Here is a 120,857-nt window from a genome sequence, read left to right as displayed (position 1 = left end):
GTAATTGTGAAAAGTTTTAATTTGTAACTGACGACTATACACAAATAAAACTCGTCTTACTATTATTAGTATCATTACTTTTATTTACAAACTAATTAATTATAATAATAATTAATACCATTGTAAATTAATAAATAAATTATTTATAATGTATGTTGACGTGAAAAGAGTTTTTTTTGCTAAATCTATACAGTTAAATAATTTATTATTTTATATTCGTCTTTTTTTATCTCAACGCTCTTTTCGTGTCAACGTTTCATGAATAAGTAATTTTATTTATTATTATTATTATTATTATTACTATTATTATTATTTTTAATATTATTATTGAACCTGCAATTATAGATATGAGTTGGAAGCCATTTGTTTAAAGTGAATAAGATCTGGCTTTTAAATAAAACAGAATGATTAAATTGCGACATATCCCCGATGATTAATATTTTTAAATATTAAATCATTAAGAAAGAAAGATGGACAGTAATTATTTTTTTTTCTTCATAAATAAATAAATTACAAAAAAAAAAAAAACAAAAAAAAATAAAGATTAAGAATTTGTATCCACCATACAAACGTGAGCACCGGTAACGACGCAATATGTGAAGATCATTGTTATATCTTTGTATGAACCTTTAATACGCAATAAAAAATATGTATATTTATATATATACATATATATAAATATATAAATAAAATTTATTAAATCAACTTTGAAAATTGACAAGTTTATTTATTTATTAATAGAAAATAATTTAAGTTTCCTTAAATATTTAAAAACAGCAAAATTAATCGAGGATTGATTGCATTGTGAGCCGATCGGCAGATACGAATCGAGCTGCGCACGCAGGTTGGCAACAGGTAAAAAGAACAAGTGAGCTTGACTTAGAGTTGATACAATAAAAAAGAGACAGTTAAATAAGCAGGGAAAGCCGCAGGTGCCAAGAAGGGGGGTTAGCTTCTCAAGGTGGGAGTCAAACCTGACCGGTTGGTAGGTTTAGCTCCGGGTTCTGGTCGACGCTCTTCGATCGACAGTCGCACACAGGAAGTCAATATACCCAGGTGAATACTTTCAAACATCATGTAAACTCGTTACCTATTTCTCATACCTGCGCTAAGCTGTATCAGGTAAGGTTTTTTTTCTATTTATCGTAATAATCGGTAATGATTGATAGATATTTTGAAAATGCGCATGCGTATTTTTAAATTATTTTTTTTTTTAAATATTCAAATTATTTTTCCGCTTCAAATTTGAATAATAATCTGCCAAATTATTTTAATAATTATATACATAAATATTATTTAAAAGTTAGTATATATACAAATATATATGAGATATTTTACTATATACATATGTAGAATAAATTAACGAGACATCGGATCTGCAGTTATGCTCCAAAGAATATAACATCGTTACGGTGAATGATTTTTGACAATTACATATATATACATATATATGTATATATATGTTTATATACAATGGAATAGGATTGTCTAGACATATTCAGTTTTAATAAAACAGACCAATGACTTTACTGTATACAATATAGGTATATATGTATATACATATAAATTTTTTTATATTATGTTATATGTTACATGTTATGTTTATGTATATACAAGCGACTCAATACTATTAAACACACGATGCAAGAACCAGTCAAACAACATTCCCCGACTTATAACTATAACTGTTGGATCGAATTCGAGAGGAGAGAGTACTGTACAAGAACAAGAATATTGTATTAAGAATAAGAACGCCAACGCTTGACTTTACAGCCGCCATTTTGGTTGCGGTTTATTGCGACATTTTATACATTACTATTCACTGTACTACATACTGGAGAAAATAATACTTTTACATACAAATATTTATTTACTTTAAAAGTTCATATCTTCATTTATCAAAATTATATATTTTCTGGTTTCAATAATTCAGACGATACGCGATACCAAAAAATTTTTTTCGATCCAAGCTTCATGGTCATTGACCTATAGATCATTAGAACCGGGAAAATAAGATGATTTTTAAACAAATTAATTTTTCGCGGCAAAATATTCAAATGATTTAAAAAATTATCGCGTAGTAAGTTGTCGTGAGTAATGATACTTCTTTTCTTTGTAAGATATAATGGAATATGTTAGTGAATGAAAAGAGAAATTAAATAGAAAAGTTTCTGTAAAGATGATTTATCCTTTGGCAAGATGACATAAATATTCACGGATGTGGCTGCGACTTCCGTTCATTGCATTTCAGTAAAAAAATACAATGAATTAAACGATCGGAGTCATTAGAATTATTCTAAAAATTTTCCCCTTTAGTTTATATATTAGTTATTAATTAGGCGGTAAAAAATATTTGAATAATTAACTTTGTTCAAAGTCCGTAAAATTCACTTGTGTGCAGACATATTGCTCGACAATTGTTCTACAATTGAATTACGTTAGATAACTTATATTGGAGTAGACAGCAAAATATATAATCATTGTTATATAACAATTTATTCCAAGTACAGAAAAAAATGGAGCCAATGACAATCGAGGCGTAAAATAATCGAGGGAATAGATTATTTTTATTAGAAAAAAAAAAAAAAATAAATAAATAGATAGTAATTTTATGCATTTTAATTTGATAAGTTCTAGGTCGGCATGTTTATTTAAATGAAGTATCATATTTTTTTATAAATAAACCTATATATATTTTTTTATGCCAACGGTAACGATGAGTAATGTGGGAATTTAGTTTAAATAATCAATATCCTCGGCATACTTCATTAAGATTTCATAATCATAACTCGCTATAATAAATTTTTTTAACAAGACACAACTTTTGAATATTCAAATTTAACGAGCAGACGATAGATAAAAAAAATTTAATTTTTAAAACGATATCCTAATGGATTTTTAATTACGATAATAATAAAAATTTTAGTGAAAGTTTTGGATGAGAAAATAATTTTCATAAAGTTGACAATATGACTCACCATAATATTTTCTTGTCCTTGAGGCATATCACTTGTTACGTACTTTATGTATGTACACTAATCACTTATTGAAATTATATTTTACATTCCAACACGTACTGTATCGTATCACAAACCAATACATTTTTTTTTTTTAATATCTATACATAAGAATTTTTTTTTATTTTTTATTTCAATTTTTAATTATTTTATTGTACACGAATTTATGGAACGATTAATAATTATTAATTTTTTTTTTTATATATTTATACTTCAATAAATTTTTATTATTTTCTGCGGAATTTGAAAAAATTTGGTATACATTTAAAAAGAAATTTGACTGTACCTTTAATCAAAATTTTCAAAGGCTCCGAATTTTCCCGCCATTTTAAATAGAAAAATAAAATTTAAATTTCTATGATTAAAAAATTACTTTCGTACAAATTCTATGACTTTTTAGAAAAAATTATGTTCTATGAAATCGTATAAATTTTGAAAAAAAATTTTCAATAAATAGAAAGAAAAAAAATTCTGAATTTCAAATGGCAAAAATAAAGTTTATAAAAGAACTTTTTTGTTTTAAATTAAGTGATTTAGGAGGAAGTCATATATTTGTATAGATTTTTAATAATTCAATGAAGTATATAAATTAATGTGGAACATGAATAGTGAAAATTCCATAGAGACTAAAGTCCCAAATAAATTTGTAATGCTACATGATAAACGATAATACGCAATTACTGAAAATGTGAATGCGCGTATTATTTGCAGCCTATTAACTACTAATCCGCTTTAGTAGTACAAAACAGCTGCGCCCTTTTCAATTTGCTTATTCTCAATACACCGAAATGAGATGAGATGAGAGGACAAAAAGAAAATCCACTAGTTTAAATCAATTAAAAAACGCTCTTATACGAATTCGTATTTCATTTTATTTATACGCCTGTAAATTTATAATTGAATGATTTAAAATAAAACTCCTTACTCATTGATGCTTTCTTTCAGACTTAAAATGAAATCTACCGACTCGGCGTGTACAAACATGTCGTTAAAAATAGTGGAGGATTTTAAAAACGGACCTTAATGAGGATATAAAAATATTATTTAATGATGCTGCTCAACTTGTTGGTGTTTATTTTGGTGCTCGGAATATCGGAGTCGACACTAGATCCCGCGGGAACAAAGTGCGGTGAGAAAAGATGCTCGACTACAGAATACTGTAGTCTTTTCGACTCTCAATGTCTGCCGTGTTCTTCGATTTGCGATCCCACTACTCATAATCACCATCTCGATCTCTGTGTCAAAGATTGTCAAGGTAAATTTTCATTTTTATTTAAAATTCAAAATAAAAATTTCATCTATCGAATCATGTATTCAATTTTTTAAAAATAGTTGAGATTTATTTTTTAAAAAATGCAGCTCTAAAAATTTTAATCCCCGGAAAAACGACAATTTTTTTTTAAATTTTAAAATAAATTTTTTTTTTACTACAAATAAAATTTTCTTCTATTCACTACTCAATTTATTTTTTTTTGTTGGTAAAAAAAAAAGTCATAAATTGTAGTAATTCAATGTAAAAATATAACAATGTATATTATTAGAGAGGAAAAAAAATAAAATCTTCTTAAAGTAGTAGTTAAAAAACATATGTAGAAATTTACCCTGCAATAACGAGTATAAGTGTGGGATGCACACATCTCATGAATAGGGCGTGGTGGTAATAAATTACCTTGAGTTATTATTTTTATATTTTTTATTCCATGATACGAAGATGCCAGGGTCCTTTTGCCTTTGAATTATTACACAATGCCAGCAGCAGGCTGTCACATCTATTCAATGTTTCAAAATGTCAACGACCTAATGCCCAAAATTTTAATGAAATTTTTTTTATTCAACCATCAACTCCATTTGTCATTTTACTTCAACAATTTCACACGCCCGCGCATGTTTACATATATTTATAAATGCGAAAAAATATTAAATTTATATCCTTTGACGTTAAATATTTAAACAGCATCGATGCGAGTCTCGTGAAAGCGATTGTGCGTAATCAAATTAATTAATTATTCTCTTTGACTCATTTACTCACATATATATTGAAACAGTTGGCAAATTTGAACACCCAGAATTTCAATGAATATCAAAGTGATATATTATTGACAAGTATTAATTTTTTTAGGAAAACCCGAGTCAAAAATTCAATACGCAAAATTTTATTTTTTCACAACTGCGTACGGTATTTTTATAAAAATAAATCCATGACACATTCGATTGATGATTATTTCATTCATGCAGGATATTATGCAATTTTACGTCAGTCTATTAAATAATTACGTTTCGTAATTTATTACTCTGACAACACGTGGAGTAAAAAAAGAACAGCACATATTTTTTTTTATTTTTCTCAGTGTTTAATAACATGTAAATGATCTATAATTTTTATCAACATGACAATGAGAAAAAAATGGTATATGTAAAATAGGGTTCACCTGAGTATACATATGTACACTTGAGTAACCTAAGCCTCAATTATTCTACACCTGACGCTCCAATCGAGCTAAGTCCCGGTGGTAGTTCTAGTCCTCGGTTCTTCATACAACCGACAACCTGCTCCCAAGTATAAAGAAGTTAAGCGAGTTTACCCGATGACTCATCAACTTCTTGGCTCTTCTTTTTTACCTTCTATTCCATTCCATTCTATTCTATTTCCTTTTACTTCTATACTGTACACTATACCGTATATATATATATATATATATATATATATATATATATATATATATATTACTGTACTCATTTCATCCAATTTTATTGTACAACACAACAACATATACCCCCGTCGTGAATTTTTTTTTCTTCTTCCTTTCTTGGTTTGGCGCCAATTCAATACATGTTTTTTTTATACTTTATAATTTCAAACGGGTCAGGTAGATCTTTTTCAATTTAATTTTTTTTTTTAAATACATATATATATATATATATATATATATATATATATATATATTAAGGTGGGTTGAAAAAAAACTTTTTTTTTGTTTTTTTTAGCATGGGGGTAGAATTCGTACCTTATAAAAAAAAAACTTTTCAAGAAAAAAAAAATTTTTCAACCCACCCTAATATATATATATATATATATATATATATATATATTATTTCGACATCAATAAAAAAATTTATAAGTCAAAGTCAAACTTATTGAGTTTCTATTTATTTATAACATGTGTTTTATAGTGACTCAGTAATGTAGTGTCTGTCCTCAGTTTATAATTTTTATTATTAAATTTATTTTTGTCACCATGATTATTTTAAACGTGCCCTTGAAAATTAACTTGCTACATTCTGTAGTTAATATTTATACATAATCGAATTTATTTTACGCCTGTGAATTATAAAGTAGTCAAGTGATGAGACGAAAGCCATCAGAAAAATTCAAATTTTTTTTTGTCTCTCCCAGAAATCTTAAAATTGTAAAAAGGCACAAATTCACAAAATCTTAAAATTTTTAATTTTAATAATTTTGTTAAATTTATAAAAAATTTATGATCATAAAAAATCTCTTATTTTTATTGCAATAAATTATTTGTATAAAAAAAAAAAAATTACTCATAGAAATATAAAAATTTTTCGCACTAAGAATTAAGTAGGACTGAGATAAAAATATATCAAGTTTTACATTTAAAAAATAATTTTTTAAATGACTCATTTACTCCGGACAATTAAGATAAATATAGATGCTATTTTACTGTAAGATTTCATAGTGCATCTAGTATAATCACACTTAAATATATATGTATATAATAAGTGAAACGGCAGTTATTCTAGAGTACGTAAGAATTGTAAATAAACGTGGCATATGTTGATGACGATGCGGGAACCACCAGGAAAGCTTACGATAATTATTATATGCTATACTATTGTATTGTAGGGAATTGTTTGCCGCAGGTTGCTATCACGACCTAACTTATAAATTTAACACTGCGTCTGCGCTACATTAATCTATTATTTCTACTATACATGTACTACAATCTGGTTATAAACTATTCCAAACCCTCAACCCTCTTTTACATATATTTGAATTTTATCTTTTAATAGTGAAATTAGACAAAACATCGCTTGTAAACATCGTAGTCTACATAATCAGAAAAAACCGCGTTAAAGTATTTTTAATTATCACAGAGGCCAATAAAAAAAACTACAATTTTATAATTTTCTGAGGCGAGGAAAAATTTTTCGCACCAAAAAATACTTTTTTTCTGCGTAAAAATTTTAATTTGCCGGAAAAAAAAAAATTGATAGATTTCATAAATAAATATTTATATTATTTCATTGTAGTCTATAACATCGAGACCAGAAGAATCACTAGATTTGGCCTCTTCTATCTTATTTTTAAAAATAAAATATTAAAAATAGTACAGAGAGTAATGACACAATTGTTGTGAGTTATAAGAAATAATAATAGAGATATATAAGATGTAAAAAAAATGCATTTATTTTCTGCGGTCTGTATAAATCGAGCATTAGTCTTTTAGAATGTCTCGTAGATGTTCTTGTATCGTTAATGCAGGAACCAGCGGTCTGGGTTTGAGGACTGGGGGGAAAGAAAAAGACCATAATGCTGTACTGTAAGAAACATGATGGATGACACGGTAGTTGAATGTACGTTTGTATATGTATATAAATAAGTATTTTATATATGTATACATACATAAAACTTCCGGTAAATCATACGTCAATTTTTTTTTACTACTCTTCCGACACCATTAATGTAACAAGGCTAATGATGTCGTAAAGTAAAAAATTAACTGACATTTTTAAAATTCTATTAACGTACTTCATACGAGATAAAAATTATTATCATATATTAATCATAAAATATATTAATAGGAAAGAAGACAAGAACACACTTGAGAGTTTTTAAAATTATTAAAAATTTTTTTTCTATTGAAAAAAAAAAATTGAAATTTAAAAAAACCAATACTGTAATTATTACAGAAGTAATTTTGAATTATTTCTATGAATTTAAAAATTAAAAACAGACGGTGTGATGATTATTTGAATTTTTTTAATTTTATGAAATAAAATGGATGACATTTTATCGAATATAAAATTGTTGATTAGTAAATTTGTTCGGAATACAAAGATGTACAAGTTTGATGAGAGACACGATAGATTGTTTATGTATATATACATATATGTATATGTAAACATCATACATCGATGCATAAGGTTGTAGTGAGCGTCAACATCAGGTTTGTTAACTCAACGGAAGCCAGCTCGTTATCGAGTTGGCACAGAGTGTTAACGAGCCGCGGTTCAAAACTTACAAACTTCGTAAGTGCTAAGTCTAACGCGTCTATCAATTCCACGACATTTCCCGTGTTCGAAACTTGCTTCATTAAATCTAATGATTATCGCTATTACATTATCACTAGTACTCCTATTTCCAATTTATTTACCTTAATTGTTACAGTTTTTGCTTTTAATCTTATATATATATATATATATATTTTTTTTTTTTTTTTAATTAGGCTCTATCTGTTATAAATTACCGGCAAAATAATTACACGGGTTGTGTGATTTTTTTTTAAATTTTTTATTCGGTTATTTTATATTTAATATCAACTTTCAGAGTACCTGCACGACCAGAGATACGTACTACGTGCAGACCTAGGACGAGATGAGAACTTAAGAGGTAAGTTAGTACAACGTTTGAATATTAATTAGACAGTATGAGTCATACCCTTGCGAAGAGATTAAGTGACTGTAACTCTCGTGATAAATGTATGAGAGAGATTTTAACGGGTTAATAATTCAAACAAAGGAAAATATTGTCGTCACTAAATTTTAATTTAATAATTTATTCTGTTTTAATTATATTAATTCTGTTTTATGAGCGAATATTTCTGTTAAAAAGTGTAACATAGTTTGATTAGGACACTCGTTACTTTAGACGGGGCTAAAATTATCAAAGTCTCTCCCTGAAATAAAATGATGATTTTCTAAGAAAATATCTCGAAGTTAATAAATTTGAAAAGAAATTTTTTTTTTTTTTTTTAAATTAAATTTGGTCATGAAAAATTGCGGGAAAAATTAAATGAGATTTTTGAAAAATTCTATGTATTTAAAAAAATAATTGATTTTGAATTTGATATTGAGAAAATAAATTTTCCCTCTTTTATATATTTTTTTTTTACTATATTTTTTTATGTGTAGTTATATGGGATAATTTGACGATGCATATCAGTCTGCACGCAATATATCGCTCGATTTTACTACTGTACGACTGGCACATAGTATGACGTGCACGCGATTTTATTTATGTTCATTATAAATGAGCTATAAAACTCAAGAAGAAGTGAATTTAAATTTTATATATTTTATTTATTGTTACAAACAATAGCAATAAAAAAAATCCCTTAAGTTATGGGCTCGGAAATGGTCGTCAGAATGTTTCAAAAAATTTAGCGACCGCCAAAAATAAAAAAAAATAAAATTGTTGTGAAAAAATAAAAAAAACCATGGGACAAATTTTTAATTATAATTTATTACTCATTTTTTTTTTACAGTCAGTGAATATTATTTTCAAAATTGACTTTTTTAGTCTGTTCCCATCTATTCCGATTTTTTTCCTCTCATATTCAAATTTTGGTAAATCATTAGTGACATTAATTTGATTTCATGTCGTGACTTGAGTTGAAAATCCTGAAAAATGTTTGAAGATTAGATTTTTATAAAAAAATGTTTTTTTGAAAATTTAAGATTAACTTTGAGATTTAAAGCGAGATAATGATAAATAATGGATATTTTTTTTTTATGAAAAAGAAGGAAAAGTATAATAGAAGTTATATTGATTTTTATAGAATAGGTTTACTGGAGAAGTAATATATATTTATATAGTAATGCTATAAGAAATACATCAAGACTAGATGTAAAATCGATAAATGCAATTTTCACGTTCGCTACCTATGACCTGAGTTAAAGCGGTAAAAAATTTGTGAAATAAATTTGACCATAACAATCCTTATCTTAATTTACGAGAGCCTTTTTTCATTTGAACTTTTATTGCCGCGTTTTTTTTTTTTTCAAGTATAAAAAAAAAAAAGTAAAAACTTTAAGAGTCAGTATAAAAGTTTAAAAATAAGTATTTAATGTTTTATCTTTTTATGTAGTTGTAAATTTTATTTTTCAGACGATGTACAAAAACTTGGATCACTCGTTAAAGTTTCATTGGCTCTTACTTTGATAACAATACTAGCAATTATTATTTTTCTGGTAAGAACAGTTGTTAAATTTAAAAAAATCCGATGTACGTTTGAAAAAATATTTGGAAAAAAGTGGGCCAAGAATACGAATAAAAACCAAATAAGAGACGATATAGAAAATGTCACGGTAGTTAAACCCGCCCAATCTAATGTCGTAATTTCGACCTTGCCGACAATAAGTGCTGCAGTTTCCTCAGCGTCATCAAATTCACAAGATTCTAATAGCATCAGCAATAGTAATAGCAATAATCATTCAAATGGATCTTCTACTCCGAATACAACAAGTACATCAGTATCTGCTAAATTTGCAAGTGAAGATTCAACTTTAGAGTATGCGTACGATAACCCCGCGATGACGCCGAGTCCTGAAATTCCGACCAATAAATTAAAATCTAAACGTGAAAGCTCATTTTGAATTTTTTTAAAAATTTCAAACTTTTTTTACTTACATTACACTTTTAATAATAATATTATACGATTTTAAATGGTGATAATTTTTTAAAAAATATTTGTTAGAATTTTATAAACTTTTAATCGTCGGTTATTTTTAAAAATTGTAAAATTTTTTTTTATACCCGTTTTTTAAAAAAACTTGGGTCTTGTTGATTTTTTTTTTCAAATTTTTAAATTAAGTATTGAAGATAATTAATAACTAGATTTATTAATTCATTAAATTAATTAATAATTAATAATTAGTGTAACATACACTCGTAAACCATGCGGCTGTGTGACTTAAACCGTATTTATATTTCAACGTTGAATTTAAATTCCACGTTAATGTTGAATTTTAATTTTAATTAGCATAAAAAAAATCTTATTTATAATTAGATAATACTTACTGATATTAAGTATGAATCTCTATATATATTTATATGAAAGCGTAGCTACTAAATAATTATACATATATATATCGTATGTTTATTTGTTTAAACATATATACATATATAAGCGCCTTATCAGCAATTCCGTCCATGAAAGGCCTTATGAGCAAGTGCATTGCGATAAAAGCGTGCATTGCATAGGTCGGTCACGTTTCAAAATGTATATAGGCTGTTGCAAAAAAATATATGTACATATATATTTAATACCTTAGCTCTATCTGAAACAAATTAATTTAAATTACCGATACGTGCTCAATAAATGAAAATAAAAAAAAAAATTAATCGAAGCTCAGTAAGAAAAGAGGCTCAAAATCTTAAGTAATCATCTGCTCAATAATATGAGAGAAATGTATGAGAATATAGAAAAATAAAATTGCTCAAAATTTGAAAAAAAAAAGTTTTTTCGCGCATCTTGTGCATTTTGTGACGTCGACTGACCTTAGATTAAATATAAGACTAAAATAATGAATTAATTAAAATGCATACCCTGTATTTAATTAAATAAGTAATTATATTATAATTGTACAAACTTTTGGACTCGTTATGAGTATCCAGTCTTCCAGAATTCAGGATATTAAAATATTCGCCCTTAGGCAGCTATTAATTACAAAAATAATTATTTACATAATTAATATTTCAATTTTTATGAATTTTTATTAATTAATTATTTCATTATTTTATTATAAATAAATATATCAATTAATTGTAACTAGAAATTCTTAATTAGTGACAGTGACTTCAATTCCTGTAGTTACAAGATATAATTATAAATATTAAATTTATGTTATCTATTATTAATTAAGATAAATCCTAATTACCGTTAAATTTTAATTAAGAAAAAAATTAATTATTGAAAAATGAAATTTTTCATAGCATTTATGTGCCTTAATTTATTTATTACATATATATTCATATACATATAACCACATTACATCACATAAAAAATTTATCATAATTAATAAATAACATACAATTAGTATTAAGTATGATATATATTTAAAGCACACTAGTATTACTATAATTAATGTGCCTTAGTAATTAAAAAAAAAAAAACAAAAAAAATTAGTAATAAATATTTGTATTGAACTTTGATGAAAATTGAATAATTACGTAATTAAGTTTATAATAATTTAATTTATTTAATTATGTACAAATATATACAATTATTATAACATATAGGCATTTATGTGAGGATATGTTATTTTATTGTTAGTTAATAATTAATAATTAATTATTTTATTTTATTAAATAGTAATAATTAATTTTTGTGGCTTGGACATATGGCAATCATTCGAAATTTTTTTAAACACTTGGCATTATTTTTTACACTTAATATATGTATTGATTTAATTGCTGTATTTTAATGGATTATTTTTTCAATAAATCAGTGATATGTACATCTACTTCATATATTTTTTTTATTATTATAAGTTAATAATATGAATCGAAAAATTAATTAATTAGAATTATGAATAATTAAATGCGAGTTGAAAAGCTGTTTTGAGTACTTGTGTATTTAAATAACACAGCCTGCATATTTATTTATTTAATTTAATTCTAAGTACTCGATATGTATTAATGGAATACCTATTAATTAATTTAGTTAATTAATTATACTTAAATTAGCGATATGTATCGATTAAATATTTCATTAAAAATTCTATTAAGTTCATTTAAAATTTATTGTTGTTTATTAGTCAGTTAAATTTTATTGGGTTCGACTATTTTTTATAAAATGTACGCGTATATTTTTACAGTGGAAGAATTATTACTTAATTAATTAATTATGAAGCTTTATCTATGTTTGTGTCCCACTTTCTTTTTTTTTTATAATTTAATAAAAAATCCTTACGTTATTTTTAATTCTGAATCAATTGTTTCGTTTATCGCTTCGTTGGATATATCTGTGCCGAACAATGGTTTGACAAAACCTAAAATATATAATATATATTATTAATTATGTCAATTAAGTTCATTTAAGTTTGTATATATTCACCTGAAGCTGAAGTCGTACTGCAAAGACGCGAAGATCTTAGTGATGATTCGCTACTTTGCATGTTTCTCAAAGTATTTCCTGAAATAATTTATTGTTAGATAAAGTAATTGAAAGTTATTAATTTTAAATTGTTTGTGTGTAATTTCAGTGATTAGTAATCACTAATTAGGCATTTCATTAGTGATTAGTGGCCATTTTTTAAGAGGACGGCTACCTTGAAAATAAAACTATTATTTTGAAATTCAAAAACAAAATTTTTGGGGCGAATATTTTTACTCTTCTTAGTCACCAAATTATTATTTTACTTTTCTTTGTCGCTTTTAAAAAAAATTCCAATCTGGAGTAAAACGGTGCACCTAAAAAATATAATAAAATAAAAGATTTTGTATCAGAACTTTTACGCCCTCGGGCAAAAATTAAAAAAAAATGGCAATTTTTTTTTTAGGCAGTAAAACTTATATTAAAAATTTGATTTCTACTAGAAATTGAGTTAATTAATGAAAAAAAAAAAATTACTGAGCTTTAAAAGGTAAAAAAATTTAACAAAAGCATTTTTGATGACACTAAAATATTTAAAATATAAATATAAAATTTCAATAAAGTCTACGATGTAAAGCTTGACGAATTTTTTTGTCAGATATAAAAGTTTCAAACAATTTTAATTTAAAAATTAAAAAATCAAATAATTGTACCGTAAATTTAAACAGTAAATTTATTGATAACAACTGTCATGGGACATTAATATGTCAGTGACACAGTGGAGGTAGCAGTTCCCTTGATTAAAAAAAAAAGCTAAAAAAGTGTTGTACCAACTTTTACGGATTTTCGGTCGGTGTGGAAAATACGAATGGATTACCATTGAGTACAACAATCGGCGTCGCTGCGGGCGATGGTAAATAAGATGAACTTCTGTGATGGGCCATAACAAGTTCCTTTGTGTTTTTTTCCGGTTTCATCAGCACGATATAGATTTTAGGAAAAAACAAACAGCCGAGCTGCACAAACCCGCTCAGCGACAGCGACATCGCAAGGGTAACAACTCTGATTGCGTTACTTGTGAACGCTAGATAAAGCGGGACGAATGCCAACCACAGTATTAACGTCGTGTAATTTGTGAATGCTATATGTCGTGTTTCATTAAATCCATCTGGACATTTTCTTGTCTTTACTGCATAGATGGTACATATCACTACAATAATTCATTATTAATAATCAATCAATCAATCGATAATAAGACCGTAAAAAATTGCGGAGTGAATACGGAGCGGATAATTATTTATTTTTTTAATTCCCTCCGAGTTAAATTCACCTAGAAGGGGAATTTATTTTGATATTAAAAGTCTGAATTTCAGTGAATGCGGATCGAAATAAAATTCAAATCACTTTTCTGAAATAACAAACTCCCTTACTCCGTATGCGAAATGATTTCGGATTGAAATAAAATTCGTAATCACTCCAAATCCACTCCAGATTTCTTACAGTGTAAATAATTTATTAAAAAAAGTACTTCAAGCCTTTTATGTTTAGTAATTAATTACTCACTAGTATAAATTACATTTATTGACAACGTTTCATTGTAAATTATCCAATAAAAATCGTTTAATCATTATCGGATCAGTTACTAAAAACAATGACTACAATTTAGATTCCAATTAATAAATAAAAATTACAAAATTCGCGGAATTTAAAGGCTTGGAGTAGAATAGAAGTCACCAATTTCGGACACTTTGCACTTTATTTTTATTGGAATAAAATAAGTTAAATCTAATTAAAGTTCAAGATTTAGGCCTCCGTAGACGTAAATTTTTTTTACCAACGAAATATGTAGAGTATAAAAAATATTATCAAAGTAGTTGAATACGACATAAATATCTGTCATATTTTAGCGTTATATATTTATGTATCGTTTTATAAAAATAATAAGTGTCTAAAACTGATGAAACTAATTAATATGAAGAAATACATAATTAAAGCAATACCTATTAAGACAAAGGGATAAATTAAGCCAATTAAATATGATTCATTGTCAAGACCACGGCAGATGCGTAGTTTCCTATCACGTGTGGGATATAAATGTATAAGAGTAGCTGGTACTCGGTACAAGGATACAGCATTTATTAATATTTCAATAGAAGTAAGGAGTCCGGTTATTATTATTTGTGATTGAGGGCTAGTATATTTTGGTTTGTGAGGACTGTAACACTTTTTATTGAATATCCTGTGAATTCTATTAGTCTTGGTGACTAGTGCAGCATAACAAAGCGTGTAGCAAATTCCGACACCGAACCGTGTAATCATACAAGTCTTGGCATTCGGTTCAGCAACAATCGCAAATGTCATTAGAAACGACACAAGCGTCCCCACAAGCAACAAAGACGACAACTCACGTCCAGATGCTTTTATTACCGGCGTGTCACTGTAAATCCAAAACACCGATAGCACAAATATCGTCGCTAATATTCCTGTTGATTTTAAAAATTTAATAAATAGTTGCTGGTAGTAAATAATTTAAATAGTTGGTTGATTAATTAATTACTAATTAGTTAGTAAATAAATTACCGCAACTAGCAACAGCCATAGCACCCACGGCCCAAGGACTCGAGTAATCAATAAATTCTTCCTTAACTGGAACACAGTGTCTACTATCGATGGTTGGTTTTTGACCGCGGCCACAGTCTTGGCACCGATGCTCATCGACTCTGTACTGATAGGATCCGCAATCTTGACACTGCCAGCAACAAGCGTCTTGTTTTTCCCTCACTTTCACTTGATTCGGGAGACAAGGAGACGAGCACGCTGAGTTTGGGAAAAATTTACGCCCTGATTTATCTTCGCTACGATATTTCACTTTTTTTTGATTCAGGTACAGCACTGGCTTCTCGTCATTTATCTCTGAAAAGTCGATTCATTTTTTAAAATCACTCGTTACTTAGATATTATTATAGTTATTAAATAAACTTACGGGTGTAATTTCCTACAACGTGCCAACGATAAGTTCCATCATTGTCACGTTGAAAATTCAAAATTGAATAGCGTAGTGGACCGTCAACTTCGTTAACGAAACTAAATGGATAACCGGCTTCATCTAAAAGCACAAGACAATGTCTTTAGTTTTAAGTACGCGCATCTGTGTTCTGTGTTCTGCATATGTGTGCATGTATATATATATATATACATATATATATATATCTATATATATATGTACATATATGTTTATGTAACTAAGTATGTCGCATGTGTTTGTTGATGCTTGAGTAATAATACACTTGAGTACATCAACATCAGTTTAACCGAACAAGACTTACTCACTTACTTACCTTTGAACGTGACCGTGTTCAAGTACTTTGAGAGTGTTTCTCCGTCAATGTGTCTCATGCTATTACAAATACCAACGAAATTCCTCCCACATATATCCACCTGTAGATTATGTAATGCATGAGCCACTGCATAAACTGCGTCTCGAACAAAATGGATGAATTTTTGTTGCTTATAGCCCGTGCGGTATTTCATTTTCATCGTTGGGTCATCACATATTTCTTCCTGGTAAAAAAAAAAAAGTTTTTTTTTAAATAAAGTTTTAGTAAATATAAAAATTTGAAGCTTTATTTATTTTAATTTTAAAAATTAATTATTTGTATAATTTTTTAAACGTGGCGGGAAATTTTAAAATTTAAAAAATGAAAACCGCGCAATAAATTTCTAGTCGGTTAATTTAAATTCCAGTGTTGGCTGACAGAAAAGAAAAAGTGATTTACCAAAGAATCTTTATCACACTCATGGTACTCTTGCCAAAGTTCCTGAAACCACGGATTGATTTCCGCGTGACTGAGAGTTAGATTCGTAAAATAATCATCGAAACCGTTCAAGTGTCTCGACAGTGGCTGCACAGCGAGCGCACCCTCCAAAACAACCATCATCTCTTGATCCCTATTGTAATTTCCTGAATTGAGAAACTCACGGTGATTTGTACTCGACCAAGTGTCGCTTCCAATCCACACAAATCTCGTACCAACTCCGAGCCGACTTGCAGCTTCGAGTACTCGAAGAGTAGTTATCTTTTCCGCAAAAAGTACCACCACTGCACAAACAATAATTAACCCATAATTACAATCACAATTACAAATAAAATAAGTCATAAGTATACTCAAAATTATAAACTAATTCGCTAACACATGAGTACCGTATTAATTGAAGTACAGCAATAATGACGTTAATTAAAAGTTTATTTAGGGACTGAGAACATTTAATCCGGTTACAAATCTCTTGAGATTTTAATTAATGTAAATCTTATAAAAAATCAACTCTACCTTAAATCCGTTAAGTCGATTAATAAATTAATAAATTAAATTAATTTTAAACTAATCTTAAACTTAATTTTTTTTTGTATCGAATAAATTAGAGCACAGCAAAAAAGTGTAGATTAATTAACTTTACAAAGAAGCGTTATTTAATTATTTTATTTTAAAAGTTTGACGTGACTGTTGACTCACGGTTTACTCTTTTAGGTTTATCCTTTGTGGCTTTTTGTTTTTTATTTTTTAAAAATTCTTTTTATAGAGGAAAAAAAAAGTCTGAGCTGAAATTCCATTAGCGAGGTGAATAGAGAGCACAAGAGTACAAGCAATTTTTCCTGTCAGGCAAAAACAAAGCGCGTCGGCTGTCAAGAGACGAATTCGAGGATGTGTATAGAGAGATATAGGAGGACGCAGGATGTAGGATGTAGTATGTAGTATGTGGTCTGTGATATGTGGTGATGTGAGGTATATAGAGATAGATATATTAGTAGTTAGCAGTGATATAGGAGTAAGAGAGCATAGAGAATAATAGAAGTAGACTAGAATCGATTACAGGAAACGTACCACGAACTTGAGTTTTGTTAGTGATTGTACGAATGACGTTATCGTAGTCTTCTGCTACGAAATGTTCCTTGTCTATTCTCTGAGGTGCACTAAAGCAGATTGAATAGTTGTTGGCCAACGAAACTAAGGTCTCGTATCCGTGATTACCGTACTCGGTGTCTGAGTAAACCACTGACACATAAGTCCACTCAAATCGCCTAGAACAATGCCAATAGTTTTAATAAAAACTTTCGGGTGTACAACTAGAACTCTCTGGCTCCACCACAAACGAGTAATAGCACTCAATGTATTTTCTCAGCACATCCAATTAATTCCCACAACTCCATTGAAACTTTGAATTTTTTTTTTAAATAAATAAATAAAATTATTTACTTTTTTTTTTATGTTAAGTGCCAAGGAAATACTTCAGAAGTATTTTTAAATATATAGATTTTTTTTTCATCAGAAAAACTTACTTTAGAATTTCCAGCATAGCGTGGGCTTGATTTACGTCACTTGGTACGGTACGAAAAAAATGCGGATATTTTTCTTTGCTACTCAACGATGGTGAAGTCGCCATGTAGGATATTTGAGGTACACCAAATAATCGGAGCATTGAGGCAACCTGGATCAAAAAAAAGGTAATAAAAAAAAATTTAACGGTCGGCTATCAATACCATACGATTTTTCTATTATCTATCATTTCTATTGTGGTAAAAAAAAAAAAATCAAAAAATACAACTAAACAAATCCTGACTATAGGGAAAAACATCTGCTAGGAAATAAAGCAATCGCAGGATAGAAAATTTCTAGAAAAATTTTCGGTGATTTATTGAAAATAAATGTTTTATTTTCAGGGCTTTGAAATATAAAAGTGTTGATTTAATCTTGAATGTATTTTATTTTCATAAATGAACAATAAATTACTTATCATAATTTTTATTATTTACGATATTAAATTTAAATATTTGATAAAATAATTTATAGATCTTTTTGAAAAATTTATTAAGCAAATTTACTAGTTTACTATATCCTATTAAATGAACTTGTTCTGAAATTGTAGTTTACTCAAGTGTTTACTGCGTCCCTTTGACGGGGTTGTTTACGTTAGCAACAAGCAAGAAAATTTAATTTGAATAAATTTAACTGTGAACACGGCTTCTGATCAATCAACTCTATTTTTAATAAAATTTATTTTTTGGTACATTACCTGTAGCGTTACGGAGCTCGATTGAGCGGCAATAACTGAGATTACTTTATCAAACCCACCGCCAAGAAATTTTGGAACGCTGCCGTCTGAGCACTGGAATTCTTGGTCGTGATATTCGTTCACATGAGCTATAAAACCTTTCATTTAACAAATATAATTTATTGATAAATATATTTTTACATTACGAGTTGTACAAATAGGAGAAGGTACATACAGATAATTGATGCTTTTAAAAAAAAGTTTTATTTATTTTTGATATTTAAGGGGTAACGTCAATCGATTTTCAATTTAATTTAATTTACGGACAAACACGAACCTAAAATAGTCTTCAAAGTTTTTTTAAACCTTAACAGAGGGCTAAAAATTTCGCGTTTTCAAAAATTCAAATTCGGCTTCGAGAAAAATTTTTCATTTGCTCTACGAGTGAGGTCGGGTAACGTTTTCCTTTGAGTATTATAGTAAATAAATGTTTGTCATTAATATTTTTATAGAATCGCCATGGCTTAAATTTGAAATCGGGATTAAAAATAGCAAACATTTTTTAAAAACTTTTTAGGGTACGACATTTCGTTTTAATATAAATATGAAGTCAGTAAATTTAAGTTTATAAAATACATAATTTCCTTAGCGTTACTTTAACCTGACTTTATCTATATACCTATTGTACATATTTATATATACCTTTAACAAAATTCAATGCTTGTTGTAGTGCATAATTTGGATTGTCGCAAGAATCAAAAGCAAGAACGCCGAGTTTTATTCCCGGTAGTATTACAGGATTTTGATTTATCTGTTGTACAGTAAAAAGCATTGCCTCTAGAGGTTGGATACCATCTTCAAACTGTAAGTAAAAAAATTCTTTTAAAAAACTTATTTGAAATAAAAAAAAATGTATAAACTTTCTTTTCAATATTATTTAAGAAATGCTAATTTCTTTCATTTTATTCAACTAAAACTATTTCCATCAGTATTTAAAATTCCTCTATAATAAAAGTATTAAAAAACTAAGTTTTCTCTTCAATGACAGACAATTTTTACTAACGTACACTTGATCTTATCAATGATTGATGACTATCTATATTTTATTACCTAAAAAAATTCGATCCGATTGGAGTATTGCCAAAGACACTCACTCATTTTACTTTTATTTATTTATTTTTTTTTTTTTTGGCTCTACAGCTAAGGGACGAGAGTGAGTTAAGTACAATTTTGACGTACAGTATCTGGGACACGTGAGGTTCGTAAGTTGGTGGATTGTAAGGGTCCACTTGAAAGAAAAGTCATGTTAAGAGTCTCTCGTCTTATCTATTTAATCAGTTAAATTTTTTTCTTTGTAGCATTTTTATTTTTGACTATTGCCAAGTGAACAAGCAACTTCACTTAAGCTTTACCTGAATTTTCCCGCAGCTCTCGCCATTGGTGCCTTTCTTGTGAACAGGAAAAAGTGCTCCGAGTGTTATATCACCAGTGACATTAACGTAAAACTTGGCATTTGTGAGATAACTTGAAGTGATAAATGTAAATAATACCAAGATCTTCATCCTCTTGATGTGAGTTACAAATTTATTTTTTCCTTTACTATAAATATGAATATCTATGTAAATTGTTTTTCAGTCCTGCTTAGCTGGAATCTGCGAAGTAAGACGTATTAATAACGTTTAATAAAAATAAAATTAAAAAAAAAAAAAACAATTTATATAAATAAAGATAAATGAAAAATAATAAATATGTTAACAGTGGGGTGATGAAAATAAGGTCGGTCATGCTCGGGTACATTCGCTTTTACTCAACATCAGAAAATACTTAAAATTGAGCTATCGATTCTTCGACCGCTTTCTATTCTTCTTCTTCTTCCTCTTGTTTGGCTACTTGAGAAAACGCGTCTACAAGTGCCTTTTTTTCATATTTATTTTTTTCTTCTTTTCTTCGACTCTCATTTGTATTCATTTTAAGCACTAAATTACTTGTCAATGACTACTTTCAAGTTTTCAATGCACTGACTATCACTTTTATCACTATTTATATTTTATATACGGTTCTTTCATCATTAACATTCTGCGTATTAAAAAAATTATAAAGCTCATTTTTTATCTCAATTTCAAATGCTAGTTACTTTAATACATGTGTCGCAATAAATATATAAATATATGTGTCTATTATCACTAGAAGTATTAAAGAAAATTTTCAAGACATAAAAATTTCAAATAAAATCGCGGGAAAAATTGAATACTTGAAATTAAAAAAAAAAAAAAATGGTCCAAAATCGTCATTTATGGTTCCCATTTGATCCGTCGCCCCTCAAAATTATTTAAAATAAATATTTAAATTGTAAATATTAATTATGATTTCAATTATAAAAATTAATTATTGACAATGTTTTGTAAACTTATTTTTAGTAAATTACATTTAATGAAAAACTAAGACTTCAGACAGAAAGAACGGAAGTAAGAAGTAGAGTAAACGTTAAGTAAAGCCTTCAAAGAAATACTTTGGTGGTCGCTCAAATCCTAGAGTTATAAAAAATCTAATACACAAACTCGAGTGAATGAAGAACAAAAACCAGACTAAGCGAGAGACGGAAATATTTCTAAAGGGATTGTTTGTTAGCTATTAATATGACGTTTTAATTACACGTGCAGCATATAACCGTATAAAGTAAAAACAGTGGCACATAAATATATGAAACGTACACATGAATATATATGTACACAGTTTTTGATTAGACTTTTGACAAAATTAATATCGATTAATCAAACTGGCTCTGTTGAGTGTCGAATGTTGGCATGAGCAATTAATTGTGTTATCAACGCTTCCATATATCGCCGCTATAATTAATTGTATATTCCCTCATCTACATTTGCTTACCAATCCAACAGTAACCACTGAAACTGTGCCGTTAAATCAGTTTAAATATGAGAAATAGCATAAATTTATCAACCATCAATTTAATAACTTTGATCGACTAGAGTCCTTTTTTTTCAATTATCATTCGCAAGTTATTTTCACTGTTAAAAATTTACGGAGTGAATGTAAATTGTAGTAAATGCAGATTTAAATAAAATCCAGTTCACTTCAAAATAATTCCGCTAAAAAACCAAAATCATTAATTACTCTGTGTGCGAAATGATTTTTTTTAAAACTCCGAAACGAGTGATGGAGTAAAATCGCATGTAAATAAAATCCGTAATCACTCCGAACTCACTCCCAATTTTTTACAGTGCATGAATTTGTAAATATAAAAAAAAAAGTAAATACTGAGAATGCAGTGAATGAGCAATTTTAAAAATATACTGCCAGCTAATTCACACAGTAAATACACGGACTCGTGCTCGTAGTCCGTATTTACTAACGAGCTTCTGGGTTCTTATAAATATTTAAATATATAAATATAACGAATTGTATTTCCTATATAAATTGAATAATTATTTTCATAAGAGCTTTACGTTAAAATGAATATCTTTATATACAATTAAATATGCGGGTATCGAGTAGTAGAATTTATATTTAGTCAGACTTGGTAAGCATTGGTGGTGACATTTTTATTAAGTTCTTTAAATATATATATTATTCTTTAAATATTTCATGACAGAGATCAAATGGATATTTAATTAGATGCTTAAAATAAATTAAATTAAAGTTTATGACCAACGTTCAGTTGATTTGAATTTAAAAAAACGTGACATATTAAATTTTGATTATTAAATAAATATTTTTTTTTTATAACTGACGGATTGTTGAAAGTTAGTTAATATACAACGGAAACAGAGAAACCGTCGCATTGCGTATGTCAGTTGGCATGATTAGATATTCGTAGCAAGCAATATCGTTTAGCGGAATAATAATTCGGTCAATGTGAATAAATAAATAATACATGAGAACATGTATTGCAGATCAAGAAATTTACATGAATTTTATAAATATAATATTGCTGATATTTTTTTTATTTTATCGATTTTAATTTCATACGGTTAAGCTTTCGTGTATAACGATTTTATAAGCTTTAGATAATGACAAGATTGAAGATTAAATTTATATGATTAGGTGTCACCGTTATACTCCTGAAGATGAATTACGGTGAGTTTATAAAATAATTTTATTAAAATACCACTCATCATTTTTTATTTAGTTTTATTATTGATGATTTATTGCCACAGGAAAATAAATTTCAGATGTATCTAATTTATTTGAAACTATATCTTTATCGGAGCATTATCCGATATATATGTATATATGTATAGATTTTATGTTTTACAATTTATTTTTCCCAGGCTATTTGACTCTGAAAATCCAACGGTATTTATTCACCCAGAAAATTACAACCGTTTTTCCAATTGAACTATTATATATATATATATATATATATATATATATACGCATACAAATCTAAATGAGAAATTTTCAGGCAACATTTCATTCTTTCATAAAAATAAAAGTCATAGAGTTCAAGTTAATGCTGATACTTTTAATGGGTCCGTATATATTATTATTATGTTTAATTAAATTATTTAAGAATTAATTTATTTTTTAAACTTTTGTTACCTAAAATAATTGCATTTTATCAGTATTTAAAAAATAATTAATCAATAAATATTTTATATGTACAATTAAAATTTTTATTTCTTTCCGATACTCCAACTCAGTAATTAACCGACACCTTTATGATTTCTTTTATAAAATTTCTATCTGTACCGTAGATAATGAAAATTAAAAATATAAATACACGTCATCCTGAAGATTTGGAAGTATTTTTAGCTTTTAGTATAAGGATACTTTTAAGTATAAGGGAGACCGGGGCAAGACGGCTCACCTAAGCCGATTATTATTCTTTGTGGCTTTTAACCATCAAGTCGAGTTACTCTCGTCCAACTTTAACTCAATTCACCAAAATGTTGGTGAAGCTCCTGAAAAAAATTTTTTTTTTTTTGGCAAGACAGCCCCCTCCAAAAAAAAATGAAAAAAAAAACTTTTTTTTTTAATTGTAAAAAAAATTTCCCGCGTCACAAATGTTTATATTTTTCTCTTTCACAACTGAATTTACTTTTATATTACTCGAAATAACTTTTTTTAATATAATACGAGTAATTTATTCACTTCTGTAGAAAAAAATTGAGTGTTTTAATTTTTTTCCAAACATATTACCAAATACTGTACCAAATTTTATAAATATATTATTCATAATGTTACATATAATAATTATGATTGTTTTGTTGGATTCTATAACAAATTATATGAATAAATTAAAAGTTATTTAATAAAAAATAACTTAATTAATTAATAATTATTTTTCTATTGAATAAAAAATTGATTATTGGTATTTTTAACTTTTTCAAATGCTCTATTTTACTCAAAATCCATAGAATTAACCAAAAAATGATATCTCTATTAAATTAATCATGACTAGGTTATAATAATATGAAATAAATTTTTTTTTAGAATTTTTGAGTGGTTCATTTTGCCCCTAGTTTCACGTATAAGGCTAAAAATGAGTAAATAATCTGAATTTGTGATAATCAAAAGAAAACAAAAAAAAAAAATTTTGGTTCATTTTTGAGGTGGGCCTTCTTGCCCCAGGGGGCCGTCTTGCCCCGGTCTCCCCTATACTTTCCGGCTTAGAAACCCTGCCAGTTGGCTGGCTCGCCAAACTAATATTGTAAACTTTCGATGAATTACAGTTTTTATCCAAGCTCATTTTCATTAAAAGCAATTTGACATTTTTTTTAAATAACTGTCACGCTTGATTCGATTTGTGAATTTCAAATTTTTAAATTCAAAGAAAAAGTTTGAGTCCGATACTTTTTTTTATCATTCGGCTGCTGAAAGCTCTATCCGTTATCTTGCGGTGTCGAGTTGTAAGCCTCTTTTATCGAGGTTTTTAACCAGTTGGGTCATTAAAAATACATTATAAAACATATTATATGAATCTACTGATCGCGAGATTTTATTTGATACCAGACATGAAATTTTAGTTAAAAAAATTTTTTAAATATTTGCAGGAAAAAAAAAAATTCTGTAGCTTATATATTTTCAACCAGAAGTACTTAATCCAGACCAAGTTAATCTCAGTGTTAGAATTACGATAAAAGCCAACACTAGGAGCGTAAAAAAAAAAAAACAGTCAGTGCCAAACATACACAGCACTTGATGATTTGCGCTGTCAAAGAGTACTTGAACGTACACAATAACAGAACAACAAGCAGCTTTTGCACATCTAGGTGTCCCATGCAAATGTAAACAACCTCTCAACCCCTGCCATAATACTACAGAAAATTGCATAATTATTTAAATAGGAAATAAAATAAAAACGCTACTCTTCGCATTATTTTAAAAATTATTTACAGTTTTTAACCCCATGGGAAAAAAAAAATATAATTGGAATATAAATTTTGTATTCTTTAAAAAAATTATAATGAATTCTTTTGATATTTTAAACAACGAGGCTGTGATTAAAGCAAATTTACTCTCATGACTAAATTAGCGAATAATAACAAGCATGATTTTCAGCTTGATTTTGAGGTTGATAAATAAAAACCGGTCAATATTTTATGTAGTGTAAAATTTAAAATAATAAATCTCGAGTTTTTAATAATAATTATATTTAATTCGACGACTGGAAATGCAGGTCAACCGAAGTGTCTGTCAAGCTGGGGAGAAAATTGTCGGAACGAGAGAAATTCAGCCTTGTTATCAGTCTGAAGGAAATTGCTCAGTTTTAATCTCGGCTCTTTCTACTCTCACTCGATCCTTAGTTACAGAATCAATCGGCGAATCCGCCCTCGCTGATAACTAATTCCTGATAATCGGAAGTGGTGGCGTAGATCGGATTTCATTTCCAGTCTATCAGTTCGAGGAAACCGCAAAGATTTTTATGTTCAAAAATACTAAATAACCGCGAAAATAATTATAATTAATAATCGATAATTTACATTTAGATTAAATTAAATTTTTTTTTATGGAGTTTATCTATTTTTAACTGAAATACGTATAAATTAATGAAATATCAAACACTTGGAAATTAAATAGAAAGTAAACTTGTTGTCTAACAAAAAATAATTTGTACCTCCAATTATTATTCTCTAAGTAGTTAGAAGTTCATTACTGATTTAAGTTTTGAAAAGTACAGAACAAGTGTATAGAGTTAAATAAAATTTATTTCAAATATTTTTCACGTACTTGACAGTGTTCTGAAACTCTCCAAACCTTCAAGATGTCAATTTTGTCTCTATGTATTTTTTTACCGTCTCTAGTTTTGAAGTATAAAATTCTTCGATAGAAGTAAGAAAAAAAGTTACAAATCCAATCACTTAAATCACACGGCCACAAAAAAAAGCAAGCGGAGGAAATCAGTCTTTGGAAGATTGTATAAAAAAATTGTAAATTATCGTAATAAAAAAGAAAATAAATAAAAATACATGTCATTCCATCACACTTTAATCTTGAAATATTTTAAATAAATTTCTTGGTATTTTTTTTTTTATCAAATAGACGAGATTAAATTCTTCCAAGATACATCATCATCCTGCGAATTTCACAACAATTTATCTAATGAATATTCATCCAATTTATATATACCTAGATATATATACATATATATGACACAATAAATTAGAAAATCTTAATCAAGAATCAGGGGATTTAGCTCGTCTATCTAGAATTCGAAACGAGAGAATAAAAATATAAATTGGTCTTAGATAGATGGGTATCGATTTCGAGGCATCGAATTGAAACGAAAATAAAAATAAAAAGTTTTATTATCTGTCAAGTAATTTGTACAATTTAACTCCTTATTGCTCGGGAAAGTTAATAAAAATGACAGATTAAATATAGTAAATACCTGACAATAAAATGTCGATACATCACAGTGACCTGAACATTGGAGCTTTTGTACGTGACACTATTAATCCGTATGACAACCCACATTGCACGATAATTTATCTCGAATTATAAAAAAAAAAATATTGACGGCGTAAATTCATAGAGCAGACGCGGAAGTATATATGTATACATATATGTACGTATTTATATGTGTGTGTCTGTATCTATAAAATAAAACCACCGAGCAATTGGAATCGAATTTTCCGTCAGTTTTGTGCAAACAAAAATAAATCTAGGAACGAGTGGAAATTTGCTGCGATAAACTAAACCCAATGTTTGTCATTTTCAGTACTTTTTTGGCTTTCACTTTATGAATTTTTTAGCTGTTTGTATTATAGATCAAACTATACAAGCACTGTGATTTGTTCAGTGTATGAATTAAAGCAACGTAAGAAATTAAAGAAATGTTTCAGAAAATGAGGAGATAACTTTTCTTATTAACTTTTATTTCCAAGAACCTCGAAATTTTTTTTTTTCATGTCTATTCTCGAGCTTTCTATTGCACGTCATGAATTATTTCACACAAAACTTGAGAGTAATTAGTGAATCTCAATGAGGTTATTATTTCTTCTTCTACAAATTTGAATATAATTATAGCCTTCAAAGTTTTGTTATCTCTTTAAATTTTCATATCAGTTTTACAACCATAAAACTATGAAAAATTTAATCATAAATAATTGGTAAAAAAAATCAGCAAATTTAAATTACTATTTGAATATTAGTTTTCATTAAATAATTACAAATTAACGGTTTTCAATATTCTGTATGACAGTCGTGACCTATCGTAAATCCAATTCAAGAATGACATGCTCTATTTAAGTCTACGGTCCAATAAAAAACTAGACCTACGCAAAATAAAAATAATCATTGATTTCATTCATTGCAAAAACTCATTTTAAATTTATTTTATTTAAATCTTCATTTTCCCAATAAATCTTACGAATGAATTAAATAGTCGCGTATAAATAACCCTTGAAGTAAAGTCCAAAAATATGAAAATATATTGAATATTTTAATTACCTTGGCGACAACTATTTCGATCGTGTACTCAAAGCTTTAGTGGTTTTATTGAACAAACCTAAACTCCACCCTAAAGAGGAGTGTTTGAATAAATTTGGCCCCTCTAGTAAAGCGATAATTACTTTTGACCTCACTAAAGATCAACCCTCACTATTTAAACATCTACATAATTATTATCATCTCCTGTTGAAATATATCTTTTTCAATATTAATAATGTATACGGGCGGGTAAAATGGACTCCAAGATTTTAATGGACAAAACTCTCAACTATATAATAAATTATATCTGACTTATTTTTACGTCCTTTTTTTCCCAATTGCATTCCTAATGATATTTTTTACTTGAATTTGGTTATCATAAAAATATAAAAAATAATTATTTTGATGACAATTCAAAATGTCTCATATTTCGTAAATACAAAATATAAAAAATTTTCCGCAATTTTTCCGTATCATCATTTAACTGCTCCTCCCGATATAACTCATGACCAATTAAAGATATCGACTATTAATTATTTTTCAATTCAATTTTAATTTAATAAAATTAATTTAAAACCCATCAATTTAATTGACCGTAAAAAATTTAAAACAAACAACTCGATATTTTTTTTTTATTTTCCGTAACTGACATTGATAAGTAATGATTAAAAGTGTAATTTATCAACACCTACAGGCAATAGATTCAAACGAAAGAGTCATATATTGGTAAATATATATATGTATATATATATATAACTTTGTACGCACTATGTCACTGACAAGACAAAAGAGTTTGTTGGAGTTGATGAATAGCAGGAAGGTAAAGGGCTCATTGTTATTCAATCGCTCCCAGAGTTGATGATGCACTCAATGTGTATGCATCTCTCAATATGTATTCAAAGCCTTCATACTCATTCAACCCCTTATACATCTCTTTTCTACAGCCCGTCAACTCATCACCGTCGATCCCAATTTAAAAAAAACCATATTATTTAACTTTAACGCTGACAAATAAGTTCTTCAGTGAAGACTATCACAATATCCACCAAATTAATCCAACTATACACAAATTCTAGTAACTCATTACTTCTCTACTCGACTCTACTTACAAATGTTGTCTTAATGAAACAACAACGTAGTTTCTACAGCAATGTCCAACTCTCGAGACCTTCATAAGCAAAGACGTTGAACAAATTCAACTGCACTCTATATTAAAACATGTACAAGCTTTTGGCTGTACAGTACCAGAGTAATTAACTGCTGTAAGAGTACTTTATTTTTGGTGCAGTATGAATAAGTGAGCTTGGTGTAGCGAGAAAAGTAGATACGTTAAAAATAAATGAAGGAAAATAATAGAATAGAATACTAAATAAAAATAAAATAAAAGTTATCCGTATCTGAGATGAACGTGTTTTGAGTTAAGCACGTACCTCTGGGATCACGAGTATATACCTTACTAACCAGAGGTGAAGACTGCCTCAGGAGTTTGAATTATAAATAAACGGTAAACCATCAGGGTTATACTGCGAGACGTTTATCTGAACCCCGACAATCCTCACGTCAAAGAAATTTATACACATATATATATATATATATATATATATATATATATATATACTTATATTACCTGTGTAGGTGGGTTTATATATACTTAAGAATACAGGTGAATTCTCGGTTACTCGGTTCACAATACTACCACTACTACTTGTCTCACCCCATCTACTTTTTTTCATCAATATACATTTTCAAGAGTTGAGTAAAAGACAGATCGGTCTTTAGGTGAAATAAAAAATAATAATAATAATAATAAATAAAAGAAGAAATAGCTGAATGGTTCTCTTTCTTCACTGGCAAGCTGCAACCGCAGGGTCGCTCGGTTGAACTCGCGGTTTCATGCACAATACATTTTTTAACTGAGTGAAAAAAAAAAAAATTGCATTAATAAATAAAAATAAATAATAAATAAGATGTCATTTTTAATCGTTATACAATTAATTATATTTTTCCATTCAAACATTTCTTTTTGTATGGAGTACAATAATTAAATTTTTTACTTACTTTCATTTCATGAATTAATGAATTAAATATTTGAGCTTTACTTAAAGCATTTTCTATTTTTGAATATCGGTAATCACTTTTTTTTAAATTTTTGATTGCAGGTTTTTTTTTAATTATGATCTTATCTATGAACAGCAGGACACTTTAGTGTGACAATTGAGTAATGATGAATGTGTAATTATCAAGACACATTGTCATCACTCGCACTCGCGACTGAGACTGAATGCCAGTTGGTAGCTTTTGGGTTTAGATGAGATACTTGTGCGCGCGCCTCTATACTAGACGACGCGTTCACCCGATCACTCTTTTTAACTTTCTTCACCAATCTTCCTTTTATTTTCCCATTTATTATTTTTCATTCCGGCATTAATATACATTTCGATTTAATATTATTTAATAACGGTTAAAAATTATGCGGGCATAACTAAACAAACCTTCAGATACGCGGATTATTCTTAATTAATAATCATCATGCATGAATTATTTTATTTAATGAATAGTTTACACATGAGTAGTAATTATTCAAGAATTTAATAATAATAATTATCGGTTTTACAGAATATTTTAAATTAAAATTAGCTTTTTCGCGAATTCTCAAGAGAAATTAAAATTAAATTCTCGTAAAATAGGAAATAAAAAGATAATATAACGAGATGGAAATCCGATGTTTTTTTTTCGTACTTATAACAACTTATTTTGCTTTCTTATACACTTTATATTATTTCCCATTTGTTGTAGAAAATTCTTTGACATCCAAACTTCAGCAGTAGAAAAAAAGCTTATTCTTTAAAATGAAAAAAAATAAAAAGTTATAAAAATGAATTCCGCGTCTAGATTGGAAACTATTATAGCAAATAAAAATATTTGATAACAAAAGTAATGATCGTAGGGGAGATCGGGGTGCTAAGGCCCTCAAAAATTCGGTAAAAATTTTTTTTTTTCATTTTCGGTCAAATCATGATACTTCTGATGTTTTAAAGATATCTTAAGCTGATCTGCCATGCTTGCAGCATAATGGACCCCATGAAAAAAAATTTGCTAAAAAAAAAAAATTTTTTTTTTTCTAAACTAAAATGAATTTGAAAAATTTATTGATTAAAGCTCTTTTAGGTCAATAGATTATATTGTGGTTAAAATAAAAAAATGAAAATTTCAATAACACTGGTTATATCAGCTGAATAATATTTTTTTTAATATATTTGAAGCCCATGGGTTTATACTGGTACAGAAATAGTCTATTTGTGCTTAAAATCTTTTTTTTTTTTCAATAAAAAATAAAAAAAAATTTAAGCTTTTTTTGGAGAGAGACCTATGTGCCCCGGTCTTCCCTATCAATTATGAATGATAAATTATTGAAATAGTTCACGTTTATCAGTTTGCAAGAGAACATCCGTTTTGAATCCTCTTACACAAAACTGAAACTCTTTTTTGTTCACAATAAACTTTATCCGTTTTAAAATATTCATCTTCGACTATTTTTCGTATCTAAAACGATCCAATACAAAATATCTATGCACTAAATGGGTGATTTATTGATAACAGAAAAATATTTTTGTTTTCGTAAAATTCTCAGCGGAATAGTAACGTTAGAATATTTAAATCATGTCAGAAATAAAATAATTTATTACTTAGAACTATTGAATTTTTTTAATAATCATATTAAATTTATAGTCCATATGGTACCCCCAAGTGGTTATAAACGATAAATTCACTTTAAATCGTACCCATGTAACCACTGCCATAGATAAACTTTTAATTAGTCGTCTATTATTGTACTCCCGGGATTAAATTTTTTTAAAAAATGTAAAAAAAAAGTTATTATACTTTTAACACAAATTTTGCATCGTTTAATTGAATTAATAATATATTAATTAACAATAATAATAACAACTATCAATTATAATTAAAAACTTTAGTTGTTAATTTGAAAGTACTTAAACGTTAAATTTAAATAACGGGTAATTTAAATAATAAGTATGAGAAATTTAGTTATTTATAATTTATTATTTTCCGTATAAAATAATTTACACCGTAAATCGTTTTACCCAATTTAAAAACTCTTTCTAAATGCAAACTAAAGTTTAATTAGTACATTTGTTATATATATATATATATATATATATATATATATATATATATATATATATATATTGGAATAAAACATATGAAGACTGACGGAGCGAAGCGTGGATCGATATGTAGTTTACGAACTGCACTAGAATGTTAAGATAATACCTCGTGATATGCAAGGCGGTGTCACAGTAGTACCCTCTATATATACCCTCTTTGTCTTTAGCCTCTTGTTCCCTTGTACTCTTCTAGTCTTAGAATACTGCTCATCTTCTCTTAACTTGTACCTGCTCTCTTTCCGTTTCAGTATTAGGGTGTGTCGAGATAATTCGCTCCTGATGGCACTCGAGATTAGGGGGATCATTGACGTAAACGAGATAGATCCTGGGATGGATATCTACACCCACCTATACACCGTTCTCGCTTCATCGTTCGTTCCGCGTGATATGTCGCCAGTCGTTTTGGCACATGGCACACAAGAACGTACGCCTACGACTACGATGAACGACCTGTACTAACTTTCCAACCAAGATCTGATCTATATCACAAACGAGCCGAATTGCAACCTCACTTTATCTTACTTTATCTTCATCTCTCTAGTTACGAGCCTTTTTTTTATACTTTATGTTTCTACCGGCACTTATAAGTAATAGCTTCTTAAAACTCAAATAATATCCATTAAATACTTAGATGTGTAATGTAATACTCTTACTTATCAATTGAATCGGCTCATTTCTTTTGATTTTTATCAACAAATAAGAATTACACAATAAGGAATATGTGTTAATAAAATATCATCATTTTTATATATACTCAATTTTAGAGAGAAAATATTCAATGGAATGTAAAATTGTCGTCACTTAAAATTTTCTTATCCTTTCCAATGCGTTTATTCAATTCAATTCGATCTATATTTTGGTTTTGTTTTTTTTTTTTTTAAATTATTTTCCTTCTTAGTTTATTTTTAAAACCTAGTCAGTGAACAGGCAAAAAATTGCTAAAGCTCTTGAAAGACGTATTATATCGTAAACTTGTTTTCACGTCACACGCGATTTACACAGAGATATATGTATGTATAGGTTTTTGAATCACTTGCCGTTACTTTTAAACTCAAACAGTATCAACCCTCACGTCGAATCTTTAGTGGGCGAGGTCTTTCAGTTATATTGAGAATATATGATACTATATAATAATAATAATAATATGTATACTTAATATAATATAAGTGCATGAAGGATAGAAGGAAATAACGAGTGATTATACAATGTCACCGCACCCTGACAAACGCATCCATCATCTATAAAATGTCGATTATTCAAATAAGTTTCAAACAATAATAATAAAAAAAGTATTAAAATAATTGAAAAAAGTTATAGTAAATTTTAAAAAAATTTTAAATGAAGTTATGAAATAAAGTCGATATAAAAAATGTGGAATATTTTATAAATTTATGGGATTAAGATATCATCTGTGATAAAATAAAAAAATTACGCGATTATAAAAAGGGCGGAAAAAAAATTCATAGTGCATTCCCGCTATGGATTATGAATGAATCGATGTCATAGAATTGCTGACAAGTCATACAGCAGTGCCGTAAGCTAGATACATATATTGAACAATGGGGCATGTAATATTTCGATATCTCTTCTTTGTACAATGTATATGAACTCTTGAAAAGCTACAAATTTCCTGTGAACCCAGAAGCATTTTTATATTTTTTAATATTTCATTGTTATCCTCATTTTTTTTTAATATATCCTAAAAAGTAAATATCCGAAATTTTCATTAACTACATATAAGTATGTTTTATATATATATGTTATATTTTGTTGGTTTATAATAGTTGATTTTCATTCTCGTCTCCAAGCCACTCTATTAAGCAACACAGGAAAATGCACTCAGCTGGAAATTATATTTCCCCAGAGACTTTGATGATATATATATATATATATATATATATAGATACATATATATTGTGAAAAATCTACGTAAATATAGTATCGGAAAATCTAAGAAGATAAGAACATAATAAACCAACAAAATAATAAATATAATAACGAAAGACTCTACACGAAAAACTTTTTTTAGACAGCGACAAAATAAAGTTTGCAAAATCGAATTTTTTTCCGAAAGTACACAAGACGAGATTTATATGTATTATGTATCCATATTTTATATTCCTTCTTTGCAATGTCTCAGTAAAATAAAAATCTACTGAAAATCTTCGAATGAGAGTCAAAGTTCACCGTATCTGCATACACGGAAATATTATTTCTACAGTATTATATATTTTAAACTCGATTGCTCATTTTATTCATGTATGTAAATGTTAATATATGTATATATCCGTGTATTATAAATCGTTTTCAGTAGTATGAAATATCTTTAGTCAGACTACTTAATTTTTCAATAATTAATCATTTATTTTATAATAAGTAATAATTATTAACAAATAATTGAATTAAATTTTGGACTCGAACCACTAATCTTTTACTAACAGAGCGTCTATTCTGGTTAAGCAACTTAAAATTAAATTACTAGTCGGTCCTAAAGTTCAAATTTAATTTTGGTACCAAGACTTTGGAACCTTGGGGCTCTGAAAATCTACTGGCGTTTTAGTATTTCCAGTTAGAAAATTTTTTTATCTCGAATTACTTAAAAATAATATCAGAAATAATGAAATTAAAGCATTTTAAAAAAAAATGTTTCAAAATTTTGAGTTTTTACACTTGTCCACTACTTCCTAAATAAATTTTTATTCATTAGTAAATTTATAAATCACAAATAACATGTGAATTAAAGTATGTAGCCGCAGATAAATTTCTAATTCAAATAAATTAAAAAAATTTGTATTGCCGGCAATAATTTTGGCGATATTTAAAAAAAAAGTAGAGTGTATAACGTTGTTAAGAGAATGTATTCTGCGATGATTGTGCTTATGCAACTTAATGCAATTAAACAAATTGTAATTCTGATGTAGTAGGCAAAGGACCAGGCACAAGAAGAGGGAGTAAACTAATAGCGATGCAAGTACATTCACCATTTAGAGGGACCCAACGTTGTTGGGTGGCCTAATCGGATTTCACCACGTTCTACGACCCAAATACACACGATAGCCATACAACTACACTATATACACTTACAGCGAATTCCAGGCAAACAATAACACCCCATTGGCGATAACGAACGACCACACTGGGAGCAATGCATCGTCGGCGATGCACATGATAATGGTGATTGAACATGCCACCAGTCGATTAATTGTTTAATATTCCGCAGTCTCCATTATTTTCAATTACATTATTACATATCTAATCATTCTCCTTACTTTTTATCTATACATCAATAACCTAATCACCTTGAACAAGAAAATTTAATTTATCACAGAGTAAACTATAGGCGGAAAATATTTTTTTATATTGAGTGGTAGAAATTTGTACTCTCTTTGTTTTTTATTTGTGTAAATTAAGTTTTATTTTTATTTTTAAAATGTTGCATTGGTTTTCTCTTCATTTTTCATCGACTTGGCTCAACGCATGAATGACTCAAACGAATATCAACTCCATCGTTGATTGGAATAAAAAAAACTGTACTACTAAAAAAAATAAGAATAATAATAATTTATAAGAGCAAAGCGAAAAATACATTGGAAGAATTCGTACTTGATTTAATGCATTTTTAAATTATTTTCTTGTAAACTATACAGTTATTTATATTTATAAAATTTATAATTGGATATTTAAAAACTTTCTATTGTTTATAAATTTTTGCAATATTTATTAACAAAGCAAGTAAATAAATAAATATTAAATAGTTAAAATATATATAGGTAACAGCATTTGCCACTTTTCACAACTATAATCCCACTCGTTCGAAATACAAAGCCGGTTTAAAGTTCTTTCCCAAGTAAGTCTCTAGATGAAATACGAAGAGCAAAATAAAATAGAAGAAAGTTAAGTAAAAAAAAAAAATAATACATACAAGTTTAAGAAGAAAGGATAGAAGAGAAATGTATAACAAATGAAAATGCAAAGTATATACCTTAACATTGACTAAAGTTTCTTGCCTTCTGTCTTCTCATTCAACACTCAAGGCTGTTGCGGACAGAATATACTCGCCAAGCGCAATCTTGGGTCAAATATAAAGCCCGCACCCAGCGTAAGGAGAAAACCGCACAGAATTCATCTGCAGAGATATTCTTGCAAGCTTTTATTTAAAAAAAAAAAATAAAAACTAAAAGCGAGACCAAAAGTATAAAAAAAGTAGGCTGATTAAAATCCTCATCTTTGACTTTTCGTCATTAAAATAATGCGCACGATAGATTAAAAAAGGTCTACTGCATGTTATAATTAGACGCGGGTCAATATGTCAATATGTACTGACAATTACGATAGTAACAGAGTATTGTATTGACAGTGGTTGATAATTCATGGGCAATTATGTAAATGTTGTAGTTTATAATTTTAAAATATATTGGAGCGATTGTCGAGTGGATAAAAAAAGAGGCGAAGAAAGAGACTCATATGGGCAATTATTCAATAATCTGGTACGCTCGATCTGTGCATAGACACAAGTAATAAAGCTCGACCCGGTTCGTGACCAGTGTAATGCAGCCGTTTGGTTTAGTTGCTCGAGATGTCTACATTGAGTAATAAGAGTGCTTGTTAGTTGTCAATCTAATCGTAATACGATCTAAAAAAAATATATAAATATAAATAAATAAGATATCTAAAGACTTAAAAGCAATGGATGAAAAACGGACGTTTGATTTACTGGATTGTGTTGTTTTTGCACTTATGTTAGGAGTGTCTGCGTTTGTCGGTATTTATCATGCTTACAAAGCACGTAACAACCCTGACGCAGTAAGGGAGTATCTGATAGGCGGACAAAAAATGTCCATTTTCCCCATCAGTATGTCTTTGATAGCTAGGTAAACATTTATTTTTTGTTTAAAGAAATGGGACTTAAGTGGCATTTACACTACTGATTTTTTTTTCTGTATATGCCAGTTACATATCGGGGATCGCTTTGCTGGGACTTCCGGCAGAAATGTACGTTTACGGAACGCAGTATTGGTCGGTTATAATTGCTGACGCATTTGTTTCGTTAACGATGGCGATAATATACCTGCCAGTTTTCTATGGTCTTCAGATCACGTCGTCTTATGAGGTTGTCTTACACTGGTATCGCAGAAGTTAATGATACTAAAGTCAGCTGAGGTCTAATAATTTTTGGATTTTTTTTAAAACGATAAATTATAAAAAAAAAAATATTTTGAAAAATTGCACATGTAGTTTTTAAAATTTTCTACATGTGCATATTTTTATTTTTTTAATTTTTTTAATTCATTTGGTGAAAAAAAAATCCCAAAATTTCTAATTGTCTGCTAATTTCAGGATCGTCAGAAGTTAACAGACAATCAAACATTTTCAGATTTTTTTTTCACCAAATGAATTAAAAAAATAAAAAAAAAAAAAAAATATGGACATGTAGAAAATTTTAAAAACTACATGTGCAATTTTTCAAAATATTTTTTTTTTGTAATCTACCGTTTTAAAAAAAATCAAAAAATTATCAGACGTCGGCTAACTTCAGTATTATTTTATACTGACATAAAATACTCATGTATAAATATTTAAATGAAGTTAAATTATAAATTTTAAATTATTTCAGTATCTGGAGTTGAGATTCAACAACTACGTCCGTCTGCTGGGGTCAATAATATTCATTATTAAAATGGTGAGACAATTATTAGTAGGCTACAAAAATTATTTTAAAGAGTATTGACGAAAAATTAAACATTTTAAATATAAATAAAGTTAACAAAAAAAAAAAAAAAAGAGCTTTTACAAGAAATTTACAAATGTCACATTCATCTTCATAATGAAACGGCCCCTCACATCCGTATAAAAATGAGGTCAACGTACAAAATCACTTATGTCTTCATTGTCTTCCGTCAAGATCATTGTCGTGCCGTGGCCATCATCCAATTGATAACATTAAAACAAAGTGTGCGAGACAACAAATATTAAAACAAGTAGTTGTAACAGTAGTAGTAGTAGATGTAACAGTAGCAGTAACAGTAGCAGACACTACACTACTCCCTTATTCTTGATATGTGTAATGATTTGACGTTGATAAGCCAATAATTGGCATTTGCAATTGCAGCTACTTTACATACCGCTAGTAGTGTACGTCCCGGCGCTAGCATTCAACCAAGTCACTGGAATAAATGTACACATTGTCGCACCACTTGTCTGCGCTGTTTGTATCTTTTACACGACACTGGTGAGTGATGTTTTATATTTTATATTTGACTAGATGTACGGAAGTACGCATTCAATTCATTAACGAAGACTGCATATATATATTAATGGCTAAAATAAAATAATTTATCAGGGAGGATTAAAGGCTGTCGTATGGACGGATACCATTCAAACGATTGTTATGTTTGGAGGAGTTATTATTGTTGCCGTTCTTGGAACAATAAGAGTCGGCGGGTTCGCTGAAGTTTGGAGAAGAAATTTCATCACCGGAAGAATCGAGTTTTTTAAGTAATTACCGACTTTGGTAGATTGAAAAATGAAAAAAATTAATTGAATTAAAAATAAAAAGAAAATTGAAAATTTAATGAGGTATTACCGCAGTCTTAACGTCCTTTTAGAAAACAACTAGCCGGCAATTCCGACCGGTATTAAATTTATAGCAGGCATTTTTCTCCTCTTGGCCCCAAGTCCGTTAAACTTCCGGTACATTGCTGATATTTTTAATTTTGAAATGTCATTTTATACAGAAATACCGGAAAATTTTTGTGATAAAATTTACTATATGGTCATTCATTACTGCAATAATTATTTTTAACCCGATAGTCGAACCACTCAGCCGAGTTACTTGAATTAATGAGGGTTTAATTATTGTATGTTTGACAAATTATGAAATGTCACGTGCACGTAGTAAAGATAAATCATTAAATCTTCAATTTCTAATTAAAAATAATAATTAAAAATTTCCTTGACGCTCTTAATTGATTTACAATTGACAGCATGGACCCAAACCCGACAGTGCGACATACTTTTTGGACTGTCGTTGTCGGAAACTACTTGAACTGGCTCGCCACCTGCTCAGTCAACCAGGCTATGGTTCAACGGTGTCTCGCGATGCCGACTTTGAAGAAATCCAATATGTCAGTTTTTTTTATTAAAAACTTTTCTTCTTACACTCAACTTTACCGCTCACTATTCATTTTAAACTCAAAGAAAATAAAATAACGCTGATATTTTTTTATCTTTTTCATCTTCAGCACTATTATGATTATGGCTGTTGGAATAATCAGTATTGTCTCATTGAGTTGTTACACTGGTATTCTTATTTACGCTGCTTTCTATGATTGCGATCCGGTCATCACAAAAGTAAGTCAAGAAAAAAAATTAAAAAAAAAAAAAAAAAAAAAAAAAAAATGTAAAAAAAAGTTTTTAATCCATGTAACTTTTGATTGAAAACGATTTATAGCTTTTTTCATCGTCAGCATCCAATTCATTTTATTCATTTCCACAGCCATTGAATTTGAATTGAATTTTATTTATTTTTTATCTAATCTTTAAGCGGACATTAAGTTGCTTTTTTTTTGTAATGAAATTTAATCGAGTTTTTTAAAAGTCAAACAAATTTTTTCTTGAACTAATTATTTGTTTATTTAATAGCAAATTAATAAAGCAGACCAGCTACTGCCATTTTATGTGATGGAAATAGCCCAGTCGATTCCGGGATTACCGGGACTTTTTGTCTCTGGTGTATTCAGCGCAGCTTTAAGGTATATTGACTCGCATGAAATACTACACTTTAGCTATTTATTACAAGCACTATTTGATGATAAGCCTATAAATATATGTACAGCAATAAATTAGTATGTACAGTAATAGCTTTTTAGAAAATTAAAAAACGTTATTGATTATTTAATTTTTGAACTCACAATTTTTCAATTTAAAATTGATGTTCGATATTTAAATACTCATTTCAAAAAATTAATTCATATTATTTTTTTATCTTTCATCTCTTAGTAAATTTTTAAAGGCTGTAACTATATAAAATTATTTTCAAAATTCAAATTTTTAATATTTTTCTGTAATAAAAAAAAAAATTTTGATATCTGACCTACACAAATTTATAGATAAAATGAATTTTTTTACAGTACTCTATCTGTATTAAAAAAAAAAAAAAAACTACCCTTCATTTCAATAATTTCGCCTCGAGTTTTTTTATCTCATTTACTTTTTTTTAATTTTTTAAATTTATTCCCGCGTAATTAAATCATAAAACAAACAGAACTTTGAAAAATGATCATAATTCATAAAGAAAAAATTAAGCTCTTTCCAACTTGCAGCCGAAACTTTAAGCTTCTGAATGCGACCACAGATTTGTGTTATAATTTGTTCTAGTGTCTTGCAAATAATAAAATTAAATATAAAATACTTCTTTTTTTATTAATAACTTTTCCAAAGAAATTTCGACATTTAAATATGTAAGTAAAAGCACCTTAAGAGACTTTAAGTTTGAAAATAACTTTTTATTTCGATACGATTTCAACCAAAGTTACAGTCTTTGAATTTGAATAATTTTCCTCAGATAAAAAATTTCAATTTATTTTAGCGAATACATTATTAGCAAAGTAATTTAATATTCATGAATTATTAATTTGTAATAAAAAAAACAATATTATTAATAATAGTACTATGTCAACGGGATTGAACTCAATGTCTGGTGTCATTTATGAGGATATGATTAAACCACTGATGAAGAAGCCATTGTCCCAGGTGGCAGCCAGTCGGGTTATGAAGTTAATGGTTATATTAATTGGGATTATTTGTGTAGCTTTAGTATTTCTTGTTGAAAAACTCAGTGGATTAATTCAGGTATGATTTATATTAAATAAAATAAATTATTTTACTGTAAAAAATTTATGGAGTAAATACGGATTACATAAATAAACTTGGATAATATTTGTTACAGGCGGGTAAAAGTTTATCAGGAATAACAGCAGGACCATTACTTGGTATTTTTACCCTCGGAATGTTTTTCCCTTGTGCTAATTCAACGGTAATATATATAATATAACACATACATATGCATTTAAATTAAAAATAAATTATGCAATTTCTTCCGTCAATATCTTCTTCACTCTACTGTTCAAATAAATCAAATTAAAGTGTGATTAAACATTTAAGAGCTTGTTCTAATCGATAATGATTTATTTGATACAAAGAGAGTGAAGTTAAGAATAAAAAAAAATGATTAAAGTAAAATAAATTCAGTTCCGAGGAAATTTGAATTTGATTGAAATGTAAATTGGTAATTTCTGAAACAGGGCGCACTGGTAGGAGCTTTAGTTAGTCTACATTTTGTAGCTTGGATCTCGTTAGGTACTCAAGCAGCACTTTCCAATGGTATTATTAAGATTCCGAAAAAACCAGTCTCCATTGAAGGATGCTCGGAAATTTTACAACACGCTGCTGCTAATGCAACATTAATTAAGGACACTATTAAGTAAAGTGTACCTTTTTTGCATTATTTTTTAATTAACAAAAAAAAAACACATTTTTTTCTCATCAATGGAAAATTTGCTTTTTCAGCCAGCCTTTTTTCCTCTACCAAATGTCGTATCTCTGGTACACGTGGGTTGGATTTTTAACGGCAATCATTATTGGATTATTTGTCTCATGGCTTACCGGTCTTAATAAATATAAGAGTGAAGATAAAAAGCTATATACACCGGTTATACATTGTCTTTTATCTTCAAAGACGTCAAAGAAAACGGTAAATCAATTATTATATATATTTTTTTTTTAAATTCTTTTCGATTGACCTAAAAAGAAGTGTAATATTACTTTATTTTCAGAATGTAATGAACCTTGAAGCAACTCAATGTACGTCATTTAGTTAATAAAATAAAATAAATATATAGTACAATTTAAAAAAAGTTTTTTGTCAAATATTTGTTACTTTTTGACGTCAAGGATGATCATCAAAAGAACAAGTTGTATATATAATTAAGACGCGAAAGTAAATATATAATATATATAGACATTTATATGTATATGTATATGTATATAAATGGAAATATGTAATGGAAGTTATGTTAGTTATATATGTAGTACAGAGAGTAACTAAACGAAAAGTTTCTTCAATTCCCTCGACCCATGTATATCTTTTACATTCAACACTCAGAGATATATAAAGCCGAGTATATTCACGCTGTACTATGTAATCTCCGGTCAAATGAAAATATGAAGCTGGAAGTAAATGCGCTAAGCTAAGTACCGTATGTCACAGCACCGCAGAATGGAAATTAGTTTCCATAAAAGGAAAAAAAATTATTATAGAATAAAAATATGAGAAATGGAGATAAATATTTTAATTTTTGAATTTTAAAAAAAAATTTTCTCATTCATCTGTATGATTATTAATGCATGAATTGAAATAATTATGATTTAATATGACGAATAAAATTTCAGAGTAAAATTGTTGGTTACATTAAGCAATTATTCAATTGCGCTGTCCCGCAACTTTGCACACTTGACGCGAACTTCCATTTTATCATTTATTTCATATTTTATAAAGTTTGTAGTCATCAAGTTTTGTATTTACCATTTATTATTTATACTTTGAAGTTTATTTGATAGCTATCGAGTGTTTGAATTTAATACGAAATAAAAATGAGTTTAGAAGTCACTGAAATAACATTCAGCTCAATTGATTACTGGGTATTTGGTTTAATGCTCGGAGTATCTGCGACTGTTGGTATATATCACGCGTACAGAGGCCGTAAAAATCCGGATGCCGTAAAAGAATATCTTGCGGGTGGACAAAATATGTCCATTTTTCCCGTCAGTATGTCTTTGATAGCCAGGTAATTTTAATAATAAAACTAAAGTATCGAAAATTGTTTTTTACTGAAAATTTTTAGTTTAAAAGTTATAAATATCTAGTTGGATTTCTGGTACGTCGTTACTTGGGTTCACGGAAGAAATATATGTTTACGGTACGCAGATATTGACATCACTTATCCCGGAAGTTCTGATATGTTTAACTTTGATAAAAGTTTTTTTGCCGGTTTTCTATCATCTGCAGATCTCCTCTTCATACCAAGTAAATAAAATATCAATTAATTGTTATTTATTTGGTGTTTGTTATTTTTATTGACTGAGGGAACGGAAAAAAATATATAAATGCCCCGAGAAATAAGTAAAATAAATTGTATTATTTTAGTATTTAGAACATCGGTTCAATCGTTACGTCCGACTTCTGGGTTCTTCGATATTTATTATCGATATGGTAAAAGTAATTTGAATTAAGTAGTTAATTATTATTATTGTTATTATTATTATAATAAATAATTAATTTTAGCTTTTTGCAATACCGATAATAATTTATGTCCCGTCAACGTCATTAAGTCAAGTGACTGGAATAAATCTTTATCTGGTAACACCAATAGTCTGCTTTGTTTGTATTTTCTATACAACGTTGGTAAGTAAAATAAAAAGGGTTAAATTTGAATAAAGCCATTATTCAATTGCGAATAACGAGAAGTAAGGGTGACGTTGAAAAATTGTTTGCTTCAGGGAGGATTGAAAGCAGTCGTTTGGACAGACACTATTCAAACCCTCGTAATGTTTTCTGGTATGATTATTGTTTGTATTTTGGGAACTTATCAAGTGGGTGGGGTTGCTCAAGTTTGGGAAAGAAACGACAAGTCGGAAAGAATCGAATTTTTCAAGTAATTTAATTTATGTATGATTTTTTTTTTACTTTGTTATTTGTCAATAATAAGTTGCTTTATTTTGCAAGTATGGATTTGGACCCGACAATAAGACATACTTTTTGGAGTATTGTTATTGGGAGTTATTTACATGGTGTTGCTGGTAGTAGTGTCAGTCAGATAACAGTTCAACGATATCTTGCGATATCTGATTTAAAAAAGGCTAATATGTAAGTTCTTTAGATTTTTTTCAGTGCCAGGATGTAATTTACAATTCTATTTTTTTATTTTATTTAATTCCGAGCATGGTATAGTACAGTATAAAAAATTAGCGGAATAAGCAGCGGATGACTGTTTGTTTATTTAGTCCCTTCGCAGTAAAAATCACTCCGAAAGGGGCTTTAATTTAATATTGAAAATCTGCTTTGGAATTCGCTCCTAAAAGATGTGTATTTTAATAATAAATCTCCGAGTTTAAATAAATACAGGCTTAAATAAAATCCAGATTAAAAATATTAATAAACAAATTAAATATTAAAAAAATTTTTTTTGAAATTCAATTTTACCTCAGAATTCAATTTGCTCTGACAATAATACATTTACTATTATTTGTTGCAGTCGTAAATACAATTTATAATGGAAACACGAAATTATTTGTTATTGCAGCCAATAGATTCGTTGCTGCAAGTAAATCTATTTTGTAACAATGAAATCATTCGTTGTCCCGTCTTTCCCAAGAATAACAAAACTTTTATGTTCCGTTTGTTTGTTTATAATTTATAAACTACTTAACTTCGAAACTATACAAAGCTCACAATAATAAACTAAATTTATTTTCTTAATCCGCGAATGTGTAGATACGCTTACGATAAAAAAAAAAAAAACATTTTTAATCACCGGAAAAAGTATAAACGCGGAATTACATCCTTGCCAAGTAAATACAAAAAATAAGTCATAGTTAATTAAACAATAATTTATAAAATTACTTTATTTAGAACAATAATTATTATGTCAATCGGGATAGTGAGTGTCGATCTTATAACATTTTACATGGGATTAGTTACTTATGCATCTTTTTATGATTGCGACCCAATAACAACTCAAGTCAGTGAAAACATTTGAATAATTTATTAAAAAATAAAATGAAAATTAATCGATAGATTTTTTTAAATTAGCAAATCCATAAAGCAGATCAATTATTACCATTTTTTGTGATGAAAATTGGCAAATCAATTTCAGGATTACCGGGGATATTTATTGCAAGTATTTTTAGTGCAGCTCTAAGGTAATTATTTTTATTCATACTTTCATTTACTTAAGTTTAATTAAAATTTCCAATCAATGGCAGCTATAAATAAATAAATTCATATTAATATTTAATTCAAACTAAATTAATAAAAAATATTTTGTTTATATAATATGACGTGCGACTTTGTGTAGCAATAAACGATCGATATGTCATCAAAGGGACTTTCCGCTATTAAAAAAATTACAACCCGTAATAACATTGACTCTGTAAACTGTAAACTTTAATAACAATGCCCGCCGATAAATATAAATACTTCAAAGGAGTACTTCAAATTAAAATAACAGCCCATCCATTAATTAATAGAGCAAAAAAAAGTTGAAATTAAAATTAAATAAAAATTTATTGTCGCAAATAAAAAACATACTATAATATTTATTACAGTACCATGTCAACGGGATTAAATTGTATGTCGGGATTAATTTACGAAGATATTATTAAGCCACTGCTAAAAAAACCATTGTCAGCAATTGCTGCAAGTCGACTGATGCGAGCTTTGGTCGTTATCATCGGCCTTACATGCATGGGATTTGTTTTTCTTGTTGAAAAACTCAATAGTATTTTTCAAGTAATAATTTATTTCATTACTAATAATAAAAATTATTATTTTTTTAATTACTATAATTTTTTAGACTGCGCGTAGCTTAACATCCATAACCAGTGGTCCGATTCTGGGAGTTTTTACACTAGGAATGTTTTTTCCATATGCGAATTCGATTGTAAGTGAGATATCTAATAAAATAACTATTTGAAATATATATAAATAAATGTAACTAATGGAATAAAAATTGAAAGGGTGCATTAACGGGTGCGATAACAAGTTTAAGTTTCATGGCATGGATATCGTTCAGTTCCCAAGCATTGATATCAACTGGAGCTATTGATTTTATTAAAAAACCTGTTTCAATACAAGGATGTCCAGAGTCTTTACTAAATAATATCACCCGTATATCCCACGTAAATAATTCATTTAGGTAAATAAATTACCAATTTGTATACAATATTAATCACTGGAGGTATTGAATATTTAATATTCCAAAAGTGCTTTTAATTCAAGTATTTTCATAAATATAACAGATGTTTAAATTATTGACACTGAAATTTTGGCACAGATTATTCATTTTGATTACTAATATTTAATTGATTTTGAGAAATCTATATCCTACTATTGCTGCTAAATGGAAAATATTGAAATAAAAAGCCCAGATATACACGCGTCTATAACTAATTCCAAAATGCAATCAATAAGGAATTAGATTTATTATTTTTCAATTATCGGTTTTCGGAAACCTATGAATAAAAAAATTTGATTTATTACTTTTAATTGACGACCAATCAACTTTACACCATCCACATATTTTTAAATATTTGAATATTAAAAACTGTAAAAATATTTATAAATTCAATGAAATTAATTGAGTAATTAAATAAAGTGAACAATTAAAAAAGTAATTAATTGAAACGTTAACCTTTTTATAGTTTGAATCGATGGTTATTTCATTTTTACACCTCGAGCGCGAAAAGTTTAATGACCTCTATTTTCTAAAAATTTTTTAAATTTATATAAATTGATTTCTACAAATATTATAATTGAAATGAGATTTTATTTTATATTCATCAATTAATAAAAAAATTTTTGAAATTAAAAGCACGAGGATTTTTTGAACTCGCGTAAAAATTAAATTAAATTTTGAAAATATATTTACAGTAACATAAATTTTTCCAGCCAGGAATCTTTCATTCTATTCCGAATTTCGTACCTCTGGTACACATGGATAGGATTTTTGTCGACCATTATCATCGGACTCATTGTTTCAGGATTTACGGGGGCAAATAAATGTAAATATGAAGAGAAAAAACTCTATACACCTGTAATACATTGGCTATTGTTTCCAAATAAAAAAACAAAAACGGTATTATTATTTATTATTTTATATTTTCATCACATATTACATTTATTTATTTTATTTTTTTAAATTTTAGAATGACAAAGAGCTCGATAACACGAAAGAAATTAATGCATAGCCAATTATTTCAATATATTTTATTATTTAATACTAAAATATGAAATTTAAAAAGTATATTAAAAATAAAATTGTCCAATAGCTGTACAAATATAAGTATTTGTTCTTATTTAATAATTAAAAATATATCGATTATATATAATATTGAATTATTTAAAACAGTTGATATACAACAAGTTACAGTCACAATTGGAATATCAAAATATATTATTATTGATATTCAAATATCAATTAATTTATTTATTTAAATTGACATAAGACTAAATAATTGAGGCAGTGAGCAAACTCAAAGTTTATTATACAGCCGACACTTTAAATAACTACATTAAAATTTAATAAATCTCTCATAGATTTTATCAACTATTTACAGTTGAGTTGTGGGCATTTTTACGGTGCTACGAATAGAGTTCAATCAACGAAAAAAAAAAAACAATCTACCGGAAATAAATTTAAAGTAAACTGAAAATTTGTGTCCAATTGTTTTTTTTTTTTTTTTTTTTTTTTTTTTCTATTTCACTTTGCAAATTATTCAACAATTTTTTTTCAAGTTAATCAGTCGATTTCACACAAATTTTGAATATTTTTTCACGAAAAAAAATTACTGTTAGAAAGAAAATATATATATTTTTTATTTATTCAAAATAAACTTTTCTCAATTGAAAATATACTTAATAATTTTCAAATGTTAAATAAATTTTATCAAAAAAAAATTTATTTCCTTTAAAAATTGTTCGATAAATTTTATTGATTATTTTTTAAATAAAAAAAAATAAATTTTTTTAAAAATAAATCCTATAGGTGATAAAACTGAAACTGTTAATTAGTAGTTTTTTTAAATTCGATGAGAGATTAAATTATTACTTTATAAGAAACTTAAAAATTATTTATTTTAAAAAATAAAACACTTTTAAGACTTTTCATTTACTTTTACTTGGAATCAAACACAAAAATGTAAAAAATATTCTTAATTACAAGTCTTTATAAATTTAACTCATTCTATATTTCTTTTTTTTTTCAATTATCCTTTTTATTTATAATTATAAAAGTTATATATAATTATATTTTTCTATACATTGTAGATGAAAATGAAATTAACTACTCAATAGCTAAATAAGCTTGTACTTCAATATTCATAATAATAATAATAATTATTATTATTTATAATTAATAATTAATGCAATTTATAAAACTAAACGAAGCAATAGTCACCAACAAATGCTTCAAATAAATTTATTTACAGATTTTTTTATTAAATGGAACACGCTGCACTTATTTTATAATTACTTGGCTATATCGTTCAAAACGTCATATCACACATAATGTAATTTTTTTTCATTTACATTATAAATTAATTAAAGAATAAATTTAACTGTGTGATACAACAATTATAGACAAGCTCAATAAGAAAATTAAAATAAAATTAATACATTATTTACTACCCCAGAAAAAAGTAAAATAAAAAAAAAAAAATAAGAAATTTAAAATCATGCGAGCAAAATTATAAATACAAAGCTACACTTTTTATTCAATAGAACGTTTAATTGAACGAACTGCTGTATTTTTTTAACATTTTATATTTTTTCTTTCTTTTTAATCATATGAACTCTATTTGCTCGTTTATATTTATCGAATACATTTAACTTTAATAAAAATTTAAAAAGTACTTTCGGCTATTTTTCTTTTTACAAGTTTTAGTCCTTCAGTTGATAAATTTAAAAATAAAATTTATAGTTTATCATTATTACTATACTACTTGATATCATTATTGTTATATAATTATTATTATTTATCAAAAATTATCGTATAAACTATGATGTAAGAGGTGACATACCAATTGTCCTAGGATCTGGTTGTCCAGGTTGAGTGGGTCCAGTTTGTGAAGGTGGACCGGCTTCTAAATTTTTAAGCAATTGGTTTAACCAGTGTTTTGTTGATTTATCTTCTTGTAGACAAGTTGCGAATGTATTGTCACGTAATTGATCAGGTAGGCATTGACGTAACGCCAAGAGTGCTCTAAAAACAGATATTTATTTTAAATAAATAAATTCATTCATTTAATCATCAATATATACGAATATAATTTATTATTTTAAAATTTGAAATTTTTTTCAAAACAATTTAAGATATTTTTTAAATTCTTAGAGATTTGCATAATTTTATCTGATATTTTTACGGTTTAAATTGTTCTTTGAAATACATGGTGTAAATTTTACTATCAATTATGAAAGATTGCGGATGACAATGATGAGATTACAAAGCGGGAAAAAGAATAGTGAAAAAATTACAGTTTCAAGTATCAGAAAAGTCCATCTACGTCTCCGTAAAAATTACATTATCACTGAGACGTAGTAATTATTACAGTTTTATAGAACAGAAATTATCAAATATTTTCAGCTGAGTTTTTTTCGGAAACTGTAATTTTTCCACTGCTCTCTTTTCCCTAAACTTGGGCATATTTTATCTTGATTGTGTTACTGATTCCTCAATCAGGGATGAACGTAACTCAAAACTCATAGTCATCAAAGTTAAAAATAGAACTAAATTACCTAGGATTGTCAGAAAGTCTCAAATAACATCTGACAACATGCTTGAGTAGTCTCGCAGACGGATCTTTAGCTAATGAAAGCACCATTTTACCCAAAATCATAGCGACGTGACTAAATCTATCATAAGTTTGACAGATGTAAGACAGGCCGCTGTCATCTAGGAGTATTTTCTGTAAAATAAACGTGGCAACAGTTTTACTTAATTCAGATCCGCTCTCCATTATTCTCAAGCACAGAGGAATTATTTCAGTGGTCAGTAAAAACGTTATGACTTCTTGTTCATCAGTTTTTACAAGTGCGCCGATTACACCCAAACTGGTCAGTCGCAAGTATTCAAATGGACGTGTTTTGCTGACGGTGTGTAAGAATGGGTATAGAAATAAAGGTACATGTGCCTAGAGTAATTAAAAAACATTACAATTAGTATTCTTATTATCAAATTGATCAAATGATGAATTTCTTACATTTAAATAAATACTCCAGTGTTATAATTGATGACTAAGTAATAAAATAATTATAATTACCTGTAAAAATGCAGAACGTGTTTCAGGATGACTAGCAACACATTGTAATAATGCTAGTGCATTACAAACTCTATTACTCTGATGTGCAGTAAGCGTTGCTGGATTTATTGCCGGGTAAATATTTATTATTTCTTGTAATAAAGACGCAGCTGTGCCAAAGGAATGCCAAAGCATCGGTGCTAAATCTGGCACGACTTCACGTTTCTTACTTAATTCGAGCAACGCATTTTGACGTGTCTCTGGATTTGATAATTCGATAATCCATGTATAAACTTTTTCACGATCAACACTAGTTTGCATGGTTGCTGGACTCTGTTGTGAGCTCATATCTGTCTCAGTATTTATTTCAAATAAATACAATACAACACTTTTTATTGAGCACTTTTAATTAATTATGATATGATATGTATATATATTATTAATGTCCAATGTCTGTGGGTTAAATTTAATCACATTCTCAGTTATCATAACCTTGAAATGTCGGTATTTAGTTATAAAATCACGTTAATTTGATTATTAAATTTTGTTAAATAACAACTCACTTACACGACACACAACAATTAATATAATTTTAAGTTAAGTCATAAGTTATGAATATGTGACTTAATAGATGGGATAATTGTGATATATTTTTTTATTTTACTCTTAAGATGACCAGCGAAAGTTCGTGGTCAGATTACAGGTTCCTGTCTTATCGAGTAAATTTTCGAATTCGTGGGTAAGCCGAAATGGCGGCAAGTGGCGCGAAAATTTTTAAATGGCAGCCATTAAAACGGACGTTTGGAAAATCGTCAAACAAACGTCTGATTAAAAATAAATCAATTTTATTTAAATATTATAGTAATTTTGTAAAATTTGCTATAAAGTCAGGATATCAAATCATTTTTTAATTTTTTCTATGGTATTTGTTGATAAAAATTTTTTGAACGCAGACTACTGTAATGTAAAATATTAAAATTTATTAACAAACCTCGGCGAAGAAATAATGTGCAGAAGGGTATCCAATTAATCTGCTATCAAACATCACTTGACTGCTATTTCTTCACCGATACTGGAAGATTCAGGAACATGAAGATCTGCTGTTGTAATCTCGTCGTTGAAACTGGTCACTAAACACTTCACTTCAACACCATCACATTTATAAAATAAAAATTACTAAACTTAAATTACTTTTAAAAAAAGAATTAAATCACTTTTTAAACTGATCTATTTCAAAAACTTGCGCACAAACACTTCGCTTTAAATTCACTAAAACACATAACACTGCATTCTACTCAGAAAATGTCATTCGAAATCATTAGAATTGAATAATACTAATTTTTTAAATTATGAATAATTTTAAACTGTATTTTTTAAAATGAGTGTAAATGTAACAGACATGAGATAGTTTATAAAGTTTGAATAAAAAAATAAATAAATAAAAATAATGAAATTTTAAAAAATGAACGTACTGATTTTTTATTGGTCTAAATACGAATTTTTTTTAATGGTACTAAAGTGAGCCAAATTTTCAAAATTTCCTATATGTGCATATTTTCATTTTTAAATTAAATTTTTGAGAAAAAAAATCCGAAAATTTGAATTGTCTTCTAACTTCAGAATCATATTTTTTAATTTTTATTCTATTCTACTTGTATTTTATTTAATTATTCGAAAATTCAAAAGATTCCCACTTATCCGCAATATTCACACTCAGTTTTTTAAATAAAAGAATTACTCAACCAAGAATCCAATAAATAACTTTTTAAACTGACCCGATTGGAACGAACACTTCCACAAACTGCCACTTAAACCAACGCGCACTGAAATAATTATTTTCAAACTAAAAACTAATTTTCCGATTAATGTCTACACTTATTCGCATTGTTTAATGTCATTCACTAATTTATATAAATTATTTTAAATAATTAGACTAAAAAACACTTGAACTGATATATTTTATCTAAAAGCTCGCGAGTATCAGGATTAAGATACTGACGCCATGTTGTTATTTAGGTCTCACCTCATCGACCGCTGAATCGATACTGCGTTTTATCATCGACTAAAATCTCGATCTGAGTAAACTCATCCAATAATAATTTACCGTTCCATCACAACAAATTTAAACACAATACCTAGTATCAAATAATTATTTTACAGTTTTTAAAAAAATAACACTCAGTAAATTAACTTTTTTTTCGCTCTAAAAAAATTTGAAATTATAACCTCCGAAATTATTCAAAATCTGAATGATTCAAATAATTAAACTAGATCTCCTTTACACTAAAACTTGTACATACATCACTATATTTAGTTAATTATACACAAATATTCATATATTTGAATAAAACTTTCGCTTTTATTTAAAATTATTCATTAAAAAAAACTTGGCGCCAAACAGCCACGACTACACAGTTTATGAATTTAAAAGTAATGCCACCATTGCGAATTTTAGCAATTAAAGTAGACGTTAGACTTTTATTTACTCAAGAGTTATTGCGTCTATATAAATTATATAGTCAATGACAATTATTCTGGTTATGTACAATTATATCTACATCTGTGTTATGAGAGACTAAAAAATACGTAAACTGTGTGATTATATATGAGATAGTTTTTATATACAAATAAAAATATTTTAACATTATTTATATTTTGTATATAAAGACAAGTTTATTAATATTATTATTATTATATTGATAGTAAAAATAAATTAGCAATAAGTTAATAATAATAAATAAAAATGGGTGTGCCGAAGTTTGCAAGATATATTTGTGAAAGATATCCATGTATTATTGAATTACTAAATGAATATCAGGTAAAATAAATCATATTAAATATCCATACGGCAAATTTCCTCAAGATTTCCTTGAATAAATTTATTTATTATTTACAAATAAGTGATGATTATAATTGTGATGGTAAATGATAATATATATATGTTAACATATTTTAATTGTGTTTTTGTTAAACAGATTCCAGAGTTTGATAATCTCTATTTGGACATGAACGGCATAATCCATTGCTGTTCACATCCGAATGATGCTGATGCACATTTCCGCATCACCGAGGAAACAATATTTAAAAATATATTTCACTATGTTGAAATATTGTTCCGCACTATTAAACCACAAAAACTATTTTTTATGGCTGTCGATGGAGTTGCGCCACGTGCTAAAATAAACCAACAACGCGGCAGACGTTTTCGCGCTGCCAAAGAAGCTGAGCTTGTTGAAGCGCGTGCACGAGCCAAAGGAGAAAAAATACCTGAGGAATCACGTTTTGATTCAAATTGTATTACTCCTGGTACACTATTTATGGCCAAATTGACACAACAGTTGAAATATTTTGTTACTTATAAAATATCAACTGACAAATTGTGGCAGAAGTGTAAAATTATTCTTAGTGGCCCTGAGGTAATTCAAATTTAATTTTATTTCATATTTGAATTTAATGTAAAGAATATTTTATTTAGAGGTGATAAAAAAAATCAAAACTTAATTTTAATTTTTTTTATTTTTCAGGTTCCCGGTGAAGGTGAACACAAAATAATGGACTACATAAGATACATGAAATCACAACCTGATTATAGTCCAAATACGCGTCATTGCCTCTATGGATTGGACGCAGATTTAATAATGCTAAGTCTGTGTACTCACGAGCCACATTTTGCAGTATTACGCGAAGAAGTTAAGTACGGAAAAAATGTACAAAAATGCATTATACCTGAAAAAACAAAATTTTGCCTGCTCCATATCTCACTGCTCCGCGAATATATGGAGCACGAGTTCGAATCCCTTAAAGACAAACTAAAATTTCCATTTGATCTTGAAAAAATAATTGACGACTGGATACTGATGGGTTTTTTAGTCGGCAACGACTTCATTCCCCACCTGCCTAATTTGCATATTGCAAATGGAGCACTGCCAGTTTTATGTCAAGCGTACAAAGAAATTTTACCATCCCTAGATGGCTACATAAACGAAGCCGGTAATTTAAACTTAGAACGTTTCGAAAAATTTATGGAGCAACTCGCGCATATCGACGTCGACCACTTTGCCGAGACGCTCGCAGATCTCAAGTACTTCGAAGGAAAAACCGGCAGACGCCCAAACGAAAACGAGAGGACGAGTTACCGCAAGTCAAAAGACTCGCCCGAACAGTTGGACTCGCCCGTAAAGACAACGATGAACAAAGAATTAAGTGCGTTGATTCAAGCTACTGATGAAATATTGCTAGGACATTCAGACGAAGAAGAATTAATTGACACAGATTCAGACAATGAGATGTACAATCTTGAATTTTTACAGCATAAGCGTGACTACTACATGAACAAATTTGACTATGAGTCTGTTAATGCTGACGTGATGCGGTCACAAGCAGAAGCCTATGTAACAGCAATCCAATGGAACTTGCACTACTACTACGATGGTTGTTGCAGCTGGTCCTGGTATTATCCCCATCACTATGCTCCGTACATTTCTGATATAAAAGGGTTCAAAGATTTTAAATTAAGTTTCGATTTGGGAAAACCATTTTTACCCTTCCAACAATTATTGGCCGTGCTACCGGCAGCTAGTCGTGGACTGTTGCCTGAGGCTTATCAGGGTTTATTAACAGAAGAGGAGTCACCAATAATAGAATACTATCCATTGGAATTCCGTACTGATTTAAATGAAAAGAAGCAGGAGTGGGAGGCTATCGTACTGATCCCATTCATCAACGAAAAGAAACTCATCGAGGCTATGAGTCAGTACAACCATTTACTGACACCCGAGGAAGTAAAACGTAATCGGCATGGCCCAATGAGTATCATTACTTATACCGAGGAAAACTTGGGCTCAGTTAAAGCTCCTGATTACTTTCCCACTATCGAGAGTCACGCGTTGATAGAAACAATGGATCCTAAAGAAATTATCGTGCCAAATGATAAATTAGTCAAAGGGCTGTGTCCAGGTGTCAAGTTACATGTATATTTCTCAGGGTTTCCTACGATGCAGCACATCCAGCATACAGTTAATCTAGAAAAGGCTAAAGTTAAAGTATTTGAACAGCCCTCGCGAGGCGAAAATATGATTATAACCGTATCGCCGAAAGAGGCGCCGACAATTGAAAAAATATCCAGTGAAATATTAGGTAAGACAATTTACATAAAATGGCCACATCTAGTAGAAGCTCTAGTCGTCGGAGTGTCAACTATTGACGGCAAGTTTACTCTGATAAACATAAATCGTCCTTACGGGATGGACAATTTAAACCGTGAGTTTTTCAAAGATTCTTCAAAGAGCCAGTGGAACTCGGAGGCTAAAAGTGTTGCGCTGTCTTACAGATCACGATTTGGAATAGACATTGGCAAGACGACAATGATTATACACGCGTGCCCTATCTCCGGACGTAGATACATACTATCTAATCAAGGTCGGCTTTCATTAGAAAAAGAATGGTCTAACTATCCGTTTTGTTACGCTTATCAGACAACTGTACGTGATATTGAAGTAGAAGAGGAAGGTTTCATTACTCATAAAAATATCAGTGATATCTACGTACCCAAGAGCATCTGTTTTATGCTTGGACACCCGCACTATGGGGCTATGGGGGAAGTTATTCCGCCGGGTATCAATCCCAAGACCGGACGCGTTAAGGTCGCGATGAAGTTTTCACCTGAACCAGAGTTCAAAGAGCTCAAGGAGGAGCAGAATCAACTGCGTATGCAGTACATGCATGGCAGCATCGCTGCACAGAGACTGGGTATCAGTAGTCATTTATTGAGTCGTATTACTGGATCTATTTTTGTGTTGCCTGAACGGACTGCTGATCACTCGTCATCAGAACGCAAACAGCAGAATATTGGACTGAACTTAAAGTTCAATAAGAAGAACGAGGAACTCCCAGGATATACGAAGAAAGTTGATGGCCAATGGCTATATAGCTCCAAGTCTATTGGATTAATACGCAGCTACATGGAAAAATATCCACTGTTGTTTGTATATCTGGCCGGCAATGCTAGCAATGATATGTACAACGAAGACGAGGTGTTTGCTAACAGCGACGAGCTCGCGGATGTTGTCAAGTGGCTAAAGGAACAGCCATTCCGAAGTGTTGACGCTAGGAACTGTGATGAAGAAGGTCTCGATCCGGAAATTGTTACTAAATTACAGCAACAAGTTGATAAATACGTCGAGGAAAAAGGAAATGTTTCAAAGACTGTGTTGATGCAGGTTAAGCCCCACTTGCTCTTTAAACCGGAATTGAGTGCCGGTAATATCCCGCCGGACCCTTCAGCTCGAACCCAAATCTTTGACAGAGTAATTGCTGTGAAAAATGACTCATCTGTACCGCTCGGTTACAAGGGAACTGTTGTCGGTATCCAAGGAACTGATGAAGCTGAAAAAACTTATGATGTTTTATTTGATAAACCTTTTATTGGTAACATTTCATTTACTGGAGGAGCAACTTCTCGCCGTTATAAATTACTGACCGCTGAATTTATAAATATTAGCCATGGCATACGTGCGGAGCAGGATATCACGGGTGTGGGCATGATATCTGAGAAAATAAATCGTAAAAAACAACAGCAGCCGAGATCTGAAGCCTCGGGTACCAGTAACAGTAACAACAATGCTAAGTCTAGTGCATTTGCATCCTTTAATAAGTTTGACAATTTCTTGCCGTTGTTCTGTAAGAATCAGTCACAGTCTCAAGCGCCGCAACAGCAGATACGAGTGATGAAGAAAAATGAGCCACTGAACTTATCTAATTCATCTGCAAATAATAATGATAATAAAAATACTAGTGGCAGTAATAATATTAAAGGCAATCAACCTTCGGCTCCAAATCAAAACCCAACTACACAAAAACCTACACTGCCTCCTACCAGTAGTCAATCTTCATCTACTCCAGCTACTCCACAGGCTAATAATGTCAATGAAAAGGCCACCGAATTCCAAATGCTGTGGAATGAATTACAGAAACCAACGGTAATTAATTTATTAAATAAATATAAAAAATATCACCAAAATATAATTGTCTACTAAAATAATTAATCTAATATTTTAGTTGAGTGGACCTAATGTACAAAAGACAATGAACTTCTCGATGGTACGGCCACCAGCACCAGTGGTCAATTCGGTAAAATATTTAATATCAATACTTATTGTTGTCCAGTGTTGTCTACTGGGGAATAATTGTCTCTGGTCTATGTCAAGCCCAAGCTTATAAAAAAAAAATCGTTTAACTTTGCTAATTAGTTATTAAATAAATTCGCATGTTGATTAAAAAAAAAAATAAGTAATTGTAACCAAACTAACAATATTATTATACAACAGCCTCAAGACCCGAGTGCTTTTCTCAAAGCAGTATTGAAAATATCTGACGACAAGCCAAACAACGTCAACCCACCGTCTTCTGCACCGGCTGCAGTGAATGCAAACGTAAAACCCTTTGTATTTCCACCAACGCCACCAGTACCACCATCAGCTCCACCTCTGGTCCAACAAATGTTCGATGTATGTCTATTACTTTTGGGTTTAATGATTTAGTAAAACTATAATTCATTAATTGTACCGCATGCATTAATATTATTAATCGTCGCATGATTTATTGATAAATTTTAATTTATTTATATAAAAGTAAGAATTAATTTTTAAAAATATTTAATTAATAAATTAAAATAAATTGTTACAGCATGCAAGACAAACAAATAATCGAAAAGAGAATGTATCCTACTGCACACTTCTACTGAATCATTGTCAGATGATGAGAATCGGACAGCCTCATTATCTTTATATAAATGAAAAAAATCTTGTAAGAGCTCAAGTTGTTATGTCAGACCTGCGAAGTTATTACGGCGACTTGTGCTCAGATCCTAAGCTGGCTGCTGAAAATGTGTCGATGAAAGTGTACAAAGAATTGACTATGGACAAAATAATGAAACCTCAACACTTCTTTGATCTGCGGCCACCAAACGCTTGGACAACTCAACCACCGAATATGCAACAAAATATACCGCCGCCTATGCAGTCTCCGATGATGTCCGGTATGAATATACCGAACATCCAGCCACCTCAAAATATTAATTTGCAGTCAATGATGTCACCTCGGTCATTCCCGGACCCAAGAAAGCCACACATAAGACCACCTACAAGTTGGAACCCAATGTCACCTCAAGGCCCGGCTCCTTTTACCCAGATGCCACCGATGCCGCCAATGCCATCGATGCATTTGAATCCACAAGTGCGTCCGATGCATCAAGCCACCCAGGGACCGGGTATTCAGAGCCATCTTCAGCCTGGACCTCCCATGCCTGGACCTACCGGGCCACCAGCCTCAGCGGAAAATAAACCAGAGGTAATAAAACAAAGCACCCCGTTCGTGCCACTGCAGGCGCAAAAGAAAAACAAGCAACGCAAGCAGAAAGAAACTGCAGAGGACAACAAAGACAAAGACTTGACATCCAAGACTGTGAAGACGAAAACAATGACTAATTCTCCAAAGCCTATTAAAACTGATGCCAAGCCTGTCAATAAGTCTACTAATGAACAAGTGGGAGTGGTCAAAGACAATCCTCAAGCACAAAAAGTACACAGAGTTCCGCGGCAAAGAAAGTCGCGTATTGCTGCTAATTTTGGACCAGGAACCACAGCAGCTAATGGAAATAATGCACAATAATTGATTGCAGAATCACGTTGATTAATACGATTAACAATTATTAAATTATACACTTATTTAATGAGTGGTACTTTTTTTTAAAAAAACTATTTTGTAACAGCATTATTGTGTACAAAATGTACAGATACTGAGGCGTGCATATATATTTTTTAATAAGTACGTCGCATTATTTCTTAATCAATCAATATTTTTAAGTTTTTTTTCTTTTTTAACGTTCATTTAAACAGCTATATATTTTTTTAATTATAAATTATAACAATTATGAATTAAAAACTTACATGTAGTTAAAACGTTTGGATTTGATATTAAATACAATCGACTCTGAAGCTGATGAAATTCAGTCCAAAATGTAAAATAATATTCATGGCTTCATTTTTAAAATAATAAATCTTTTTTTTCTACTGTAATTAACCATCAATGATAATTGATATAATTATAATAAACTTATATTAATCATCGTGTCTATTATCATAACTGTCATTTATTGTCATCGTACAAAAATAGTTTTATGCAACTAAATCTAAGAGTTATTATGATAATGATAATAATAATAATTAATGTGAAATTACAGTAATTAGAATCGAGTACTTGATATTGTTTCATTTATCCCATAGATAAAAATATATGAATAATTGAATATCAATTTTAATTTGCATTGATATATGCAAGATAAATTTTTTAAAATTAAAGTCGAACATGACGATAAATATTTCTGTAAATTAAATGCTGGTTAAAAAAAAAAAATCTGAAAAACGGTTGACCCTACAGGAAAACTCCTAAACTTCCAGTTGTGTTCGGAATTAGGGAACTGAGTCTAGATTATCTGTAGAATTTTTTAGACGAAGATCCGGTTCAAAATTAAGGTGTCTCTTGGATGCTTGGTGCCCTCGGGAGTATCAGACAAGTCTTCTGGAAGAACGCTAGCCCATAGGAGTAAAAGAAAAAAATTTTTTTTCACAGCACCGAGCCCTAGGTCGAGATTTCCTATCGAATTTCTATAGGATTTCTTAGACGGCGTTCCTGATTAAAATAAAGGTATCCGTTGGATGGCTGGAGGTCTCGAGGGTATCAGGCAAGTCTTTTGAACGAACGATAGTACCTAGCGTTATATATTATTAATTAATTTACGATAAAAAAAATAACTAGTTACAAAAACTACCTTATCAAGAAATTTATTGTAATTATACAAGAATAATTTTTTACATTATACTCTATAAATAATATTAATTATTAATTAATTAGTATGGCATGATTTCAATAATAAAAAATAAAAATTCCACAATGATTTCGTAGACCGTCAGAGACATTTATCATAAACATAAATCACATGTTCATAAATTCTTTAGACACTCTAGTTCTATTTTTTTTTTTAATTTCCACAGCCGTCGCTGATTAATATCGAATAAAAAAATTAGTTACAAAATTCTATAATAAATTTAATTAATTAACATCATATATACGAAATTAAAGTTACAGACCCACAATGGGCTTTGAATATTCTAAGCTGAATTTTTGTAGCATGTCATCTAGCCGACCTTTATTGCGTTCAGCTAAAATACTGCGGGTTAAACTTTCTTTTTGGCTGGGTGTAAGGGATATTAACACTCCATCCTCTAGAGCTGCTCGTATCCAAGCACCAACATTGTGCTTATAATAATTATTTAATGCATGTAATACTTTAGTATGATGCTCGAGATTGCTACGCGCTACTTTACCTCCTTTAAAAATGCATATTAAATTTTTAATAATTTTTAAAAGTAATATCAAGTAAAAGTAATAAAAATAATAGTTACCTATACATTCTAAAATCATGCAAACAAGTTCTTGTCCAATCGCTTCAATAAATGTTGATAAGTGATTGCTCTGTGCTATTGCATGCATCAAAAATGTACCGGCCGCTTTAATAACAGCCGTTTCTGGAAGACCTAGTGCGATAATTCCTACAAATAATTAAATAGAGTATAGTGATGATTAATAACTTAGAAAAAATAAATAAACTCAAAGTAATTTACCACATCGTAGCATTTCAGGAATATGATCAGGAACTTGTAGCATCAATTTGGGCGTTTTTTTACAAATTTGTCCTAGTAAACCCAAGTAAGCTTCCAACAATTCACCGAAGTCAGATAAATTACCGCCAGCTAATTTACAGGCATTGAACCCACTGAGAGTATGCCCCCCGATTTCAGCAAAAATAGGACCCATTGCATTATTAGAGTCGCTACCAAACAGCACTACGACTTGTCTGAGTAACTGGAGCGCAGCTGGATGTGGTCGTATTCTGTAAGCAGTAACCAACAAGGTCAATAGAGGCCTAGCATCTTTTTCGGGATGCAGAAGACACTGCAGTGACCGCTGCGCACAATTGTACATAGCATCTAGTATCTGATCATTTTGGTTGAGCTCCGGGTGAGCAACAATCTGATTAAATGTCGGCATCAATCCGTCTAGGACAGACTTTCCCATGGCTCCTTCCAACGTCGACAGGAACATCGTTGCCATTTTAAGCTGCTTAGTGACATTCTCTTGGATCGCTGGCACTGGGTGCTGGAGCAATTCACGCAGTTTCATAACACACTGGCCGAGAGTGGCGTCCAAGTACTGGAGCTGCTCTTCCGTAGTCCTCAGGGAATTTATTAGTTTACCAGCCGCATACATAAGTCGCAATCCCTCATTGCTACCAGCTGGCAAGACCGTCAGTGTCTTCCCGATTGTGTCGAGAATCGAAGGTGCCAGAGTTGCTAAATGTGTCTGACACTCGCGTGTGATGTCTTTAAGTGCCATCGTCGCTCGTGCCAACACCGTCGAGCGTTGAGTCAAACTGTAAGTTATCAGTTGCAGCGATCGCTCGAGCCAGGGCTCGGGATTCTCACCCAGCCATTCAGCGTAAGCAGCTATCGTTGAACAAGCGCATGCTAAAACTTCTTCAGGATATTTATCATAAGAAATACGAGATATTATTAAATCCATTAGTGCTGGGACGCATTCAGTGTCAGTTGTTTCCACGCAATCAGACAATGCTTGGAATGAATAAAGAGTCGCTTCTATGTCGACCCACTTTAGTGTATCAATCAGAGGTTGGCTTAAACGTTGACCTAGAATTATCAGCAAATCACGGCCAATGATATTGTAACAATAAGTCATATTGTCAGCGATATCTTGACGATAACACCGGAATATTTCACTTTCCTCATCAGTACCGGCTTCTTCAGCAGACAATGGCAGAGTCATTTTTTGCAATTGAACGTGAACTAGCCTTACATAGATTGGTTTCAGTGCTAAGCGCACTTGGTTGTCTATAGGAGGATCCAACGTTGATATATTATCTTGAAGTGAGAACCAGAAGCCCAATGGTATGCTGCTGTAACGTTCTTCAGTGGCATAACGCCCTGGATACTCGGAACACGTCAATAATAACTGAATCAGTGTCTCAACTGTCCAGCGTCTTGATTCATCAGATTCTCCGACCAGGGCCAACAAAAGTGTGCGTGTATGTGTGTCACCAAGACTCGCGAGAATAGATAAGAAATGAATACTACCGTTTTGTTGAGCCAGCGACACTATTCCTCGAGCCCACTCCCAAAACAATGCGGGTCTTTTTAAAAGAGTGTCTTGGCCCATTATATGTAACAAAATATCGCGCGATAATTCCCATCCGTGAGTTTCGTCTTCAAATTCATCTGTTCTAGGAGCGTAATGCGCTGCAGCTATTAAAAAGTGTTCAAATAACTGGTTGATTGAGTCCAGCGGTGGGTTCATTCTTATCCAAGGCAACGCTCCTTCTAGTGCCAGATAAAAAAAATTGTCTTCTTCTCCAATTGTTTCGACGTACGAAGTAAACACTTGTTTTAATAACCACGTTGATTTACTCCAGTTCTCACTTTGATTTTCATTTAGACCTAATTGTTGCCGTAGTTTCGTACGTTTTGCTCCCATTCTTTTCTCAACCTACAATTGATTTAAATTAATTATTGGTCTATTTAAATTATCAATTAATAAATAATTGATTCAATATTTACATCTAACAAAAGAGCTGAAAATACTCGCAGAAGAATATCTAATGTCTCAGGATTATTGTACGGCAACATTCCTAATAAATCATCCATCAGTTCTTTTTTGTCATTGTCATCATTCTTGTCTTCTGTACTGTAGTAATTCGAAAGAAATGCAGCAAACTACAGGAAATAAATTATAGGTATCATTTGTTGATTTAATTAAAAATTACTTTTATAAAAAAAAAAACTTACAGCTTCATACAATTTAGCAGCCGTAAGCTTTGGTGTTGATGGAGATATTATTATTTTAAGGAGTTCATTTTTTAAAAATGGATAATCTGATACCGGTATCTCATCCCATTGCTTCAGTATCTTTGAGTGCAGAGTTGTTGCCGCAAAGAATTTGACATTCCATGACTGAAATAAATTTATGAATCAGTTAAATAAATCACGAAGGAGTTTAAGTTTAAAAATTGAGTGATCGATACCTTTGTAGGACCTAGTAGAGGCCAGACAAGAGTCCAAGCCTGCGGTGAAGCTTGAAATTGCAGGAGCGCATTGTGAAGATCGCGCTCTCCACCAGCATAAAATCTATTTATTGCATCCTCGACTGCCTCAACGCCTGTCAATAATTCAACACTATCCATTTTTTAAAAATTATTTTATCTAATTACTTTATATATATTTTTATTGTCGAGGTTAACCCTATCACAGGTTTATATCAACTGGGTTTTTATTTAAGATACTTTATAAAACTTAATAGTTAATTATAAATAAATAAAAAAAATTATTTATTATTAAATTATATTACATTATTTCATTTAATTTATAAATCAACAGTAATAATTATTACAACATTTCTAAAAATATATTTTGTTGAATTTTATTGCTGACAGTTTTTGTTATCAACACTAGAGATCAGATAATTCAAAACCTATAAAAATTTATGTATACATATATATCATATGTATGCATGTGTTCACATATTTATGAATGTATCATGTGTGAAAATGTACAAATTTATATAGTCAATTCGGCGAAAGAGTTGCGCATTTTGTCGTTTTCAAATTTCTCGGAAAAAAGTACCGCGCATGCGCGAAATTTGAATTAAACAACAACGCGCAGAATTTTATCAGTTGAGTTCGGGCTGTTGGTTTTGCAAGTGGTATTAATAAGTACAATAATTCATATTTGTGATTATTTATGTACATAAAAATATATGTGTGATGTGAAATTGTGTTAAGTATAAGTGTGTGTGTTAATTAAAGTGAAATTAATTAAGTTAGTAATTAGTGTTTAAATAGTTTAGTGGTTTAATGTAATGTAAAGTGAAATAAGTGATTTTTTGATACTGAAATTAGTCGACGTCCAAAAAATTTTTGACTTTTAAAATCGATAAATTATAAAAAAAAATATTTAAAAAAATTGCACCTATAGTTTTTTGACTTTGCTACATGTGCATATATTTTCATTTTTAAATTAAATTATCGAAAAAAAAAAAAAAACAAATATTGTTAATTGTCTGCTAACTTCAAGATCATGAGATTTTGCTGGAAATGGAGATTCTGAGAATTTTGAACTGCAATTTAATGAAGATTTCTAGTTATTAGTTGTCTCGTATCATCTGCTAAGGTAATTGCTAATTATATTTAATATTGGAGTCAGACGTAATATTTAGTCAGTGTAAATTATTGTGAATAATAAAACTGATGAATAATTTTTGTTTGTTACATAAAATATTAATCAAGTGTTAAGAACTCTTTTAAACATTTCATAGCAGGGTTAGTCAACAATTGCATGTTTATATTTTTAAAATTATGAATTATAATATTTTATACAAAAAATATTAAATTTTTACAATTTCTTGGCGGCAAGCGCGGCCATTTTGTCTTTGACGCTGTGAGTAATTTCCGTGATGCGCCCGAGTAAAGTTATTTAGTCATCGCGACTTATTTTACCCATTTTTTTATGTTTAACGACAAACAGTCGTGTCAATAAAAATAAATCTTTAAGATTTTATCACGTGTTTATGTTATACGATATGAATTGTGCAATATAAAATAAAATTATCACACATTAGTATTTGTTATAAATAACAATTAACACTAAGGTTTATAATCAATAATCGTTTAATAATGAAGAGAATAAATAATATGGAAATAAATGATTCGTATAACGCACCAAGCAAAGGTATGTATAGTGATAATTACTTGTTTAAATTAATGTATATAAGTATGTATTTTAAAATTTTTTAAATTTACAAAATAATGAACTATGATTTCTAATCACAATAGTGATGCTTGTAGAATCTTCAAATTCAGGAACGAAACTAGTTCATAGATACGGAGCAACAAAGTCATCACCACAGGATTTAATTGCATTAGCAATGGAAATCGAAAAAGTAAAGTATCAACAATTAATTATTATCATTAGTAATTACTTGCTTAGAATATAAGTACTTTTATTCATTACTGATTAATAAATTTAGGCAGATAATTTTGTAAAAGCTAATGCAAGAAATAAATTGCATATTATTGCTGAGCAAATGAGATTTCTTAAAGATCAAGCTCAGAAAGTATTGATCGAGGCTAAAGAAAATGATATGTTACATCACGCCGCCTGTAACTTTGTAAAACACCCAGGGAATATTTATCACTTGTACGAAAAATCATCTGGACAATTTTATTTTTCAATGCTGAGTCCTGAGGTACATTAATAGATATATATTTTATTTATTTTATATATTTACATTATTACAGTACTCATTTTATTTTAGGAATGGGGTAATAATGCACCATTACAACTCTACAAAGGTTCGTATAGATTAGAACATGACCAATCTTGGACACCAGTATCACAAATAAAGTCTAAAGACGCTGAACTAAATATATTTGATAAATTTTTATGTAAAAATCAAACTCTGACGTCAAATCCTCTTGAAGTTATGAGTATCGACTATTAAAATAATTATATTATTAATTAATTAATTACTAATCACTGTAAATATTTCACTTGTATAACATTTTAATATGTTTGGTATAAATTAAAAAAAAAAACGTTTAATTGTTTACATATCATTAGATAAATATCAATATTTCATATATTTATGCCTATATACCTAGTATACATCAATCATTAAAATGAACTATTATTTTATTCAGACATCTGAAAAATATAACACGTGTTTTTGTCCCTCAATAAGCACAAGTCAATATTTAAAATTAATTTTTTACAATTATTTAAATATCTTATATTTTTATGAATCCAAATTAATATAAGAGCAATAGAAGTTAAACCGGAAATTGCTACTGCAAATTGTTTATTAGTTTTATTTCTATACAATCTATCGTTACACTAACATTATATATTTTTTTCATCACAAAAAAAAATACAATGCCTCATATAAATGAAAAAACTTGATAAAAACGAGTCAATACAAAAAAAAAAATTAACCCCGTAATTTTTAAATTTGATTGAAATAACAAAAAATATAATTATTAATTTTATAGTCATAATCAATATATTGGATTTGGCTGAACACGAACTCGATTATGATTAAAATAAAACAAAGAAATAAATTGAGCATGCAAAATTATCCCGTTTGCTTTACTCTTGAAGTTCGCTTTTTTCGTCAAGTAGTATTCACCCGATGTGCTAAAAATAAATAAATTAATTAGTATTGCATTTGTATTTATTAATTAATAGTATATTGTGTGACAAGGGATGAAACAACGATTTTAGACCAGGGTGTTGGCTAACATCACCCGCAGTTTGAAATCATTAATAAGTTTCAATGATGGTATCATGAAAATAACAGTACTTACATTGTAAAGGTATTCTCAGAGGTTCATTGTCTTTGACAAGACACTCGTGAGTTTGTTTATGAAATAAATATTGTAATAATAATTGTTTGTCTTCACCAAAACATGGATCGTAAAATCCCGGTAATTCACTCTAAAAAAAAAAAAAAAAATTAATTAAATAAACAAATAAATAAAAGAATCAATTAATAAGGAAAAACAAAAACCTTGGAAGCATCGTGAAGAACTAGTCGGGAATTAACAACTAAACATTGTAAGGGAATAGTAACATCGATAACGTCATCCCTCGAGTCATCGGGAATCTCTTGTTGTTGATTTCGTCTATCTGGATAAACAAATCTCCCATAAAGCGCTTTAGTGATGACTAAACCATGCTTAGCTTCCTCTTCGGCTCTAATTCTGCTGAATGTTGCCATCATAAGTTCAACGGCAGCTTTGGCTTCTCTCTGTTTCTGCAGCGTCCAAACGCGATTCAACTCCTTCTGCTTTTCTTTCTCGCGGTCTTTCTGCTCCTTCATCATCGGCTCGACAATTATTTTTTTGACGATTGTCCACGTGATGATTGGTGCCACAGTGGCATAGAATATCGGCGCGGGCACGACTTCCTCGCACAAATGAATCGGGAATAAATAAGTCTGAGACGCGCGGATTAGTTTTATTCTCAGTGTCACTCCACTGGGCATCCCAACGCGAACTGATGCTGACAGAGAACTGTGTTTAGATACTTTTTTTTCCGCCCCATATTCAATGTAAGCACCAAGAGTACCAGCTCTAAATCGTAAATGATAGTGACAATTAATACATAGACATTTATTGATAAAAGTAATAAGTCTATAATTACTGTACGTACTTTAGTGTCCCACGTAATTTCATTTTTTTTTCTTCCATTTTGTAAGTGTAACTAAAACTAGCAAAGGTATTTATATATCCAAATTGTAAAGTAAAAGAGGTAAAAGATTCAGGCGTTTCACGGACAATCATTGTAGACATTGAGTTTTGAATTCCACCTTTGAATGTCAAGTATCCTACACTTTGTTTATCTAATTGTAATCCTAAAGCTTTAAATAAAAATAAAAATTCATTTATTTATTTATTTATTAAAATATTAAGGGTATTCTCAAACAGTACCTCGTCCTTTTTAAAAATATGCAATGACTTACAACTGCCATAACCGTATTAAAAATTTTACTACTTAATTTAAAAAAGAACAAGGTAGTGGTAATTTCGCCGAGATATAGAATTTAAAAAAAATTACTTACAATTGTCATCAATTAGGAGTTAAATAAATTTTAGCCTACAAAATTTTTAAATTCTAATTATATAATTAACATGAAGATTTTACTGAAATTTATTCAACAAATTTTGTTTAGCTCCTAATTGATATCAACTGTGTCATTTTTTTTTAATTAACTGATAAAATTTTGATATGCTTGACAATCGAGTCATTGAAAATTTAAAAAAACTGGGGGGCACTGTCTGAAAGTAGTATTAATGAGTAATTAAATAAAAACACACATCCAACTAATCCTGGCCTGATTTCCTGAGCCTTAAATTGCATCATAAGTGCACCGGTGCAAAATAATCTTCGCGCAAGAGAACGATAAAATTTTAGTGTCGTAACAGGCCCATTGCCAACTCCAATGTCCAACTCCATCCAGCTCTTAGATGAAAGAGTCCTTCTGCCAGATACATTTATCGATCCTACACCGGTACCATTCTGAGCATCGACTTGCCCATAAAGTGTCAACGTGTCTTTTAAAGTCAAGGGGGCTTCGATTGACTGTTGGAATGACATCCCGCTGACTTCGATACCTCCCAGTATTCCCTCGCTAAAAAAATAAAGTTTTAATATTGTATATTTATAAATACAGAGGATAAACGGCTGACATGATACTTACTTGACTTCATAGTCTTCATCATATTTATTAAAAATGTCTGTCGCGTTTATAAACACGGTGACATTACCCTTTGGATTTGTCCGTTGCTGCAATCGTCTTTCCTCACGTTCTTTAGCAATACGTTCATACTCTTCTCTTATTTCTTGTGGCGTTTTTGTACGTTGGACTATTTCCCAGCCCTGTGTTTCCAATCCACGTACACCTAGTGAATCATATATTGCTCTTCGATGCGGATCATTTAGAACTAAAAAAAAATATTGATTAGTAGTCAATTTTTTAATTTGCTTGTTAAAATTTTCGAGTATCTATGAAAATTATATTTAGTTTTTCTAACTCAGTGTTTAAAAATATTACTAGATGAAAATGCGTATTATTGGACGAAAAAAAAGCAGCAGCTAAACAGCTGGACGTCCATTCAGAAATCGAATCGCTTCCTCTGGCTACTAAACGTCAAGATCTAATGAAAATTCTATCGAAAATCGGACCAAAATCAAAAACAATTTTGAGATTTTAAATTTTCATAGCGGGAAGTTTAAAATAAAAGTGCAAAGAAGTAAAACTAAGAGTAGAAATATATTAGCGTATGGTAAAAGAGTCTATGAGAATATTTATTTAATAGGAAAAATTTTAATAACCGGAAGCTCAATCGATAAAAGATAACTAATTAATTATTCAAAATTTTTCTTCTTGGATTTGTTAATTATTGAATGATTAACAAAATAAATAAAACTTAATTAAAATCATGACAAAGAGTTACATAAAAATATATTTTTGGACATATATCAAATCAAGATGAATCATAAAATTTAAAAAAATTGTTGTTATTATTTAAATGTAAAAAACAAAATTAGTATTGAATTATAGAATTACCTTCATATGCTTTATTGGTACGACTAAATAAAATTTCAGCTTTCTTTTTTAATACCGGATCCACGTGTTTATCTGGATGATAAAGTCTACTCTGACGTCTGTAGGCTTGTTGAATTTCTTCAGCTGTTGCCTAACAAACAAAAACAATTATAAATAAAATTAAAACCATAATTATTTTTACTTCTAAATATTCAAGGTCAACTATTTGCACATTCTGGCGAAATTACAATGTGTATTATTGCAACACAAATGAATATGTAACTTAAATAAAAAAAAATCTTAGGCGATAAATGAGTAAAATAAATAATTGGTTACATCAGCTGCAACAAAAAAGTCACGTGGAGTTATAAAATATTTGTTATGGGGTTTAATTATACATTGATACAATGATTAAAGTCAGCTTACGTTTCTAGGTAAATTTAAAAATGTATAATAATCCACTTCATTGACATTTTCTTTTTCGTTATCATTATCCATTTTGTCTGTTTGTTTATTATTTAATTGATGATTTTTTATAAGACTAGTTTTTATTTTCTCTATTCTCTACTCCGTTCAAATCACATACAGATACAGACACTAGGCAGCTTAAATTTTTTTACGATGTAGGTTACGGAAAATTTACTTTTTGTTCATTTTCACAAACCGGCATGCGCGCAATTTGTATGTTGTTACACTAGATGGAACTATTTGTAATAAACTAATTAAATTTTTTTTTACTTTAACGACCATCGATTATTTATCAAAAATGTATCAATTTGAGCGTGAAAATAAATAATTTTAAATTGGAAATGGATTTTGATGACCGTCATGTATTTTGTGAAAAAACTCACCGATGCAAGAAAGACCGTCACTTTTTAAACGGTCAGGAATTTTGTCACTTACATTTAGGGGTTTTCTTAGTCAGTGCCCTCCTTACCCCAACATTTGTTGATACTTGAGATAGAGATTTTTTGAAAAATTACTTACAGTTGCTATCAATTAGGAGCTACAGGAAATTTGGCAGTAAGTTTTAGCCCACAAAATTTGACGTTTTGAATGATATATAAGATTGAAATAAAGATTTTATTAAGATTTATTTAAAAAATTGCGTTCAACTCGTAATTGATATCAACTATAAGTACTTTTTTTTTAATTACACCTCGGCAAAATTGTAACTACGTAGGGCTAAAACAATGCAGAGGGCCACTTTTGTGTTATGAGCTGCTGTGAGATGCTGTAACTCTTCCGGGGACTCCTAAAAATTTTTTTCGACCATGAATTGCATTTATTTTACTTAGGTCCTCGACCCAAGTCCTAGAAATGATTTAAATAGGTTCAAAAGTAATAAAAAAAATTATATTTTCAAAATTAATACACTGAAATTTATTAAAAATTATTCAATACTATCAATTACGTCACGTCAAGCTTAAAAATATAGAAAATAGATTAAATAAAAAAAAGTTTTTAAAAACAACCGAATCGTCAAATCGTATTATGATTGATGATTATATATAATTACAATTAGCGGTAGTTAATAATTTATTCAAATAATGAAATAAATTATCCAAATAGATTAATTGCACATGCGGTAAATTCTTATAGAAAAACTTTAAGAAAAATTTTATTGTTAATTTTCTAAGTTAATTGTATATCAATATATCGGTATAAGTATATTGTTTATAGTATCCAATTAAATTGAGCAGTTATTGAATACTGATAAAATAAATCAATAACTAAAATTTCACTAAATATGATTTTCTCTGCTTCGTATTAATTTCGAAGGAGTCGAGCTAATCATTGACTTGATGTTACCGTGCCAATCAGATAGTCTTATTTCACTGATAGGAGACATTCCTATTTGACGTTCGTCCCAACTGAAGCCTTTTTTGACAGGTGTCAAGCTATGATTATTACTTGTAATATTATTAGTATTGTTCATACTGTAAGTCTGGTAACCAGTGTCTTGAGCAGATGTAAAGGCACTGGTGCTCTGATCCTCAGAATATCCAGCAGAAGTAAAATTTCTGCGTACTCTGTAGCTGTCATTATTGACACTTTTATACCAATCCACCGCGCATTTTAATTTATCTAATTTATTACTATTTTTGTTAAATTCTTTTAGTGGCGTTGTCTCTTGAATCAACGAAATCATTTCGACTGTATCGTTTTCATTGTACTCGTCTTCGTTTACTCCATCTGCCATAGTATCATCTAGAGATTCTACAAGACATAAGATTTAATAATTAGTAAATAAAAAAAATTTTTTAATAATCAAAGTCTAAGTAATAATTGAATAAATTTACTTTGATTATTGATCAATTGAGATTTATCATTTTCTTTATCCTCCAAGTTAGAATTGTCGACACTCATGTGTGTAGAGAAGTCGAGTCGTGTCGCTGATTTACGTGATCGTAAACTGTTACAAGATATATTATTTGATTCGTCACATATAGGCGACATGTCTGGGGGTATAATTAAATTATCTGTTCTAAATGATGTGTCATAAGTTCTCTGCATATTATTCAAACCTGCCTGTAATTTATATAAATATTTTAAAATTAATAATAGTCCCGCAATTAAATTTAAACGTTTAGCCAAAATTATTTAGTCGAAAATATTCAAAGAATCGTTCGATTATTAATTAAAGTATAAAAATTAATTATTTATAGAAAAAACAAATTATTTAAATTAATAATTTACCCCAATTAGTGTTCCGTGGGCCAGCATTCCACTGCGAGGAGGACTAGAAATTATTTTAGATGGAGACAATATTACTGAACACTCGGAGTCGTCTTCAATAGAATCTTCATGATTGAAAAATAATTTTCTCCTCAATGAACTATTATTTGAGCTATTGGCATCGTCATTATCAACTTGCTGTTCTTGTGTGAAAGTGAAATAAGGTTTCAAAGCTTCTTCGACATGTCGAGGTAGATTTGGTGGAAGGGACAATTCCGTTTGTGCCCAACCTAAAAAAATACCAATCATTTTTACAATCGTAGTCTTAAAAATATATTCAAACAGATAAGTGATGATGGCTCACAGTCTCTAGTAGTTTTTTCAGTCTCTTCAGCATTGAATCCTTCCAATGAGCTAGTCGGAGTAACAATCAGCTGTTTAATAGGCTCTCGTCGTTCATTCCAAGGACTCGGATGTATTTCCTTAGCACTAAAAAATTTGTTGATAGCTTCTTGGGCTTTTTTCTCAATTTCCGGATCTGAGCAGGGGGACTGCTGGAGAGAAAATTCTTCAATAGCAACGGGTTTCAGCATCGCCAGCTCATCGATTGTCCATGAAAAAGGAGAATCGTGTGATTTTGTTGTTACCTACATCCAAGAAATTTAATATTTATTTCATAGCTTAATTATTTAATTAATTGACAACAATACTTCTTAATTAAAAGGAGAAAAAAGGACAAAGATCAGGAAATAAGGGGACAGAAAAAAAAAGAGAGTAGGGAGATAAACTAGTCAACTTGAGACCCAGATGTCAAGAATCAAGAGTAGGAGTAATTTATCAAATTCATTCAGTATAAAAAGACTTAGTACCCGATCAAGGAACTAGTACTTGATCACTCTCTGTATTTATATATTTATATCTAGTAAATATATACAGAAATAAATGAGTGATCGGGTACTGGGTCTTTTACTTGATACTCAAGTAGAATACGGTAGAGAATTATTCAAGACTAGGTGTAAGGAATTTAAAGTGTAAATGTAAATAAATGTATAAGTGTAAATGTAGCAGACATGTGAAAATTTATAAATTTGAAATAATGAAATTTAAAAAAATGCGTGTGTTTTTTCATTTTTACTCCATTTACATCTGATTCATTCATTATAAAATTAAAAAAATTGACAACTGTCAGCTACATTCATATAATAAATGTATACATGTAAAAATGAAAACAATTGTAAAAGAGTAAAAAACGGAAGTTGTTCAGTGAAAGTAAATAATAATTATTAATTAATAAATATATTATTTTAATTATATTACCTTACTAAATATAGTGGGACTGATCACTGACATATGAAGTCGACTAGTAAGTTCAGCATCAAAAGGATTTCTGGCAATAAATTTCGTCAAACCTGACGGTGGTGTCCGATGATTAGACATTGCTGGAAAACCTCTAGCTTTGTCATTGCTATTGTTAAAATTTTTACGTGCTTCAAATTGTTTCAATGGTGTCTTATAAATAACTGGACTCATTGGAGATGATGGTTCACGTTTCAATGAATTTTTGATTGGTGTCAAAACAATTTCTTCCATTATCATTTATTACTTTTAAAACAACTCTTGTCAACCAACAGCCACTTTAAACAATTTTAAATTGTTTAAATCACAAGTTATTTTAATTATTATTGTACAATATTACAGTAATAGCTTGTCTAAAAAGACTTTGTTAGTCTTGTGATTTATTTTCATTGATAATTAGTGTCAGTAATAAATAAATAATTAAATTAAAAGACAGTGGACAGGATGTCTCAGTCAGTCTTGATCCCTTCTGACTGTCAACGACTTAATTAAACGTTTTTCATTTACATTATTTTTAATAAACGGTTGGTTTCACTGTTGATTATTTGTAAGGTTGGTAATTGACAGGTGCTGTCCTCTATATGTTTATTTGAATTACTAAATGTATTATAATTTGACTGTGACGTCATTTCCTTTAAATTTTCAGTCATCAAGAATCAGAGAACTCCGAGGCCCAAAATCTAGCCGACGAAACGATGCTCGGCCATTTACTTCTCAGCTCTAACAGTAAACGGACGTTTTTAATTTACAAAGCTGTTTAATTTATTAAAACATGCTTTTGCAACTAGATTTTTATTTTATAATGATTATTTACTGGACGCTTGATCTACCTTCTAGATAAAAGTAAGTTTTTAATTCTTTTTTTGTTTATTTCATTATTTTTTTTATGGATTTTTAAAATTGAAACTGCGCATTAGTGACCACGTGTCGGAAAATTTTTAGAATTTTATTTCTACTTGCTTGAGTAGTTGCTCAGTAATTTTTTGATAAGTTTAAATAATTAATTTAAATATTTTTATGAAACAAAGTAGATAATTTTTTAGTTATAAAATGAATTATTAACATGATGATACATTTTTTCAGACTAGAGTTTCTGAATCTTCTAAAACTACCATGATTTTAATACAATATCTGATGAATTCTAAATAATTTTGCTTATTAATATCATATTTATTGAAATTTTTCTAATATTAGTTTGATTTTTTTTTAGAAACCACGTGGGCCGGATGGACCAAAAAATGGAACCCAAATTTTAAATGGTAAGTTGATGGTATAAATTATTTTTAACAAATATTCAAGTCTTATTAAATGATGACAAATTTAGGTCTTGAAAAGTCTTAAAGATTAAGAACTTACTGTTGCTCAGCCAAAAGGATACTGATTTTACTATTAATTTAAAAAGAAATTCGTTTCTCCATGATGCTATGGGTTAACTAACTGAATTTTATTTTTTTCAGAGCGATGAAGCTCCAAGATGACTATCCTAGAAGCCAATGCTCTAGATATGAAGCCCACCATGTGTTTGGTAATTTTTTTTCTTTGATTCGTATTTTAACTAAGATTTAAAATGTAATGATGATTTCACTTACTAATTGAAAAGCCTTAAAGATTAAGAGCTTGCTGTTGCTTAGCCAAAAGGATACTGACATTTGGTTAAACAAATTAGTTTTTTTATAGAAATTTATTTATTTATAAATACTTATAAATGTTTTTCATTTACAGGTGAATAAAAGCTACTGAATGATGACAAAGCAGTACCTCTTATTTAATGATAGAGCGGTTTAGTCAACGGTAAGTTCATTTTGATCTATCTTAGAAAAGCACGTTTCTTAGATCCATCTCTGCTAATCATAAGAGATGCTTGAGTCATTGACGTGCCAGAATACGCAATACCTACTTTTCAGTTTTATTTACTGCCCCTCATTTTTGGTTGAATGATTTATGCGAAAATGAATTGTATGCATTAAATACACTGACGAGTGGACATTTTCTCAATTATAATCACTGAATACGATTCAAATTTCCTGAGCATTAACTAATTACATTTTATTTTCTTTCATTTACAGACTGCTGAATTACATCATCACGTCATATATTTTTTAAATATATAATCATTTCATGTAAAATTTTTAAATATATTTTTTATTTATAAACAAATATTGAATTTAATTTTTTTTTATTCCTAATTTTTTTTTATATTTATTTATATCTATAAATTCCGTTGGTGGTATTTAAATACTGATTAATTATATTATACATTAGATTAATTTACTTGCAATCAATGATTCGTTCAATGAGGAAATATACTTGGGGTAATATAAGATTTGCTAATAATTAAAATGAAAATGATAATTTTTTTTTTAAGTTCAATAATTACTCAAAAAAATTAATTTTACATATAATTAGTATTTTTAATAAGTTGTTAATTTAAGTAAAAATACAAATGAATTTATTTTTTATGAGCTGAGCGAAAGTTTATTTATAAATTAAAGGGGCCAATGATTAATAATTATCTTTTTAAAAAATACTCTCTGTAATTGAAGAGTAAATATTTAATGAGCAATTTTATTAAACTGTAAAAAATGGAGAATGATTACGGATTTGATTTAAATCCGCATTTATTCCGATTCGTAGTTTTAATATTTAAATAAACTCCCCTTCGGAGTAAATTTTACTCTAAGGAAATTAAATAAATACAGTCATCCACTCCGGATTTAATTTGCGATCATACTGCAAATTTTTTACAGTGTATTTATTTGAATTTTAAATAAATGTATAATTGAATTTAAATTCAAGTTAATCAGTAAAATAAATTAGAATTTAAAAATTCAAATACTAAATTTTTTATTTATTCTTTCAAAGATAAATTTTTCTGAACATCGTTCTCATTCTTTTATAATTAACTTAATAAAAAAATTTATTTATACTCTAAAGAGAAATAAAAATGATTCTCTGCCCTAGAAAACTGAGAACAATAAAAATTTTTATTGACAGTGAAGTGGCACTTGTTTAGTTTCATATAATTTACATGCATCTAATAGACGGTATTTAAAAATTCAATAAATAATATGAAACATTCTTTTATTCTCCTGCCGGTAAGCAATGGCGCGTGCGCACATAATACTAAAGATTTAAAATTAAATGGCTCTCATTCATCGGACAGTTTAAACGGTGGTGGTCGTGATTTGAACAGCTGATAACATCATCCAGCCGAAAATGTCTGATGAAAATAAATCTAATCAACAGTCAGCAGATCCTGAGTTGGATGATCTCCTAGACAGTAAGTACTGATTAACTTCAACAATGTCATTGACAATCAACACTTTCATTGTTTAATTTGGTTCTTATTTTTAACCTGAAAAATCTTTTTTTTTTTTTTTTTTTTACATTCATTAGATAACTGAATAAGTTCTAATTAATAGTAATAAATTATTATGTAATTTACATTTCTCATCGATTGACATAAAAAATGAGACCACAGAATAAGAAAAAGTTTATTAGTAATTTCGTTTTTTTTTTTTTTTTTTTTTTTTTTTTTTTTTTTTTTGCAGGTGCTCTAGAAGACTTTGATCGATTATCCGTAACAAATGCACAAAAACAAGATGAAACAACAGGTTCCACATCAAAAGAAGTATCAAAAGAACCGGAAAAAACCGCGGAAGCGCTAGCTGATGACACATGGTCACAGGAATTTATTAAACAAACAGCCTCACAGTTTGAAAAAAATATACAAAAAATGATACAAAATGGTAATCACTGCTGTTATAAATTAATAATTAATTAATTTCTAAGTTATACTTATCATGATCCTGTAGTTAGCAGACAATTGATAATTTTCGTTTTTTTTTCAACAATTTAATTAAAAAAAAAAAAAAAAAAACTAAAAATATGCACTTGTAGAAAATTCAAAAATCTATAAGTGCAATTTCTTAAAATATTTTTTTTACTTTAATTAGTTGTTTTTACAAAAATTTGAAAATTATTAGACGTCAGCTAATTTCAGTATCGTTACTTACCTGGTAGGAGGTGATGGAGATTTCAATGATTCACTGGCAAAAATGGCTCAGACAGTGGCTGATTCCTTAGCAACTACTTCAAGAGCCGAAGGTGAATCTATTGGCGATGGTGACAGTTTAGATTTTCAAGCAGCTATAGCACAAGCTTTCAAGGACATATCTAGCACAACTGAGCAAATGAAGGTTTCAAATGATTTCTGATCAATAAATAAAATAGTTTCAGTTGATTCGTAAGTATATTTTTATGTTACAAGGCTTCTGGGTCTGGTTTAAATGAAACAGAGCTGCTGTCAATGTTTGGACAATCGTCAGACGAATCCGGTGCTGATCTATTTCCATTTATGCAAGGAATGATGCAATCGTTATTATCTAAAGATGTCTTGTATCCTCCCTTAAAGGATTTAGTCGATAAATATCCTGATTGGTTGGATGAAAAAAAAAGTAGCCTTGCATCTGTCGATTTTGAAAGATATACCAGGCAATTTATCCTCATGCAAAAGGTATAATTTATTAGACAAACTTATTTATTTATTTATTCCTCGTGATTTATTTTATTTTTTCCCCAGGTGTGCAAAGAACTAGAGGCTGAGAAAAGTGAAGATTCGGATGACGTAAAAAGGGGACGATTTGATAAAGTCCTAGATCTTATGCATGAGATGCAAACTTGCGGACAGCCACCAGATGATTTGATTGGCGAGCAATCGGGTCTATTTCAGCTGGATGCTGAGGGTAATCCTGTATTGCCACCGGGTGTTGATCCCTCGAACTGTAGTATTATGTAATTTTTTAATACTTTTCTACGTAATCATTAACATTGAACATGTGCAAGTGATATCTAATCCGCCATCAACTGTACATAAGTTAAAATTCAAGTTATTTATGATAAATCTATCAAATAATAATTCGTGTTAAGCAAAAAAGCAAAAAGTTGATCAGGTTTTACGGTTACAATAATTATTATAAGATAAAAAAAAATTTTTCAGTAATTTTTAAGCCTTCAATAATTAAAATTAACAAAAAAATAAAATTTTTTACATTGATTAGTAATTGTGTAGCTGTGTATTGATGTAAACTTTGTTATTATATAGTCTTTCTCTCCGTGACGTTGGGATAATAGAATAAAACACAATACTTTGTTATTAACTTGTCTTTTTATTGTGACATGGAACACTTTATTTTACTTGTCAATATATTTTATTACTGATATTATTTATTTAAATCTCATTTATACTTTTAAATACTCAGTACATTTTTTTACGACAGTAGTTTTTTTACAATAATTTATTTGGTAATTATTTGTAACTCTATTTATTTAAATTGGTATCAAGTTTAGGCTGGAGAGAGTGCGTCGACTCCTGGAAGAACTTTACCTTCCAATAATTCCAAGCTCGCACCGCCACCAGTGCTGACGTGACTTACTTTGTCTTCAGTTTTCCATTTAGCAGCACAAGTTGCCGTATCACCACCACCGATTATTGTGATCGCTCCACGAGTTGTTGCCTCAACTACATTGTCCATTAAACTTTTTGTTCCTTTGCTAAAGTTATCGAACTCAAAGACACCAGCTGGTCCGTTCCAAACGATCACTTTAGCTCTTTTTATTGGTTCTATTACCAATGCGTTAAAAAATATTAAACATTAGACAATATTAATTAATAATGAATTAAAACAACAATTAATTGACAATTACCAGCAAATAATTCACGAGATTTAGGACCAATATCAAGTCCCATCCAACCATCGGGAATTCCTGACTCGACATCAGCAGCTCCTACAGCAGCATCTTCAGCAAATTTTTCTGCAGTAACAAAATCAACTGGAAGATGAACCTGGACATTATTTTTTTTAGCTTTTTCCAGAAGATCATTCACGATTTTTGCACCTTCTTCATCAAACAGAGAATTTCCAATCTAAAAATAAAATCCATACACCAAAAGTAAATCAATACATACTTTCTAATGATTATTTATTGAAATAATAATTGCTAAATGATCACTTACTTTCATTCCTTTTGATATTTTGAGGAAAGTGTAAGCCATACCACCACCAATAATCATTTCGTTGACCTTGTCCAGCAAGTTATTGATCAACTGTATTTTATCGGCAACCTTAGCACCACCAAGAATTGCCAAGAATGGTTTCTCAGGATTGTCAAGAGCTTTGGCGAAGTACTCGAGCTCTTTCTTCAACAAAAATCCACTAGCACGAATTTCAAACCCGTCGCCCATCATCGAGCTGTGGGCGCGGTGAGCGGTTCCAAAGGCATCGTTGATGTAAACATCACCAAGTTTTCTCAACGATGCGCGGAATTCCGTAACTTTATCTTTGTCAGCTTTGATCTTTAAAGAAAATAAAAACAAATCACTTATTAAGATAACAAGACAATAAAAATGATACTGACTTTAGCCGTCTAATAATTTTCGCATTTTTTTCAAAACAATAAATTATAAAAAAAAATATTTTTGAAGAATTGCACCTATAGTTTTTTAAGTTTCCTACATGTCCATTTTTTTATTTTTTTTTTTTAATTGATTTGTTAAAAAAAAATCAAAAAATTATTAATTGTCTGTTGACTTCAGGATCATCAATAAAAACGTTTTATGGAGAAATTTTTCTGTAAAATTATATCACGAGAGCAATTACAAAAGGTATTACCTTGCTGCCATCAGGTCCAACACCTTTTCCTTCTTCTTCAACATGGAATCTCAAGTTTTCCAGCAAAATAATAGTTCCCGGTGTAGGGTCAGCGCACGCTTTCTCAACATCCGGACCAACACAGTCATCAAGGAACAAGATATCTTTTCCAAGAAGTGTTTTTAATTCATCAGCAATTGGTTTAAGAGTGTACTTGGTATTACGTGAGCCATCAGGACGTCCTAGATGTGACATAAGCACAATAGACTTGGCCTTCTTATCCAACGCATACTTAACAGTATCCAGAGCAGCAACGATTCGCTGATTGTTGGTGATCTTGCCCTCCTTCAACGGCACATTGAAGTCAACTCTACAATTAAAAGTAAAAAAAAAAATCAATTTTAATTATTAATTTCTACACAAATACACTTGCAATAATAATTACTTTAACAGGACAAGTGATAGTCATTTTGACAGCTGACATTTATTGAACTTATAATTAAAAGGTAAAAAAAAATGAGTGACTCGTCTATACCTTATCAATACCCTTTTGCCGGTGAGGTCTACTTTGTCAATACTGAGTTTGTTCAACGCCATTACGTTTCTCCCAAGACAATAATTACTCCGGTTAATAAAATAACTTGCTGTTGGATAATCACCTGCAGTTACTACGTATCTCTGGTAATTAAATGGATTTACGTGACGTATAATTGAGTTTACCAGTGATGATGATGACAATTTCGAGGTTTGGTATGCAATTTTGTGAATGTCAAATAAAGGGCGTCGGAGGTAGCGCCCTCGCATCAGTTTTTCTAACGCGCGCATATGTCTCTCTTTTGATAGATACTTATTTTTATTATACTACAATATAAATAACTAGATATATTGTTACCCTAAATCGTAAAATTTTCTCACGTCGGTACAATAATTAAAATATTCACTCAATAATTGTTAATTTAAATCTTTTAACTAACAATGTCTCAATATATTATTGTATTATTTTTTAAGATAAACTTATGGTTATCATGCGGCCTTGTCCAAAGTGCTTTCTGGATAATGCACTCAGAAATTAACTTTGTTTTATTAATAATAATAATAATAATAATAATAATTATAAATTAAATGCAAGTATGTAATTTATTACAATAATTAAAAACGGATTTTCCATCAACCGCATGCATGCTCGTTAATATAATAGCGCCTGCGCTTCTGAAACCGCGCTATCAATTTTTGAATTTAATCCACGTGCACGCAATTTAAATTATTTACATTTAGTTTCAAAAAATTTTTTTAGAGAAAAGAGAATTTTTTTAGTATGAAAATAAAAAAATTATAAGCAGATAAATCTAGGCCATATACGAAAAGTTGTATTGAAATGTTTATTGAGCTTTTGAATATTTAAGTGAGTGCTTAAAGTTGTTAGTTTATGCGACATATATATACATATTTATTTGCTGAGGGGAAACTATTAGATGTTATTTTGGCACAAAATCAACTAATTGCTGCATGTATAGAAGTAAATGAAGTTTTTAATATTCAAATTCATAAGATCTTAAATTTAAATTAATAGTTTAATTTTTAACTTTTTCTAGTCAAATTTTTTTTTGACATAAAACTGAAAAAGAAAAAAAATGTAATTATTATTTTTAATCGACGTGCTTAATTATTAATTTTTTTTTTTTTTTTTTTTTTGAGTAATTTTTTCCTCAACGAGGATATTTTGAGAGCTAGTCAAGAGTTTAACTGGGACACAGACAGGTTTAAAATAGGGAAAGTTTAAACTAGGGAAACGTATACTGTACATGCGGTGTAATTTAAGTTAAAGGTTTATGGTGATTACTCGTTTGTCAGTTGTAATTTGCATTTATTATTATTAGCTGTTTCTTGAGTTATACAGGAACATATCATAAAGAAATAAAGATAGACCCACGCTTTAAAAATATTAAGTCTACTCTATAATAAACAATAAATTTTCTCCGAAAGCATACAAAGAAAAATTAAACAAACGAAAAAAATGACATCCGTTGTCGGATTCCCGTCTTCGTTAAATCTAATCTTTGGGCTCTGCTCCAAGCATATTTGACCTCACGTTACCCTACAGAGTTTCTTTATTCCAATCAACAGCAATCCTGCTTACAATTATTTTTATTAACTCCCACAATATAAATATATCTCTGTTCTCTGTTCTCTATTCTCTGTTCTCTCCGTTAAAGTTTTCATTAAATAAAAACCTTTCAAGTACAATTATTGAGTATGTAAAATTATCGTACAAAGAGCGATATATCGATGCTGGTGAAACCTGTTGATCAAATGCCAACGAGTGTCAATGGACTGACTTATAATCCGCTAACTATTTCCGTACAATAATAGTGCTTTTGATAAATGGCCTTTATACAATATTCGATGCCAAACTAAAAACCCGTCCGATGTCAAACTGTCTAATCACTTATCCCATTTCTCTTTGACTCTCTTTAGTATATATATATACTTATAATACTTGTTAACATAATATAAGATGTTGGGATCATTCAACAATGCTAAAATAGCCCACCGGTCGTTTAACGCGGGGGCGGACTACGATACGCCTGGCCACTTTTGAATATCGTTGTACCCGGAAAGTCCACATACTTATATGTATGTACATACATATGTTATTCTTCATCCTCGCTTATTCGTCTTAATCTCATCTCGCGTACTCTTACCGTCAATTTATATCCACTACACGTATGCGTATTTTAAGTAAAATACTTTTGTCTTGGCTGGCGTTTTAAATTTCCCTGAGTATCGCCGGTAATACGTGTACTGTTTGTAAAAATACGTCTGTCTTTGTACTGCTAAAAAAATAATTATTATTACATTTTATTATCATTATTATCATCAGTTTTACTGATGACTTTAAATACAAGTGAGAGTAAGCGATAGTTTAAATTTTGAAAATTTAAATTATTTTTTAAAAATATATATAAATATAATTACATTTTATATTTATCAGTTAAACGTGCCGAGATTTTTTTAAACGTCGAAATGAAAATTAATCAACACGAAGAAAGCCGTTGGTCAAACACGTGGTTGTGTTGGGTCGCGTGCAAAATTAGAGGCTTAGAATAACTAGCACGACATACAACTATAACATAAATATATATATGTATATATGTATACCTGTATATATTATAATTAAATGTATGAGAATGGCTAGTATGGATAGACGTGTGAATGTGTGCGTTCACCATTTAGTTGGAATTGTATTTATTATTATTTTTAAAAAGTTATTTAAATTTAGGCTGATTTATAAAGTGCATTGACCGTAAACATAAAGAACAAAAGTCATTAATATATATATTTTTAATTTACTGTGTGACAGTCATTAATTTATCGCCGCACAAACCGCCCGCGTATGATAAGCATTAAATTTTTTTTTATTGTAATAATATTTAAGTGTCATTATGTAGATTAACTTGTGTGTAAATTGATTGGTTTGTTAATGACAGAGTCCTTGAATTTTGTCCGTACGGACCGGATGTAGCTTTCAGTGTGTATTATACACAACTGAGAAAGATAAAAAAAATAATTGTTGTTAGTGCGATAGGTGCCGGCCCAATGCCAGTGAATCTGTGTCTGATGATCATGATCACACATGTACTTTAATCTCGTCGCGGGCGTCTCTGAGCTCTTTGGCTCAACTCGGGACCACCAGCTTCACATTTTGCTCTCAATCGGTCCTTCGACCGGACCAGAGACCAGTTCAGTCTTCAGTTTTTACTCAACCCACTGACTTTAATATTTTGTCACCACTATACCCCATTTATTTATTTCCTTTTCTACTCCCATGTGTATTCAATTTAAATTTCAATAATTACTTTAAAATTAAGTGTTTTCTACTGGATAAAGTTTTTAAAAGTATTTAAAATGAAGTGGTAGGTGACCTTTGTGCTTGTTCGTGTGACTATTAATTAATTTACAAAAGTTTTTTTGAATAGAAGAATAATTACTTTGTTACTAACACGTGTTCTTATGTAATTTTAATGGAGTTAATAAATAATTTTTAAATATTAATAATAGAAATAGTACATTCTAAATATATATCAAGATAAAGTACATAAAATTTTATTAATACACGGTGTAGTTAATAGCCGCCAATTACTTTCATTATAAATTTGTAGCAAACTCGTAAAAATAAAAAAAAATTAATTAATTATTTTTTAAAAAGTCAATTAACTTTTAAATGTTAAAGTAAATAAATACGAAGCAAAATTTATGTGTTGATGTTAATAAAAATATTTTTTTATAGTTCCCAAAAGACTAATATCATATTTATCCGGTAAAAAGCTCGTAAACTTGTCCTCCGGCAGGCTTCTGAGTATCGATTGAGGGTCAAATTGATCGACACGTGCTTTTAACTCACTGCTAGTCTGTTTGCTTATAGACTTTATTTACATTTCTTCTATCTATAATTTTATTAATTTTAGGAAACTTATTTCTATTAAAAGTAATTGATAACACTAGTATGTAATAAAAAAAATAATAAAATATTATATGATATAATAATGCACACGTCAATTCAGTAGATATTTCTGTCGGAATTTCGAGAAAAGTATCAGCAGACTTGGCAATCTATTCCCAGAAGTTTTTTTTATTTATTCATTTGTAAACTGAGCCTAGTATGATATATTTTATTTATTTTTCTTGGTTATTTCCAATGATTTTCAGACTTAATAATAATGTCAGATTTATTTCATACAAATATATATTAAGTATAGTCATTATATGTCTATTGAATCGTGATGATGAGTGTACTTGTGGTAAATCTATGATTGGTACTTGGAAACTAAAAATAAATCTCAATTCGTATTGAAGATCGATACAAATATTGATATCGAAAATTATAAAGCGGTGCCTCACAACACGAAGAGTTTGACCTTCTTGTGATGTATATAAACATATATGTATATTATCTCATGTGAGGCATCAACTCGTACTAGTTGGCAATAAAAAATACATCCTGGCTTTCGTATTGCGCTAGTTGGCTATTGTAAAATTGTCTCTTCTTTCATTCCGCTCTCATCTTGTATAGGAATGCATGATTGCACATTATATCTTTATTTATTCTTCATCATACATTATACTCACCTATAAATACATACTAAATTAATTACTACTGATTACAGTACACAAGTATAAATAATCAACATGCAAGTTTTGAATTAACGAACCTCTAATTTATTTTTCGACTGCACGATACTTATATAAATTAAATTAATTACTATTGTTTACGATGCGCAAGACAAAAATAAACATTTTACGAGAATTTACTAGAGAAAAGTATTTAAACCAGCGGTTATTGTTTTAAGTTTAAATTTTTTGAATACTTCAGTTTTTTTTTTATTGATGAATAAACATTCAGCTCAAAGCGCTTATATTTATTATTGCAATAAAATAATTGCGATATAAAATAAGTGACTGAGTAAGTAAAAATTCATTTATGCAAATACCAAAGTGTCTCTGACCTCGGATATTAACAGAGTAATGTTTACGATTTGAGTATTTAACTTGCTCTTGAACCGAAAATATTCGAACTGTTAAAAACATAAACCAAAAAGTTATTCAAGTTGATTTTTACCATAAATTTAAACATATATTTATATTAAAAAATTTTAATATTTCATTGTAAAAAATTTTTGAAGTGGATGCGGATTAAATCCGGAGCAAATAACTGGGTATTTATTTAGTTTCTTTGGAGTAAAATTCAATTCGAAGGCGGGTTTATTTAAATTTGAAACTTCGGTTCGGATTTAAATGAACTCCTGGAGGGAATTAATTTTAATATTTAAACTCCGATTTGGAGTAAATGCAGATTTAAATAAAATTCAGATCATTCCGAAATCACTCACCTGAAAAAAATTCCTTAATTAATTCGAATGTGGAATAATTTTTTCCCAAACTCCGGAATTTCAAATAACGGAGGGAAATTTGATTTAAATAAAATCCGTAATCACTTCGAATTCACTCCTGATTTTTTACGGCGTTTAAAGAATTAATTGTTTATTGTTTCATTTATTAATGACATGTAATATTTAATTAAAATAATCATCATCATTGTAAAGAACCAATATCTAAATTTACTTCTCAACTCCCAACTCCCGATTAATCAGCTATTATCGAAGAATTAAATTGACCGCGTACTAGACTTAACGTCTCGCTGAATCACTTGCAATCCTCTTCAGTAAAAATTCAAATCTAAATAAAAAAAAAAAATTATATAAATATAAATATATATATACATATATAAAAAATGATTATAAATATAAAAATTATGAATATACATTTTTAAAAACCGCTCTCAGCAGATTTACAATATTCCTAACATCAATATAAATAAAAAAAAAAAAATCTAAATTTATAAACACACACACATATATTTATTTTCCCGCCAGCCAATGCTTAATCATCTACACACCATCACGCGTTAAAATCGATTGCTATAAAAATATAACAAAAAAAAAAAATTTATATATAAAATCGGGTCATTTGTTTATTGATATTTTTTTCGTTTATTTTGTACGCAGGTTCCACCTTTTTTTATTATAAATGTTACGATGTTAAATAAGCGGGAAATAATCAAGATAATGTCCAACGAAAATAAAAAAAAATATATATCTAGTTCAGTAAAAACCCCTCTCCATTTTTTAAACTTTATAGAGGTGACACGAAGTTACAAAATTATTTTTATTATCTTTAAAAAAATTTAATTTAATAATGAGTGGCAACTTTTTTTTTCTTCAGTTTTCGCGGTACTGATTTTTGAAACTTTTTAGTGTCAATAGATTCTCATAAAATTTTGATTATTTAAAAATTCAAAATAAACTCTTACTACATTTAAAAGTCGTAATAGAGTCTTACAAAAACTAAAATTATTTCTAATAATAATAAATTTCTTTAATTAATAATTTTTTGATTTTTTTTAACAAATCAATTTAAAAAAAAAGAATAAAACTAAAAAAATGCATATGGAGAAAATTAAAAAAACTACTAGTGCAATTTTTAAAAATATTTTTTTTTTATAATTTATTGTTTTTAAAAAAATCAAAAAATTAAACGTCGACTAACTTTAGTGTCATGATTTTAAACCAAAGTTCAAATTTGAATTTCTTCGATTGTCAAAAAAAAATAGTTTAAAACAATTTTAACAAAAGTGTAGTCAATAGATTTTTAACTACCTTCTCATATATCTATATATATTTAATAATAATAATCCGCGCGCTTTTGAAAGTTTGTATTTGTACAGTAGCTTTTTTAAAAGAACAAGTAAGAGGAGGGTTAGTCTCAAGGTTTAACACCTTTTTTACGTCGTCATCGTGTCTCTTTGCTGTTTAACTCTCTGCTCTTGTATGTCGATATATATCTAGCATATATATATATCTATATACTAGTAGATATGTACATATAGACAGTAAAGATGTACGTGTTCGTAACACACAGGAGTAATAGTGAATTTGAATTTCTCAGTTGCATCGATCGCTATCCCGCGTGGGTGCCGCCATCGTACGACGATCCAACCAATCGCGTGTCCTCTTGAAGATGGCTGCCGCATCGGCGTTAGAGTTCGACGACGACGACGACGGGGTTTCGTGCGGTGCTCGCGCGAGCACCAAGTCCAAGTCCTAAACTCGGTTCGAATATATTATAGATCGATTTTTCCACTTAAACATTAAGTATATAACAAATCCACCTTGTCTACTCTAGAGACCTCCTCAGACTTGCCAGTGAGTGGACACTTAAATAATTAAATAAATAAACCAACTATTTAATTACAATAAATAATTATCGATTTGACAGTGATGTGTGCTATTGGTGTCTAGTTCATCTGAAAGTAAGATTTATTTTTATCTATTTCTTTACTGCGTTTATTTTATTTATTTTTATTTAATTATTATTCAATCGTTAGCGCTAACGAAAAAAGTAAATACCTTTGATATAACGATAGGACAGGAGGGTGGTGGTAAGATCGTCTATATCGTCTAGAAGACGACATTGTTAGTAAAAATAAAATGTCATATATTTGGATCGTGGTGGTATTGGCCAATGCGTGGGGATCCGATGAAAGTAGACACGGAGATATGTCTTCAATGCCGGGATCCGGGAAGAAGTCACTCAACATTTAAAAAATATATATGCATATCAAGTATAGATGATATTTTATGATAAATCAAATCACTGACGGCTAATAATTATCTTGTCGTTGAACTGCTTTCCAATCTCCACTTACTAATCGAGCAAAAGAAAATTATCTATTCCTACTTTAGTTACCTCACATGAATGTGCTAAAAAAAAGCCATTGGGTATATATATATATATATACTTATATGTATATGACATCTATATATATATACATACATACCTAAATATATATGTATATATATATATATATTAATTATCTACAGTGGGACTCGCTGCAGGCAGGCAGGCAGGCGACAGAAGGGTGTTTTAAGGTGGTGTACTTGGGGGGTGGTGATGGTGGCAGTGTCGGCAGCAGTGGCGACGTTGTGGTGGTGGTCTCTTGCTGGTGGAGCTTTTAGTTCTCTCACAATCAGCAAAACCAACCCCTGTAACTAGCTGCACCCTCTTCTACCCACTCGCCAGCAGTAGCAGCAGCAGCAGTAGTTGTAGTAAAAGTGATGGCTGCCTGAAATGGACCGCGTTTATTGACGAATTTTTATTGTTAATTTATTAACACTATCTTCGTGATAATACACTGATTACAATACTATTTTTCTAGGTTAAAATGATTTCTAGTGATTTTCAGGGCGTGCCGTATAATTACCATTAAAAATTTATTTAAAGAAATTTCATTTGTAATTACGTTATTCTGTCTGATTGTTAATTGACGGAGCTTTATAGCGCCATTGTATTTTATAATTTATTATTTTTTTATTATTTATTATTTGTGACAAAAAAAATCAGATGAAAAAAATACGCGGGGTGATTAAAAGTTGTTTGAACATTTCCAGGCATCCAAATCATCCGGGCAAATTGGTGTTGAGGCATGTAGGCGACGAGAGCACGGACCAGAACAATAACATCACAATGACGAGCGAGGATTTGTTACAGCCAGGCCATGTGGTCAAAGAACGTTGGAAAGTTGTGAGTTAATTAACATTATAATTACTTTTAGTAATAATAAATACAGGTCGTATGATTAACATGTTTAGTCTTCAATTGACTGGCCCGTTATTTTATAAATATTTTTTTAACTTGATTAATTAAAAAGATCACTCGTGTCACGCATAAATTACTTTATATTGTATTGAAGCTCTAATTAAATCTGTAACGTAATATTTATATTTTAACGAGAGTCAATGAAATGATAATGCCTATTAGAGCAATTGATTGGGTAATTTATCGCGTTGAAAAGAGAGTTACACGATCGACAACAGACAAATTTGGAGTGGGAGTCCTTATAAGAACTTTAAACTGTAGATCATCTCTTGGTACAGATTACAAAAAAATAAAATGATGCAATTGACCTAATACTAATTTTTTTTCTGATGCACAGATGAGGAAAATTGGCGGCGGTGGCTTTGGTGAAATTTATGAAGGCCTTGATTTACTGACCAAAGAGCAAGTCGCTCTGAAGGTTGAATCTGCGCGGCAACCGAAGCAAGTTCTTAAAATGGAAGTTGCCGTCTTAAAAAAGCTCCAGGGTAAATATTGACACGAACTATCATTGTGTAATTGTTTTACTACTATTAATGATAATTTTATTTATTTATTTATTTTTGTAGGCAAAGATCACGTGTGTCGGTTTATAGGCTGCGGTCGTAATGACAGATTCAACTATGTGGTGATGCAGCTGCAAGGTAAAAATTTAGCGGAATTAAGACGTGCGCAGCCTCGTGGTGCCTTTTCTCTGTCAACAACTTTGCGACTCGGATTGCAAATTTTAAAAGCAATTGAAAGTATTCACCAAGTGGGCTTCCTCCACCGGGACATCAAGCCGGTGAGAGTTATTTTATTTATTTTATTCACTTACTCCAGTCATTATCAGTAATTGCCATCGCAGTTATTGTAAATATTGTTATCAAAATTAATGTAGTCATGATTTATAGTAAAGATGTAATCGCGATGGTACGACTTGTTATTGAAAATGAATATAGAGGTGGTCGCGAAGCAACTGTGTATAAATCGATTAAATATGAAAACTTTTATCGAAGGTGAAATGTTAAAACTTAATAATATTTGTTTTAAATTATAGTCAAACTTTTCTATTGGCCGTCATCCGTACAATTGCCGAGTTGTCTATATGTTAGATTTCGGACTTGCTCGCCAGTTTACCACTGGAACTGGTGAAGTTCGACCCGCACGTGCTGCGGCTGGTTTCCGCGGCACAGTAAGATACGCTTCAGTAAATGCTCACCGAAATAAAGAGATGGGAAGACATGATGATTTGTGGTCACTATTTTATATGCTTGTGGAATTTGTTAATGGACAATTACCTTGGCGAAAGATTAAAGACAAAGAACAAGTGAGGATTATAGTATCAATACTTGATTAATATTTAATTCTCTGTACAAATAATTACCTAGTTCTCATATTACTAATTATTTATTTATGTTTAATTCAGGTGGGAATTTTGAAAGAAAAGTATGACCATCGTTTGTTACTCAAACACCTTCCATCAGATCTCCGGCTCTTCCTGGAACACATTCAGGTATTTAGTAGAATATATATATAAATAAAAAAAAAACACTTATCCGCCTTCAAACTATTTATGATTGAGGCGCGTGAAGAATATACAGGCATCAGTAAATGCAGGGCTACTTGGCTGATGTTCAAATTGTCATATATAAGTGATAACAATGAGGCCAAGGTCTTCCGTGGACCAAATCTTTGGCGTATAGCGTCTAGTTTTTCCGGGTGTACTTTATCATGTATATATATATATATTTATATATGTATACAGTATAATTTAAAATGTATATATATTTGAGGTAATTTAATATAAAATAAATTTGTCCAACAGAGTTTACAGTATGCGGATAAACCTGATTACGCTATGCTGGCTGGTCTGTTTGAAAGATGTATGAAACGTCGAGGTGTAAAACTTAACGATCCTTACGATTGGGAAAGACCATTAATAGCTAATGAAGGTTTGCCAACTACGAGGTCACTGCCTACAGTAACGGCACCGCCTGCCCTTACGACAGCGACGACTATCAACCAGCCACCGACTACACCTAATGTAGACACAAATAACCAAGAAAATGTTGAGCCAGACAATCGAAAGGAAGTGAGTAATGAATATCCATTCGATTGCTATTTAATTAATTACTGATAATATGTGCATATATAATTACAATACAATATAAATAAACTTTTGTTATTAACTATAGGCAAAAATGGACATTGAAAGCTTATGCAGGCTGCTTTTGGGCCATGACGGATCACCAGTTCCATTTACATCGGCAATAAGTAATAACCATGGACGGGATAAAAATTGCAATGCAACGATACAGATTACGGACAATACACATCAGCAGGCTGGACAACAAGTTGCCTCGACTCCGCCGGTCCAGGGCTCACCTAAGAAACGACGCGCTGTGTCGATGGCTGTCGAGCCGCAGTCTCCAGTTCCCCCGGTAGAAAAACCCGTTGATAATGAAGGTGACGCTCTGATGGCATCAGCTCGTTCAGCGTCAGAAGTCCCGCGTTCAAAGCCTGTTGCCAATGCCGCTGCGCCGTTGAGGAAATCCGCGAGCGGCGCGACCTTCGCAAGACTCCGTGTCGTCGCTCTACCAGAGACCAACGCCACCGGGGAACCTCCAAGTCCAAGGATACAAACTGACGTCGACGCTTCCTACTGCTCTTACGATGTTACAAATACTAAGCAGGCGGGAAATCAAAGCCCAGTTACGGAACAGCGTGAGCCATTACGAAGAGAGCCCCGCAGACGCGCGAGAACAGGACGCTCGGCTATGCGAGACTGTTCAATAACACAATTTGCACAAATTGATGATGACAACGTATCTGCATTACAGCAAGTGACACGAGGCGGCGGGGGTCTCACACTAGCGTCCCAGTGGAAGTCACAGTTTGACGATTCCGAGGAGACTGACAATGAATGGAAGGGAGAAAATTTACAGAGTCCGGAGCATAAAGGCGTCGCGCCGTCTATTGTTCCTCAGGTAAAAGGAATTGTTTATTCCTTTATTTTATTATTTACTCCTCACAAAAGGTCAGACGCGAATAGAAATAGTTGTAGTATTAAAAGCTTTATCGAAAGTTTCTAATTGATCCTTTATTTCTAATAAACCACTTCCTTTACTCGCATTATTTTTATTTCGCTGTGCTAAGTCTAAGTGTCACAAGTTGTAACGAAATCAGGTATCATAGCAAATAAAAATTTTTATTTATGCATTTTGACATCTTGAATAGGAGATGTAGGCTGCATATAATTTTAGAAGCTTTCAACATTCACATCATCGTTTCATCAAAAATCAACATATTATTAATTCATAGATTTCTTTTATTTACGAAAATTTATATTTGATATTCTAGCAACGTCTGGCCTGTATCTACACTCCTGCTTGACATTCTTCTCTTCCAACGATGCACTGCGATGCTAAGCTCCACCAACGCTTTTTTTTTTCTTTTGCTTAATAACTTTTTTATTTTTATTTTTGTTTTCTATTACCTGCTAAAGCTTCTATTAATTATTAGCTCAGTTATTTAGTTGTTTAGTTTATACCATTATCACTGAGTGATAGTAAAAAAAATTTATTTGGTTAAGTATACTATTATTATTGTTACTATGATTACAATTGCTATTGTAATAAGATATTTTCAAATTTAAACAGCAGAGCTGTTTAAAAAAAAAAACATAAGTTTTTGCTCTAAACGATCATGAAATACAATAACTTTTTTTTTTCATTGCTGTGCTTTTTTTTTCTTCAACCTTTTATCTCTTTCGTATTAATTGGAGTGCTTTTGCCGTAAAAAAAAAAGTACAGAAATAAAACTTTGAGTATGTAGTCCACAGTTGATAGCGAAGCAGCAGCAACAGCAACTCCGGTAGCTGGGGGATGTCAAGAGCCAAAGAGCCCGCAAGCTCAGGCTTCAACTGTAACACCCAGTGCGTCTCTGCAACAAGCAGCACTTGCTGTCCAGACGGTGCTCTCGCGAATAAGCGAAGACTCACCTCGGCCTGGACCCCATCACAGATGTCTAAATATCACGGGAATAGAAAATTATCCAGAGCTTCAAGGAGCTTTGCCAAGAGCATGGAGCGTGCCGGCGCTGGCGTCACACGTTCGTGCTCATCTAGAAGCACCTCTGGTTGGTACCTGTTATTATTGAATAAATTAATTTAGTTGATTGTCTGATTAGTTGTTAAATAAATAAATAAATAATTAATTGATAAAGGTCCAACAAGCTGCATTTGACGATTTGTTGTATGAAGTCGATGTGATGTGGAATGTCGCAATGCGATACGATGAACCTAAAGAAAGCCCAACACACAGACGTTCAAGTGTTCCAGCTATTGAATTTGCATCACCAGTACTTCCAGGGACTCTAGCTGGTGATGAAGAAGAGCAAGCTGTTGCAGGAAGATTAGAGATTAGGGTCGTTGATTCCACTGGAGGAGCTACGGTTGTACAAACAACTGCAGATAAAGAGCCACTACAAAGTAACTTTTAAAAATAATAGGATTACTCTGTAAAACTAAGAGGATTATAAAATAATCTTCCTGTTGTTATTATTATTGTAGAAAAATTAACGAATGGCACAGCGGGTAGCCCAGCTAGTCCAAATCCCGGGCCCGATGAGCCTTCGATATACTACGACGCTACAGAGAGCCGTGTAAACACAAGTAATACATCGGCAAATAAACCAGTAACAGCACCGACACCACCAAATTCAAATTCGGTGACACCACGTGAACCCAAAGACAATAAAGACCGCGATACTTCAAGGCCACACAGCGCTTATAGTAAAATACCCGTGCCCGTTAAAAGTCCACGTTGCTCTCTGTCAGAATCGACGCCCGATGCAAATACTCCCAATACTAAAACTGGTACGGGCAGTGAACTCGACAAATCACCCACCACATCAACTCAATTGAAGGATAAAGATGTCGGTTAGTTTATTTCATTTATTTTTAAATTTATAAACCAATTTTTATATTTTTTTTTTTTTTGTTTATTTACTTACATGTTAATTTTTAAAAATTAAAGTAGTCTAAATGTTTTGTCTTCGAGCTAATGTTAGCAGTCAAATTAATGACAGCACACATATTATATTATGTTACTATTATTATTATATATCAATATTATTATTGCATAATAATGCTTGAAGTTAGAATGTTATTTTGCAAGAGGCTTTATTTATCATTCATGTACACACTTTCGGTCAGAGCAAATTAAGTTCATTGAACCTGTTTATTTTATTTATTTATTTCAAATTTATAGTTTTGAAATATAAAAATAGTCAAGTTTATTAGTGTTGTTATTATTATTATTATTATTGTTAATATTATTATTATTATTAATATTATTATTATTATTATTATTATTATTATTATTATTACTGTTACTATAGTCATTTCGCAATAAATTTTATTTTGAGCTTTTTAGCAGTACTAACACCAATAACTTTTAGCAACCAAAGGCAAACTGATCACAGTACATGCAACGGAGACACCTCAGCTACGGAGATGCGCGACGTTACCGGATGCCCGACCAAGTCCAGTTCCACCTTTGACGTCTACCAGCTCAACGGAGGACGAAAATTTAACAGGATGCACGCCGGCTTTGAGACGACGTCGACAAAGTGAAAAATATGTAACCCATGCCAGTCAACTTAATCTGCGATTTCAAAGACCGCAACGACGGAGACCCAGTTCCGAGGTCTTGTCGAAATTCTATCCCCGAGGTGTACCCTCGTACCTACTCGAAGCAGGTAAAAGAAACGAGGAGAGCAGTGACAATGATTCAGACAGCAGTGGCCCTCCAAATACACAACCACCACCTCCGCCTTCGTCGCTGCCGCCTCATGTGGCTGAAAATAATGCTAGGTATGGCCGTTATCATCAAAAAATTATCAATAGCACGGACTTCTACTATTGGTTAGCCATACAAATTTTATGGAATTTTTTATGACTATCTTATAGTCCCCCCCCCCTCCCTGCCCTACCCTGATATTTTATTTTTTGTCGTGTCTTATTACATGTATATTTTTTTAATCTAAAACTATTTTGTAATTTCCCAAACGTCACTGCCACAACAGCTTTGCGGACTGACGTTTATTTTATTTATAAATAATGCGTATTACAGTTTTTTTTTTAATTTAAAAGCCTCAGCATCCTAGTACTGTTAGGCGTTGAAAGAAAAAGTTTGACCACTTTGAGTGTTGTTTCAAATAGAACTCACTCTTAGAACCCAACTGTTAATTATCCTAATTTAATATTTCGTTACCCGTCAAATGCTACATTTTACATATGTTTATTTTATCTGTTAACGCACCTCATACATTTTTAATACAATGCTATGTGCTGGTAGAATTTTTGCTGCATGAGTTTATTGCTACTTATTTTTTTTTGTTATGTTTAATTTATATTTATATTTATTTATACATGTATAAGGTATAAGGTATATATGAGGGTAAACTGAGTAATTTATGTTTATAAATTTAATATATTTATGAAATGGCGAATTCGTAGGTAGGTGGGTAGTAAATTAAAATTTATAATTTAATTTTGACCATAAATTAGACATTGTGTTCCTTTGTACTGTAAAAAATTTTCAGAGTGAACGCAGATTAAATCCGGAGCAAATACGGAACAGATGACTGTATTTATTTAATTCTCTTGGAGTAAAATTTACTCCGAAGGGAAGTTTATTTTAAATTGTAACTCCGAATCGGAGTTAATTCTGATTGAAATAAAATCTGTAATCACTACGAATTTACTCCCGATTTTTTTCAGTCTATCGGGACTTGTTCAATTATTAAAACAAGTCATCATTATAAACATTTAAAATTTTACAAATTAAATATTTTACATTACAATCTCATGGTAAAACAACTAATACATAAAATATAAATACATCATACCTTGTTCATTTAAATTCTATCATATAAATGTTTCTAAGAAGTCCCAATAAAGGGACGAAATTTATGGTCAAAATTAAATTACAAATTTTTAAAAAATTTATTGCCCACCTCCCTATGAATTTATGATTTTACAAAGTTAATCTGTACATAATTTTAATAAAATATATTTAATATATTTATGTTTCAGATGTCGAAGATTCAGACCAGTCCCAGACACAGCGGTAGTTAGCAGAGAATCGTGAGGGGTGGTGATCTGAATCTGCATTGGTCTTGATTCACATAAAAAAATATTAATAATAATAATAATATTGAATACAAACACAATAATAACAAAGTTCTACCACAGCCAACTAGGAATGTGATACCTTTTTGGATCAAATAAGTATAATAGAGCTTTTTTTAGTAACTGTTTTACAGTAATAATTAATTCATTACTTTATTTAAATAACTACTAATAACAATAATAAATAAATAAACAATAATAATCTTAATTGGCTGGCGGGAAATCGAAATCTTCCCTGCGGTCACATCAGGAGATTGAATGTGGATGTCACTGTACTTATTAATGTATGTGGATTAATGCAGTGTGATTTGTTGTAATAACTATTATTATTATTATTACTATTATTAATTGTAACAGTTATCGAAACGAGATTATGACGACTGTTTCCAATGTGGTGATGCGTCTTTGATTATTTATTTAAAGAGAGCGAGAAAGCAAATATGTTTTCACGAAGCGCACGATCTCCATTATAAAAATTTAAATCACCAGTAAATATTTAATTAAATTAATTAACGTAAATAATTACTGAATATTGTAAGTGGAGTTGTTTTTTAGTGTTCTCTTAGTTTATTTGCTGATCGGCCACCGGTCGTTGTAGCTGATTGATGGATCTCCAAGTGATAAACTAAAATAAAAACTAAATATGTGAAATGTACAAAAAAAAAAAAAAAAAAAATACCAGACATCTAGAAAAATTTCACGGATCCTCATTTTTAAATGCTTTAATAGTTGAATGGCTCTTGTGTGAAAAAAAAATTTATGGAACGATGACACGATAAAAAAAAATCTATATATAAATATATAAATAAATATATTATTATATCTGGCCTTGTCTATGCACTGAAAGCCAATATAATCTGCGGGAAATTATACTACGGGAGTCTTGATTTTAAATAAAATTTAAAATTAGTTTTATTTTAAAATTAAATAACAAAAAAAAAAAAATAGATAATTTAAAGGAAGAGCAAATGAAAATTATAAGTTTTAAGACTCTTGTCATTCATTTACTGCAGTTCGATATTATATATGAAGTGGAGGGGGCGGTATCTTTTTAGATTAATTAAAAAAATAGGTGTAGCCTTGAGATCGGGGCGAGTGTGCTAGTCTTTATAAAGCCACCATAAATATTTCAACAGAATGCAACAATTTTTTATTGATAAAAAAAAAAACAATATTTCAATTGTTATTATTATATTTTTTAGTTTATTGTAATTTTAAATTATACGAAATAATTAATTAAAATCACAAATTATTCCTTGCACTGCGGAATAAATATTTCTTTTAATTATTGTCTAGATACTTGTGATTTTATTTATAATTATCGAAGGAAAGAGTTAATATTTCATAGTTATTTAAGAGACGTCAATCATTGAACTTTTTTTCTTTTTTTAAATTGTATTTGATATTAACTACGACTAGTAGTGACTAATTACCAATTATACTAGTCACATAAGAGCAATAATACGACGTATTGTTGTGCGGTTACGTGAAAAGCGACAAAAAATATTTAATCCATTTATTTATTAGTAAAAAAAATTTAATGGAATTAATATATATTTATATATATATATAATATACCAAACGCAATTATCTGTAATAAATGTTGACAAAAAAATGTGTCGCTTTTAAATTATAAAATTATTTAAAAAAAAATTGTATACCAAAAAGACAAAATGCAATATTAATGTTTATAAAATATAAATGTTTATAATCTATAATGATAATAATAATAATGAACTAATAGCTCTTTGTTTATTGATGTCTGGTGATGAGTAATAGACGGACTAGTAATAATTTGCGATAAATATTATTTAATTGTCATTATAATAATTAATTTATGAATATCGCAATTTTAGCTAATGGAAATCTAGTCACTGAGCTAATTTAACCGCGTAATTAACCAAGCAATCAACTTCTCAATTACTTATTAAGTTAGCTATATATATTACCAATCAAATTTGTAAAAAAAGGCTTTAAGTGTTAGCCTTTATAAATAATTAAATTAAATGAACAGAAGAGATAGTAAAATTATAATCAATTATTTGTGCCATGATTAATTATTTTCAAAATTATCTTTTAATTGCATTCATTATTATTATTATTTTCTTTTTTTTCAAATTGACATACGTAATATAAAATATGTAATAAATTTACAGACATATGAGTCTTTTGTGAGCGCGAAATTTTTTTGAAAGACTAGATTTTTTAAAATCTAAAATAATTATTGATTAATTAATTGAACTAAATTAATAAACTCTGATTAAAAACTCCAATTAAATTCGATTAAAATTTTTTAATCAGATTCAAGACTAGTTTTTCAAACCAAGTTTTTTTTTATCCGAGTTTAAATTAATATTACTAGTATACATCAATAATATATAGATATACCAGCAGTAATAATTAAAATCCGGATTAAAAATAAACCCGGTTTGAAAAACTGGCCCTCGATCGGAAAATGATAATTTTTTTCCCGATTAACTTTCAATCAGATTCGTTCAAAACTTTTTATGAAATCCGATCAGAATTTTCCAATTGGTTTCAATTGGAATTTTTAATCAGGGAAAATTTAATAAACTTTCATCAGTATTATGATGATAATTTTATCTTTTTATTTTGTTTTAAACTAGTGCAATATTTAATTTATTTATAAATAAAACAAAAATAATAATAATAAATTGGACAGCTATCAGTTGTATTAAAGGCCAAATCAATCATATATATTATTCGTATAACAATTATTAATTATTATCAATAATTAGCGACTGAGCAGTATTTATATATAAACAATTAACTAATTTAATCAATTAAATTTATTATTATTATTAATTTGCTTCCATATTGATATTTAAAACGCAATGTGCAATTTAATTCGCAGTTAAATCTTATATTATTTATTTGTATGAAATGCTTTTTACTTTAATTTTAAAATAATATTGCACACGTAAAATTAAATTGAATTGTCTATTGATTAATAAAATAAAAATAAACATAAAATAATTAACTGAATTGTATTTAAAAAATAAATAATTATAAATATTAAATTAATAGATTAAAGTCAAAAAAATGTTGCATTCCGTTGACTAAACCGCCCAGCATCATTTAGGTTCTTGTACATATTATTATAATACTGTACCGTAATTGACTCAATATTAAAATAATTATCACTGAAAAATAAAAAAAATTGAATTAAATGGAAAATAATTAATTAACTGATTAATTAAATCCGTAACTATTTATTAATAATTGTATCTTTTCTCCGCTTTGTGATCTACACAATTATAAATAAGATTTTAAAAACCAATTATCAGTAAATGTGAATTATAACTGATTTTGAATTCTCTTGATCCGCAAAAAATTTATAAGGAGAAGGATAATAAGTAAAAACAGATTAATAATTAATATAAATTGTAATTAAGTCGTCCGCAAAAAAAAAAGAAAAAAAAATAGTAAACAGATGTCTATGAATAGTCGTTAGTTTATTATAAAATCATCATTAAATCATTTTATTTAATTGGAGAGTATTGAGAAGATGAAACAGATATAAGCAAAGAAGAAAAATAAATAAATAAAATAAAAATTAATAGTGCTTGTAGCTTGATACGTCAATAAATAAAGGAGAGTATGTGGTTATTGTTTTCATAGATTTTGGATAAATATCGAGATTACAGACAGTAGTTTTTATTTTATTGACCGCAATCTCTGACGATGTCTATTTTTTTTTTCTTTTTAATCATCAAGTGTCAAAAGATGCTGAAAGTAGCCGACATCTGAGAATTTTAGTGTTTTTAATTACCAAGTTAATTGTCAACAGAAAGTTTTTTAAAAAATATACACAATAAAATTGTTGAAAATTCTTCACATGGATTTTTACAAATTTTTGCTTGTCAGTATTTCCAAGGCACACTTGCTCGCTAAAAATGAATTTGTGAAATTCACTGCTAATCAGTGGACAGTCACCATTTCTCCAGCTTTAAGTATACCACTAATTCAAACAGTGTTATACTCGTAGCTTTCTCCCAGTGCATATTCACTAATTCGCAGTCAATTTCACTAATTAATTTTTAGAGAGTGGCTTTATGACATCTATTAGATATCAGTTTTGAGGCCTATCAATAAGGCACCAAAATGATGAGTGCGAATGTTGCAGACATCAGACGAATTAAAAATGATTAATAAATAGAGTAAATAATTAATAAAATGGAAATTTACTCTATTTATTTATAAATATAAATTTATCTGATGTCTGCTACATTCACACTCATTGGTTTTGAGACAAAAAAAAATTCGTTGTCTTTTTAAAAGGCATCTTTATGACATCTTAAAGTCGTTCTGTGCTACTTAGATTAGTTTGTTTATTAAAAATACATTTTTTTAATTACTGCTACTTATAGCATCAGAGTGTCAACCTGTGGGCATTGTCTAAGATTGTCTTCAATAAATATAAAACAATTGTTTTGTAAGCCGTTTGAAAAAAGATAAAAAAAAAATAAGAAAACTTCAGAGTATGGATGTAGCAGAAATGAGACAATTTACAAATTTTAAATAATGAAATTTAAATAAAAAATGCACGTACTGATTTTTCATCGACTTACATTTTATTTATGTATTTAAAAATTAAAAAAAATTGACAATTCTCAGCTACACTCACACTCATGAAAACTACACTCGTGTTTCTCAAAACCTTCTTGAAAATTTTCCCGCCTTGAGACTGATAAAAACCATGATAAGAAGAAATATGACGTAGCATTTGTTTTGTTGAGGTTGGTAACACTGGAGTAGAATCTAACCAATCGTGTTATTGTTTATTATATCATTTGTTTACAGGCTGAGTATTACTATAAAAATAAAATAATGAAAAATAAATACGCATAATTGGTATAATCCATGTAATTAATAAAATTTTGAATTTTGAGCAACGAATAAAATCATTTCAAACTAATCATTTAATTATCAACAATTTATATATTTATTTGTAAGTATTGAAATTAAATTCTTCTGTTATTTTTTTTTTATAGACTTTCATATTTTACATTTCTAACCTCAACTTTTGTATATCAAAATTATTAATTTTAATTAATGAGTAATTTTATGAAATAAAAAATAACAGACGTCAAATAATTTTTATTTTTTTTTTTCATCTGTCAAAAAATTATTTTTTATTAGAAAAAATGATTAGTCTCAATTACTTAGATACTTTTTTATCCTTAATTTTTTCTTATAAATTTGAAAGAAAAAATAAAATAAATATGTCAATACTGAAATTAGCTGTCTAATAATTTTGGATTTTTTCAAAACGATGAATTATAAAAAATTGAAACTCTAGTTTTTTAAATTTTCTACATGTGGATATTTTTTTTTCTTCAAATTTAATTATTGTAAAAAAATTCGAAAATCAGTAATTGTCTGCTCACTTATGACCTTGAAGTTTGTAGTCGATTGCAATTTTTTTATTTTTTTTAACAAATCAATAATAAAAAAAAATATGCACATGTAGAAAATTTAAAAAATTTTAAGCGCAATTTTTTTTATAATTTATCGTTTTGAAAAAAATTCAAAAATTTAAGACCTGTATCATTGCTAGCTTCAGGATCTATACGTCAATGTATTTTTAATGATAATTAATTTATTGTTTTTAAATCTAGTCCAAAAAACTCAAAAAATGTGGGCAGGAGTATTGATGAATGTCTTAAAGAGATATGTACCAATTGTGACCCTACCATTCGCTGGGATAATTGGATTCATTGGGTATAATTTAGAAGGATGGATATCAGATCGTTATACCCCAGCTGCAGACCCCGTCATAACGCAACGGGAAGACAGACTACTGAAAAGCATCGATTCTGTTGGCCAATCATCCGTAAAAGTAAAGCACAATCCACTTGATGTCAATCTCTCCCCATCTTTATCAACATAGTCGTCAACATTTAGCCCCTATAGTTGTAATAATAATCAATCAATGATAATTACTAATTATTATAATTGTAATACTGTACAGATACTGTTGATACGTCGGATTGTAAGTGTGATTCATATATAATTATTATACGTTGTAATTATGAAAAGACTATGATTTAAATATTAGACAATTATTTTTAAAGCAAAGAAGACTGATTAGATTTATTATTTATAAGTGAGTCTTCAGAGTAATTAAACAATTAAATGGTATGAAAGTTTATAACTTTATTTTATCAATAATACTAATAATTGATTTATAAACTCATTTATTTCTCAACGGTAAATTTGTAGACGACAACGTGATTGTAGATGTCACCAGGTCTAAGAATACTGTCAGGAAAGTTTTCATGATTGACAGCGTCAGGATAATTTTGAGTCTCAAGACACAAAGCCGCATGTTTGAAGTAAGTTTTCCCCTCCTTGCCAACAATACCACTGGTATTTTTATCCGGAATAAAATTACTGGTGTACAATTGAACCCCGGGTTGATTGGAAAAAGTTTCCAAGACTCTGCCCGACTCTGGATGTACGACTTTGGCAACTAGACGTTCTTTAGTCTTTGGTTTTTTACCAAAGTCATCAGTAAGACAGAAGTTGTAATCATACCCACCGCCGGGTACTTGGTTAATGACATCACCAAGCACTGTAGGTGATCTTAGGTCCATTATACTATTTTCTACGGGTCTTATTTCACCCGTTGGAATGCTGTCGGCGTCTGTTACTGTCCACCGATCTGCATTCACCATTATCGAATGTTTATAAAGTTCTGCTGAGTTCGTATCCTGGATAAATAAACAAGATAAAAAATTGTATAAAAATTAAAGTGTAAACTCAGCTTGAAAAAAATACTAACATGGCCGGCTAAATTGAAATAACTGTGATTAGTTAAATTAATTGGTGTAGCTTTGGTAGCACAGGCTTTCATTTCAATCGTCAATGAACCGTCATCTGAGAATTTGAATATCGTCGTTGCTATGACGTCTCCAGGAAAACCTTCATCATTATCTTTGCTCAGTAAACTCATAACCAGTGAGTCATTTCTGATAACCGATTCCCATATCATGGAATTCCATCCTTTGAATCCGCCGTGTAAAGTATTCTCGCCGATATTTTTTGATACAGAAAATTCAACACCGTCTATTTTAAATTTACCTTTTCCAATGCGATTAGCAACGCGGCCTACCGTGGCTCCAAAATACGGATTGTCTTTTCCAAGATATCCTGTATGATAGTAAATTAAATAATTAGTAAATATTTAAAAAGATAATACGATTAATTAAATTTAATAATGTTTTATAATCAGTACCATTAATATCATCGAAACCTAAAACAACGTCACTGATACGCCCACCTTTATCGGGTGTTCTCACAGCTCTTATCGTAGCTCCGTAATTTAAAACATCAACTTCCTGTCCGTTATTATTTTTTAATGTAAATAATTTTACTTCTTTTCCCTCAAAATTACCCCAAGGTTTCATTTCTATTGTACCAGCCATCGCAGGTCTAAAAAATAAAAAATTTGTTATTTTTTATACTCCCAGTAATACAGTTTTATTTATTAAATAAATAACTTAATATCGTAAAGGTGTAGGCGTTAACTGTAGTTAAAATACGTGTGTAATTTCTGATAACGCGAGTTATTACGTAATATATTTTATTTAACTTGGAATTTAATCTTTTTAAATTTCTTGTATCGCACGTAAGTTCATAAACAATAAACACCTTACAATATATATTTAATATTCAAGAAATATAAAGAAAAAATAAATAATTTACTTATTTAGTCATGAATATTAACAATGAAAAATAATATTCTGAAACGTAAGAAGTTGCGTTACTTGACGCTGACGAAATACTAAAGGCCTCACCCGGGAAGAAACTCATTGAACTCATTGTCCATATTATTAATATACTACATTTGGTAATTGAAGTCAATAAAACTGTCAAATGTCCGCTTCTCTCAGCATTATTTGGCACTTTGTGATTTAAAAGAACAAAAAACAAATTTGTTTCTTTTATGTGCATGTACTTTAAATATTCTTTTTTTATGATTTACTTAAAAAAAAATTTTCAGCGTCGATTTTATTTTATTAATTATCTACTCTATTTATTAATCATTTTTAATTCGTCTGATGTCTGCAACATTCGCACTCATCATTTTGGTGCCTTATTGATAGGCCTCAAAACTGATATCTAATAGATGTCATAAAGCCACTCTCTAAAAATTAATTAGTGAAATTGACTACGAATCAGTGAATATGCACTGGGAGTTAGCTACAAGTATAACACTGTTTGAATTAGTGGTATACTTAAAGCTGGAGAAATGGTGACTGTCCACTGATTAGCAGTGAATTTCACAAATTCATTTTTAGCGAGCAAGTGTGCCTTGAAAATACTGACAAGCGAAAATTTTTAAAAATCCATGTGAAGAATTTTCAACAATTTTATTGTGTATATTTTTTAAAAAACTTTCTGTTGACAATTAACTTGGTAATTAAAAACACTAAAATTCTCAGATGTCGGCTACTTTCAGCATCTTTTGACACTTGATGATTAAAAAGAAAAAAAAAAAAATAGACATCGTCAGAGATTGCGGTCAATAAAATAAAAACTACTGTCTGTAATCTCGATATTTATCCAAAATCTATGAAAACAATAACCACATACTCTCCTTTATTTATTGACGTATCAAGCTACAAGCACTATTAATTTTTATTTTATTTATTTATTTTTCTTCTTTGCTTATATCTGTTTTATCTTCTCAATACTCTCCAATTAAATAAAATGATTTAATGATGATTTTATAATAAACTAACGACTATTCATAGACATCTGTTTACTATTTTTTTTTTCTTTTTTTTTTGCGGACGACTTAATTAGAATTTATATTAATTATTATAATTAATAATAATAATAAACGAATAATATATCATATTAAAATAAAAATACAAACAATATCAATTTAATCACCAACTTGTAGGATAGAACTCAAATTTTCTACTCCGATTCTCAATCTCACATAATAAAATTTATTGTTATCAATACCTTTGTAATTTTCCATCCTCTTTATCAGCACTGGCATCATTTATTTTCAAATCTACCGGGTCGCTTGCTATTTTTTTTTCTTTCTTACTATCCGTGTATTGATTTCCATAAAATTTACGTTTTTTCATTTTCTGCGTAGGTTTTTTCTTACTTTTATCTTTTTCATTCATTCCTTTGCTCAATAAAATAAAATTAATTCAATTCAACAGAATATCAATTGAACAGTTATTAAATCGATGCTGCTCTCCCTGAGAACACAATGACATTATTTAATTTAATTCTAAAATTATTTAACTGTCAGAAATGCATTCTTTAATTAATCTTCAAAGTAAAAACTTTAAGTACTTAAATTACAAACAAATATTTCAATAAAAATATTTAATTATCTAACAATTTATTTACTTAATACTTATGTTTGTCATTGAGAGCAAGTAAATATTATTGAATGTGAACCAACAATTTATTTGCTAAAGAATTTAACCAGGTACTTGTTATTGCACTTTAAGATTTAATTGTTTACTTCAAATTTTTATAATTATCAATTATTATCAAGAAAAATAATTTTTAAATTTATTTATTCAACTACAAACTAATTATCAATTTTTTTTCTAGTCAATTTTGTCACAGACTTCTATTTGAATTTAAAAAATTAATAGAACTCAGTCTTTATTACTTTCTATTTATAAAATAAATAAAAATGTAAATCTTGTACAAAAGTACTCCCGATCATGAAACATATTTTCATTGATTTAATATTTTATAACATATATATTTATATATTGATCGAACTAGTGGACTACAGACAATTTTTATCAAATGTCAGATTATTTAAATAAAATTTAAAAAAATATTTTATAGATTGTGACCTTGCCCTCGAAAATATCAATGAAGACTTACGCGCGTGTCGATCAATCAGCTTATCTTTATATTTAAAGTCTAGTTTTTTAAATTTCATAAACCGACTAGTTAATAAAATAAATATATGTATATAATTTTACAAACTCATTGTAATTAACTGCTATAATTACTTAGAATTTGTGTTTTATAATTTGTCTGGTTGCCAGGCATTTAAACGCGTGATTAATAAGATTGGATTAGTTTACGAAAATTTAAAATATATATTCAGTAGTTTCCGTGGACTTTGAAACCGCGTTGTGAAATGATAAAACTATCATTATAATAATTACCAATATTGTACAAACCGAAAGTAAATGTATAGAAGACTGCTTAAGCATAAGAGCTTATTTATTTTATTTATTGAGTTATTCATTTTTAAAAGTTTAATATTTAAATATTTATATTTTAAAACTTTGTATCACGAGTCTTTGAAACTTACTAGTGAAGGGAAACTGATTGAATCAGCCAACGGCTCAAGGATTATATTCAAGGATCAACACAAAACGTAAAAGAAAATCCATAAAAATTCTCGCTCTATAAATTTAACGACGATTTTTTTATCAGCCTCTATATTAATAAAAAAAAAAAAAAGAAAAAAAAATTATTGACAAGAATTTTATTTTAATTCTTCTTTGTATCAGGATTTTAAATCTATTGATAAATAATTTCCTTATTGACATTAACTGATAAAAAACAACCGTTCAATAATTGATAATTATTTTATTTCTAATTTATTTTATATTTTATATACTTTTTTTTTGCTTAAATAATTTTTTATATGACCATGAAGTTAGCAGACAATTAAAAATTTTGGATTTCTTTTTTCAAACAAATTAATTACAAAATAAAAAAACTAAAAAAATGCACATGTACAAAATTTTAAAAACTACAGGTGCAATTTTTTAAATATTTTTTTTTTTTGCAATTTATCATTTTTAAAAAAATTAAAAAATTACTAGACGTCGGTTAACTTCAGTATGACTTTTTTATCGACAATATTATTCGAGTTTAAAAAAAAAAGTAACACTTGTTATCGGACATGTAATTAAATGATTAAAGTAGAATATTTACATTATTAATCAGGGGTTGATTAAATTTTTTACAGGCAAATAAATACCTGTCAATATAAATTTATCTAGAAACTCAAAAGTAAGTCATATATATTTTAATATTTTTTTAACTTATGTTAATTTATTTCTTTAGTATTCAATACTTCAAATTATCTATTGATGATTAAATCAAATTATACGTGACATGAAATAATAAGAAAACGTTGACCAATATATTAGTCGTAGCCTCAAGTTATTTTTTATCTAAAAAAACGAAACCAATAAAGTTATTACGAAATAACAAATATGATGAACTTAAAAGTGATCAGAAAATAATTTCCATTGATATTAAAAAAGAAATTATTATTTAATTAAAACAAAATAATTTTAAAAAAAATGTAAATGGTCACTTGTTGAAATGAATTTTAATAAAACATCTGAGATAAAGTTTTATAACTTAAACTACACTGATAACAGTTTATTGTACCCGTAAAGCAAACATTATTATATTTATATAACTAAAACATCAAAGAAAATATGTCTTACGTTTTACAACTTAAATAAATAAAAAAAAACGTCAGACTGACGCATTGTTTAACAAAGAAAAAAAAATTAATTTATTCGTTATAAACAAAATACCTCAGAGTTAAATCACGAGATGTTTTCAAGTCTGCAGCATGAGAATACTATTTCAAAATACTTAGCACTTGGTCAGCCTTGATCATTTCTCGTAATCACTCACAAGATAATTCCCTCTTATTATAAATCTATTATCTAATTATTAATTCAAATTTTACTTTAATTAATGCAAAATTTTTTCCTATTAATTTTTTGGTATTGAAGTTTTTCCTTATTAGCAAGAAAAAAAAAATATATGAACTCTTGAAAAATTTAAATAATTGCTTAGAATAAATATTTATTTTTATACTTCGTAAGTAAAAAAAATTAATTAAAAATTCAAATTTTATTTTTTATAAGTTAATTTAAATGTGGGACAAAAGATGACTGAAGTTAGCAGCCAATAAAAAGTTTAAAATCTTTTTTTAAAAAATTGTTTACAAGAAAAAAAAAACCAAAAATATGCACATATAAAAAATTTAAAAAATTATATGTGCAATTTTTTCAAATATTTTTTTTTATAATTTATCGTTTTGAAGAAAGATCAAAAATTTATTAGACGGCTAACTTCAGTATCATGGACAGAAGTACCATTTTTGGCCACTGCTCCATTTTTGGACATTTAATTTAAAATAAAAAAAAAGTCTTGTTGTGTAATAATGTGAAAAAATTTTAAAAATTAATTATGGCATTGCGTATTTTAAAATTTATTTAATTTTCATTTTTCAAATGTCCAAATCTGGACTAAAGTGACCAAAAATGGCACCTCTATTTTAAGCCGTATTGATAATTTATCTTAAGATTAAAATTGGATAATTGCCAGTACATCCATGAATACATTTAAATATATATATTTATAAATGTATATTTATATATAAGTAAATACAGACATACGTATTGCCCCTACTTAAAAAGAAAAAAATAATTTCCCTTTCCCGGTAAAATGTACTGAGGAATTCCCACCACCAAGAAATATATGAGCCGGTGCAAACAACTACAGTTGAACGCTGCATTACTCGTTTCCTTCATTCACTTTCGACGTATCGCCCGTTCAAGATAAAACTCCTCTCCATAAATTAATTAAATAATTAATTAACAAATAAAAATAAATATTTATTATTACCAAAAAACTTTTACTTCAGGTAAAAAGTTTACGTAAATTGAAATTAAAAAAAAAAAAAAGAAACTAATTAGTTTATAAATAAAACAGGCTATAAATTGTCGACTCTAAATAATTTGAAACGAGGCCTTATAGTTTTAAATAATAGTATTAAGAAATCAGTGAACTTTGCCGGCTTTGACTCTGTTTCATTAAATAAATAAACGATTTAAAATCAAACAATGGGTATGAAAAATAAGGTATGTTTCGTTCGATATATGCATAAATATTTTTAAGTTACATACGTGTTTTTATTTTTTTAAGACAGTGCAATGTTCGATAAATAAAAGCAAATACTGCAGGTGACTAAAGTGCGATAAGAGGTCGATTTTAAACGCAATAATATGTACGTCTGTATTAAATATTATTGCACTTCTAGTAATGCCGGTACGTCAGTCATTACAATAAACCGGAAATGTTATTATAGTATTTTGTAAACGTGGCAGTAAGACCTGAAGCTCTTTTCTCGCTGACTATTTTTTTAAATTTTCTTGACAATATTAATTTAAATTTTATTTCAATATGAACTCAGGTATCATTTATTTTATATTTCATATTCTATAAATTTATTAATTAGCACGCAGGCATATTTGCAATTTATTAATTGCATTTATTTTTTTTGATTACTAAATTATTTTTATTAATTATTTATTTTCATTGTTCGGTATCTAAATTTAGAGTGAGTAGCCTAGAACTTTCTCTTTATTCTCGATAATAAAAATGGAAATCCCAGGGTTTTTTTTAGTGTGATATAAAAATAAAGTAAAAAAAAAAAAAACAATATATTATTATTAAGTTTTAGATTTTATTAAAATTTTAATGATAGTAATATTTTACATATGATAACAATGAATTTTTTTTTCCTTGATTAATCATCATGATGATTAATTTATCGATAATTTATTAGCGTCTGAAATAAATTTTTATTCTATTAAATTTATCATATTTATTATTAATATACTATAAGAATAAAAAAGTCGACTAAATTCTGATAAAAAAAAATATATAATTTACCAGTCACTTGTTTTTAAAATTTATTAATATTATTATTTATAAAACCATGTATTTATTACCGTAATAAAAATTATTAATAAATAATCCAATAAAAAAACTCGAATTGAAATAAAACGTAAAAAAATAAGATAACAATTTAAACTTTATTATAGATAAGTATATAATTATCTTATTGTAGATCATCATTAAAAGAATATACAAGATTTGGAGAGATTATAATATTATTAATGTAATTTAACTTGTTAGTAGATTATAAGTACACGTTTATGTAAATATTGATCGCGAATGCGCGCAGACTCAGCAAAGTATATAATATATAAATATACTAGTATTTCTTTAATCATCCTCGAGGTCGTGCTGAAAATTGCATTAGTGTAGTTTCATTATTTGATACGATACTGTACCAGTTATAAAATGCACTTGCAACAGCACGGAAATCAAAATACTGGTACATCAGCTCGACAGACAAGTAGATTGCCATCAGGATCGGGTAGCTCTGGTAAACTCAATGAAACTTTGCATTACGTTATGTTTACTCAGGCAAGTCTATTATAATTATGACAAAACGATCTGACACTGCGGCGCTACCGAGCATTAAGTCAATCATCATCAATTAAAAATATAATTAACGTCAGCAATAATCCTTCCTTATCACTCAGGACTACAGTACGTCCAAGCATTCACATGTGGACCAATCACCTGTCATCTGTTTAATAAATTAATCATTTATACCTGTAACATCCAAATGTCAATCATTAAATATTTATTTAAAATTCAAGTATTGGTTAATGAATTTCATTTTTTATTATTTAGATGTCTGATAGCAATCCTGAAATGAGGGCAACTGCAGCAAGAATCTGTCGCGATTATCTTCATGGTGTATGGAAGCATGTCAACTCTGATAATATAGTATTAAAACATATAAGGTATGTTATTTTATTATTATTATATATGTAAGTAATTTAATTATTTTATTAAACGATACTAATTATATAAAATAGCTGTAATGTACGTGGAAAAAAAAGTTTTATTGGAGAAAAAATTTTATCTTGTTAATTTTGGATTTAAATATTTTTTAGTGGAGGATTAAGTAACTGGGTGTACAATGTACAGTTACCTGAAGGTACAACGCCTCTGCGTGGTGAACCCCGTCAAGTATTACTAAGAATATACGGGCAGACACATGGTGAACGTGCAATGGAAAGTATTATCACGGAATCTGTTATTTTTACCCTACTGTCTGAACGTAAACTTGGCCCGAAACTCCATGGAGTCTTCCCGGGTGGTAGAATCGAAGAGTATATACCAGCACGTCCCTTGCTGACCAAAGAGCTCGCGGATCCTGAGCTGAGTGCACTGACTGCTGAAAAAATGGCACATCTACATATGATGCAGGTGCCCATAAACAAGGAGCCCACTTGGTTATGGGACACTATGGCCAAGTGGCGCACTAGTGCTGAAGAAGTGCTAAAAAACGTTGACGAGGTTGACACGCACCTGATGAAACATATTGAGGCAGTAAAGTCCATCAACTTCAGCGCAGAGATCGCTTGGTTCAGGTTAATATTTTTATTTACACATTTTTTTATTCAATTTCCCAGGAACTCAATTAAAAATTATTTTTTTTATTGTAGATCTTTTGTATCACAACATAAATATCCAATAGTATTTTGTCACAATGACATGCAGGAGGGTAATATATTGCTGCGTCAAAACAGCCGCAAACGTGAATTAGTAATTATTGATTTTGAGTATTGCTCATACAATTACCGTGGATTTGACCTGGCTAATCACTTTGTCGAGTGGCAGTACGATTACACAGCTGAGGAGTATCCATTCTTCCACGAGAGAACTGGATCTGGACCAACGGACGAACAAAAGGTACGTTGTTGATGGCTAGGGAATACTAATAAGATGATGTGGGTAAGAATAAAACCTTCATTTAAATTTATTTTTCATTTATCGTTTTTGATATTCAAATAATTTATTTCACCGTTCAATTATATTGCACTTTTTTTTTAAATATAAAGTAAACGGGCGTACACGTGATCTACTTGATTTAGTTATTAAATCATTAAATAATTTAAAATCATTTAACATAAAGTGTTAAATTAAATAAACGATCACGTGTATGCTGCAGTACATTAAAGTCATGTGAAGTATAATTATTACATTAGTATCGTAAAATCAAATCAGAAGTTTAAATTATGTGATATGCGGGTTGTTAATATTGAGGGGTAGGGCCACGTTGGCGTGCGTTGCGTGTGTATGTATCAGTTTCACAGGACTCTAGACTGCAATGATCAATGAGACAAGGCTGAGGCCTGGATCCTAATGGAAAACTGGATAATGATGAGCAAATGATGCCGTGGCATTACAATGGACCCAAGAGACAGTTTAACTCGAACTGAGAAATATATTATCTGTCAAATACGCAGAAGAGAATACAACTACGGGTGATGATTATTGCTAGAGCATCAACTCGTGGCACAGCCCTGATGGGGACACCACATCCTCTGGGTCCCTGATGAATATCAACTTCTTCAAAACTCGAGTACCTTCAACACGCACTCTCTCAATAATTAAATAATCAGTCTCCGTCAATAAAACAATTGTCAATAAGCCGATTGTGGCTTTTTCAATCTTGCCAACTTCTGTCAAAGGATCCTTTGAAGCCATGAGATATACTGTACAATGGTATATGATATCTCTTCACTTCCAAGCCATCCTTTTTACAATTAATATTAAATTCTATTTTTTTTTATCAATTTGACAAAAAAAATTTAGTTTTTTTTTTATTTTACTTTTATTAAATTTTGATGGTTGTCTAATACTTTGAGTGCTTACTGTCAATTATTCAACGACTTACTTTTTTTTTTTTTTTTTTTTTTTTTTTTTTTTTTTTTTGAAATAATTTATTTTATTTATCATTAAACCGTAAAACTCATTCTTATCATGGGAGTTAATGCATATTAAATTATATAAATGATATGTCACTATTATTAAATTGATAACTGATTAAATTAATTATCTATTTAATTAATAACAAAAAATTAAAACAACGGAGAATAAAAAGTAGTTTTTTTAACTTATGATGATAAAACTCTAAGCAATCAGGTAATTTATTAATAATTATTATTTTTAATAGCTCCATTTTATAAGAAGTTACTTGAAGACAACTGGCAAAGAAGGCGTTGCTGAAGAAAATCGTTTGATGGAAGAAGTCAAAGTATTTACATTAGCTAGTCATCTATTCTGGGGATTATGGAGTGTCGTTAATGCTGGTCATTCTAATATTCCCTTTGGTTACTGGGTAATTATATATATTAATAAAAAAATAAAAGGGTAGTTGGTCCAGTGAATGAATATCATTAAAATTTTGATCATAATTACATGAATAAAATATTTAGCTGCTATTTACTTGACAACTTTTACTACTTCAATTATAATTTAAAGGAAAGGAATTAACTGAGATATTGAATTCAACGTCTTCGGGTGTAAGAACAGAGGTGCGCTATTAAGCGCCCAATCCTGCGGTTTTTAATAACTTCAAATTCATTTAAAATATATGTAGATACTATATATATTATTAAAAGAAATCGGAAATAAGAGCAAAGTCAATTCCAACTCGAGCAGACTTTAGGTCTCACTCTAGACTGACTTGTCTGAGTACTAATTTTATACAATCATTCAAATCCTATCGTCTAAACAATAATATGAGTGATTGAGTTGCTGATAAAGTTACAAGTGACGAAACCTCCAACATTTATCAACATTCAGATTCTAATGATTTTTTGTCCTCCCTGCTATACTTAAAATCATTGTTTGGACACGATACATTTATAATAATAAAGATCACCATTGCATCTCAGGTTACCCTAGTAAACTTCACCGAAGCCCGTCTCTCATTCTCACGCTCCGTTATCGGTCTAGATTCCGAAGCTGACGAATTTTATTCCTCAACAAAGCGACCAAAGTCATACCTATAAAATAATATAATAATCTCACGAAATAATAATTATAAATATAACGGGAGTTGAAATTCTACTTCTACTTTATATTAAAATTTAAAAATACGATCGTTCATTTACTGGCTCAGTCACCCTGTAATTCTTAACTATAAATATATTTTTATTTGCCACACTATCATACTATTGTTTTATTTTATTTAATAGGACTATGCAACATGCAGACTATCGACCTACCAGCATTTGAAAGAAAAAATAAGCCAATCATCAATCAATGCAAGTCAGCCACAATGTGGAATTAAAAGAAAGGAAGATCACACGGACTGAACAAATGTCTAATCTAAGCGCCACAATGTCTAGGCTCTTAATATTTTTGATAAGAGTCAAGATCAATTCGATTGCTTGGATCTCCATAGGATAATAAGCAATCGTTTTAAAAATGACACGACGAATGACATCTTTACTGAGCGTAGACCATCGTTTTATATTTTTTAAAAAATATATGTATATTTATATAAATATAAATATATATAACAACGATGTTTAAAGTATAACATCAAAAATAAAAAGCTTAAGTACAAGTTAATAGTCAACATCTGCATAGACAACGAGTTGGTTGATAGCCTGCGTCGTTGACCGACGGAATAATTATTAACAATAATAATAATTATTCTTATTACGTTTCCTGTTATCTTGAAACCATCAATGGAATTTGTATTAAGTATAAAACAACGGAATTTGAATTAAGTTATGAGTCGATGACTTACACGGAAAAATAACAATTTTTTTTTTTTTTTTTTTTTAAGATGGATTTGAGTACGACTGAATAACAAATTATTGTACTTAGTAAATCCCGAGTGATTAGTACTTATAAAGTTATTGTTTTTTTTTCTTCTCTAAGAAAATTAATAGAAGAAATTGTGCACTTAAAAATAATGTAGTGAATATAAAATGATATAAATTTTTAATCTTTGTATTTTTTATCTTTATTTAATATTTAAGTTTATTGCGAACCGATTTTTAAAAGTCTGATAACAAAAAAAAAATTTTTAGATGTAATTAGTTACTTTATTTATTATAATTATTATTTATTAAAATAGCGTTTTGTAATGACCTTATTATTTTTACAGATTAATGGATTGAAGTATCTTTGGATTATTATGTATTTTTCTAATTAAATCTGTAATAAAAAAAGCAAATAAATCTCTTTTGATAAACTACTGGCTTTAATAATTTATCTAGTTTAGAAAAGATCGGTAGCAAGATAAAAAAAGTTAATTGGGTATTTTTTATAATTTATTACAGTTATTACAAAATTTATTATTACTGTTTACTTAAAGGCATTCTCAGACAGTGCCCTTAATTAAGGAATTAATTCCCCCTTTTAAAATATTTAATGACCTTGAGCTGTTGTATTAAATTTTTTTTTAAATTAATTACAATTGTCATCAATTGAGAACTAAACGAATTTTATTAAATTTTAGCCTACAAAATTTGACATTTCGAATTATAAAATTGACATCAAAATTTTACTGAAATTTATTTACAAATTTCGTTCAACCAATTGATGACAAGTGTAAGTAATTTTTCAATTAAAGGCATTCTTAGAAAATACTCTCCACTTTTTCAAAATTTTAAATAACTGTCATTAGTGTATTAAAATTTTATTAATTAATTAAAAAAAACATTGAAGCATTACTTGAAAAAAGGAGAATTAAAAAAAAATTCTTACAGTTGTCATCAATTAGGAGTTAAATAAATTTTAGTAAAACTTCATGTCAATTTTATAATTCGAATTTTTTAATTTCGTAGACTAAAATTTATTTTCCAAATTTCGTTTGACTCCTAATTGATGACAACTGTAAGTAATTTTTTTAAAATTCTGTCTCTGCAAAATTGCAACCTCGTCTATTCTCCCGATTAATGTTGGAATTTTTTTTTGATTTATTAACAAAATTTTAATTAACTTATGGCAGTTAAAAGTCATTGAATATTTTAAAAAGTGAGGGTCACTGATTGAGAATCCCATTCATAACTTATCAAAATATCTTTAATCATACACTTATATATATTTACATCAGGTATAAAAAAATTAAATTATCAATAGAAAAAATAAATAAAAAAAAAATCAAAATGCATCCTTAGGTAGCATGGAAGAGCTGTAGGCGTTGATGAAGTTGATGATCGCGCGTTTCAATTCCCACCTGGTTTCTTCCAAAAATTTAAAGGCCCACTCTCTGTTCATGGTCGTGACATTTATCAGTTTCTCAACCATTTCATTTTTTTCCCTTGGACTCATGCTCGTCAGTTCATGAGTGTCTTCAGCCAGTCTTTTTTCAAAATTCGGTGAAATCGGACGTGTGATACTGGTGTCCACGTGGTACTGATCATTGACAATAACAAATTCATCATCCGGTTGTGCCATTAAAATAAAGGTTCGATTGAATGACAGGATTTGCCCACCAGAGTTAACTATCTTGAAGTGGCCATTCACGGTGACAGCAACAGTACCGCGACCGTCAAAAATAACGTCATAGTTAAATGACGTTCTATCATGAAGACAACGAGGGAGTCTTTTCAGTGCGCCGATTATTTCATCCGGTCCGAGATACAGCAAATCACGATTCCTTGTTAGATCTGACTGATTTGCCATATTTCTGTTGTCACTCATATACGCCCCGAGATTTTTCCTAGAAGTTCCCGAGTTTATGTTCAAAGTAAGTGAGAATAAAGCCCGCTTGTGATACAGACCCCGCAGGGTTGACTTGTCCATCTGGTCATGAATTATAAAAAAATGATACGCGAATTGTTTTACCAAATTCTCAACATTCCGATTAGGAAAATAGTTTTCAACAGTCGGTGGAATATTTTGATTTTCCAGGTCAATGCCATCAAGTTTCAGCAAATGGGGACAGTATTTTTTGACTGACTCAATGTACTGGGAAGCACTGGAATAATTTTCACAGAGCGGATTACCATCAAGCCAGAGCTCTGTTATCTCCAATGACCGTAGCGGGGTGAGAGTTTCAATGCCCATCAAACTGTTGTTCCTCAAATCAAGATTTTTTAATGACGACAAGATGGGACTTTCCAACGCAGCTAGACAGGCTAGGTCGTTGTTCTGGAGATTCAGGGATTCAAATGACGCAAGAGCGGTTTTGGTCAGTTTCAAAACATGACTGAAGGTACGCGTTTGTGACAGTGGACAGTAGACATGTTTGGCGATGTCTTCATGACGGTGGAAATTTTTTAAATTCAAACTTTTCTTCGCGGCATCGTACCTTTTGGTCAAGGATGCTATCAGCAGCGGCTGAATCGCTACTTTCAGGTCCTGTATTGATGCAAACGCGAGTGTTATCACGAGAATCAGTGGATCGCTGTTGGGAATCTTGATAATCAAATTATTTTTGCATAATTTCTCGATTGCTGGACCGCAGTTTCGTGCAATGAAACAGGTGTCGTCTACGCCTATTGACTGATAACGCACAGGTATCAGGTCAGCTGGTTCGACTGCGGTAAGAATGGACTTTAGTACAAATTCTTTGTCATATTTACTTCCATGGAGAATTTTTATTCTGTGCCAGGCGTCATTGCGGGCCATCAGTGTGCGTTCTTTGAACATCCCATCGTTTTTTATCAATTTCAGTGCTGATGATACGTCCAATTGGACCGGTGTCAAAGGTATGTTGCTTTGCATTGTTTTATTAATTAATTATATTAGCTAATTACCATCAATACAAATTTTTTTTTAGTCTTCTTGAACAATAATATTTTGAGTCTTATAATTTTTGTAAACACTGTCTACTCTTAAGGTTATTTAAAATCAAAATAACACAATTAATAATAACAACAACAAGTTTGTAAAAATATAAATTAGTGTAAAATATTATTAAGAGATGGCAGTACTTACAGAAAATTAGTTTATCAACATTTGAATTACCGCGCGCGAACAAAAAGTTCTTGTGATGCAATCATTTACTATAATATCAACTGTCACTTTTTGGTCATGAAATTTCTGGGATTTGTTTACAGATATCGCTTCAATGCTCAATTTATTGTGACTTAACACCAAAAAAGCAAACAGTTTTTTAAAAGTTTGTTTACCATTTTAAAAAAAAAACCAGTCAGCTCTAAAAATTGATTAAAAATTTTGTTCACATCTGAATGATGTAAAGTAGACGTTTAAACTTTTTGGCTCCCTGCAGAAAAAAAATTTTTGACTTTTTGTTAAACAAGCTAACAATTGGTTACATGAAATTAAATTGTCGACCAATTCAAAAAGTTTTTTCTGTCACTTTGGTCATCTAGTTGTCAAATTACAAATTTGACTTGATTTTTAAGATAAGCTCTTTTTTCTTATCACTTGACATGAAATTTGAACAACAGGTACTTCAAAAAAAGTATATCTAATTTACATGACTATAAAAAATTTACTACAAATTTTTCAACTGAACTTTTGGCTAAAGATCTCTCATTGCAGAAAATTTTTGAACTCACTTCTTGGAGCTTATACTCAATTTGACTGCGGATTGAGCTCAAATAGTTATCCGAGTTAATCACATGCTTTTTTGATGTCAATTATTATTTATGTCTTTCTGGCATCTAGAAACGTGATATTTATTTATTTATATATAAAATTCAAAAATATTTTATTAACGACACATAAATATTTGGTTATATTCTGTTCTGTTCTATCTTTAGATAAAAGTATGTCGCAAAATTGAATAAATAAATCAATAAGTAATTATTGCAATAAAATAAAAATTTTCAACAGACTTTTATTATTTGATTCAAAAAAACTATCAACGACCAGCCTAAAAATGAATACAATTAAAAAATTGATCAAACATAAATTTAAAATTCACCAGTAACTCGATTTTCTTAATAATTTTTTTTTTATTTATTTTACATACATGACTATTATAAATAATATAGTATAAGTATGTGAATATGGGTATAAGTATTTGGAGATAAGTATCCAATTTTCAGAATACCGCGTTGAAAGAGTATGTATATATACATATATATTTATATATTGGTTTGGTTGTTTGAGACGAAAAAGTATAGAAGAGTATATACGATAACTACTATTACGGCGATTCAATAATAAATTGTAGAACGGGGATGTATACGTGTAGCTGCATTATGCGCAGGTAATCACAGTAATAATCTGTTTTTTTTTTTTAAGTTACGTATAGTAATATAAGTATGTACGATGTTTGTAGGTTGTAGGTAGTGCAGTAACATAACGAGTGAGCTGTAATCGGTACGCCAACAACGAGGTACACGATGACGATGAGCAACGAGCTTGTACAAGTTTTAGATATAGACTGGTATGGGGAAGAATAGTTAAATTGCTAAACTTTACACTCATGTACATAAACTTTTATGTTAAAGATTTATGTAGATGTAAAAGAGAAGACGAGACGATAATCAAGACCTCAAGGGCTTCTGATGTCTATAGAACAAGTGCTCCGGGCATATGCGAAAATCACTGATCACTGCTCTGCATTTATGTGATTATTAGACTAATTCTGAGTTATTCTGCGTTTTGATATTTTACTAAATTACTGTTTTTATTCTTAACAAGACTTATTTTTTTATTCTATTAATAGAATATGAAATAGCTTTTTTTTTTTGTAATTTAAATTATTTTATTCCAAGTTGTCATTTTACCAAATTTTTGAATTTTTTTGGTAAAAATTTTAAAGCAGGCATCCGTTTTTGGAACTCTTGTATAAAATCTTCTTGTAGTTTTGTATAAATTTAATCTGTGATTGAAGAAGTTGATAAAAATGACAATTTTTGGTATTAGTCATAAGATTTAAGAAGTGAAAAAGTATAAAAAATATCTACGATGATAATTTGAAACCTAGAAGCTTTCATTAATTTTGGAACCCATCTAATACTTGTAAGTATGTAAAAATTATTTTTTTATTATTAAATTCGTCGATTTAGTCGACTTGTTAAAGAAAACAATAAAGTCATCAAAATTTTTTACAATCCAAAATAGGTGTAGTCTAATTTCGGAGTGTAATTTATTAAATAAATAAATAAGGAAAATAAGAATCAGCGGGAAATATGGACGAATTTGAAACCACTGGGTAAATTTTACTTATCTTTTTACAATATGTACAGTATAAAATCCAAAGATCTGAGTAATAAAAAAATTTAATCACAGATTCTGGTTTAAAACAAAAGCGCGAATGTGAAGGGTCAATTTTTTTGCTGAAGAATATTGTTAACAGTTCGTATAAAAGACCTCTTGATATGATAGTGTTGGTTATAAGAAATAAATGTGTATGCTGAGAGTATCCGTTAAGCCAACAACAACTAATTCGATAACTGGTGAAAATAATAACCTGGAGATTCGCCGACGTTGGTGCGGTTGTTTGGTGCGAGAGCGTGCGCCTGGTTGCACTTGTCTACCGGGTGGTCTTCTCAAAACCGGATTTACTGCATCAAGAGCAAATCTTAATAATAAAATGATTAACAAATAAATAAAAAATTAATCAGGACGGAAACTCATAGGGCGGTAATTATAAACTAACTATCGATATTACTTTTGAATTTAAA

The 120,857-nt window shown here is 29.3% G+C and overlaps 15 protein-coding genes, 2 long non-coding RNA genes and 1 other non-coding gene across 35 annotated transcripts; 10 read left to right on the top strand and 8 right to left on the bottom strand.

The window, feature by feature from the left end:
* The first annotated feature begins 988 nt into the window (after positions 1-988).
* On the top strand, positions 989-12,126 carry LOC103571245 (protein grindelwald). The gene is made up of 4 exons (XM_053741405.1): positions 989-1,122; positions 3,963-4,272; positions 8,587-8,649; positions 10,147-12,126. Exons 2-4 carry the CDS (start codon positions 4,065-4,067, stop codon positions 10,632-10,634), a joined length of 759 nt encoding a protein of 252 aa, XP_053597380.1. The 5' UTR covers positions 989-1,122; positions 3,963-4,064; the 3' UTR covers positions 10,635-12,126.
* Positions 12,127-12,824: 698 nt separating this feature from the next.
* LOC103571246 (metabotropic glutamate receptor 3) lies at positions 12,825-30,274 on the bottom strand. 4 transcript variants are annotated; one of them, XM_008549341.2, is made up of 14 exons: positions 30,074-30,274; positions 20,536-20,775; positions 19,826-19,985; positions 19,145-19,281; positions 18,411-18,559; positions 17,956-18,152; positions 16,852-17,174; positions 16,414-16,636; positions 16,059-16,181; positions 15,656-15,988; positions 15,076-15,558; positions 13,953-14,285; positions 13,097-13,174; positions 12,825-13,031 (listed from the first exon to the last, which is right to left on the bottom strand). In XM_008549341.2, exons 2-14 carry the CDS (start codon positions 20,683-20,685, stop codon positions 12,949-12,951), a joined length of 2,772 nt encoding a protein of 923 aa, XP_008547563.1. In that variant the 5' UTR covers positions 20,686-20,775; positions 30,074-30,274; the 3' UTR covers positions 12,825-12,948. The 4 variants fall into 4 exon arrangements, 3 of the variants coding, with proteins under 3 accessions (XP_008547563.1, XP_008547564.1, XP_008547565.1); XM_008549342.2 differs by having other exon boundaries at positions 19,145-19,272; XR_008404156.1 differs by lacking the exon at positions 12,825-13,031 and adding an exon at positions 13,311-13,452 and having other exon boundaries at positions 13,116-13,174.
* Positions 30,275-36,782: 6,508 nt separating this feature from the next.
* On the top strand, positions 36,783-47,707 carry LOC103571307 (sodium-coupled monocarboxylate transporter 1-like). Its single transcript, XM_053740841.1, has 26 exons — positions 36,783-37,073; positions 37,153-37,312; positions 37,817-37,882; positions 38,312-38,431; positions 38,543-38,697; positions 39,186-39,326; positions 39,444-39,552; positions 39,844-39,953; positions 40,869-41,052; positions 41,150-41,236; positions 41,505-41,683; positions 41,770-41,953; positions 42,652-42,664; positions 42,863-43,046; positions 43,126-43,285; positions 43,406-43,471; positions 43,544-43,663; positions 43,759-43,913; positions 43,985-44,125; positions 44,891-44,999; positions 45,071-45,180; positions 45,586-45,769; positions 45,834-45,920; positions 45,997-46,175; positions 46,928-47,114; positions 47,185-47,707. Exons 1-26 carry the CDS (start codon positions 36,889-36,891, stop codon positions 47,224-47,226), a joined length of 3,417 nt encoding a protein of 1,138 aa, XP_053596816.1. The 5' UTR covers positions 36,783-36,888; the 3' UTR covers positions 47,227-47,707.
* A 247-nt stretch (positions 47,708-47,954) lies between these two features.
* On the bottom strand, positions 47,955-50,964 carry LOC103571247 (CCR4-NOT transcription complex subunit 9). Its single transcript, XM_008549344.2, has 3 exons — positions 50,296-50,964; positions 49,772-50,166; positions 47,955-49,238 (listed from the first exon to the last, which is right to left on the bottom strand). The coding sequence occupies exons 1-3, from the start codon at positions 50,620-50,622 to the stop codon at positions 49,034-49,036; spliced, it is 927 nt and encodes a 308-aa protein (XP_008547566.1). The 5' UTR covers positions 50,623-50,964; the 3' UTR covers positions 47,955-49,033.
* Positions 50,965-52,823: 1,859 nt separating this feature from the next.
* On the top strand, positions 52,824-59,504 carry LOC103571248 (5'-3' exoribonuclease 1). 2 transcript variants are annotated; one of them, XM_008549345.3, is made up of 6 exons: positions 52,824-53,092; positions 53,250-53,690; positions 53,799-57,251; positions 57,331-57,402; positions 57,600-57,779; positions 57,958-59,504. In XM_008549345.3, the coding sequence occupies exons 1-6, from the start codon at positions 53,018-53,020 to the stop codon at positions 58,939-58,941; spliced, it is 5,205 nt and encodes a 1,734-aa protein (XP_008547567.1). In that variant the 5' UTR covers positions 52,824-53,017; the 3' UTR covers positions 58,942-59,504. The 2 variants fall into 2 exon arrangements, with proteins under 2 accessions (XP_008547567.1, XP_008547568.1); XM_008549346.3 differs by lacking the exon at positions 57,600-57,779.
* A 601-nt stretch (positions 59,505-60,105) lies between these two features.
* On the bottom strand, positions 60,106-63,840 carry LOC103571249 (importin-13). Its single transcript, XM_008549348.2, has 6 exons — positions 63,425-63,840; positions 63,189-63,353; positions 62,961-63,116; positions 60,954-62,889; positions 60,735-60,881; positions 60,106-60,659 (listed from the first exon to the last, which is right to left on the bottom strand). Exons 1-6 carry the CDS (start codon positions 63,581-63,583, stop codon positions 60,412-60,414), a joined length of 2,811 nt encoding a protein of 936 aa, XP_008547570.1. The 5' UTR covers positions 63,584-63,840; the 3' UTR covers positions 60,106-60,411.
* A 1,030-nt stretch (positions 63,841-64,870) lies between these two features.
* Positions 64,871-65,993, top strand: LOC103571250 (uncharacterized protein C1orf50 homolog). Of its 2 annotated transcripts, none has more exons than XM_008549350.3 (4): positions 64,871-65,126; positions 65,243-65,337; positions 65,425-65,643; positions 65,713-65,993. In XM_008549350.3, the coding sequence occupies exons 1-4, from the start codon at positions 65,072-65,074 to the stop codon at positions 65,896-65,898; spliced, it is 555 nt and encodes a 184-aa protein (XP_008547572.1). In that variant the 5' UTR covers positions 64,871-65,071; the 3' UTR covers positions 65,899-65,993. The 2 variants fall into 2 exon arrangements, with proteins under 2 accessions (XP_008547572.1, XP_008547571.1); XM_008549349.3 differs by having other exon boundaries at positions 64,878-65,126; positions 65,231-65,337.
* A 383-nt stretch (positions 65,994-66,376) lies between these two features.
* Positions 66,377-70,166, bottom strand: LOC103571251 (dnaJ homolog subfamily C member 11). Its single transcript, XM_008549351.3, has 8 exons — positions 69,931-70,166; positions 69,526-69,655; positions 68,656-68,899; positions 68,273-68,586; positions 67,608-67,815; positions 66,964-67,528; positions 66,761-66,890; positions 66,377-66,590 (listed from the first exon to the last, which is right to left on the bottom strand). The coding sequence occupies exons 1-8, from the start codon at positions 70,000-70,002 to the stop codon at positions 66,568-66,570; spliced, it is 1,686 nt and encodes a 561-aa protein (XP_008547573.1). The 5' UTR covers positions 70,003-70,166; the 3' UTR covers positions 66,377-66,567.
* Positions 70,167-71,107: 941 nt separating this feature from the next.
* On the bottom strand, positions 71,108-74,098 carry LOC103571253 (uncharacterized). The gene is made up of 5 exons (XM_008549352.3): positions 73,501-74,098; positions 72,548-72,830; positions 72,205-72,473; positions 71,808-72,036; positions 71,108-71,724 (listed from the first exon to the last, which is right to left on the bottom strand). Exons 1-5 carry the CDS (start codon positions 73,777-73,779, stop codon positions 71,249-71,251), a joined length of 1,536 nt encoding a protein of 511 aa, XP_008547574.1. The 5' UTR covers positions 73,780-74,098; the 3' UTR covers positions 71,108-71,248.
* A 136-nt stretch (positions 74,099-74,234) lies between these two features.
* On the top strand, positions 74,235-75,696 carry LOC103571252 (uncharacterized). Its single transcript, XR_008404520.1, has 5 exons — positions 74,235-74,382; positions 74,750-74,798; positions 74,997-75,064; positions 75,262-75,330; positions 75,606-75,696. It is a non-coding gene; the product is annotated as an uncharacterized LOC103571252 (long non-coding RNA).
* Positions 75,359-75,527, top strand: LOC128668939 (small nucleolar RNA SNORA53). Its single transcript, XR_008404496.1, has one exon. It is a non-coding gene; the product is annotated as a small nucleolar RNA SNORA53 (small nucleolar RNA).
* A 969-nt stretch (positions 75,697-76,665) lies between the features above and the next one.
* Positions 76,666-78,597, top strand: LOC103571255 (peroxisomal biogenesis factor 19). Its single transcript, XM_053742642.1, has 5 exons — positions 76,666-76,819; positions 77,091-77,288; positions 77,563-77,738; positions 77,810-78,055; positions 78,122-78,597. Exons 1-5 carry the CDS (start codon positions 76,756-76,758, stop codon positions 78,335-78,337), a joined length of 900 nt encoding a protein of 299 aa, XP_053598617.1. The 5' UTR covers positions 76,666-76,755; the 3' UTR covers positions 78,338-78,597.
* Positions 78,598-78,687: 90 nt separating this feature from the next.
* LOC103571254 (phosphoglycerate kinase) lies at positions 78,688-80,976 on the bottom strand. Its single transcript, XM_008549353.3, has 5 exons — positions 80,725-80,976; positions 80,211-80,559; positions 79,556-79,894; positions 79,246-79,465; positions 78,688-79,162 (listed from the first exon to the last, which is right to left on the bottom strand). The coding sequence occupies exons 1-5, from the start codon at positions 80,784-80,786 to the stop codon at positions 78,885-78,887; spliced, it is 1,248 nt and encodes a 415-aa protein (XP_008547575.1). The 5' UTR covers positions 80,787-80,976; the 3' UTR covers positions 78,688-78,884.
* Positions 80,977-83,890: 2,914 nt separating this feature from the next.
* LOC103571257 (tau-tubulin kinase homolog Asator) lies at positions 83,891-101,515 on the top strand. 4 transcript variants are annotated; one of them, XM_014445112.2, is made up of 14 exons: positions 87,778-87,949; positions 88,023-88,056; positions 89,195-89,327; positions 89,740-89,887; positions 89,969-90,183; positions 90,439-90,708; positions 90,808-90,894; positions 91,207-91,473; positions 91,577-92,368; positions 93,216-93,518; positions 93,606-93,870; positions 93,952-94,320; positions 94,842-95,256; positions 96,481-101,515. In XM_014445112.2, exons 3-14 carry the CDS (start codon positions 89,271-89,273, stop codon positions 96,533-96,535), a joined length of 3,243 nt encoding a protein of 1,080 aa, XP_014300598.1. In that variant the 5' UTR covers positions 87,778-87,949; positions 88,023-88,056; positions 89,195-89,270; the 3' UTR covers positions 96,536-101,515. The 4 variants fall into 4 exon arrangements, with proteins under 4 accessions (XP_053596201.1, XP_053596209.1, XP_014300598.1 ...); XM_053740226.1 differs by lacking the exons at positions 87,778-87,949; positions 88,023-88,056 and adding an exon at positions 83,891-84,103; XM_008549355.3 differs by having other exon boundaries at positions 87,778-88,056.
* Positions 101,516-102,495: 980 nt separating this feature from the next.
* On the top strand, positions 102,496-102,910 carry LOC128668135 (uncharacterized). Its single transcript, XR_008403900.1, has 3 exons — positions 102,496-102,592; positions 102,675-102,738; positions 102,823-102,910. It is a non-coding gene; the product is annotated as an uncharacterized LOC128668135 (long non-coding RNA).
* LOC103571259 (galactose mutarotase) lies at positions 102,737-109,636 on the bottom strand. 6 transcript variants are annotated; one of them, XM_053740292.1, is made up of 5 exons: positions 109,545-109,636; positions 105,577-105,824; positions 103,838-104,034; positions 103,385-103,752; positions 102,737-103,313 (listed from the first exon to the last, which is right to left on the bottom strand). In XM_053740292.1, the coding sequence occupies exons 2-5, from the start codon at positions 105,744-105,746 to the stop codon at positions 102,798-102,800; spliced, it is 1,251 nt and encodes a 416-aa protein (XP_053596267.1). In that variant the 5' UTR covers positions 105,747-105,824; positions 109,545-109,636; the 3' UTR covers positions 102,737-102,797. The 6 variants fall into 6 exon arrangements, with proteins under 6 accessions (XP_053596267.1, XP_053596260.1, XP_053596275.1 ...); XM_053740285.1 differs by lacking the exon at positions 109,545-109,636 and adding an exon at positions 108,162-108,269; XM_053740300.1 differs by lacking the exon at positions 109,545-109,636 and adding an exon at positions 108,069-108,139.
* LOC103571258 (choline kinase alpha) lies at positions 109,141-115,384 on the top strand. Of its 5 annotated transcripts, XM_053740263.1 has the most exons (7): positions 109,141-109,282; positions 109,351-109,499; positions 111,127-111,239; positions 111,393-111,872; positions 111,948-112,194; positions 113,462-113,626; positions 114,489-115,370. In XM_053740263.1, exons 2-7 carry the CDS (start codon positions 109,482-109,484, stop codon positions 114,606-114,608), a joined length of 1,143 nt encoding a protein of 380 aa, XP_053596238.1. In that variant the 5' UTR covers positions 109,141-109,282; positions 109,351-109,481; the 3' UTR covers positions 114,609-115,370. The 5 variants fall into 5 exon arrangements, with proteins under 5 accessions (XP_053596238.1, XP_008547579.1, XP_008547582.1 ...); XM_008549357.3 differs by having other exon boundaries at positions 109,141-109,499; XM_008549360.3 differs by lacking the exons at positions 109,141-109,282; positions 109,351-109,499 and adding an exon at positions 109,744-109,831 and having other exon boundaries at positions 114,489-115,373.
* A 99-nt stretch (positions 115,385-115,483) lies between these two features.
* Positions 115,484-118,132, bottom strand: LOC103571260 (nuclear RNA export factor 2). Its single transcript, XM_008549366.2, has one exon. It carries the CDS (start codon positions 117,976-117,978, stop codon positions 116,410-116,412), a length of 1,569 nt encoding a protein of 522 aa, XP_008547588.1. The 5' UTR covers positions 117,979-118,132; the 3' UTR covers positions 115,484-116,409.
* Between the last annotated feature and the right edge of the window lie 2,725 nt (positions 118,133-120,857).

This window comes from Microplitis demolitor, chromosome 1, assembly GCF_026212275.2.
Source record: "Microplitis demolitor isolate Queensland-Clemson2020A chromosome 1, iyMicDemo2.1a, whole genome shotgun sequence".
NCBI classification, from domain to species: Eukaryota; Metazoa; Arthropoda; class Insecta; order Hymenoptera; family Braconidae; genus Microplitis; species Microplitis demolitor.
This window is presented reverse-complemented; position numbering and strand designations above follow the sequence as displayed.

What these genes read in the sequence shown, in the direction of transcription:
- LOC103571254 (XM_008549353.3), bottom strand. Translation starts at nt 80,786, where the DNA reads ATGGCGTTGAACAAACTCAGTATTGACAAAGTAGACCTCACCGGCAAA. An exon ending in TTGGACCTGATGGCAGCAAG is followed by an intron (nt 79,895 to 80,210) that starts GTAATACCTTTT and finishes TTTTCTTTAAAG; the next exon opens with ATCAAAGCTGACAAAGATAA. An exon ending in ATCTCGTGAATTATTTGCTG is followed by an intron (nt 79,163 to 79,245) that starts GTAATTGTCAAT and finishes CATTGGTAATAG; the next exon opens with AACCAATAAAAAGAGCTAAA.
- LOC103571260 (XM_008549366.2), bottom strand. Translation starts at nt 117,978, where the DNA reads ATGCAAAGCAACATACCTTTGACACCGGTCCAATTGGACGTATCATCA.
- LOC103571257 (XM_053740226.1), top strand. An exon ending in CTCATCTAGAAGCACCTCTG is followed by an intron (nt 93,519 to 93,605) that starts GTTGGTACCTGT and finishes TAATTGATAAAG; the next exon opens with GTCCAACAAGCTGCATTTGA. An exon ending in AGATAAAGAGCCACTACAAA is followed by an intron (nt 93,871 to 93,951) that starts GTAACTTTTAAA and finishes TTATTATTGTAG; the next exon opens with AAAAATTAACGAATGGCACA.
- LOC103571259 (XM_053740292.1), bottom strand. Translation starts at nt 105,746, where the DNA reads ATGAATGAAAAAGATAAAAGTAAGAAAAAACCTACGCAGAAAATGAAA. An exon ending in GAGGATGGAAAATTACAAAG is followed by an intron (nt 104,035 to 105,576) that starts GTATTGATAACA and finishes TTTATTTTTTAG; the next exon opens with ACCTGCGATGGCTGGTACAA. An exon ending in ATTTCAATTTAGCCGGCCAT is followed by an intron (nt 103,314 to 103,384) that starts GTTAGTATTTTT and finishes TTATTTATCCAG; the next exon opens with GATACGAACTCAGCAGAACT.
- LOC103571248 (XM_008549345.3), top strand. Translation starts at nt 53,018, where the DNA reads ATGGGTGTGCCGAAGTTTGCAAGATATATTTGTGAAAGATATCCATGT. An exon ending in ATGAATTACAGAAACCAACG is followed by an intron (nt 57,252 to 57,330) that starts GTAATTAATTTA and finishes CTAATATTTTAG; the next exon opens with TTGAGTGGACCTAATGTACA. An exon ending in TGGTCCAACAAATGTTCGAT is followed by an intron (nt 57,780 to 57,957) that starts GTATGTCTATTA and finishes AAATTGTTACAG; the next exon opens with CATGCAAGACAAACAAATAA.
- LOC103571250 (XM_008549349.3), top strand. Translation starts at nt 65,072, where the DNA reads ATGAAGAGAATAAATAATATGGAAATAAATGATTCGTATAACGCACCA. An exon ending in TAGCAATGGAAATCGAAAAA is followed by an intron (nt 65,338 to 65,424) that starts GTAAAGTATCAA and finishes TAATAAATTTAG; the next exon opens with GCAGATAATTTTGTAAAAGC. An exon ending in TTTCAATGCTGAGTCCTGAG is followed by an intron (nt 65,644 to 65,712) that starts GTACATTAATAG and finishes ATTTTATTTTAG; the next exon opens with GAATGGGGTAATAATGCACC.
- LOC103571251 (XM_008549351.3), bottom strand. Translation starts at nt 70,002, where the DNA reads ATGGATAATGATAACGAAAAAGAAAATGTCAATGAAGTGGATTATTAT. An exon ending in GATGAAGACTATGAAGTCAA is followed by an intron (nt 68,587 to 68,655) that starts GTAAGTATCATG and finishes TTATTTTTTTAG; the next exon opens with CGAGGGAATACTGGGAGGTA. An exon ending in TCTGAGAATACCTTTACAAT is followed by an intron (nt 66,591 to 66,760) that starts GTAAGTACTGTT and finishes ATTTATTTTTAG; the next exon opens with CACATCGGGTGAATACTACT.
- LOC103571245 (XM_053741405.1), top strand. Translation starts at nt 4,065, where the DNA reads ATGATGCTGCTCAACTTGTTGGTGTTTATTTTGGTGCTCGGAATATCG. An exon ending in CTGTGTCAAAGATTGTCAAG is followed by an intron (nt 4,273 to 8,586) that starts GTAAATTTTCAT and finishes ATCAACTTTCAG; the next exon opens with AGTACCTGCACGACCAGAGA. An exon ending in ACGAGATGAGAACTTAAGAG is followed by an intron (nt 8,650 to 10,146) that starts GTAAGTTAGTAC and finishes TTTATTTTTCAG; the next exon opens with ACGATGTACAAAAACTTGGA.
- LOC103571249 (XM_008549348.2), bottom strand. Translation starts at nt 63,583, where the DNA reads ATGGATAGTGTTGAATTATTGACAGGCGTTGAGGCAGTCGAGGATGCA. An exon ending in CTCTACTAGGTCCTACAAAG is followed by an intron (nt 63,354 to 63,424) that starts GTATCGATCACT and finishes AATTTATTTCAG; the next exon opens with TCATGGAATGTCAAATTCTT. An exon ending in CTGCTAAATTGTATGAAGCT is followed by an intron (nt 63,117 to 63,188) that starts GTAAGTTTTTTT and finishes TATTTCCTGTAG; the next exon opens with TTTGCTGCATTTCTTTCGAA.
- LOC103571307 (XM_053740841.1), top strand. Translation starts at nt 36,889, where the DNA reads ATGGATGAAAAACGGACGTTTGATTTACTGGATTGTGTTGTTTTTGCA. An exon ending in ACTTTGAAGAAATCCAATAT is followed by an intron (nt 39,327 to 39,443) that starts GTCAGTTTTTTT and finishes TTTCATCTTCAG; the next exon opens with CACTATTATGATTATGGCTG. An exon ending in GCGACCCAATAACAACTCAA is followed by an intron (nt 45,000 to 45,070) that starts GTCAGTGAAAAC and finishes TTTTTAAATTAG; the next exon opens with CAAATCCATAAAGCAGATCA.
- LOC103571255 (XM_053742642.1), top strand. Translation starts at nt 76,756, where the DNA reads ATGTCTGATGAAAATAAATCTAATCAACAGTCAGCAGATCCTGAGTTG. An exon ending in GCACAACTGAGCAAATGAAG is followed by an intron (nt 77,739 to 77,809) that starts GTTTCAAATGAT and finishes TTATGTTACAAG; the next exon opens with GCTTCTGGGTCTGGTTTAAA. An exon ending in AATTTATCCTCATGCAAAAG is followed by an intron (nt 78,056 to 78,121) that starts GTATAATTTATT and finishes TTTTTTCCCCAG; the next exon opens with GTGTGCAAAGAACTAGAGGC.
- LOC103571246 (XM_008549341.2), bottom strand. Translation starts at nt 20,685, where the DNA reads ATGAAGATCTTGGTATTATTTACATTTATCACTTCAAGTTATCTCACA. An exon ending in TAACAAAACTCAAGTTCGTG is followed by an intron (nt 17,175 to 17,955) that starts GTACGTTTCCTG and finishes TTGTTTGTGCAG; the next exon opens with TGGTGGTACTTTTTGCGGAA. An exon ending in CGTTGTAGGAAATTACACCC is followed by an intron (nt 15,989 to 16,058) that starts GTAAGTTTATTT and finishes TCGACTTTTCAG; the next exon opens with AGATAAATGACGAGAAGCCA.
- LOC103571247 (XM_008549344.2), bottom strand. Translation starts at nt 50,622, where the DNA reads ATGAGCTCACAACAGAGTCCAGCAACCATGCAAACTAGTGTTGATCGT. An exon ending in CACGTTCTGCATTTTTACAG is followed by an intron (nt 50,167 to 50,295) that starts GTAATTATAATT and finishes TAATTACTCTAG; the next exon opens with GCACATGTACCTTTATTTCT. An exon ending in AGACTTTCTGACAATCCTAG is followed by an intron (nt 49,239 to 49,771) that starts GTAATTTAGTTC and finishes ATCTGTTTTTAG; the next exon opens with AGCACTCTTGGCGTTACGTC.
- LOC103571258 (XM_008549356.3), top strand. Translation starts at nt 110,728, where the DNA reads ATGCACTTGCAACAGCACGGAAATCAAAATACTGGTACATCAGCTCGA. An exon ending in GCAGAGATCGCTTGGTTCAG is followed by an intron (nt 111,873 to 111,947) that starts GTTAATATTTTT and finishes TTTTTATTGTAG; the next exon opens with ATCTTTTGTATCACAACATA. An exon ending in ATATTCCCTTTGGTTACTGG is followed by an intron (nt 113,627 to 114,488) that starts GTAATTATATAT and finishes TTTATTTAATAG; the next exon opens with GACTATGCAACATGCAGACT.
- LOC103571253 (XM_008549352.3), bottom strand. Translation starts at nt 73,779, where the DNA reads ATGATAATGGAAGAAATTGTTTTGACACCAATCAAAAATTCATTGAAA. An exon ending in GTCCCACTATATTTAGTAAG is followed by an intron (nt 72,831 to 73,500) that starts GTAATATAATTA and finishes TCTTGGATGTAG; the next exon opens with GTAACAACAAAATCACACGA. An exon ending in TGAAAAAACTACTAGAGACT is followed by an intron (nt 72,474 to 72,547) that starts GTGAGCCATCAT and finishes GTATTTTTTTAG; the next exon opens with GTTGGGCACAAACGGAATTG.